The sequence below is a fragment of the Gorilla gorilla genome, chromosome 9 (assembly GCF_029281585.2).
Source record: "Gorilla gorilla gorilla isolate KB3781 chromosome 9, NHGRI_mGorGor1-v2.1_pri, whole genome shotgun sequence".
NCBI lineage: Eukaryota > Metazoa > Chordata > Mammalia > Primates > Hominidae > Gorilla > Gorilla gorilla.
This window is the reverse complement of record NC_073233.2, coordinates 104,345,447-104,489,625: the sequence shown is the minus strand read 5'-3', so window position 1 is coordinate 104,489,625 and position 144,179 is coordinate 104,345,447. Positions and strand designations below refer to the sequence as shown.

Below are 144,179 nucleotides of genomic sequence, written 5' to 3'. Positions count from 1 at the left end.
TTTTTGGTATATAATATTTGTACATATTTGTGGAACACATGTGATATTTTGATATATGCATAGAATGTGTAATGATTAAATCAGGGTATTTATGATATCACCTCAAATGCTTATCATTTCCTTGTGTTGGGAGCATTTCAAATTTTCTCTTTTAGCTATTTTGAAATATTCAATATATTGCTGTTAATTGTAGTCACCCTGCTTTGCTACTGAACACTAGAATTTATTCTTTCTATCTAATTGTATTCCTTCTATCTAACTACCTAACTGTTGGTACCCATTAACCAACCTCTCCTCATCCCCTCCCCACACACATACACAACCTTGCCAGCTTTTAGTATCCATCATACTACTCTTTACCTCCATAAGATAATCTTTTTTAGCTTCCACATATAAGAGAAAACATGCACTATTTTGTATTTCTGTGCCTGGATTATTTCACTTAACATAATGACCTCCAGTTTCATCCATGCTGCTGCAAATGACAGGATTTCATTCTTTATGGCTGATTATACTTCATTGAGGGTATATGTCAAATTTTCTTTACCCATTCATTCAGTGATAGGCATTTAGATTGATTCCATGTCTTAGCTATTGTGAATAGTGCTCCAATAAACATGGGGGTGCACGTATCCCTTTGACATACTAATTTCTTGTCCTCTGGGTAAATACCCAGTAGTAGAATTACTAAATTGTATGGTAGTTCTATTTTTAGTTTTTTTGAGAAAACTTCATACTGTGCTTCATATTGGCTGTACTAATTTATATTGTCACCAGCATTTTTTTGTCTTTTTCATAACCAAAAGTGACAGTGATAACTGAGGTAAGATGGTATCTCATTGTGGCTTTGATTTGCATTTTTGATTAGTGATGTTGGGCATTTTTTCACATACTTGTTGGCCATTTGTATGTCTTCTTTTGAGTAATGTCTATTCATGACTTTTGCCCACTTTGTAATGAGATTACTTGGTTTTTGTGGTTGTTGAGTTGTTTAAGTTTCTTGCACATTCTGGATATTAGTTCCTTGTTAGATAAGCAGTTTGCAAATATTTTCTCCCATTCACCATGTTATATTTTCATTCTGTGGATTGTTTTGGGGTTTTCTGTTATGTTGTGGTGGTGGTGGTTGTTGTTGCTGTTGCACAGAAGCCTTTTGGTTTAATAGTCCCATTTGTCTATTTTTTTGCTTTGTTTTGTTGCCTATGCTTTTGAAGTCTTAGCCATAAAATCTTTGCCTGGATTGATGTCCTGGAATGTCACCCCTCTGTTTTCTTACTGCAGTTTCATAGATTCACGTCTACATTGAAGTCTTTAATCCATTTTGAACAGTTTTGTATATGGTGAGAGATAGGGGTCTAGTTTGATTCTTCTGCATAAGATATCCAGTTTTATCAGCATCTTTATTGAAAAGGATGTCCTTTCCCTAATGTATATTCTTGGCACCTTTGTTTAAAAGTTGGCTGTAAATATGTGGGTTTACTTCTGGGTTCTCTATTCTGTTCCTTTGGTCTATGTTTATTTTTATACCAATACTGGGCTGTTTTGGTTAGTATAGCTTTGTAGTATATTTTGAAATCAGGTAGTGTAATTCTGCCAGCTTTGATTATTTTGTCCAGGATTGCTTTGGCTGTTCAGGCTCTTTTTTGGTTGCATGTGAATTGTAGGAATTTTTTTCTATTTCTTTGAAAAACGTAATTGGTATTTTAACAGGGATTGCATTAAATCTATAGATTGTTTTGAGTAGTAGAACTATGTTAATAATATTAATTCTTCTGATCCATGAGCATGAATGCCTTTTAATTTGTTTCTGCCTTCTTTAATTTCTTTTGTTAGTGTTTTGTACTTGTCCTTGTAGAGGTCTTTCACCTCCTTAGTTAAATTTATAGGTATTTTCTCTTTTTGTGTAACTGTGGCAAATGAAATTGCTTTCTTGATTTCTTTTCCCTTCAGTTTGTTGTTGGTGTACAAAAACAGCTACTGATTTTTGTATGTTGATTTTGTATCCTCCAACTTTTTATTAGTTCTAAGAGGTTTTTTTAGGTTTTTCTATATATAAGATCATGTCATCTACAAAGAGGGACAATTCGACTTTTTTTTAACCTTATTTATGTTGAAGGACTACCGTTTGACTTTTTCTTTTCCAATTTATATGCCCTTTACTTTTTTATCTTGCCTGATTGCTCTGGCTAGAACTTCCAGTCCCATGTTGAATAGGAGTGGTGAAAATGGGCATTCTTGTCTTGTTCCAGTTTTTAGAGAAAAGGCTTTCAGCTTTTCACTCTTCAGTATGATGTTAAGTGCAGGTTTGTCATAAATGGCTTTATTCTGTTGAAGTATGTTCCTTCTATGTCTAGCTTGTTGAGAATTTTTATTATAGTGATGTTAAATTTTATCAAATGATTTTTCTGCTTCTATTGAGATGATCATATGGTTTTGTCCCTCATTCTGTTGATGTGATGTATCACATTTATTGATGTGCAGACGTTAAATCATCCTTGCATCCCTAGGATAAATCCGCTTGATCATGGTGTATTATCTTTTTGATGTGTTGTTGAATTCAGTTTGCTAGCATTTTATTGAGAATTTTTGTGTCTATGTTTATCAGGGAGATTGGCCTGTAGTCTTCTTTTTTGTTGTGTCCTTGTCTGGTTTCGAGATCAGAGTAATGCTAGCCTCAAAGAATGAGTTAGAAAAAAAGTTCCTCCTCTTCACATTTTTATAATAGTTTGAAAAGAATTGGTGTTAGTTCTTCTTTATAAGTTTGGTAGAACACAGCAATAAAGCCATCCAATATTGGGCTTTTCTTTTCTGGGAGTTTTTTTAATTACTGATTCAATATTGTTACCCATTATTGGTCTGTTTATTTCTTTTATTTCTTCCTGGTTCAATCTTGGTAGGCTATATGTGACCAGGAATTTATCCATTTCCTCTAGGTTTTCCAGGTTTTTAACATATAGTTGTTTACAATAGTGTCTGATGATCTTTTGTGTTTCTGTGGTATCCGATGTATTATCTTCTTTTTTATTTTCGATTTTGTTTATTAATCCAGACAGCTTTACAGATTAATTCTACTAAACATTTAATAACAAATAGTTCCTACCATATAAAAACTTTTACAAACAATAGAAAAAGGCATTCATTTTATGAAGTTAACATAATCACAGTAGTAAAATTTAACCAGAAAATAAAACAAGAAATAAAATTAAAATCCAATGTGGTAGCATAGGACTAAATGCCTACTTGAAAATAATTGTTATGAATTTAAACTGAAATTACTTTTCATGATTTTGTGTTTTTCCAGATACATACAATTTTATGAATGCAGGTGCAAAGTATGTAGAAAGTTAGATTTAACCCAAGTGGTGGTTCTGCCAAATGAATTTGAAGAAACAAACAGGGAAAAAGGAGTTGGGCACATTTGAAAGGGAGTAATTCCAATGGCAGTTCATGGAATCTATTCGGATAAAAAAGGAAGAAAGGATAGCAGAGGGATGAGGGATGATAAAAAGATGCTAGGGTCCATAAACTACAATCCCTGATGGGAGATGGAAAAGTGATTTGATCAGCAATCCTTCAATGTAGGAAAGGAAATATTATTTTCACATTTATATATGATGAAACTGAGACTCAGATATGCTAATAGACTTTTCTAAAGGAAGTATATACATGAGAAATTATCAGAGCTTTCATTCCAATGTGAATACCCTGGCTCTCACTCCCTTTTCTGGTCTTTACTGACTTCCACATCTTGCTAATTTTCCTGGTTACTGCTATTTCTTAGGGGTTAATTCTCACTTAGGGTCAACTAAGGATTCCCACATAATCAGTCAGATTTTGATAAGGCTCAGATTTTGTTTCTATTTTAATAATGTTGTAAATTCTAATTTTCTGAAATAATTATTTAAGATGAGAGGAAACATCTGTTTAAAAAGGGAAATGAACTTTATTGCCACAAAATGCCCACACTGTATAAGAATGGAGAGCACAGTCCAACGTTCTCAAAATCCGTGTATATTCTATTACAACTAATTTTCTTCCAGTCTTCCTTCTCTATTTATATTCCATTCACAAGGTTTCTCTGCTCCTTTTTTGAAGGTTGAATTTTGAACACACTATTTACAGCCTGCAGGTTTTTTGTTTCCTTGTTCTACATTGTAGGTTGACTAGGAAGTGCTAAGAATACATTTCTCTAGAAGACTATAAATCGCCACATAAAGTCTATTTGTTTGACAACCTTTCCTCCCCTTGGTAATCTTACCAAGAATTCCTTCAAGGTCATCAAACTTGAAATATGTATTTATAATCATTATGTAATAAAATGAGAAAATGGGACTTGTTTGGACATCTTTTTATACAAACTGACATTTATTCTTCTGCCAATATCAATAAATAAAAGCAGCTGCAAAATACATGCGTCATCATTCAGAAAACTGACAAAAATGACTGGAGAGTTGTTGCTTAAGTAAACCAGTTATCATTTAAGTATCAGGGTCAGAAAATGTATGGTGCTTAGTTTGATTTATCGTCTAGGTGTGTACCTGCTTCTTTGTACCATCAATTTCCTAAGTATAACCTATCAATTTGGAGAGACACACTTTCCAGCTCAACAACACCAGTCCATTAACATCTTTGAAGGCATTCACCACACATGTAAGATGTAAATCAAAAGTAAATTTATTCTAAAATGATGTTTTTAAGATACTATTGTGAAAAATTAAAAGTACCTCCAGGGAAATAAAAATAAAACACTTTCTAAAATTGGAATGCATGTCTTGTGTCCAGAATTGCTGTTGTAAGGCAAATTTGTGTTTAGAAAATATAGTTGTTATCTTGATATTTCCTTCTTTTTTATCACTCCTAAAAGGCCTTATTTGCTGTTATTTATATTTCTCCTGCCTTATTCCACCATATAATTTTCTCTTACACTTATATACTTTTGATTTCTCAGTAGTTTAGCCTACTTGATTTTCTATGTAACATTGAATTCCTGCCAGTTTTGTAAAACTTATTTCATATTGCTTTAAAGTGTGATTTTTCTCAAGCCCCAGATGCAGTAAATGTGAAACACTGTGCTGTGTGGAAATTTCAGTCACTGCATTTGTTTGGTTAAGACAACTTAATTGCTTGCAGAGGCAGCTCGTTTCAGCCAGTAAAACAATTTCAATGATCACTGTGAGTAAGGTGAGAACAAAGAAGAAATAGTATTTCATTCTTCTGCTGGTGGCTCTTCACTGCACTTATCACCGCTAGGGAGTCAATGTTGGAGGGAGGGTGTCAAAAAGAGTGAGAATGCAGAATTGACAAGTAATGTTCCCATGAAATTATTGCTGAACCAGATGTAGAAAAATAATATCAAGCAAATATTTCAAATAACAGACAGCTGCACAGAAAAGGCAACTCTGAGAGCTTTCATCACAATAAAATGTATTTTAAAAGTAAGAGGTACAGACTTCCCTCAAATACCTAGCCTCCAAAAGTGTTGCTTTGAAGAGATCTAATAAACTGTTGCTGAAGTAGAAGAATCAGCTTGGCATTGGTGAGATTTTTAAAGAAATTTTTAATGTATATGTTGCTACATCTCATTCTACCTCTTCTCTACTCAGAATGTTATATGGGGAATTTAAAGGACGATACAAGGTTGGAGAGTAAGAAGTAACTTAGTCCCATTCGTATCAAACCGCACAGCTCTTCCAGAGGGGGAGACACATAATCAATCATGGGTGAGAGAATCCCAATATCCATTGCAACCTTATGAGTTAAGAGACCATCTACAGATGTGTAAAGTTTAGGAGAGTAAAAGAAACTACAGAAGAAATCTTGGAAAACCAAGATGCCTACTTTGGGCAAATAACATTTTGATGAGCTCTGCAGATTCACTTTCCTGAAGGTCATGTTCAAAAGAGGTCATAGTGCTCAGATGGGCAATAGTGGTAAGAATACCACCCAGGTCCACTGGCAGCAGCATATGCCTTTGAGCATAATACTGAGCTGCTTCCACCCACAAGCCCATGAGAAAATTGTTTTATCTTTATTACCTGGTGGGATCTGTGAAAGCCTGGAGTGTTAGAGGAGGGAAAGACACTTGAAAAATTAATCAAGGAAAATCCAGACATTCTTAGTGTAAATTGGGCTGACATTAGATATGAATTTGTATAGATGTTCCCTGTGCATATATCCTTGAAAAGATAGTTTAGATCAAAGGGCTTCAATGAACCACTTTGCAAGACATTCAGGAACGCAAAAGACTCATGGAGAACTTTCTCTTAACACTGCCTTTCACTGAATAGCTACCCAGGAGAGAAATATTCCTTCAAAAACAATATCCAGAGGCCAAAGCAAGAATTCCAACCCCAACCCATACTGTCTATACTTTCAGAAAGAGATTATCTCACAAAATATATTCCAAATGCAATTTCAGGGCTGATGCAATTTTTATCTCTTCATGCTTTTGTTATCTACCACTTTGCAATTACTGAGTGAGTGACTCTATTTCATAGCAAAATGCCCCATAATATTTACTGAGCCTTTTTATATGCCAGCCATCTTGCTAACCACTCTACATGGCTTACATAATTTAAAGATTGCAATAAGTTTATAAAGGAAATATTATTCCTGACTTATAGATAAAAAAGCAAGACTTCCAATCAAGACTATATGGTAAATTCTGTCTGTGAGCTACATACACTCATACACACATGCACACACACTTACACACATACGTGCATGTACAGATACACACATATTCAGCCCACTCCCACATATCACTCTCATTAATATTTCAAAAAGAGTTAATAAAATTTGGACAAGGTGGAGTAAGATAGCCAAATAGAAGCTTCCACCAATCATCTTCCATGCAGGAACACCAAATTGACAACTATCTACACAAAGGAAAAGTATCTTCCTAAGACTCAAAAATCAGGTGAGCAATCACAGCGCCTGGTTTTAATCTCAGTTCACTGAAAGAGGCACTGAAGAGTGTAGAAAAGACAGTCTTAAATGCCAACACCACCCCTCCCCCATTCCCGAGCAGCAGCCATATGAGGCAGAGACTCTGCACTTGGGGGAGAGAGAGTATAGTGATTGTGAGACTTTCCATTAAAACTCAGTGCTGTCAAAACTGAGAAATACTCAGCTGACGTCCACGGAGGGAGCATTTGGACCAGCCATAGCCAGAGGGGAATCCTACATTATAGCAGTTGGAACTTGAGTTTCAGTTAGACTTGCCAACATGCTAAAGTGCTCTGGGGTCCTAAATAATCTTGAAAGGTTGTCTAGGCCATAAGGACTGCAATTCCTAGGCAAGTCTTTGTGCTGTGCTGGGCTCAGAGCCGGTGGACTTAGGAGATATGTGACCTGTGAGATACCAGTTTGGGAGGCTAAGGGAGTGCTTGCAACACCTCTCCCCTAATCCCAGGCAGTGAAACTGACAGCTCCAAAACAGACCCCTTCCTTGTAATTAAGGAGAGGAGAGGAAAGAGTAAAGAGAACTTTGTCTTGCAACTTGGATACTAGCTCAGCCACAATAGGATAGGGCACCAGGGAGAGTCATGAGGCCCCCATCCCAGGCCCTCACTCCCAGATGTCATGTCTACACACAACCTAGGCCAAAAAGGAACCCACTTCCTTGAAGGGAAGAACCCAGTCCTGGCAGTATTCACTACCTGCTGAGTGAAGAGTCCTTGGGCCCTAAATAATAAGCAGTGGTAACTGGGTAGAACATGCCATGGGCCTTGGGTGAGACTCTGAGACAGGCTGACTTCAGGTGTGACCCAGCATATTCATAGCTATGGTGGCTGTGAAGAGATACTCCTTCTGCTTCAGAAAGCAAAGGGAAGAGTAAGTGGGACTTTGTCTTGCAGCTTATGCACAAGCTCAGCCACGGTGGGAAAGAACACCTAGGGGGATCTTGGGGTCTCTGATTCTAGCCTTGGCTCTTGGATGGCATCTCTGGACCTACCCTGGGCCAGAGGGGAGCCCATTGCCCTTTAGCATCAGTCCCAGGCCTAGCAGCATTCACCACAAGCTGACTGAAGAGCCCTTGGGCCTTAAGTAAACATTGGCAACATCCTAGCAGTACTCCCATGGGCCTGTGGTGGTGGTGGTGGACACAGGGAGAGACTTCTCTGCCTGAGGAAAGGGGAGGGAAGAACGGAAGGACTTGGTCTTGTGATTTTAGCCCCAGCTTAGCCACAGTAGAATAGAGTACCAGGTAAATTTCTAAGATTTGTTACTCTAGGCCTTGGCTCCTAGATACATCTCCGGACCCATCTGGGGCCCAAAGGAACTTGCTGTCCTGAAGGCAAGGACACAAGACTGGCTGGCTTCACCACTTGCTGATTGTTGAGCCTTGGGACCTTGAGCAAATATAGATGGTAGCCAGGTAGTGGTTACAGTGGTCCTTGGACAAGACCCCATGCTGTACTGGCTTCAGGTCTGACCCAGCACAGTCCCAGTGGTGGTGGCCACAGGGGTGCTTTTGGTGCCCCTCTTCCAGCTCCAGGTAGCTCAGCACATAGATTCCATTTGATTGGGAGAAAGTAAATGAAGAGAAGAAGAATCTCTGCTGTCTAGGCCACAAGATAATAAAAAGACAGGTAATCAAAAGAATTCTTCCAGATCAAATTCAAGACTACCAAGTCAGTACCTCTACCAGTGCAAGAATTACAGTGTTACTGGGCTTGGGGTGCCTTCTAATTCAGATATAGCTGCAGTGACCAAAAACTTAGATCACAACATCCAAGTCCCTTCAAATATCTAGAAAGCCTGCTCAAGAATGATGGGTATAAACAAGCCAATACTGAGAATACTACAATAAATACCTAACTCTTCAATACCCGGGCACCAATGAACATCAGAAGCATCAACACCATCCAGGAAAACAGAACCTCACCAAATGAACTAAATAAGACATGAGGGACCAATCTCAGAGAGACGGAGATATGTGAACTTTCAGACAGAGAATTCAAAATAACTGTTTTGAGGAAACTCAAATGAATTCAAGATAGCACAGAGAAGGAATTCAGAATCCTATCAGATAAATTTAACAAAGAAATTGAAATAATTAAAAAGAATCATGCAGAAATTCTGGAGGTGAAAAATGCAATTGGCATACTGAAGAATACATCAGTCTCTAAGCAGAATTGATCAAGCAGAAGAAAAAATTAGTAAGCTTAAACACAGGCTATTTGGAAATACAGGCTATTTGGAAATACGGTCAAAAAGAATAAAAAAGAATGAAGCACACCTAAAAGATCCATAAAACAGCCTCAAAATGGAAAATATGCGAGTTATTGACCTTAAGAAGGAGGTAAAGAGAGAGACTGGGTAGAAAGTCACAGATGAGTTAAAAGAAAAAAGATGGAAATATATATGTATGTGTGTGTGTGTGTATATATATATATATGTACATATATACACACTATATAAACAGTAGTCAAAAGAAAAATAGCATGCCCCAATTAATATTAAACAAAAGAGATTTCAAAATAAAGAATATTTGCTAAGATAAAGAGGGGCATTTCATAATGATAAAATGGCTAATTTATCAAGAAAACAGCAATTCTTAATGTTAACCTAACAACAGAGTCAAAGTAAATGAAACAAAATTTAACAGAATTAAAGAGAAAAAATAATTAATTAATAATTATTGTTAGAAACTTTAATACTCTTCTATCAATGATCGATAAAACAATTAGATCAATCAGTATAAATTTGAAGAAGAATTTGAACATTATCAACAAATTTGTCCTAATGAAATTACAATGCACCACACCCAGCAGCTGAGGATATACAAGCTTTTCAAGTGCACATAGAATATTCACCAAGATAGATCATATGATGAGGCATATAAAATAAGCCTTAAAAGTTTGCAGTGTTTTTTGCACACAAAACATATTCTTTGACCAGAAAAGAGTTTAATTAGAACTCAAAAACAATAATATATCTTGATTATCCCCCAAAATATTTGAAAATTAAGCATACACTTCTTAATAATCCAGTGTCAATGAGGAAATCACAAATACACATTAGAAAGTATTTTAACTTAATCATAATAAAAACACAACATGTCAAAATGTATGACATGCCATCTAATGAGGTGCTAAGAGAGAAATTTAGGGCTTTAAGTATTTACTTAAAAAAACAAGAAAAGTGTAAAATCAAAGATCTAAGCTTTCACTTTGAGAAGCTAGAGAAAGAATAACAAAGTAACTCAAGATAAATAGAAGAAATAAAATGATAACGATAAGAAAATAATAAATATAAAAAGCAAATAACATTCAACTTTTCAAAACAAAAGAATAGACAATGTATATTACATTGCATCCATTAAAGAAATTAAATCAATAATTTAAAACCTTCCTAAAAAGGAATCTTCTGCCAAGATGGCATCAATGGTGAAGTCTATCAAACAATAAAGCAAAAAAAAATACCAATATCACCAACGCACTTTCAGAAAATGAAGAGGAAGGAACGCTTTTACTCATTTTGAAACTAATACCCTAAAGTTAAATTTTGGCAATGACATTACAGGGAAAGAACATAACAGTCCAATATCCCTCATTAATATAAACGTAAAAGTACTTAATAAAGAAGTATCAATCCATTCCAAAAGACAATCAAGAAAAGGCAGAATTAACTCCAATAATGCAAGAGAATGACTAAATGATTATTGCAATAATTGCAATAAAAGGTTTAGCCAAAAGCCAGTACTGCTTCATGATTTTAAAGACCTCTCAGAAAACTAGAAATAAAATGAAATATCCTTTTATTTATTTAATGGGGCACTTCTACAAAAAATCTACAGTAAATATTATACTTAGTAGTAAAATATTGAACAATTTGTCACTGAGGTCACACAAAAAACATAAGTATATCTGCTCTCAGAACTTCTCTTCAACATTGTAATGAGATTCTACCTAATGCAAGAAGACAAACATTTTAAATAAAAGGTATGAATATGGGGAAAGAAAAAGTAAAACTGTACTTATTTACAAGTGAAATACATGTATACCTAGGAAATCCAAAGAATTTCACCCAAACAAACTAATAGATCTAATATGTGAATTCAGCCAAGTCTTAGGATACAAGGTCAATATACAAAATCAATTGTATTTGTTTATACTAGCAACAAGCACTAGAGATTGACATTTTTAAAAAATCAATACATTTTGTTAGGAGTACCATAAAAAAAATCCAAAACACCAGCAATGCATTTAACAAAAGATATAAAAGACCTCTATTTACACAACTTCAGAACATTGCTGAGAGAAACTGTGGAAAACCTAAAGAAATGAGATATACCATAGCAATGGGTTAAAAGCATCAATATTATAAAAATAGCATTTGTCCCCATATTAAGCTATGGACTCAATACAATTCCAGTCAAAATCCCAACAGGTTTTTTATAGAAATTGGCAAGCAGATACTAAACTTTATATAAAAATGCAAACAACCTAGAATGGCCAAAGCAATCTTAAGAAAGAAGAACAAAGTTGAAGAAAAAACATTGCCTGATTCTAATGATTACTATAAAACTATAAAACCAGAGTAATTAAGATGGTGTCATATTGACATAAGTATAGAAGAAAAATGGAACAATAGAACAAAGTAGAATCCAGAAATAGGTGGGCTAGATAATAATTTTTTAAGTAGAATTCATGGAACACTAAACATAAAGAAAAATTATAAATCATGCACTATAAATATTAAAATTTTCTTATCAAAAGACATTTAACAAAAAAAGACAAGCCAAATTGAAAAAAAAATTACCAAGATTTCACAAATCAATGATAAAAAAGACTGACAACCCAATTAAAAATGGGAAAAAGGATTTAGACAGATACTTCAAAAATTGTGTATACAAAGAAAAGAAGATATAAAAAGGAAAAGATGTTTAATCATTGGCATGGATGAAATATAAATTAAAGCCAATTAGACATCACTATACACCTACTAGAATAGTTACCACTAAAAAGACTGACTCTACCAAGAGAATGAGGAGCAACTGGAACTCTCATATACCGTGGGTGGGGGTATAAAATGGTAGAACCAATTTAGAAAACTGTTCAGCAGGGTTTTTGTTTTGTTTTGGAGACAGAGTCTCGCTGTGTCACCAGGCTGGAGTGCAGTGGCATGATCTTGGCTCCTTGCAACCTCCACCTCCTGGGTTCAAGTGATTCCGCTGCCTCAGCCTCCCGAGTAGCTGAGACTACAGGCACACGCCACAGCGCCCGGCTAATTTTTGTATTTTTAGTAGAGACAGGGTTCCACCATGTTGGCCAGGATGGTCTCCGTCTCTTGACCTCGTGATCCATCTGCCTTGGCCTCCCAAAGTGCTGGGACTGCAGGCATGAGCCACCGCACCCGACAGCAGGTTTTCAAAATAAAATTATACATACACCTATGTCTAGCAATTCCAGTCCTGAGTATGAAAAAAATTGAAAACTTAGGCCCATAAAAAACAAGCACGAAAGTGTTGATTGCAGCTTTACTTATAATAGAGAAAAAAAAATGTAGAGGAAATAGATGTCTGTCAATAGGAGAATGTGTAGTGACCTGAAATCCAAGTGAAGAAAATATTTCAAGGAAGAAACAGTAATCAACTGTATCAATTGCTGATATTTCAAGTTATATAAGAACTGAATTGACCACTGAATTTAGGTAAGTCATAGGAATCTAAATAATATTAAATAACTTAAAATACAATGTTTAAAGATTTTATTTAATGTCAACTACTTCAATTGGGAAAAATTGCATCACAATCTATTTTTCACTTTTCTGCCTTGTATTATAACTTCACTGCAATACACATTTGTGGTAAATAAAGAGTATAATGTTCTTCCTAAAATTAGCTAATGTACTCTTAGCATTTCCGTAATAATAAATTCATTTCCCTAATTATTATAGTATTTTCATATCCTTAATATTCAGTGTCTGTACAATAAATTGGCAGGTTTCACAATTATCAGTTTTTCAGTATGTCCCTCTAACAGTAATAAATTTACACTATACTCCCAAGTGACTCATGGGGATTTCAACATATAAAGCATATGATGAGATGTTTTCATTTCATTACAGATGTATGCTTACTTATATTTCAAAGTGAAATTTTTAGGTAATATAAATTCAAATAAAATTGTTGTTTATTTACCCATATGTTTATGATGATAAGACGGTAACTTTCATGAACACAAAACATGCCAGAAATGACTATAAAATGGACATTTAGCTATCTGGACTTTGTAAGATCAAGTGGGCAGAGCAGATTCAGGCTGAATACTGATGTAAATGCGAAATTTGGTATATTTTACTAGTTCAAAACCTAAAAAAAAAGAAATTGCAAATAACTTATAGGTTAAAGAAGAAATCACACTGAAAAGAACAAAAAAATTAAAGAATTTGAATTTCAAAGAGGATAAGTAGTTTACACAGTCACACAGCTAATCAATATCCAATTCACACTCAATATATAATTCTAAGTTTTTAACCATTATAAAACAATGCCTCTGTGATCCTGAAAGATGTCTTGGCCTACATCTTTAGGCCACTCAACACCATCTGAAGCCAGTCAGAATTTATCTTAATCTATTAATAAATTTTCTAAAACAATTTGAATAGAAGCTGAGGAATCACTCACATCTCCCACTAGAATGTATGCCCCATGAGGGTTGGGACTTGGCTAGCCATGTGTATTCACCTCCACATTCTCAGTGTCTAGAACATTTGGTACATATATTGCTTTCTTGATAAATATGTATTGAATGAGAGAATAAAAGAATAATTAAAATTTGGAGATTTTATCTGTTGTTTGATTTTTGTATCCCAAACTCTAGCCACATAAACAATTATATCTCAAATCACAATTATCTAAGTGTTTAATAGAGATAGGAGCAGCACGAAGCAGCATTACAACAGAAGAGAAATCTATCAATGTGGAACAATAACATAAGAGGTGTAAAAAAGTAAAAACCTGTATGGAGCATTCTGGGGAGAGTCAGGTATTGAATATATGCTTAGGTTTTAAAGGCACTGTTATGGGTTGAATTGTGTTCTCCTCTAAATGTATATGTTGAAGTCCTAACCCCAGTACCTCAGAATATGACCTTATTTGGAAATAGGGTTGCTGCAAACATCATTAATTAACAGGGTTCATACTAGGGTAGGATGGTCCTCTAATCTAATATGACTGGTGTTCTTATAAGAAAGGGAAATTTAGACACAGACATACATATAGCGGGAGTGATGTGAAAATGAAGGCAGAGATTAGGGTGATACTTCTACAAGTCAATGAATCCCAAAGATTGTCAGTAAACCACCAGGAGCTGGGAAAGGCATGGAACAGACCCTTTCTTCAAAGCCCTCAGAAGAAACCAAACCTATCCATAGCTTGATCTCAGACTTCTAGCCTCCAGAACTGCAAATCATAAATTTCTGTTGCTTAAACCACCCAATCTGTGGTACTTATTACAGCAGTCCTGGCAAGCTAATATTGGCACCATACAGATATCAATTTCACCCATTGGGCTCTTAAACCATCGCTACTTGATCATCTTTCTACAGCAAGTGGTTTCACGTCTATAGAAGATATGAAATGTCATAATAAAAAACTTGAGCTAAAGCATCAATGAATGGTTAAACTGGATGACCTTTAAATACCTCCAACTTTGAATGTTTATAGCTCTATGGTTCTAAGATTATTTCTCTCTCTGGGGTCATTATTCAGAATAGAAAAATGGAGTATCAGTTCCAACAAAATTTCACTAAGCACTTAAAATACCACCCATCAAGTATTGTCCTCTTTTGAATGGTTTTGAAAGCATTTGAAAGTGGAAAGTTGCAATTCTTGCCTTCAGTACTCAAGAAATATGAATATAAGGATAAATAACGAAGTAGATAACCTTATAATGTTTACTTCTGGTTTTGTCTCATGTGTTTGGGTTGGGTGCATTTTCAAGGAATCTATTAAGCGCCCTTTACTCCCACACTTCTCAAGGATCTGATTCCTGCTCTCAGCATCCTCAGTTCTCAATACACCCCTGAATCCAGAGGATAAGAGTGTTGATAAGAAAAACCCCGGAGCCAAGTTGTACTACATGGAATGTTACAGAGCAGCCCTCCACTGGGATTAACTATATTTTAATCTTTGTCAATATTTGTTACAATAAAAAGGATGCTCTCTGAACCTCAGTTTAACACTTTATGACAACTTATCTTACACATGCTTACCTACCACAAGTCTTTAAGTTCTTTGAGGACAAGAACCATCACTTTACCTTATTCCCTAGCACACTGTGTGCCTGGTACTTTGCCTGGGAATGGAGGCATAAACATAACACATATTTACCTCCTAACATGTAAATTAATATTAATAGCACATCACAAATTTGCATAAAGCATTAAGACAATGTGTCACTAATGCACAAAGATTCATCAGGCTCAGGGATGCTACTTTGTGCTTCGCCCTGAAAATCAGCCTAACATCTGAAATTGATTTAAGAGACCCTTCTTCAAATCTACTACATTTCTCTGTGCATAACTATATCAAAGCATATTTACTACGTTTTCTTGAAATTATCTCTTTATGGCTCCTTTTTCATTTGATTATGTACTTCTGAAAGGCAAGGATCATTTTCTTTTAATTTTTGTATCACCCAGCATGTATATCACAAGTTCTGAAACTTTATAGGTGGTCAAAACTACTTGCTTAACATATGCTTATTGTTTCTCAAAAAGAGAAAGAGAATACATTTTTATATATAAAATACCTGCAGAATATCCAGATGATGATGCTACATAGACATTTGAAACATAGAATAAAAGATCATAATGGACTCAGAAGTCATAGAATTTGAAAAAGATGACCCAAGTATGCTCCCTACTGTTCCTTTCAGAACCTACCTTACATAGCACCTATGAAATTCCTTCCTTACTGACTTCCCCTTGATTTGTTGGTTGGTTGTTCAATTTCCACCTCCTCTGTATATCCTGCTGGGTTATATGCTTCTATATTTATTTTACAATAGTTAGATCACATTATATAAACTTCTTTGCATTTACTTTCCCTATGTAACAAAATCCCCCCATTCAGTTGTTTCCCTATGTAACCTATTAACGATTACATAATATTCCATAGTATGTGTATTAATTAGGGTAAATAACTAAACTGCTACTAAAGAGAGATCTCAACATTGCAATGACCAAAAACATGTTTATTTTTCTTTCATCTAATAGTTCCAGCCAGTTTTTTTTCCCACCCACAGGTACCTGGTTTCATACAGTTGTTCAGGGTCCCAGGCTGATGGCAGTTCTAGCATCCTCAGCATATAGCTTCCAAAGTTGCTCTGGGCATTCCCATTCCCACCCTGAACTGAAGAAATAGCATAAAGGAGCACATGCAGGAGGTGTATGGTCAGTCCTGGGACTGACACACATCACTTCCATTCACTTTCCATTGGCAAGGATTGATTCATAAGGCCACACATAGATGCAAGGGGACCTTGGAAGATCAGCCAGGCAGTCACATTCCAGCTATGACTTGATTACTATGGAAGAAGAGAATCGATTTTGGTGGACAGCTAGCAATTTTCACCCTAGTGTGAATTTACCAAAATTTGTTCAAATTTCTTCCAAAGGATGGGTCTTTATTTCTTATTTATCCTTACTTACCAGTGTTTTTATTTATATGAATTTCAGGAAATGAAAGTAAGATTCAATAAATATGGTCACATTGCTTTCTCAAGTTTCCTTATAAATTTTAACATTTAATCTTGGGGTTAACCTACTCTTTAAAAATAGTATAATAAATATTGCATGCTGATCTTTCATTTAACAGTTTTAAAATAGGCCCACAATTTAGGCATCAACAAGTATCCTTTTGTCAAAAAGTACAAAATCCCCTGCCTGCTAAGTCCCCACTATACCAAATAACACATTGTAGAAGAGCTAACTCATCTGGAGAGGAAAGTGCTCATCTAGTAAATAAAACACAGGGCCCCTAGTTCAAGCAGAGTGTGATTTGAGATTGATATGCTAGGCATTTGATGGGCTTAATTTGTTCCCCAGTTATATGTAATCAGCATTACAAAACCTCTCATGCATCCCTGGGATGAATTTGGATAATCTTCAAATCAGCAGTCAGAAAAACTCTTAAGCAGAGTATATCTGTAAGACTGAATAATTATGTCTACCGTTCTTCAGAAAGCTCAGAAAAGTTTGCAAACAATAATTAAGCCATAGAACATTTATAAGACATGGGCAAAATATTATTTTCTTTTTCTACACAAAGAGCAGGATGAGAACAGTTCAATGATTAAGTGAAAGAGCTAGATAAAGATAGAATTCCTGAAGTGCTGATATCAGGGTAATAATTTAGCCACTAGACTCCTCTTCTCTTCTTGTTATTCAAAAGGTAGATCTCCTCAGGTCCTGGTTTCACAAATGCGAGCGGCATAAAGAATCTTACACTGGGGCTAGTCAGCAGATAAATAGGATACTTTCACTTTGCTGAGCTGCCAGATTTTACTCTTCAAAGGCCTAGGCTGTATCACACAAAGGGAGTTGAAAAAATGAACCAAATCTTCCTTTTTGTAAAACTTCTTAAAAAAACTTCTTTTGAAAATATGACAAAATTTGCGAAATTTTAGACAACATTAACAGTTAGATTTGGAATAATTTCACTAAAGTACGAAAATCATTATTGTTGCTTTATCAAGTTTATAAAAGGGGTGATTTCCGATAGCCTGGCGGAATTCAAATATAAAGATTAATTTCTTAAAATGTATATGACTAGTAGGAGAATAATTTCCTTGAGTTATTTTAGTTGTGCCATACTTATTATACAAATTATGATATATGATTAATGGATTACATTAAGCATAGTAAAAATAAGTATAACAATAATATAGATGTCTATGTTTTATTTCCATATTTTACAAAATACACAAATATTGAAAAAATGTTTGTTTGGTTTTCAGCATTTTAGTATTTAGTTCCTTTTTCTTCAATGTATATTTTTGGGGCTGATGAAAGAAATCCTTTTTAAAATCCATTAAAGATTTTTAAAATCTTCAATTTAATCTTAAATTAATATATATTAATTTAATGTATATATTAAATATTAAATATATTAAATAATCTTTAATATATTAAACATTAAATGTATAATAAAATATATATAATATATATAAAATAAATATTATATATAATATATAACATATATTTAATATATATTATATATAACATATAACATATATTTAATATATATCTTTAATATAATATATTATATATTAACTATATATTTGATATATATTCTATTGATATTAAAATAACATAAATTTTATATATATTTTACATATTATGTTATAGTATATATTTATTATATTATATTATATATTATTATATATAATATTATACATTAAATATATTATATATAATATATATTATTTACAATATATTATGTTATTTTATATATAATATATATTATGTTATATTATATATACAAATTGTATTACATTAAAATATGTTATACTATATTATATAATATATGTTATATTTATAATATATATTATATTATATTTATCATATATTATATTAATAATATATATAATATTATATTCTAATATAAAATATTATATTATATTATATTTATAATACAATATATTATATTATATTATATATATAATATAATATATTATATTATATTATATATTATATAATATTTATAATATAACATATTATATAATATTTATAATATAACATATTATATAATATTTATAATATAACATGTTATATAATATTTATAATATAACATATTATATAATATTTATAATATAACATATTATATAATATTTATAATATAACATGTTATATAATATTTATAATATAACATGTTATATAATATTTATAATATAACATGTTATATAATATTTATAATATAACATGTTATATAATATTTATAATATAACATGTTATATAATATTTATAATATAACATGTTATATAATATTTATAATATAACATGTTATATAATATTTATAATATAACATGTTATATAATATTTATAATATAACATGTTATATAATATTTATAACATGTTATATAATATTTATAATATAACATGTTATATAATATTTATAATATAACATGTTATATAATATTTATAATATAACATGTTATATAATATTTATAATATAACATGTTATATAATATTTATAATATAACATGTTATATAATATTTATAATATAATATTTTATATTATATATATTATATTACATATAACATATATATCATATATATTATATTTTATTATGTATATATATGATATACATATATGTATATTATATTATATTATATTACATTATATCTTAATTAAACAATACATATTATTATATAATATATAAGAAATATATATTATTATATATTATACAATGTATAATAAATTTTATATAATATATAATGTATATTACCTGTAATATACATTATATATTATATATTATATATATTATAGGTAATATAATATTATATATAATATGTTACCTGTAATATAACATTATATATAATATATAATTTACATGTTATATATATGTTATTTACATGTTATAATTATATATTATATAAAACATATAAAAAATATGTTACATATAATACATTATATGTAACATATATATCACCTATAATATATGTTATATTTAACATAATATGTATTTAATATACTATATTATAATTAACATAATATATATTTAATATGATATTTTATAAATAACATAATACATATTCAATATAATAATATGTAATATAATATATTTAATATAATATATGTTTAATATATTATATTTAATATATAATATATTTAATATAATATATATTTAACATATTATATATTTAATATATTATATTTAGTATATTATATATATAAATATATAATATATTAAATAAATATAATAAATATATTTAATATAATATATATTAAATATAATAAGTATATTTAATATAATATATATTAAATATAATATATTATATGAAATATATTAAATATATATTATACTAAATATAATATATTATATTAAATATATATTAAATAACTATATATTACATTCAATATATATTGTATTAAATATATATTAAATAAATGGAATATATTGTATTAAATATATATTGTATTAAATTTATTGGATTAAATAGATATTAAATAGAATATATTGTATTAAATATATATTGGATTAAATATATTGGATTAAATATATTTTAAATAAATATAATATATTGTATTAAACATATACTGTATTCAATATATTGTGTTAAATATATATTAAAAATATATATATTGTATTAAATATATATTAAATAAATACAATATATTGTATTAAATATATATTGTATTAAATATATTGTGTTAAATCTATGTTAAATAAATATAATATATTGTGTTAAATATATATTCTATTAAATATGTGTTAAATAAATAAAATATATCGTATTAAATATATGTTAAATAAATATAATATACTGTATTAAATATACATTAATTAAATATAATATATTGTATTAAATATATATTAATTAAATATAATATATTATATTTAATATATATTATATTAAATATAATGTACTGTATTTAATATATATTATGTTAAATATAATATATTGTATTAAATGTATATTAATTAAATAAAATATATTGTATTAAATATATAATATAAATTATGTAATAATTAAATATAATGTATTATATTTCATATAATACATTCTGTTATATATACTATCATATATTATATTAAATATAATGTATTATATTATCTTTAATATTAAATATTTTATATTTTTATATAAAAATATATCAATATTAAATATAATATATTATATTTGTTTTAATATAGTATACTATATTATATCTAATTAATATATATTAAATACAGTATATTATATTTAATATGATATATATTTAATACAATATATTATATTTAATTAATATACATTTAATACAAAATATTATATTTAGTATAATATAATCTATTATATTTAGTATAATATAATCTATTATATTTAGTATAATATAATATATTTAGTATACATAATATATTATACTTAGTATAATGTAATATATTATATTTAGTATAATATATTATATATATTAATTCAATATAACATATTATAGTACATATATTAATTAAATATAATATATTACATTAAATGTAATGTATTGTATTAAATATATCGTCACAATATATTGCATTAATATATATTAATTAAATATAATATATTACATTAAATATATATTATTTAAATATAATATATTACGTTAAATATATATTATTTAAATATAATATATTATATTAAATATATATTATATAAATATATAATATTATATATATAATATATATTAAATTATAAATTTAATATGTATATAAATATTAATAATATAATATTATAAGATAATAATATTAATATATTAAATATATATTAAATAACATATATTTACTATATTATGTTAAGTAGAATATATTTATATTATATATTTATATAACACAAATATATATAATAACATATATAATATATTATATTAGATATTAATATTATATATAATATATTATATTAGATATTAATATTATATATAATATATTATAGTAGATATTAATATTATATATAATATATTATATTAGATATTAATATTATATATAATATTTAATATATTATATATTATATTATATATAATATATTAATATATTATATATTGTATTATTATATATAATATATTAATCTGTTATATATTGTATATTTTAATATATTATATATTATATATATTATATTATATATATTTTATTATATATTGTATATTGTATGATTATATCATATATAATAATATAATATATATAATGTATGTATTATATTAAATATAGTATATTATATTTAATATACTATATTTAATATATATAATATTTTATATCTATAATTAATATATAGTTATATATACAATATTATATATGTTATATATTATGTATTATATATAATATAATATATTATGTATTATATATAATATAATATATTATGTATTATATATAATATAATATATTATGTATTATATATAATATAATATATTATGTATTATATATAATATAATATATTATGTATTATATATAATATAATATATTATGTATTATATATAATATAATATATTATGTATTATATATAATATAATATATTATGTATTATATATAATATAATATATTATGTATTATATATAATATAATATATTATGTATTATATATAATATATTATGTATTATATATAATATAATATATTATGTATTATATATAATATATTATGTATTATATATAATATATTATGTATTATATATAATATAATATATTATGTATTATATATAATATAATATATTATGTATTATATATAATATAATATATTATGTATTATATATAATATAATATATTATGTATTATATATAATATAATATATTATGTATTATATATAATATAATATATTATGTATTATATATAATATAATATATTATGTATTATATATTATATAATATATTATGTATTATATATTATATAATATATTATGTATTATATATTATATAATATATTATGTATTATATATTATATAATATAATATGTATTATATATTATATAATATATTATGTATTATATATAATATAATATATTATGTATTATATTATTATATAATATATTATGTATTATATATTATATAATATATTATGTATTATATATTATATAATATATTATGTATTATATATAATATAATATATTATGTATTATATATTATATAATATATTATGTATTATATATTATATAATATATTATGTATTATATATTATATAATATATTATGTATTATATATTATATAATATATTATGTATTATATAATATATAAATTGTATTTATATTACATATTATATAATATATAAATTATATATTATATTATATATTGTAGAATATATATAAATTATATATTATATTATATATTGTAGAATATATATAAATTATATATTATATGATATATTTTTTTAATTTTAATTTTTATTATTATACTTTAAGTTTTAGGGTACATGTGCACAATGTGCAGGTTAGTTACATGTGTATACATTTGACATTCTGATGCACTGCACCCACTAACTGGTCATCTAGCATTAGGTATATCTCCCAATGCTATCCCTCCCCCCTCCCCCGCCCCCACAACAGTCCCCAGAGTGTGATGTTCCCCTTCCTGTGTCCATGTGTTCTCATTGTTCAATTCCCACCTATGAGTGAGAATATGTGGTGTTTGGTTTTTTGTTCTTGCGATAGTTTACTGAGAATGATGATTTCCAAATTCACCCATGTCCCTACAAAGGACATGAACTCATCATTTTTTATGGCTGCATAGTATTCTATAGTGTATATGTGCCACATTTTCTTAAGCCAGTCTATCATTGTTGGACATTTGGGTTGGTTTCAAGTCTTTGCTATTGTGAATAGTGCCACAATATACATACGTGTGCATGTGTCTTTATAACAGCATGATTTATAGTCCTTTGGGTATATACCCAGTAATGGGATGTCTGGGTCAAATGGTATTTCTTGTTCTAGATTCCTGAGGAATCGCCACACTGACTTCCACAATGGTTGAACTAGTTTACAGTGCCGCCAACAGTGTAAAAGTGTTCCTATTTCTCCACATTCTCTCCAGCACCTGTTGTTTCCTGACTTTTTAATGATCACCATTCTAACTGGTGCGAGATGATATCTCATTGTGGTTTTGATTTGCATTTCTCTGATGGCCAGTGATGGTGAGCATTTTTTCATGTGTTTTTTGGCTGCATAAATGTCTTTTTTTGAGAAGTGTCTGTTCATGTCCTTCGCCCACTCTTTGATGGGGTTGTTTGTTTTTTTCTTGTAAATTTGTTTGAGTTCATTTAGATTCTGGATATTAGCCCTTTGTCAGATGAGTAGGTTGCAAAAATTTTCTCCTGCGGAGTTATTTCTGAGGGCTTTGTTCTGTTCCATTGATCTATATCTGTGTTTTGGTACCAGTACCATGCTGTTTTGATTACTGTAGGCTTGTAGTATAGTTTGAAGTCAGGTAATGTGATGCCTCCAGCTTTGTTCTTTTGGCTTAGGATTGACTTGGCCATGCAGGCTCTTTTTCGGTTCCATATGAACTTTAAAGTAGTTTTTTCCAATTCTGTGAAGAAAGTCATTGGTAGCTTGATGGGGATGGCATTGAATCTATAAATTACCTTGGGCAGTATGGCCATTTTCATGATATTGATTCTTCCTACCCATGAGCATGGAATGTTCTTCCATTTGTTTGTACCCTCTTTTATTTCATTGAGCAGTGGTTTGTAGTTCTCCTTGAAGAGGTCCTTCACGTCCCTTGTAAGGTGGATTCCTAGGTATTTTATTCTCTTTGAAGCAACTGTGAATGGGAGTTTACTCATGATTTGGCTCTCTGTTTGTCTGTTATTGGTGCATAAGAATGCTTGTGATTTTTGCGCATTGATTTTGTGTCCTGAGACTTTGCTGAAGTTGCTTATCAGCTTAAGGAGATTTTGGGCTGAGACAATGGGGTTTTCTAGATATACAATCATGTCGTCTGCAAACAGGGACAATTTGACTTCCTCTTTTCCTAATTGAGTACCCTTTATTTCCTTCTCCTTCCTAATTGCCCTGGCCAGAACTTCCAACACTATGTTGAATAGGAGTAGTGAGAGAGGGCATCCCTGTCTTGTGCCAGTTTTCAAAGGGAATGCTTCCAGTTTTTGCCCATTCGGTATGATATTGGCTGTGGGTTTGTCATAGATAGCTCTTATTATTTTGAGAAATGTCCCATCAATAACTAATTTATTGAGAGTTTTTAGCATGAACGATTGTTGAATTTTGTCAAAGGCCTTTTCTGCATCTGTTGAGATAATCATGTGGTTTTTGTCTTTGGTTCTGTTTATATGCTGGATTACATTTATTGATTTGCATATATGGAACCAGCCTTGCATCCCAGGGATGAAGCCCACTTGATCATGGTGGATAAGCTTTTTGATGTGCTGCTGGATTTGGTTTGCCAGTATTTTATTGAGGATTTTTGCATCAGTGTTCGTCAAGGATATTGGTCTAAAATTCTCTTTTTTGGTTGTGTCTCTGCCCAGCTTTGGTATCAGGATGATGCTGGCCTCATAAAATGAGTCAGGGAGGATTCCCTCTTTTTCTATTGATTGGAATAGTTTCAGAAGGAATGGTACCAGTTCCTTCTTGTACCTCTGGTAGAATTCGGCTGTGAATCCATCTGGTCCTGGACTCCTTTTTGTTGGTAAGCTATTGATTATTGCCACGATTTCAGCTCCTGTTATTGGTCTATTCAGGGATTCAACTTCTTCCTGGTTTAGTCTTGGGAGAGTGTATGTGTCAAGGAATTTATACATTTCTTCTAGATTTTCTAGTTTATTTGCGTAGAGGTGTTTGTAGTATTCTCTGATGGTAGTTTGTATTTCTGTGGGATCAGTGGTGATATCCCCTTTATCATTTTTTATTGCATCTATTTGATTCTTCTCTCTTTTTTTCTTTATTAGTCTTGCTAGCGGTCTATCAATTTTGTTGATCCTTTCAAAAAACCAGCTCCTGGATTCATTAATTTTTTGAAGGGTTTTTTGTGTCTCTATTTCCTTCAGTTCTGCTCTGAGCTTAGTTATTTCTTGCCTTCTGCTAGCTTTTGAATGTGTTTGCTCTTGCTTTTCTAGTTCTTTTAATTGTGATGTTAGGGTGTCAATTTTGGATCTTTCCTGCTTTCTCTTGTGGGCACTTAGTGCTATAAATTTCCCTCTACACACTGCTTTGACTGCGTCCCAGAGATTCTGGTATGTTGTGTCTTTGTTCTCGTTGGTTTCAAAGAACATCTTTATTTCTGACTTCATTTCGTTATGTACCCAATAGTCATTCAGGAGCAGGTTGTTCAGTTTCCACGTAGTTGAGCGGTTTTGAGTGAGTTTCTTCATCCTGAGTTCTAGTTTGATTGCACTGTGGTCTGAGAGATAGTTTGTTATAATTTCCGTTCTTTTACATTTGCTGAGGAGAGCTTTACTTCCAACTATGTGGTCAATTTTGGAATAAGTGTGGTGTGGTGCTGAAAAAAATGTATATTCTGTTGATTTGGGGTGGAGAGTTCTGTAGATGTCTATTAGGTCTGCTTGGTGCAGAGCTGCGTTCAATTCCTGGGTATCCTTGTTGACTTTGTCTCATTGATCTGTCTAATGTTGGCAGTGGGGTGTTAAAGTCTCCCATTATTAATGTGTGGGAGTCTAAGTCTCTTTGTAGGTCACTCAGGACTTGCTTTATGAATCTGGGTACTCCTGTATTGGGTGCATATATATTTAGGATAGTTAGCCCTTCTTGTTGAATTGATCCCTTTACCATTATGTAATGGCCTTCTTTGTCTCTTTTGATCTTTGTTGGTTTAAAGTCTGTTTTATCAGAGACTAGGATTGCAACCCCTGCCTTTTTTTGTTTTCCATTTGCTTGGTAGATCTTCCTCCATCCTTTTATTTTGAGCCTATGTGTGTCTCTGCATGTGAGATGGGTTTCCTGAATACAACACACTGATGGGTCTTGACTCTTTATCCAATTTGCCAGTCTGTGTCTTTTAATTTGAGTATTTAGTCCATTTACATTTAAAGTTAATATTGTTATGTGTGAATTTGAACCTGTCATTATGATGTTAGCTGGTTATTTTGCTCGTTAGTTGATGCAGTTTCTTCCTAGTCTTGATGGTCTTTACATTTTGGCATGATTTTGCAGCGGCTGGTACCGGTTGTTCCTTTCCATGTTTAGTGCTTCCTTCAGGAGCTCTTTTAGGACAGGCCTGGTGGTGACAAAATCTCTCAGCATTTGCTTGTCTGTAAAGTATTTTATTTCTCCTTCATTTATGAAGCTTAGTTTGGCTGGATATGAAATTCTGGGTTGAAAATTCTTTCTTTAAGAATGTTGAATATCGGCCACCACTCTCTTCTGGCTTGTAGAGTTTCTGCCGAGAGATCCGCTGTTAGTCTGATGGGCTTCCCTTTGTGGGTAACCCGACCTTTCTCTCTGGCTGCCCTTAACATTGTTTCCTTCATTTCAACTTTGGTGAATCTGACAATTATGTGTCTTGGAGTTGCTCTTCTCGAGGAGTATCTTTGTGGTGTTCTCTGTATTTCCTGAATCTGAATGTTAGCCTGCCTTGCTAGATTGAGGAAGTTCTCCTGGATAATATACTGCAGAGTGTTTTCCAACTTGGTTCCATTCTCCCCGTCACTTTCAGGTACACCAATCAGACGTAGATTTGGTCTTTTCACATAGTCCCATATTTCTTGGAGGCTTTGTTCGTTTCTTTTTATTCTTTTTTTTCTAAACTTCCCTTCTCACTTCATTCCATTCATTTCATCTTCCATCGCTGATACCCTTTCTTCCAGTTGATCGCATCAGCTCCTGAGGCTTCTGCATTCTTCACGTAGTTCTCGAGCCTTGGCTTTCAGCTCCATCAGCTCCTTTAAGCACTTCTCTGTATTGGTTATTCTAGTTATACCTTCATCTAAATTTTTTTCAAAGTTTTTAACTTCTTTGCCTTTGGTTTGAATTTCCTCCTGTAGCTCGTAGTTTGATCGTCTGAAGCCTTCTTCTCTCAACTCGTCAAAGTCATTCTCCATCCAGCTTTCTTCCATTGCTGGTGAGGAACTGTGATCCTTTGGAGAAGGAGAAGTGCTCTGCTTTTTAGAGTTTCCAGTTTTTCTGCTCTGTTTTTTCCCCATCTTTGTGGTTTTATCTACTTTTGTTTTTTGATGATGGTGATGTACAGATGGGTTTTCGGTGTGGATGTCCTTTCTGTTTGTTAGTTTTCCTTCTAACAGACAGGACCCTCAGCTGCAGGTCTGTTGGAGTTTGCTAGAGGTCCACTCCAGACCCTGTTTGCCTGGGTATCAGCAGCGGTGTCTGCAGAACAGTGGTTTTTCGTGAACCATGAATGCTGCTGTCTGATCGTTCCTCTGGAAGTTTTGTCTCAGAGGAGTAACCGGCCATGTGAGGTGTCAGTCTGCCTCTACTGGGGGGTGCCTCCCAGTTAGGCTGCTCAGGGGTCAGGGGTCAGGGACCCACTTGAGGAGGCAGTCTGCCCATTCTCAGATCTCCAGCTGCGTGCTGGGAGGAACACTGCTCTCTTCAAAGCTGTCAGACAGGGACATTTAAGTCCACAGAGGTTACTGCTGTCTTTTTGTTTGTCTGTGCCCTGCCCCCAGAGGTGAAGCCTACAAAGGCAGGCAGGCCTCCTTGAGCTGTGGTGGGCTCCACCCAGTTGGAGCTTCCTGGCTGCTTTGTTTACCTAAGCAAGCCTGGGCAATGGCGGGCGCCCCTCCCCCAGCCTCACTGCTGCCTTGCAGTTTGATCTCAGACTGCTGTGCTAGCAATCAGCAAGACTCCGTGGGCATAGGACCCTCCGAGCCAGGTGCAGGATATAATCTCCTGGTGCGCAGTTTTTTAAGCCTGTTGGAAAAGGGCAGTATTCGGGTGGGAGTGACCCGATTTTCCAGGTGCCATCTGTCACCCCTTTCTTTGACTAGAAAAGGGAACTCCCTGACCCCTTGTGCTTCCTGAGTGAGGCAATGCCTCGCCCTGCTTCAGCTCGCGCACAGTGCGCTGCACCCACTGACCTGCGCCCACTGTCTGGCACTCCCTAGTGAGATGAACCCGGTACCTCAGATGGAAATGCAGAAATCACCCGTCTTCTGCGTCGCTCACGCTGGGAGCTGTAGACCGGAGCTGTTCCTATTTGGCCATCTTGGCTCCTATCCCTATTATATACATATTATTTATAATATAATATATATTTAATATATATTATTTATATATAATTAATAATATATAAATAATATAAATATATAAATAATATAATATAATAAATAATATAATAAATATAATAATATAAATATATAAATAAATATAAATAATAATATATATTATTTATAATATAATATATATTCAATATATATTATAAATATTCTATATATTATTTATAATATATATTCTATATATTATTTATAATATCATATATATTCTATATATTATTTATAATATCATATATATTCAATATATATTATTTATATCATATATATTCAATATATATTATTTATAATATAATATATATTCAATATATATTATTTATAAATAATATATATTATTTATAATATTATGTATTATTTATAATATATATTATTTATAATATTAATTATTTATAATATATATTATTTTAATATTATATATTATTTATAATATAATATATATTATTTTTAATAAATATATATTCAATATATATTATTTATAATATAATATATATTCAATATATATTATTTATAATAAAATATATATTCAATATATATTATTTATAATAAATATATATTCAATATATATTATTTATAATATAATATATATTCAATATATATTATTTATAATAAATATATATTCAATATATATTATTTATAATATAATATATATTCAATATATATTATTTATAATATAATATATATTATATGTAATATATGTTCAATATATATTATTTATAATATAATATATATTATTTATAATATAATATATATTTTGGAGGCAGAGCTTAAAACAGTTGTTCTGTGCTACCCAGTGAAATAATATTATATATAATATAATATATCCTGAATTATTTGCTTTTTTTCCATCTCCAACAATCTCATGCTAGTACGAATCACCACTCAGCTCACCTGAACAACCACAGGGCAATTGGTCTTCCAGTCTTCACTCTTGCTCTCTTATAGTAAATTTTCCCAATACCGAGATAAATCTGACCATACCACCACAAACTTAAAACTTCGACTTTTCCCCATTGCACTGAAAGTAAAATTTCCACTTCTTACCATGAGCTATAAAACTCTATATATATTACCACTGTCCAATTCTGTAGCTTTATTTTTTACCACTCTCTTCCATGCTCACTATTGTTCAGCCACACCAGTCTTCTTTCAGCTGCTGAAGCACACGAAGTTATTTCTCACCTTTGAATATTTACACTTGCTTCTCCCTCTCTCTGGAACTCTGTCTCTGTCACTATCTCTGTCTCTGTCTCTGTCACTAAAGGTGACCCCTTTAGTCATGTCAGATCTCAGTTAACATAGCACCTTCGCAAGGACACCTTCCAAGGCCCTTTTATCAAATATTGCCACTTCCTGGCTCACTCTATCACATTACCCCGTATTATCTTCACAGCACTGGAATTATTTTAGGGAATTTCGGTTTTTTGCTTCCCTGATCACTATTGTATTTCTCCAGAATAACATTATATCCCTGACAACAGGAATCTTGCCTATCTAAACCATATCTTTATCTTAAGTGCCTAAAACATTCTGGAAGATACTAGTTGTGCAATAAATATTTGGTGATGAATTAACTTCAAGCTTACTAGCATTTCATCACATCTATAAAAGAGAATACTAGAAACAATCCAGTCTAAAGCACATGTGCAGCTATTTCCAATCTTCCTTTAAAATTTTCGCTTTTGGGTACAAATATTTAAGAAACAGAGAGCTGATTTATCTTACCCTACTAGCACCTTAGCCTGAGCTTCTATTGCATGATTTCTAGATACACCAAAACCTCGTGTTCTTCCTACTGCCACACTCTTTACAATAAATTCCACAAATATCTTCACATTAATCTTTAAAACATATGTCATATGTCATTCAAAACCTTCAATGTATCTTCTACATATAAAATAAGGTCCAGTTTCATCATAATCTGCTTCCCAAGCTTTCAAAATCACACCTCACTATGCTCATATCTTGTTGGTTTCCAAAATTTACATTTTGCTTATACTGTTCATTTGTTCATGACCTGCTCTTATCCAAACCTTAGTAACTTTTAAAGGCTAAGTTATTTCACAAACTCATAAGGCTTTCAACCTGTTCAAGCCTCCACTGATCTCCTATTGCTTTGAACAACACTTGCGGTTGTGACGAAGAATAATATCCGTATCATTCTTTTGATACTAACTTATTTACTGCTGTGTTTTATGACTCAACTGTTTTATGCAACATTTTCTCATTCACTCATTCATTTGTTCATTTGTCATAAACTAGTGCTAGTCTTATGCTGGATGCTAGAGATATATAAATATCAATACTCTTAAAGAAGTCATTAATAACCCACTGGAAGTGAATAATGCATTGTGCTATGTTCATTTAATCTTCACAAAGACTCTGGGAGGTAGTTTGTTGCTATTTCCATTTTACAAATGAGAGCATGTGTTAAACAAAACTTGCCTAATGTCACTCAACTAATAAAAGATTCAAATATAAGGAGCAGTTTCTGAGTGACCACAAAGTCCATTTTTCACGCTGCCACTCAGCAAATATTTTTCAAATATTAACATAACTTTTACATTATCTTAAAGAGATATATTAAAATGTTTTATATGTCAGTACAACAATACTGCAGAAGCAGACTCTCTTGCTGTAGAATAAAGTAACACCCACACACACAATAACGACAACAATAAGAGCCATGCATTCCAATTAAAAATCAGAAAAGATATGCTAGTGTTCACTGGCAAGTGTTCACTAGCACTCTGAAGGAATTTGTTATTTTACATCTATTGGCCGACCTGGTGTTCCACAAGACATAAGCCCTCTCTGGAATCTCCCTCCAGTCTGACTAAACAGCACTAGAGAGTTTAGTTTCTAGAATACTAGCAGCTTGAATTGGAAACGGTCTCTCTGAATCTTCAAACTCTCCTGAATCAAAGAGTTTCCAGGGCCAGTAGGTGTGTTAAGCAGAGAAAATGTCATGAGGCTAAAGGCTTTCTAAGTGTTCCTGCAGAAAGGCTTGGTATGAAATTTTCTCTTCCCTTGGCTGAAAGAGAGCCTGGGAACCAATATTTAGAGTAAGGATATTGAAACAGTGAATGTGTCCTTGATGGAATGAAGAAGAAGCTCAATAGATAGACAAATGGAGTGCTCTGAATCCTGAATGCCAGGAAAGTTTAATGAAACTGGATTGCAAAAAATGTTGCTCTTAGTGTCTTTTAGCAACCAATACACTTGCTGCTATCCCACAGCCCAAGTGAAGAGAGACCACTGCATTGTAACATCCACAGCAGCACTTCTACTTAAGATAGTCTGACGTTTTAACATCAGCAATGAAAGTTGGTAGTTACAGGAAAAAAATTTATTCAATGAGCTAAGAGAAAATAACTCTCCATCTAGAATTCTATGACAAAGCAAAACTATTTTTCAAGAATGAAGAAAAATAAAAATATTTTCATATAAACAAAAACTGAATAAATTTATCAAAAGACCCTCACTAAAAGTATTCTCTAGGATGTTATTCAGGCAGAAAGAAAATAATTCTACATATGAAACCTGGAATACAACAAGAAATGAAGTGTAAAGAATTGATAAATATATGGGTAAATACAAACTGACATGATCATACAAAAAGAGCAACAATGTTTAATTCGTAAGGAGAAGAGGGAAAACAGAATCAACCTAGAGGATTTGACATACATATTGGACATATTTATGGCATATATATTGGGAGGGTAGTAATCTGAGTTAGTGTTCTAAATGTACTCAAGCTATGCTTGGGAAGGTGTGAAAGGTACTGGTTTAATTTCACAATTTGCTAACAGGCTAATAAATAAATATAGAAATCATAACTTCTTAACAGGCAGAGCAGAGAGTTGTAATGAGGAAAAAGACAGAAAAATAATTGGCTATCCAAAATAACAAAGGAAAAATAAAACAAAAAGAAAAAATATTGAAGAGAGGAGAGAGAAATAGCACAAAACAAGATTTTAGAAAAAATTCTAAATGCATCAGCAATATCAATACTTTTAACTCACTTCAATTAAAAGACAAAGATTACTTCATTTAAAGAAACTTTAGCTATATATATACATATATATATTTTTTTTTTTTTTGCTATTTTAAGTTTCTTCTTTATTATAGCCTTAATAACAATCATGTTACCATATTCCGTTGAACATTGATTTTAAGGCAAAAGACCCAGAGGAGGTAGCTGCTTCTGCCTGCTTCCTACACCATCTCGCCCCCACCCCAGTGGTGTGCTGGTAAACATTTAACAACCAGATCTGGACGGAAAGAATAGGGGCCCTGATCTGCAGCATTAACCAATTCGCGTGGTATAAACACTCCCACCAACTAGATGTCTCTGAAGGCAGAGCTGAAAAAGGATGCACACAACCAGTTGTCGGAGACATACAGCCAGCTCTGGCATAGCACAGCTGCAACTCATGAAATGTCTAGAATAATTCAATTTGCATAACAGAAGATTTTTGTCTCTGCCTGTCTTCCCACTTCTACTCCCACAACCAGGTGCCAACTCTCTCCATTTATCTCAAAAGCAAATGCTCCAGAGGGGAGAATCTGATTCTACCACCATTCTTTTTTTATTTTTTAAATTATACTTTAAGTTCTAGGGTACATGTGCACAACATGCAGGTTTCTTACACAGGTATACATGTGCCATGTTGGTTTGCTGCACCCATCAACTCATCATTTACATTAGGTATTTCTTCTAATGCTATCCCTCCCCCAGGCCCCTACCCCCTAACAGGCCCCAGTATGTGTTGTTCCCTGCCCTGTGTATACATGTTCTCATCGTTCAGTTCCCACCTGTGAATGAGAACATGTGCTGTTTGGTTTTCTGTCCTTGTGATAGTTTGCCGAGAATGATGGTTTCCAGCTTCGTCCATGTCCCTACAAAGGACATGAACTCATCCTTTTTTATGACTGCACAGTATTCCATCGTGTATATGTTCCACATTTTCTTAATCCAGTCTATCATTGATGGACATTTGGGTTGGTTCCAAGTCTTTGCTGTTATGAATAGTGCTGCAATAAACATACATGTGCATGTGTCTTTATAGTAGCATGGTTTATAATCCTTTGGGTATACACCCAGTCATGGGATGGCTGGGTCAAATGGTATTTCTAGTTCTAGATCCTTGAGGAATAGTTACACTGTCTTCCAAAATGGTTGAACTAATTTACACTCCCACCACCAGTGTAAAAGCGTTCCTATTTCTCCACATCCTCTCCAGCAACTGTAGTTTCGTGACTTTTTAATGATCGCCATTCTAACTAGCATGAGATGGTATCTTATTGTGGTTGTAATTTACATTCCTCTGATGACCAGTGATGATGAGCATTTTTTCATGTGTCTGTTGGCTACATAAAAGTCTTCTTTTGAGAAGTATCTGTTCATATCCTTTGCCCAATTTTTGATGCGGTTGTTTGATTTTTTTCTTGTAAATTTGTTTAAGTTCTTTGTAGATTCTGGATATTAGCCCTTTGTCAGATGGGTAGATTGCAAAAATTTTCTCCCATTCTTTAGGTTGCCTGTTCACTCTGATGGTAGTTACTTTTGCCATGCAGAAGCTCTTTAGTTTAATTAGATCCCATTTGTCAATTTTTACTTTTTTTGCCATTGCTTTTGATGTTTTAGTCATGAAGTCTTTGCCCATGCCTATGTCCTGAATGGTATTGTCTAGGTTTTCTTCTAGGGCTTTTATGGTATTAGGTCTAACATTTAAGTCTTTAATCCATCTTGAATTAATTTTTGCATAAGGTGTAAGGAAGGGATCCAGATTCAGCTTTCTACATATGGCTAGCCAGTTTTCCCAGCACCATTTATTAAATAGGGAATCCTTTCCCCATTGCTTGTTTTTCTCAGGTTTGTCAAAGATCACATGGCTGTAGATGTGTGATGTTATTTCTGAGGCCTCTGTTCTGTTCCACTGGTCTATATATCTGGTTTGGTACCAGTACCATACTGTTTTGGTTATCGTAGCCTTATAGTATAGTTTGAAGTCAGATAGCGTGATGCCTCCAGCTTTGTTCTTTTTGCTTAGAATTGTCTTGGCAATGCTGGCTCTTTTTTGGTTCCATATGAACGTTAAAGTAGTTTTTTCCAATTCTGTGAAGAAAGTCATTGGTAGCTTGATGGGGATGGCATTGAATCTATAAATTACCTTGGGCAGTATGGCCATTTTCATAATATTGATTCTTCCTATCCATGAGCATGGAATATTCTTCCATTTGTTTGTGTCCTCTTTTATTTCATTGAGCTGTGTTTGTAGTTCTCCTTGAAGAGGTCCTTCACATCCCTTGTAACTTGGATTCCTAGGAATTTTATTCTCTTTGTAGCAATTGTGAATGGGAGTTCACCCATGATTTGGCTCTCTGTTTGTCTGTTATTGGTGTACAGGAATGCTGTGATTTTTGCACATTGATTTTGTATCTGAGACTTTGCTGAAGTTGCTTATCAGCTTAAGGAGATATGGGGCTGACATGATGGGGTTTTCTAAATATACAATCATGTCATCTGCAAACAGAGACAATTTGACTTCTTCTTTCCCTAACTGAACATCCTTTATTTCTTTCTGTTGCCTGATTGCCCTGGCCAGAACATCCAACACTATGTTGAATAGGGGTGGTCAGAGAGGGCATCCTTGTATTGTGCTGGTTTTCAAAGGGAATGCTTCCAGTTTTTGCCCATTCAGTATGATATTGGCTGTGGGTTTGTCATAAATAGCTCTTACACTGCTGAGATATGTTCCATCAATACCTAGTTTATTGAGAGTTTTTAGCATGAAGGGCTGCTGAATTTCGTCAAAGGCCTTTTCTGCATCTATTGAGATAATCATGTGGTTTTGGTCATTGGTTCTGTTTATGTGATAGATTATGTTTATTGATTTGTGTATGTTGAACCCGCCTTGCATCCCAAGGATGAAGCCAACTTGATCATGGTGGATAAGCTTTTTGATGTGCTGCTGGATTCAGTTTGCCAGTATTTTATTGAGGATTTTTGCATCAATATTCATCAGGGATATTGGTCTAAAATTCTCTTTTTTGGTTGTATCTCTGCCAGGCTTTGGTATCAGGATAATGTTGGCCTCATAAAATGAGTTTGAGAGGATTTTTTTCTATTGATTAGAATCGTTTCAGAAGGAATGGTACCAGCTCCTCTTTGTACCTCTGGTAGAATTGGGCTGTGAATCCGTCTGGTCCTGGACTTTTTTTGGTTGTTAGGCTATTAATTATTGCCTCAATTTCAGAGCCTGTTATTGGTCTATTGAGAGATTCAACTTCTTCCTGGTTTAGTCTTTGGAGGGTGTATGTGTCCAGGAATTTATCCATTTCTTCTAGATTTTGTAGTTTATTTGCATAGAGGTGTTTATAGTATTCTCTGATGGTAGTTTGTATTTCTGTAGGATCGGTGGTGATATCCCTTTTATCAGTTTTTATTGCATCTCTTTGATTATTCTCTCTTTTTTCTTTATCAGTTTTGCTGGCAGTCTATCAATTGTGTTGATCTTTTCAAAAAACCAGCTCCTGGGTTCATTGATTTTTTTGAAGAGTTTTTCATGTCTCTATCTCCTTCAGTTCTGCTCTGAGCTTAGTTTTTTCTTGCCTTCTGCTAGCTTTTGAAATTGTTCGCTCTCACTTCTCTAGTTCTTTTAATTGTGATGTTGGGGTATCAATTTTAGATCTTTCCTGCTTTGTCCTGTGGGCGTTTAGTGCCATAAATTTCCCTCTACACACTGCTTTAAATGTGTCCCAGAGATTCTGGTACCTTGTGTCTTTGTTCTCATTGGTTTCAAAGAACATCTGTACTTCCGCCTTCACTTTGTTATTTAACCAGTAGTCATTCAGAAGCAGGTTGTTCAGTTTACATGTAGTTGTGCGGTTTTGAGTGAGTTTCTTAATCCTGAGTTCTAATTTGATTGCACTGTGGCCTGAGAGACAGTTTCTTGTGATTTGTGTTCTTTTACATTTGCTGAGGAGTGCTTTACTTCCAATTATGTGGTCAATTTTAGAATAAGTTCAGTGTGATGCTGAGAAGAATGTATATTCTGTTGATTTAGGGTGGAGAGTTCTGTAGATGTCTATTAGTTCTGCTTGGTGCAGAGCTGAGTTCAAGTCCTGGATATCCTTGTTAACCTTCTGCCTCGTTGATCTGTCTAGTATTGAAAGTGGGGTGTTATAGTCTCCCATTATTATTGCGTGGTAGTCTAAGTCTCTTTGTAGGTCTCTAAGGACTTACTTTATGAATCTGGGTGCTCTTTTATTGGGTGCATATATATTTAGGATAGTTAGCTCTTCTTGTTGAATTGATCCCTTTACCATTATGTAATGGCCTTCTTTGTCTCTTTTGATCTTTGTTGGTTTAAAGTCTGTTTTATCAGAGACTAGGATTGCAGCCCCTGCTTTTTTTTGCTTTCCATTTGCTTGGTAGATCTTTCTCCATCCCTTTATTTTGAGCCTATGTGTGTCTCTTCACATGACATGAGTCTCCTGAATACAGCACACTGATGAGTCTCAACTCTTTATCCAATTTGCTAGCCTGTGTCTTTTAATTGAGGCAATCAGCCCATTTACATTCAAGGTTAATACTATTACGTGTGAATTTGATCCCGTCATTGTGATGTTAGCTGGTTATTTTGCCCACTAATTGATGCAGTTTCTTCATAGCATCGATGATCTTTACAATTTGGCATGGTTTTGGAGTGGCTGGTACTGGTTGTTCCTTTCCATATTTAGTGCTTCCTTCAGGAGCTCTTGTAAGGCAGGCCTGGTGGTGACAAAATCTCTCAGCATTTGCTTGTCTGTAAAGGATTTTATTTCTCCTTCATGTATGAATCTTAGTTTGGCTGGATATGAAATTCTGTGTTGAAAAATCTTTTCTTTAAGAATGTTGAACATATTGGCCCCCACTCTCTTCTAGTTTATAGGATTTCTGCAGAGAGATCCACTGTTAGTGTGATGGGTTTCCCTTTATGGGTAACCTGACCTTTCTCTCTGGCTGCCCTTAACATTTTTTCCTTCATTTCAACCTTGATGAATCTGACAATTATGTGTCTTGGAGTTGCTCTTCTCAAGGAGTATCTTTGTGTTGTTCTCTGTATTTCCTGAATTTGATTACTGGCCTGCATTGCCCCTTCGGGGAAGTTCTCCTCAATAATACCCTGAAGAGTGTTTTCCAACTTGGTTCCATTCTCCCCATCACTTTCAGGTACACCAACCAAATGTAGATTTGGTCTTTACACATAGTCCCATATTTCTTGGAGGCTTTGTTCATTTATTTTTACTCTTTTTTCTCTAAACTTGTCTTCTCACTTTATTTCATTAATTTGATCTTCAATCACTGACTCCCTTTCTTCCAGTTGTTCGAATCGGCTATTGAAGCTTGTGCATGCATCATGAAGTTCTTGTGCCATGGTTTTATGCACCATCAGGTCATTTAAGGTGTTCTCTACACTGTTTATTCTAGCCATTCGTTTAACCTTTTTTCAAGGTTTTTAGCTTCCTTGCGATGAGTTAGAACATGCTCCTTTAGCTTGGAGAAGTTTGTTATTACCGACCTTCTGAACCCTACTTCTGTCAACTCATCAAAGTCATTCTCCGTCCATCTTTGTTCTGTTGCTGGCAAGGAGCTGCAATCCTTTGGAGGAGGAGAGGCACTATGGTTTTTAGAATTTTCAGCTTGTCTGCTCTGGTTGTTCCCCATCTTTGTGGTTGTAATCTGCCTTTGGTCTTTGATGTTGGTGACCTGCATATGGGGTTTTGGTGTAGATGTGTGTAGATGTCCTTTTGGTGATGTTAATGCTGTTCCTTTCTGTTTGTTAGTTTTCCTTCTAACAGTCAGGTCCCTCAGCTGCAGGTCTGCTGGAGTTTGCTGAAGGTCCACTTCAGACACTGTTTTCATGGTTATCACCAGCAGAGGCTGTAGAACAGCAACTATTGCAAAATAGGAAATATTGCTGCCTGATCATTCCTCTGGAAGCTTCATCCCAGAGGGGCACCTGCCTGTATGAGGTGTCTGTCGGCCCCTACTGGGAGGTCTCTCCCAGTTAGGCTACAGGGGGGTCAAGGACCCACTTGAGGAGGCAGTCTGTCCATTCTCAGAGCTCAAATGCTGTGCTGGGAGAACCACTGCTCTCTTCAGAGCTGTCAGACAGGGATGTTTAAGTCTGCAAAAGTTTCTGCTGCCTTTGGTTCAGGTATGCCCTGCTCACAGAGGTGGAGTCTATAAAGGCAGTAAGTCTTGCTGAGCTGTGGTGGGCTCTGCCCAGTTTGAGCTTCCCAGCTGCTTTGTTTACCTACTCAAGCCTCAGCAATGGCAGACGCCCCTCCCCCAGCCAGGCTGCAGCCTTGCAGGTCCATCTCAGACTGCTGCACTAGCAGTAAGCAAGGCTCCGTGGGCGTGGGGCCCGCTGAGCCAGGCATGGGAGGGAATCTCCTGGTCTGCTGGTTGCTAAGACCATGGGAAAAGCACCGTATTTGGGCAGGAGTTTACAGTCAAGCCAAAGTACAGTCTGTCACGGCTTCCCTTGGCTAGGAAAGGGAAATCCCTGGATCCATTGCGCTTCTCGGGTGAGGCGATATCCCACCCTGCTTCAGCTCACACTCCATGGGCTGCACCCACTGTCCAACCAGTCCCAGTGCGATGAACCAGGTAGCTCAGCTGGAAATGCAGAAATCACCTATCTTCTGTGTCGATCATGCTGGGAGCTACAGACCAGAGATGTTCCTATTCGGCCATCTTGGAACGGAAAATGCTATATTTTATTTCAAGACATGCTGAAAGCTTAAGAAACAAGAAAATGTTAAAGTGAAAGGAAGGAAAATATATACAAGTTAAATTTTAACCAAAACAAAATTTGTATTATTTTGTATTATCTAATATAATAGGTAAAATTTGTATTACCTCATTATTAGATTTTTAAACAAAAACATTTCTAAAAATAAAAAGTTTCATATCTTATGAAAGGGTTTGATTCACAAAGAAAATATGGCAATTTTGAACTTACACAGTTATAACTCAGCTTCAAAATATATGAAGAAAAAAACTAATAGAAATACAATAAGACAACTGAGAATTCTTCAGTAAGTGATAGACCAGGGAGACAAAAATCAGTTAAGCTATAGAAAGTTTAAAATAACACAAGAAGTTTGATTTAATGGACATGCATAGAATATTGCATACAACAGTAGGGGATATGTTTGGAAAGTATATCTTTTTTCAAGCACATCTGAAACAATTGTATCAGAAATTACAAGTGCTAGCCCATAAATCTGGTAACAACATTTTTCAAAAACTATCATATGAAAATGAGTTATTATTCATGAATTTATTATCATATAAGTGATAATTTTTAAAATCAGTAATCAAATTATAATAAGATAACCGAACACTTTTGAGAACTGTAAATATAATTCTGAACAACTCATGGTCAAAAAAGCAAAAATAGAGATTAAAAATATTTATAACCTAAAAATAATGGAAATATTATGCATCATTATTAAATAATCAGGTAACATTGGCTTGAACACCTGTAAAAATAGCTTATTATAATCATTCTGGTAATTTTATTTTGTTTTAAATGACAAAACAATATTGAAAGAAAAGTCTTTTAATTTGTTTTATTTAACATGTCTAGCCACTTGTGACAAAATTACCAAAAAGTCTTCATGTGAAAACATACGAGCTAGGGGGAATAGAAAAGATGTATGCAAGAAAAGGTTATCAAGCATCACATATTCATAACAAGAGAATAGCCAATACTATAGCATAGATGTATGCTACCCAGCTGCAGACACTCAACTGTGCTACAATGATGTTCCTTCAATTTACTGTTCCAACGCTCCTGTCCAAAGCAGTCAATTGTAACAGCAAGCACACAGTGCAGAACTCAAGAGTAAATGGGCAAGAATATGGCATAAAACTCACATTATGATGCAATATGCATAAAATTTAGATTACTAGAAAATCCTATGTGTATGTGCACAAAAATTCCTAATATTTTCTTAGAAAATTTACACACTTAACTATCAATTCCAAAGCATCTACCCTACAACCCTAGATACCACCCTAATACTGTTTCCCTAAGATCCTTTGGGTGTTCTCTCTTCTAGGTTATGGTATACTTACCTTGAAGCATGTATGTGTATATGTTTTCCTTGCATTATACAATGAGCTTTTTGCTGGCAAACATCACCTCTGAATTCAGCACAATGCCTAGCACATGGTTAGTACTTGAAAACTTTTGTTTTCAATTTTGTTTTAGAACTTCAATAATCGGACTTCCGGTTTTAAAATAGCCATATAGAAACAGAATGGTTTCACCCCCTGCACTCCCCAGAAACAAAAACAAATATACAGTGCAGATATTTGCACCAGCAACAACTGAGAACTCAAATATGAGGATGAGACAGATACCAAGGCCACAGTGAAGCGAAAAAACTGAGCAAACTGTAGAATAATTGAACTTCCACATCTATGACACTCCTCCTCCCTTTCTGCCTGGCAACAAGCTAGCAGAAAAATCTCCCAACTTACAGTTTCCATACTGCAAAAAGTGAGATGAAGGTAGTCAAGCAGCTTTCCCCACATCTTGGGTTCCCTGGTAGAAAGACCTGTCCTTATCCTAACCAGTGGAAAGTATCCTGACTTCCTGAAGAGAGAAATACCCCTGAGGGCAGGCAGAAACAAAGACTATAGGCGGGACTACCTCCCTACATCCCCAGCCCTGGATACTGTTCTGTAACTTGGCCAAAAGAGATAGCAAATTTTTGACAGAGTGAGACCCTTTCTCAAAAAAAAAGAAAAGAAGCGTATGATTATTTCAATAGATGCCAAAAAAAGCACTTAATAAAATTCAACTTTCCTTTATGATAACAACGTTCATCAAACTGCATATGGAAGTAACATACCTCAAAATAATAAAGGCCATATATGACAACTTCACACTGTGAGGTTACACTCCACAGGGAAAAGTTGACAGCCTTTCTTTTAAGATCTGGAACAATATCAGGATGCTGAGTTTCACTACTTTTATACAACATAATACTAGAAGTTCTGGACAGAGCAAATAAGCAAGAAAAAGAGAAAAAGGGCATCCAAATTTGACACAAGTAAGTCAAATTGGCCTTCTTTGCCGACAACATGATCTTAACCTAGATAAACTTAGACACTGACATAAAAAAAAAAAAACTATTAGAACTGATAAATGAATTCAGTAAAGTTCCAGGATGCAAAGTCAACATACAAAAATCAGTGATATTTATATATGCCAACAGCAAACAATCTGAAAAAGAAATCAAGAATGCAATACTATTTACAATAACAACAAAGAATGCAAAATACCTAGGACTCAACCTAACCAAAGGTATGAATGATCTATACAAAAAAAAACTCTAATGAAAAATTGAAGAGGAAACAAAAAAAATGGAAAGATACCCCATGTTCATGAATTGGGAGGATTAATATTTTTTAAATGACAATACAAATTCAATGCAATCCTTATCAAAATATTTCTATTCTTCATGCATATAAAAAATCCTAAAATTTATATAGAACTATAAAAGATCCAGAATAGCCAAAGCAATGCTGAGTAAAAATAACAGAGATGGAGGCATGACATTATATGACCTTAAAATGTACTACAAAGCTATAGTAACCAAAACAGCACAAAGATGGCATAAAAACAGACACATGGACCAGTGGAACAGAATACAGAACGCAGATATAAATCCATGCATTTATAATCAACTCATCTTCAACAAAGCTGATAAGAACACACAATAAGGAAAGGACACTCATCTCAATAAATGATGCTGGAAAAATGGATAACTATATACAGAAGAATGAAACTCGACCCCTAGCGCACACCATACAAAGAAATCAAATCTAAATGAACCAAAGATTTAAATCTAATACCTGAAACTATGACATTACAGAAGAAAACATTGGGGAAATGTTCCGGAACATTGGCCTGGGCAAGATGTTTAACATAAAGCCTCAAAAACACAGGCAACCAAAAAAAAAAAAAAAATAGGCAAATGGGATTACATCAAGCTAGAAACCTTCTGCACGGCAAATGAAGCCAACAAAGTGAAAAGACAACCTACAGAATGGGAGAAAATATTTCCAATCTATACATTTGACAAGAGACTAATAACAAAAATATATAAGGAGCTCACACAACTCAATAGCAAAAAAAATCCAATTTAAAATGGGCAAAAAATTTAAAAAGACTTTTCTTAAAAGAAGACATACAAATGGCCATCTGGAATATGAAAAACATGTTGAACCTCACTAATCATCAGAGAAGTGCAAGTCAAAACCACAATGAGATGTCATCTTACCCCAGTTAAAATGGCTTGTATCAAAAAGACAATAACAGATGTTGGCATGAACATAGAGAAATGGGAACCCTCATACACTGTTAGGGAGAATGTAAAGTAGTACGGCCACCATGGAGAATAGCATAAAGTTTCCTCAAAAATGCTAGAAATAGAACTACCACATTCTCCAGCAACTCCTCTACTGGGTATATATTCAAAAGAAAGGAAATCAATATATCAAAGAGATATCTCCAATCCCATATTTACTGCAGCACTATTCACAATAGCCAAGATATGGAATCAACCTGTGTCCACCAATGAATGAGTAAATAAAATGTAGTTTATTACACAATAGTATACTATTTGTCCATAAAAAAGAATGAAATTGTTTCATTTGCTGCAACATAGATGAAACTGGAGGCCATTATGTTAAGTGAAATAAGCCAGACACAGAACGACAAATATTGCATGCTCTCATTCATATGTGGGAGCTACAAAAGTGGATCTCATGAAGATAGAGAGTAGAATGTTGGTTACTAGAGGCCAAGAAGGTATAGGGGAGGGGGTAATTAAGGAAGAAAAAGAATATAAATGTATTTCTTACCACTGAACTGTACACTTTAAAATGGCAAAGATGGTAAACTATATATGTGATATAATTGATTAAAATAATTAATTTTAAAAAGAAAATTCAATAATGAATTAATGTTAAAATTATATAGGATTTCATTCAAGGCAGGAAACACCTTTTTCAGTCTATACAACTGAGTTAATACTGACACAGTGTATAAAAATGTGCTTAGCAATATATTAGGCATTCAGTAAGCACTCAATAAATGCTAACTGTTGGAACTTTTGATGTTGCTGACAATCAGTGACAAAACAAGGAAGAAATTTTTTAAGCAAGTCTATCAACTACATATCACAGAACAAGGAACTTACATACAATATTCAAAATTCAGATAAATGTGAAGCTGATATTGAAAAAAGACACACTATGAATTCTATATTACTCCATAGCTAGAAGGCAGGAGGCATTATCTGATTAAATTACAGTTTGCCCAAATCCAGAAATGAGAAGCTCTTCATGTCAGGCTGTGTTGGAGATACTACGAGTAAATTTAATTATACCCGAGGAAAAATTTGGGATAAAATATATGTAAATGTTTTGTTGACCATAAAATAAAATTTATCAACTCGCTTTTGCAAATTTAGAATATTTCTGTCCTATTTTCTTATCTTCCTATTCTTATGTATAGAAATTTCTCAAGTCCTTCTCATTAAAAAACATACATCTCTCTTTCTCTATAAAGAGATGTGTTTAATGACATGCAATCAACAGATCAAGGAATAATTTTTGAAGAATTTTTTTAGTTATGAAGCATCCTGTATCACAAATTTACAAGCAGATTGTCTAAAATTTTCACCTACAAAACAAACAAATATACTCTATATATTAAAATGTAGGGCTTTCCTGTCACATTAATTTTTTTACTAGAAAATTATTTATAGCATAATGTAGTGGGAAAAATAGTCTTTGGATCAGGCCAACTTGGATTCAAATCTAAGTTAATGTCTTAATCATTAAAAAGGCCAACTGGAATATTCTACCTCTCATGATTGATTTTGAAGGTGAAATAAAGTATTACTACGTAAGGCAGTTAGGACATTGGTTGCCATCTGAAACACTTTGAAACTTGTTAGCTTTCCTTCTTTCAATAGACAGTAACATTAACTTTTCCAAGGTAGGATCTTCTAAATTTTTTCTTCTAATATAATGAAATATCTGCACTCCTTTGAGATTTGTGTCCACTTTAGCATCTCAACTTCCTGAACAAATGAGTTAGATCCCCATCTTAAGATAGAATTTTTAGTAACTGGTACAAGGAGAAGTTCTCTAGCCTTAGTTTTATTTTTGGCTCTTTGCAACCACTTTCTCTTAACAAAGCATTTCTTTCTCAGGTCCTGATATGCTTGACTTTCATTCAAGGTTTTATGCTCTGACCTGATGTAATTTAATTTACTACAATTCTACTATCAGCATTATTAGACAGGAACATTTCATTTTCTAACATCTATGTAGCCATTTTTAAACTTTTAAATGCTTTAACAATTTTTCTTTAAATAATGATTTCCCAGAATAGCTCTTTGTAATAGTTAAGCTTTATTTAAAAGAACGTGGAGAACCTGGAAACAGTCCAAAGAAGAACAGGCAAAATGATTTAAGGGACAGGAAATAAATTACCTCAGAAAAAGCTGGAGTGAGTTAAAAGGAGAAAGCAATGGTATTATATAACTCGTCTGATTCACCAAACCTTCTTACAAATAAAAGTTGGTGGCCTTGGGAAGTTATACTGGAAAAGCCAGCACACACACTTGTGAACCACAAAGGATGAAGGAAGTCTTCCAGGTCTACTTCCAACTCCTGATTGCTCTAGTTTTCCTCTGATTTCTCATAAAACTTAAAGTATAAATAAGAAATGAGAAATAGGTTGCATTATATGACCTAACTCTGATTAACTGGTGGAAGTTGTTTTGAGAATTATGAATTTTCATTTCTACAATGATTAGGATCTCCTTTTAAAAAAAAATTGGTAGGAGATTAACATCACATTCAGCTATGACTCATCAAGAGGCTAGAATCTATGAGAATTCTGTGGCAGTTAGTTCCTGAGTCTTCCAAGGAAAAGCTTGGAAGACTATCTCTCAAACACACGTCTTTATTTTGGGAACAAGGGAAGCTATATATTAATAAATGAGAGAACTCTCTTAGATCTTGTCCCCAGAATCAGTGTCTATACTAGCTATCTCATACTTGCCCTCTGCCTTTTGTCACCTGGGAAGCTATATCAAACAGTTTTCATGCCTTCTGGCTTTCAGATGGGTATATCCAATGGGAGATACTGGCATATCAGAGAGCAAGAGGAGAATGAAATTAGGATATTTTCCCCCTTGACTCCCTTCTGCCACATAGCCGTGGATTGCCTGAGGCTGCATTTAAGCCCGCAGTTCTTCTTAAGTGATGCTTTCCATGTAGGTCTCTCTCCAAATTCTGGTAACTGTTCTATCTCCTTAGTAACCACTCCCCATAGTTACTAGGCCTAGGGCACTCTACTCTCCCTTGGTGTTTTTTTGGTTTTGGTTTTGGTTTTTTAACCCTGGTCACAACTTTGAAAGTAGTTGCTTTCTTAAACTCTGCTCAAATTAACCTAGCTTGAAAGTGCAACCTGTTTTTGTCCCAGGATCCCAATTGATTGAGTACCTCCTAAGTATAAACCTCTACACATACATAGTCAACGAATTTGGATGCTTATTTAAGCTTTTCTTTAAGTTCAATAATGGAGAATTATGTATACTTGTCTATATGCTGCTGAAATGGTCAATAACCTAAAAATAAACTTCAAAGTGTTGTCTGGTTTTAGATTAATACAAATATCAGCCCTCAATTTATTTTGCATATCTCCAGATTATTCTGTGTATAAAGTTTAAATAATCATTAGTTGGTACAGTTCTGTGTCTTTCTGAAGCATCTACTCAAAAATAGTTTTGGTTTCCAGGGGTTGAACAGTGTACTGGATGATTTCTTAAATCTTCCTACCAGGTTTGGAAGGAAGATCTCAAATTTGTCCAAATTCAACCAAAGTTCACTGTACTCCTAATACTACCAGGTAATAAATTGGAAATAGGGCATAGTGACAAGGCAAAGATCCAAAACAGAAAAAAATTAGTCATTTTTTCTGGCCCCCCTTCTACTTCATTTCCTGGAAAGAGCTCACAATCTAGGAAATGAGGTAGAAGAATAAATAATCAAATATAAGTAAATTATCAGAAACAGAATGTTTCAATATTCATTCATTGAACATTTACCATATGGCAGGCAAAATACTAGGTATAAAAGTGGAAAAGATGAAAAAAGTGGCTCCTACTCTCAAAATAATCAAGATCTAGCAGGAAATCAGACACACAAATCATTGCAATTCAGTATGATAAGTACTTACAGAGACATAAACAAAAAAAGCAATTACTTTTCATCAGGGACCATTTGAGAAGATGTTATGAAGAAGATGGCACTTAACGAAGATGAGGAACTTGCTTAGGAGAAATCAAAGAAAAAATAATAAAGGTGTTTCTAGAATAAGAAGAGAACTGGTATGAGTGGAACATGAGATGGGGTGAGAGAGATGAAAGTATATGTAGGTATTTGGGATCTAAAATCTGGAGGAATAGATGGAATATATAAAATCATCACCAAAATCACCACCAAAGGCAAATTATTCATTGGGCTACTGCTACAGTTATAAGAAAAGTAACAATGATGTGTATTCGAATAAAATCAAAATAAAGCAACCAGCAAATGAATTCAGTTTTTCCTTCCTTGTTAGACAATTTATCTGTACTCCTACTTAACTTCTTCCCTCCTACATGGTGAAGAAACAAACAGGTAGGGGAAAGCAAGTAAAAGACCAGCACATATCGAGATGAATGATTTGACTTTCATTTCACAAAAATACTGAGACCCTACTATTTCTGAAACACTATGATAGACACTGAGGGAAGTACAAAGACACAAGATATCCTTTTTGCACCCTCATTTTATAAAAGAAAAAAGAAGAACGCTGTGAAATAACTTGTTCAAACTCATTCAGGTATGTGAAAGCATCCTTAGTAATATTCCACCCACTAGGATGCTGCAAATAACATTGCAAACATTTATCACCTTGCTTCCTTAATTGCTTTGAAAGTATCTACATTTTATAAACAATACTTATCAAGAAATGATATAATTCCATCACTAACTAATACCTATGATAGTAATAAGTGAAGACTCCCAAAATCTTTGCAAGTTGAGGAATATTCTCAGTAATTTTTAAAATTAGCATACTATGTTGACTTTTTTCTTGCAGATATTCTGATCACAGAAACTCTCAGCCAAGAACCAGCAAGAACAATAAAATATTCTCCATTTGCTTTCTGTATTGGTCAGTGCCCAGCCAAGAAAACAAAATTACTACACAAGGTAATTCAATAGAAAGAATTTAATATGAGAAATTAATCATAAAATGTCTGGACTACTGAGAGAACAGCTACAAGGTGAGGCAACTCTGAGATCAGTGACTGCAGGAACTATAGGAAGGCACTAACACCCCTAACATCCACTAGGGCCAGAGGGACTAGGAAGGCAGAGGAGTTGCTGAAACTCCAAAGCTTGGCCATTGGTGAAAGCTAGATTCAGGAGCTGAGAATTGAGAGGAAATGGCTGACTACAGGGAGCTAGAACCACTTAACCGTTGCAGTCACTGCCAACGGTGCCTAAGGCAAAGAGAGGGAGAAAAATACCCTACCCCCCTTTAGCACGAACTAATCCCTAGAATGGTCAGCATCATTCTCTGCTATAATTGCCTGTATATTTCTCCACCTATGTCAGTGCTTCCCAGTGGAAAGCCTAACTGGAAGGCAGCACAAAGAAGCCTGAGAAATGCGGTTTGCAGTGGGCAGTTCAAAGCAGGGAAATGGCAGAGAATGGATCTAAGATCAAACAAGCAAATGACTTGCAGTCTAAAATTTCACGCTTGCCGTTAGTAAGATGTTTTACTCTTCTTGCCCCTCTTTCTCCTTATTTGGATGCCTTTTTCGAAGGAAAGTCAAAGGTTGTGTTCCTTGCTACTCATTTGTGAGGAACCACTGAATACCTGGTCAGTGCCAGGTATATCTAGCAATTATACCTAGTAAGAGACTTTTTTGGAAGCTTCTTGCTGGTACACCTAGCAAGGGGTTTATGGTGAAATCACATTTCAAAAGGTCAGAGATTGTTTAGTTGACAATTTTGTATCGTCAAAAAGAGTGCTTAATAGCTTCATCAAGCTGTTTCATGAATATTTGGTCCAAAGAGCATGGCAGTCACTAATAGATTTGGGACATTAAAAAAATCTCCACCATTTTTTTTTGTCAACTATTTCTTAAAGCAGTCTTTCAGACCCAGTTGACCACTCACTCCTGTGAAAGTTAACTGTGCACTCTGATATTATCATAATCCCTAGCATTCCGTGAGCATTTTGGGGTGCCACATATTTAACTGAGCACTTTTTGTCAATCATTTAATAATCACGACCACCCCCATGAAGTAGGTAATAGTAAAACACACAGTCTATAGATTTAAAAAAAAGTAAGAGAGAATAAATGATCAGTCAGGGTTATATGGTTTGGTAAAAAATTACTCTAACCTGGGATTTAAAGACATTAGAACCTTCCTTTTAACCATTACACCTGCTAGTAAAATGCTATACAACATCTATTTCTTTGCATACCTCTCTTCTCCAACAGAATACAAGCCATGTAAGGGGAGGATCCTGCCTTTTTGATATTCATATTTCCCTCATTCACTAATGTAGTAGCTCTCCATTAGTGTGGGTTGAATGAATAAAAATTCAATATGCTTTAATCTTTACACAAAAGTGAACAAAGTAAAAGACCAACACAAAAAGTACGTGCTCATCAAAGGTACTAACCCAAAATATTACAATTGCCCACTTAATCTCACAACAGATTTATTCTAAAATTTAATTTTCTCTTTAGTAACTCTCAAACTATCTAATTTTGAAACATTTATTACCAAAATGCATTTAAGTGCCTATTTGTGCATTCTAAACCCAAGCTCTGCAGATCAATAAAACTCAAATTGCTTTTTAAAAAGAGATTCTAAAACATTTTTAAATACTTCAAAAGCAAGAATAAGATTACAAATTGAGTTCAAACACAGAAATACTCTGAGAAATATCAAAGAGTTTTCCCCAGACAAGCTAACTTATGCTTGGCAATTAGGAATTTAGGAATAAAGAACATTGTTAACTAAGTAAAACAACAAGCACAAAAAGTATATACATCTAAACTGGCATTGTCTTTTTAAATCATCCTTTGAAGAATGTACACTTAATTCAGTCATGCTGAAACAGTTGAAATTATTTTTTGAGCTTCATTACCTTCAGAATCCCACCAAAAAAGTTTTGCTCATTAATATACACCTCACTATTCATTTTCACTATTAGTCCATCAGAATCAGTGGCTACATCTGGTTCAACATTGTATTCCCAGCAACCAGCAGAACAACTGTGAGTCACAGGCAGTGTGTGCGGAATAAAAAATTAAAGAATAAATGCATTCGCACCTGAAAAATACTGAGATATTCTTCCTTCTGAGTCAAAAAAGGGTGTAACTTGATGGGAAAACTTTTCAGCCATCCATTAGCTCTCATCTTCACTTTCATGTCAACCATCCCCTGAGGTAAGCACTATTTTTTTTTCTTTTTTTGTTTACATTTGTTTTAGGAGCCCACTCTCTCACCCTGGCTGGAGTGCAGTGATGCAATCATAGCTTACTGCACTCTCAGTCTCCTGGGCTCAAGCTTCCTGCCTCAACCTCCTGAATAGCTGGGACTACAAGTGTGCGCCACCACACCCAGCTAATTTTTTTTCTTTTTTCTTTTCTTTTCTTTCTTTTTTTTTTTTTTTTTTTTTTGTAGAGACAGACTCTTGCTATGTTGCCCAGGCTGGTCTCAAATTCTGTGCCTCAAGTGATCCTCCCTCCTTATCCTCCCAAGGTGCTGGGATTACAAGAGTGAACCACTGCAACCAGCACTGGTGTTATTTTCTTTCTTTTTTTTTTAAGTTTTATTTTAATCTCAGAGGTACATGTGCAGGTTTGTTACTTCAGTACATTTATGTTCATGGGGGTTTGTTGTACAGATTACTTTGTCATCCAGGTGTTAAGCCTAATTCCCATTAGTTATTTTTCCTGATCCTGTCCTTCCTCCCACCCTCCACCCTCCAACAGGCCTCCCTGTCTGTTGTTCCCATCTATGTGTCCATGTGTTCTTATCATGTAGCTCCCACTTCTAAGTGAGAACATGTGGTATTTGGTTTTCTGTTTCTCCATTAGTGTGCTAAGGATAATGGCCTCCAGCTCCATCCATGTTCCTGCAAAGGACATGATCTTATTTCTTTTTCATGGCTGCATAGTATTCCATGGTGTATATGTATGACATTTTCTTTATCCAGTCTACTGTTAATGGGCATTTAGGGTGATTCCATGTCTTTGTAATTGTGAACAGTGTTGCACTAAATATACACGTGCATTAGTCTTTATAGTGGAAGGATTTATATTCCACTGGATATATACCCATTAATGGGATTACTGGGTTGAATGGTAGTTCTGTTATTAGATCATTGAGGAATCACCACACTGTCTTCTACAATGGTTGAACTAATTCACATTCCCACCAACAGTTAATATGTGTTCCTTTTTCTCCGCAACCTTGCCAGCACCTGTTATTTTTTGACTTTTTAGTAATAGCCATTCTGACTAGTGTGAGATGGTGTCTCACTGCAGTTTTGATTTGTATTTCTCTAATGATCAGTTATGTTGAGCTTTTTTTCATATGCTTGTTGGCCACATGTATGTCTTCTTTTGAAAAATGTTTACTCATGTTCTTTGCCCACTTTTTAGTAGGGTTGTTTGGTTTTTTCTTATACATTTGTTTAAATTCCTTATAGATGCTAGATATTATACCTTTGAAAGATGCATAGTTTGCAAAAAATGTTTCCCATTCTGTAGGTTGTCTGTTTATTCTGTTGATAGTTTATTTTGATGTGGAGAAGCTACTTAGTTTAATTAGATTCCATTTGTCAATTTTTACTTTTGATACAATTGCTTTTAGCATCTTTGTCATGAAATTGTTGCCCTTTCCTGTGTCCAGAATGCTATTGCCTAGGTTGTTGGGGGTTTTTTTAAAAATATGTTTGGGTTCTACTTTTAAGTCTTTACTCCATCTCGAGTTGACTTTTGTATATGGGGTAATAAAGGGGTTCAGATTCAGTATTCTGCATGTGGCTAGCCAGTTATCCCAGCACCATTTATTGAATACATAGCCCTGTCCTCATTGTTTGTTTTTGTCAGGTTTGTCAAAGATCAGATAGTTATAGGTGTATGACCTTATTTCTGGGCTCTCTGTTCTGTTCCATTGGTCTGTCTGTTTTTATACAAGTACTAAGCTGTTCTGATTATTGTAGCCCTGTAGTATAGTTTGAAGCCAGGTAGCATGATGCCTCCAGCTTTGTTCTTTTTGCTTGGGATTGCTTTGGCTATTTGGGGCCATTTTTGGTTCCATGTGAATTTTAAAATACTTTTTTCTAGTTCTGTGAAGAATGCCATGGTAGTCTGATAGAAATAGCATTGAAGCTATAAATTGCTTTGGGCAATATGGCCATTTTAACAATATTGACTTTTTCTACCCATGAGCATGGAATGTCTTTCCATTTGTTTGTATCATCTCTGATTTCTTTCAGCAGTGTTTTATAGTTCTCCTTGTGGAGCTCTTTCACCTCGCTGGTTAGCTGTATTCCTAGATATTTTATTCTTTTAGTGGCAATTATGAATGGCACTGCATTCCTAATTTGGCTCTCAGCTTGACTGCTGTTGGTGAATAGGAATGCCGGTTATTTTCTACATTGATTTTGTATCCTGAGATGTTGCTGAAGTTGTTTATCAGCTGTAGAAGGCTTTAGGCCAAAACTATGGGGTTTTCTAGATATAAGAATATGTTGTCTGCAAACAGAGATAGTTTGACTTCCTCTCTTCCTATTTGAATTATTTGAATGCTCTTACTCTTGCCCGATTGCTCTGGAAAGGACTTCCAATGCTATGTTGAATACAACTGGTGAGAGAGGGCATCCTTTTCTTGAGGCAGCTTTCAAGGAGAATGCTTTTAGCTTTTGCCCATTCGCTATGATGCTGGCTGTGGGTTTGACATAGATGGATCTTATTATTTTGAGGTATGTTCCTTCAATCCCTCGTTTATTGAGAGTTTTTAACATGAAGGGATGTTGAATTTTATCAAAAGCATTTCTGCATCTATTGAACTAATCATGTCGTTTTTGTCTTCAGCTCTGTTACATAATGAATCACATTTATTGATTTGAATATGTTGAACCAACCTTGCATCCCAAGAATGGATCCTACTTGATCATGGTGGATAAGCTTTTTGGTGTGCTTCTGGATTCAGTTTGCCAGTATTTTGTTGAGAAATCTTTGCTTTGATCCTCCTCAAGGATATTGGCCTGAAGTTTTATTTTTTTGTTGTGTCCCTGCCAGGTTTTGGTATCAGGATGATGCTGGTCTCATAGCATGAGTTAAGGAGGAGTCCCTCCTCCTCAATTTTTTGGAACAGTTTCAAGAGAAATGGTACCAATCCTTCTTTGTACATCCAGTAGAATTCAGCTGTGAATTCATCTGATCCTGGGCTTTTTTTGGTTGGTAGGCTGTTTATTACTGCCTCAATGTCAAAGCTCATTATTGGTCTGTTCAGGGATTCCATTTCTTTCTGGTTCAATTTTGCAAGGGTGTATGTCTCCAGGAATTGATCTATTTCTTCTAGATTGTCTAATTTATGTGCATAGAGATGTTCATATTATCTGATAGTTATTTCTATTCTTGTTGTGTCAGTAGTAATATCCCCCTTGTTGTTTCTGATTGTGTTTTTCTTAATATTCTCTCTTTTCTTCTTTATTAGCCTAGATAGTGTTCTATCTATTTTTATTAGTTTTTTCAAAAAACCACCTTCTGTATTTATTGATCTTTTGAATTGAATTTCATGTCTCAATCTGTTTCAGTTTAGTTCTGATTTTGGTTATTTCTTGTCTTCTGCTATTAATACCTTTGTGGTTGGTTTGGTCTTGGTTCTCTACTTCTTTTAGTCGTGATGTTAGGTTGTTAACTTGAGGTCTTTCTATCTTTTTGATGTGGGCACTAAATTTCTCTCTTAACACTGCCTTAGTTGTTTCCCAGAGACTCTGGTATGTTGTATCTTTGTTCTGATTAACTTCTTGATTTCTGCCCTAACTTTATTATTTACCCAGAAGTCTCTCAAGAGCAGGTTATTCAATTTCCATGTACTTTATTGGTTTTGAGTGATTTTCTTAGTCTTGATATCTAATTTTATTGCCATGTGGTCTGAAAGAGTGGTGGTTATGATTTCAGTTCCTTTGCATTTGCTGAGGAGAATTTTCCTTCCGATTATGTGATCAATTTTAGAGTATGCGCCATGTGGCGATGAGAAGAATGTATATTCTGCTGTTTCTGAGTAGAGTCTATCAGGTCCATTTAATCCAGTACTGAGTTTGGGTCCTGAATATCATTAATTTGCTGCCTTGATCATCTGTCTAATACTGTTAGTGTGGTATTGAAGTCTCCTACTATCCTTGTGTGGGAGTCTAGGTCTCTTTGAAGGTCTCTAAGAACTTGCTATATGAATCTAGGGGCTCCTGTGTTGGGTGGTTTTTTGAGACGGAGTCTTACTCTGTCACCCAGGCTGGAGTGCAGTGGCACTATCTCAGCTCACTGCAACCTCCATCTCCCAGGTTCAAGCAATTCTCGTGCCTCAGCCTCCCAAGTAGTTGGTATTACAGGTGTGAGCCACTATGCCCAGCTAATTTTTTTATTTTGAGTAGAGACGGGGTCTCACCATGTTGGCCAGGTTGGTCTCAAATTCCTGACCTCTGGTGATCTGCCTGCCTTGGCCTCCCAAAGTGCTGGGATTACAGGTGTGAGGCCACCATGTCCGGCCAAGGTGCATATATATTTAACATAGTCAGATCTTCTTGTTTAGTTGAACCCCTTACCATTATGTAATGCCCTTGTCTTTTCTGATTTTTGTTGGTTTAAAGTCTGTTTTGTATGAATTTAGGATTGCAACCTTTGCTTTTTTTGGTTTTCCATTTGCTTGGTAGATCTTTCTCCATGCCTTTATTTTGAGCCTATGGGTGTCATTGTATGTGAGATGGGTCTCCTGAAGGCAGCTTACCCATGGGTCTTGGTTCTTTATCCAGTGTGTCACTCTAGGCCTTTTAATTGGGGTAGTTAGCCCATTTACATTCAAAGTTAGTATTGATATGTGTGGATTAGATCTTCTCATCATGATATTAGCTGGTTATTTTGAAGACTTGTTTATATGGTTGCTTTATGGTGTCACTGGTCTGTGCACTTCCTTGTGTTTTTGTAGTGGCTGCTAATGGTCTTTCTTTTCCATATTTATTGCTTCTTTCAGGAGCTCTTGTAAGGCAGGTCTGGTGGTAACAAATTCCCCCAGCATTTGCTTGTCTGAAAAGGATCTTATTTCTCTTTGGCGTATGAAGATGAGTTTGGCCAGATATGTGAACGTGGGTTGAAATTTCTTTACTTTAAGAGTATTGAATATTGGTCCCCAATGTCTTCTGCCTTGTAGAGTTTCTGCTAAGAGGTTTGCTGTTAGTCTGATGAGTTTCCCTTTATAGGCTACCTGACTTTCTCTCTAGCTGCCTTTAACATTTTTTCTTTCATTTTGACCTTGGAGAAATTGATGATTATGTGTCTTGGGGATGATCTTCTTGTGAATCATCTTCCTGGGGTTCTCTGCATTTCCTAAATTTGAATGTTGGCCTCTCTCACTAGCTTGCGGAAGTTCCCTTGCATGATATCCTGAAATATATTTTCCAAGTTGCTTACACTCTCCCCAACAGTTTCCAGGACACCAACAAGTCATAGATTTGGTCCCTTTTCATAATTCTATATTTCTTGGAGGTTTTGTTCATTCCTTTTTATTCTTTTTTCTCTATTCTTGTCTGACTGTCTTATTTCAGAAAGCCGGTCTTCAAGCTCTGGGATTCTATTCTCAGTTTGGTATATTCTGCTATTAATACTTGTGATTGCATTATAATATTCTTATATTGTGTTTTTCAGCACTATCAGGCAGTTACGTTCTTTTTTGTATTGGCTATTTTGCCAGTCAGCTCTTGTATTGTTGTGTTGTGATTCTTAGCTTCCTTGGATTGGGTTTCCATGTACTCCTGCATCTCAATGATCTTTGTTCCTATCCGTATTCTGAATTCTATTTCTGTCATTTTAGCCATCTCAGCCTGGTTCAGCATCCTTGCTGGAGGGGTTATACAGTCATTTGAAGGAAAGAAGGCATGCTGGGATTTTGAGCTGTAAGAGTTCTTGAGTTGGTTTTTCCACATCTTTGTGGGCTGTTGTTTCTTCTACAATCTTTGAAGTTGCTGACCATTGGGTGGATTTTTTTTTCTTTTATTCTATTTGATGACCTTGAGGGTTTGATTGTGGTATAAGGTGGGTCCAGTTGACTGGAAGATTTTAATGGGCCATGGCTCAGCTCCCAGTTGCTGGAGTGCATGCTGTAACTCTGGGAGACTTGTATCAGGCCTGACTTTGTTCTATGGCTCTTTTAAGTTAGGAATCCATTGCAATGGCAGGGCCAAGGTGTTCCCTGACTGCTGGTCACTACACTCTGATGAGTGGTGCCAGCCAAAGCATTTTGTAGTGTGGAGGTAGTGGGATCATTCCTTGTTCATATGTGCCAGCAGTGATAGTGGAGTGGTGTGCATGCTCATTCGCTATGGCAGGGTGCTAGTGGGTGCCGTTACCTGACTCCATGTGGGCATTCACAACAGTGATAGACGCATCATGGCTCAGTGGGGAGGAGGATCCTGCTGGCGACTGTGCATGCAGTTGTGCTGGTGGTGGTGCCAGCACAAGGACTAGGTCTGGCAGATGCTGGTCTCTTTTTCTTCCATTATTTTTATTTTGTATTGTATGTATTTAAGGTGTACAACATGATGTTCTGATATACTTATCTTTATATACATTTACATAAAGAAGTCATTACTACAATCAAGCAAATTAATATAACTATCATCTCATATAGCCCACAATATTTCCATAGCAATTTGAAAAATAATTTCTCCCTTGTTGGACTACAATAGTCAGTCCACTAAGTCCACTAAGAAAGGTGTCTGCAGGGAGCTTAAAAAAATCAAAGAGCTATAGATATTCCTAGACCTACTAATTAGCACTTTAGATTATAGTGATAAGAAGTGGTAATAATCTGAAACAAAGGGATTTGAAAAGAGTACTTTAATTAGGGGGATCATCCATCTCTACCTGACTGGCACAGTTCACATATCACCTCTGATCCAGACAGAATTATTTGCCATGCCCCTTTCACTCTCCAAAGTACCTTGTTTTAGGAGGCTGATGATATGTTCACTTCAATTTTAATTCATTAATAATTCAAAACATCTCAAGTTTTCTTCTGAATTGGTTCTGTTCTCTATTTTTCTAAGCAATTGTTCTTATTTCCCTGACTTCCTTCCTCTTCCATTGCATGTTTATTTTACTGCTATTAAAGTGAACAAGCAATGAAATAAATACTGTTTATTATTACAACAAATTGCCAAAACATATGCTTTTCATAAATAAAGGTGTGATATTGGACTATTTAAACCTCTGTAAATGATCATGAAGGTAGTAGGATTTTATGAGCTCTGGCACAAATGAAAATACTCGTTAGAAAATACAGCATCAATTTATGGCCAAAAGTGGATAGCTCACAAAACTATAAAGATTTCTAGCTTTGCTTAAACAAATGATTTTTTTTTCAGCGCTACAATTTTAAGGCCAATTTTGCCACAAAATTAAGAAGGCTGCAGCACAGTTGATTCATTCATTTCAACTATCTCAGCCATCCATGCAGATTACTCCAGGGATAATGAGACCATGAAATCAGTATTGATCATAAAGACAATTGAAATTAATTAGTCAAGCTCATAAGAAGATTATACACATGACCTTGCTTCAGTAGAGAGATAAATATGTATTTCTAATGTGACTTTATAAGGATGTCTCATAGGTCTTTGATAAAGAATGTTTTCTGAACCTGTTCAGTGGCAGAGTATGTAGGTTATTTCATTCATTCTCATTTGTTCATTCATTCTTGCATAAACTCTAATTTTCTAATGCCCTAATAAGTGCCAAGCATGGTGAGCACAGAAGATAGCAGAGATATCCTCTAGGAACTCATAGTAAAGTAGAGGAGACAGATCCATGAATATCACATATGTTAAAGAGAAATATGCTCCAAGTGTTTTGCAAGCACAGGAAGTAGTGACTGGCTGCACCAGGGGTGAGATAATGTCTTGCCAAAAAATAAACAAACAAAAACACACACACATTTGTCTATCTTTGAGGATCCTCCTTCATCTGCTCAGCTTTCTGCTCTGTCTTCACCTATTCTTACCTTCCCTTCAATTCCTAACCTTTGCAATTTTCCAAATCTACCATGCTTTTTATACCTTCATACCTTTGCACATGAAAATTCCACTGACTGCTGTGTCCTTACCCAATACCTGCCTACTGACATATTTCTTTTAAGATACAGCTTAAGCCTTTTCTGACCACAAATCCTGAGAGATTTCACCTTTGAAATTTTTGCCTTATTTTTTCAGTGTGCTTTAGGTTATGGCTTGTATTATATTCACCTACGATTTCTGAGTATCTTGCACAGCACATTGCATAACTATTCATTGAATGAATAAATGAAAATTCGAGCTATATCCTAAAGGGTGCCAAAAAATAATTAAAAGTTAAAATTTCATAAGTATTTACTATTCATAAGACCCAGAAATTCCACTTCTATCTATTTGGCCAGGAGAAATAAAAACATATGTCCACATAAAGACATGTGCATGAATAGTATCTTATTCAAAATAGGCAAAATTGAGCATATCCCAAATGTCCATCAAGAAATACTATTCAGCAATAAGAAGGGATTAACTATTGATTCTTCTAAAATCATTGATGTATCTCAAAAACATTAAACTGATAAAAAGAAGCCAGAAACAAAAAATTACATAAGTATGATTTAATTTATACGAAACCCTAGAAAAGACAAGTCTAATTTATAGTGATAGAAAGCAGATCAGTAGTTGCCTAGACCTGGGGATGAGGAATAGGTATTGACTGAGAAGGGCCGCAAGAGAACCTTTGGAAGTAATTAAAATATTTCATTATCGTGACTGTGGTGGTGGCTACATGAATATGTACATTTGTCAAACATTATCAAATTCTACAAATAAAAAGTATGCATTCTATTATATATAAGTTATACCTTCATAAATTCATTTGTAAAAATTTTGTGATAATTTGCATCTAAGGCATGTCAGGTTTTTGGGAGTCTAAAACTTACAGAATTTGGGTAACCTCCTTAACAAAAAATATAAAATTAAGTTAAAGACATTTATTTGGAATATGAACTAAAACCACCAAAAATTATAGATATTAAAAATTTGACAAATACTACAAACATTACAAAATACAGAAAAACAAAATATTGTTTTTATTGATTAATTGCACTGTGCACCTCTAGAGTACCTTTTTCCCTATGTTTTTTGACTACATACTCGTTGATTAACTCTTTATAGAATAATGATTTTCTGTAGAAAGAATGAAAAGATAATTCTGTCTTTAGCCCAGAAGATTAAAATTTGGTTTTATTATTCAGAGTTTATAAGAGTTTTGTTTAGAATCATGATTCATCATTGAAAATGTCATATGACCTTTTTTGAAGTTGTCAAATTTGGAGAATATGTCTGTCACACTATTTTCATATATGTGCTATTTCATATATATATGCTATTTCATATATGAGCTATAGATACACTCACTGTTTATAGTCATGCTAAATGTGCTTCTATGAATTCTGATAAATCCTATTTTATGAAATTATCATTTAAAAATCAAAATGTATGGTATATCTATAGTTATATATTTCATTACCAAGTATATTACTGAAAAAAGAGAGTCATTTTTAATAGGATCAATGAGAATCAAATCCTCTACATAAAATTTTGCACCACCTAGTGTTTGAAAAATTCTCCCTAAGTTAGCTTCTAGCTTTCACTTTTAAAATATTGTGTTTTCTCTGCTACCCACACATTCCTTGTACCAAGTACTATAGGGAGTCTTCGTAACACCATGAGATCTCTGACATTGCACTCTCCTGACACAAAACAGAGTGAGTTGGCACAGGGGCCAGTAGTAGAGTGGAAGCCATTCCCGCACTGACAACTAGCAATAATGTATCTATACTCAGAAGTGACTAAAAGCTACATAAATATCTCACCAAACCCAAAATAAATGTGTCTGCAACTCCATTTGTTCTTAGATTTCAAAAATGCTCATAAGGATTCCAGTGCCAATGACAAAAGGGTGACAAAGGGAAAATTAATTAAAGAAGAAAGAGGTGGTAATTAGTTTCTACCTCATTGCTCTTAGAAGGTACAATTTTGTTTTCAAATTGTTTATAAACATACGACCATATAATTACATTGCTAAGGCTCATTCATTAGCTGCACAGTAAATCCACTAGCATGCATCTAGTAAAATTTCTTATTCATTCATTCAACAAATATTTGTTTTATGGAAAGTCCTAACCAACAAAAGTTTTTCCTCTGATTCTGATAGTTTTGAGAAACATATCTTGAAAAAAATATGTGTAAACTTTATTTCTAGCAAAGAAAACTTGCAAAGAATTCTTTCTGGACCTACTCATGAACTTAGAACCCTTAGTGAAATTTGGTGTGAAGCTGTATAATTCTAAATTGATGATGTAGGTCAAAATGTTTCATATAGAGGACTGAAGAGGCCTGAAAAATGAGTTTCTTGGCCGGCTTCAATCATGATAGTTACATTATATCTGCCAAACATCTGAACATTTCACATGCATCTTATGTCAGGCTCATAACAGCTTCACAGCAACATTGAAAAACAAAATACTTACTGTGTAGCAAGGGAAATATATTTTGTGAGATTTAAAGTCTAGGGACAATGTTCTCCAAACAACTTAAAGAAGGAAATGACCCGCTTTCTGAAAAGATTTTTCTAGCAAGCACTTTTCAAGAGGTTAGACAGCAATCTATATATATACTATATTGATATATAACATATACACATAATCTTTTTTCATTGTTTCTGGGGAAATTATCTTTCTCTCAGATTGTAAAGTGGGTGATAGAAAGTGGATAAGCTGATTGATCAGCCTGAGGAGACTAGAATGTGTGAATTGGAGCAATATTTGCAATAAGTCATGTGTTTTTTTGCAATGCCTTGGGAGAGAGCCACACTCTGCTTACTACAGTTTGGTAGCTTCAGCAGGTGTTTCACTTCCTTGAAGCTAAAGATTTGTTTGAATTAAATTTTTTGTCTTCTTAAAAATTTAGTTAGCAAATTTTATTAAATATTCTATCTCAAAAATAATGTAGGTTAGCCTTTAAAACCACAAAGTGTTCACATCAGGTAATATCACAAAATGTAGATGCTTCATATCTCACTAATTTTAAAGATTAGAAAAATATAAAGCAAGAAAAATAGCAAGTATTTTCTCCTCTAAAAGAAATATCTTCTTTGGTGTTTCTCTGTTTCCTTCCCAATCCACCCAAATAATGAACTAGGGCCCCTAATTGTGGAATCTGTCTGCACCAGCACCATTTAGTTGCTGCATCTGAGATATATATATATATATATATGTATATACATATATATGTATATACATATATATGTATATACATATATATACACATATATACATATATACACATATATATACGTATATACATATATACACATATATACACATATATACACATATATATACATATATATACACATATATATACATATATATATAGAGAGAGAGAGAGAGACAGAGAGAGACAGAGAGAGAGAGAGTGTGTGTCTGTGTGTGTGTGTGTGCACTTAAGCCTGCCCAGGCCCTGCCCAAGCTCAAACCTACCCAAGGAGTGGAGAGGGGCAAGTTATGTCTCTTATTAGAAACTCACAAACCACAAGTAAAGGGAGGTAGAAAATAAGTTGCAGCTCTCTTCAGTTCCTGTTTTTAGAAAACCCCACCACTCTTACACATTGTGTCTGGACACAACTGAATCCTGAAGGGAGCATAGCTGAGCTTTAAGGGAGGAACCACGCTACATTAAAATTGAAAAGTTGAAATAGCAAAAAGCTTCCAAGCAAATAATTTTTATAAACAAGATTAATGAAAAAGAGGTTGTGATTTTGTATTTTAAATTAATGGAGTTTATGTGTAAATAACTTAAAAGCCTTGCCCTTTAAACACTGGAAGAAATAAAACATTTGATTTAGTAAAGTACCTATTAATATAATGTATACTTGTTCTCTTAAAGCCCCATTTGTCTAGTATCTCTTCTAGAAAACTGATTGGTACTCCAGAGCCCACAAAGAAATAACAGTTCCTTCCAGTGAGCGGTTAACTCATCTTAGCTCAATGCTGAATCTGATGCTTTACAAAATAAAAATAGTAATATCCACAAAAGCTACCACTCCTTCCATGTATGTTACAAAACAATATTGTTGGATGATAGCCATACTACTACTAATAAAATAATTCAAAAATCAGTTGTAGAGAAGGTAAAATGGCCAACTACATGCAGCCAGGTGGAACAGCTCCACCAAGGGACTGAGACAACTGGTGTGCTTTTAACAGATCGTCACAGGGAAGATGCCAAGTGGACAGAGGGAAGACACAGAAGCTGGGCTGAAGGGGAAGAAATCCAGGAACTCTGCATGGCTACAGCACACTGGGACTCACTTTTGAACCACAACAGCTCCAGGGGAATGGGTGAATTAAACTGGCAAGGAACAACCCATTCTTGCCATGAGCCTCTGGAACTCCAGCAGGAGGAACCCCTTGACTACCACAGACACTCAAGTTGGCAGGGAGATCTGCTGAGAGAAGTGGTAGGGGCTGAACACCAGCTGATGAGTAGCCCAGAGGCTTAGTGCAGGAGCATCTGTAGCAGAGCACAGCCAGGGACGGCCGTCCCCCTAGGCTTGACTTGCTCCTATTGGAGACTACAGCCCTAGAAGAAGTCTGACCTGATCTCTGCAGGGCAGTCTTGCACATTAGGTGGAGCTGGTGCAACCTGAGCACCCCTTGGTCTGCTGGCCTCTATGGGCAACCCATTCTGGCCATGCCTGTTTTCAGGGCAGTCTGGGGTGCCTTGGGGTCTCACACCATAGCTTCTGTGCTAGCGGACCATGCATGACCAGTGGAGAGCTCCAGTGAGGTGGCTCCTATAGCCACAGAGCAGCCTACATGCTTCTTTCCCATGCTGCAGGTTACCCCAGCCCCACAGCATCTCTCCACATCACTTTGCTGGTACATTCTGCAAGGGCAGGTTTTGCTTTACTTGCCTGGCCAGCACATGGGAATGCAATCCACCCCCAACCCTACCTGCTAACCACCATTGCAGACAAAGCTTTGGCAGGCACAGAGATAGCAACCCCACCCCCATCAGTAACTTACCCTTCTACTAACACTGCATGGAAGACAGCAGATATTCCCACAAACTGAGCAATTATCCCTGCTTGTGGGGCACAGAGAAGGCACCCAGACATGAACAGACCAGCACCCCACCCACAAGCCAGCACCACCTCCAGTGCAACCACCCACACATCTCCAGCAGGCACCCCCTGCCCCCCATCTGTATTGGTCTACCACTGTGGTGAACACTTGCAGAGATGCAGGCACCTCTGCATCTGTTAGCACTCTGCTGCAGAACAAAACCTCTGAGAAATGTGGGATTATGTAAATAAATCAATCTATGACTCATTGGGGTTCCTAAAAGAGATAGGGAGAATAAAAGCAACTTGGAAAACATATTTCAGGATATCAACCATGAAAAATTCCCCAACCTAGCTAGAGAGGCCAACATTCAAATGCAAGAAATGCAGAGAACCCCAGTAAGATACTCCTCAAGATCCTCCCCAAGACACATAATCATCAGATGTCTCCAAGTTCAAAATGAAAGAAAAAATGTTAAAGGCAGCAAGAGACAAAGGTCAGGTAACCTATAAAGGGAAGCCCATCAGACTAGAAGAAGCTCTATCAAGCTGAAACTCTACAAGCCAGAAGATATTGGGGACCAATATTCAATATTCTTGAAGTCAAGAAATTTCAACCCACAATTTCCTATCTGGAGAAACTAAGCTTCATAAGCAAAGCAGAAATAAGATCCTTTTCAGACAAGCAAATGCTGGGGGAATTTGTTACTATCAGACCTGACTTACAAGAGCTCCTGAAGGAAGCAATAAATATCGAAAAGACCATTACCAGCCACTCCATAAACACAATAAAGTACACAGACCAGTGACACTATAAAGCAACCACATAAACAAGGCTTCAAGATAACCAACTAATATCATGATGAGAAGACCAAATCCACATATATCAGTACTAATCTTGAATGTAAATTGGCTAAATGCCCCAGTTAAAAGGCCTAGAGTTACATGCTGGATAAAGAACCAAGACCCATGGGTAAGCTGCCTTTGAGAGACCCATCTCACATACAATTACACCCATAGGCTCAAATTAAGGCATGGAGAAAATCTACCAAGCAAATGGAAAACCAAAAATGCAAAGTTTGCAATCCTAATTTCATACAAAACAGATTTAAACCAACAAAGATAAGACAAGGGCATTACATAGTGGTAAAGGGTTCAATTAAACAAGAAGATCTAATTATGTTAAATATATATGCACCCAACATAGGAGCACCTAGATTCATATAGCAAGTTCTTAGAGACTTTCAAGGAGACCTAGACTCCCACACAAGAATAGTGGGAAACTCCACCACTCCACTGACAGTATCAGACAGATCATTGAGGCAGAATATTAACAAAGACATTCAGGAGCTGAACTCAGTACTGGATCAAATGGACCTGATAGACTCCACCCAGAAAAAAACAGAATATACATCTTACTCATTGCCATATGGCACACACTCTAAAATTGATCATATAATCAGAAGGAAAATTCTCTTCAGCAAATGCAAAAGAATTGAAATCATAACCACCACTCTCTCACACCACACAGCAATAAAATTAGATACCAAGATTAAGAAAATCACTCAAAACAATAAAATTACATGGAAATTGTTATAACCTGCTTCTGAAGGACTTCTGAGTAAATAATAAAATTAAGGCAGAAATCAAGAAGTTCCTTGAAGCTAATGAGAACAAAGATACAACATATCAGAATCTCTGGGACACAGCTAAAGCAGTGTTAAGAGGGAAATTTAAAGCCCTAAACGCCTGCATCAAAAAAGAATTAATCCCAGCACTTTGGGAGGCCAAGGCAGGCGGATCACAAGGTCAAGAGATTGAGACCATCCTGGCCAACGTGGTGAAACCCCGTCTCTACTAACAATACAAAAATTAGCTGGGCATGGTGGTGAACGCCTGTAGTCCCAGCTACTCAGGAGGCTGAGGCAGAAGAATCACTTGAACCTGGGAGGTGGAGGTTGCAGTAAGCCGAGATTGTGCCACTGCACTCCAGCCTGACAACAGAGCAAGACTCCATCAAAAAAAGAAAAAAAAAAATAGAAAGATCTCAAGTTAACAACCTAAGATCATAACTAAAAGAACTAGAGAAGCAAGAGCAAACTAACCCCAAAGCTATTAATAGGAGAAGACAAGAAATAACCAAAATCAGAGCTGAACTGAAACAGATTGAGACATGAAAATCAATTTAAGTGATCAATGGATACAAAAGGTAGTTTTTTGAAAAAATTAATAAAATAGAATGCTATCTAGGCTAATAAAGAAAAGAGAGAAGATTCAAGTAAACACAATCAGAAATGACAAGGGGGATATTACAACTGACCTCACAGAAATACAAATAACCATCAGATAATATTATAAACACCCCTATGTACATAAACTAGAAATCTAAAAGAAATGAATAAATTCCTGTATACATACATCCTCCCAAAACTGAACTAGGAAATAATTAAATCCCTGAACAGACCAATAATGAGCTTTGACATTCAGGCAGTAATAAATAGCCTACCAACCAAAAAACAAAGCCCAGGACCAGATGGATTCACAGCTGAATTCTACCAAACGTACAAAGAGCTTATACCATTCCTACTGAAACTACTCCAGAAAAATTGAGGAGGGCCTCCTTAACTCATTCTATGAGGCCAGCATCATCCCGATACCAAAACCTGGCAGAAATACCACAAAAAAATAAAACTTCAGGCCAATATCCTTGATGAACATCCATGCAAAAATGCATAACAAAATACTGGCCAACTAAATCCAGCCACACCTCAAAAAGTTTATCCAACACAATCAAGTAGGCTTCATCTATTGTATGCAAGTTCAATACACACAAATCAATAAATATGATTTATCACATAAACAAAACTAAAGACACAAAAAACACCACCACATAATTATCTCAATAGAAGCTGAAAATGCTTTTGATAAAATTCAACATCTCTTCATGTTAAAACCTCTCAATAAACTAAGTATTGAAGGAACATATCTCAAAATAATAAGAGCCATCTATGTCAAATCCACAGCTAACATTATACTGAATGGGCAAAAGCTGGAAGCATTCTGCTTGAAAACTTTCACAAGAAAAGGATGCCCTCTCTCACCACTCCTATGCAACACAGTATTAGAAGTCCTGACAAGAGCAATCAGGCAAGAGAAAGAAATAAAGACACCCAAATAGGAAGAGAGGCAGTCAAACTATTTCTGTTTCTGTTTGCAGACATGATTCTATATATAGAAAACCCCATAGTTTCAGCCCAAAACCTTCTAAAGCTGATAAACAACTTTAGCAAAGTCTCAGGATACAAAATTAATGTGCAAAAATTACTAGCATTCCTATACACCAACAAGAGTCAAGCCAAAAGCCAAATCGGGAAGTCAATCTCATTCACAATTGCTACCAAAAAATACCTAGGCATACAGGTAACTAGGGAGGTGAAAGATCTCTATAAGGAGAATTACAAAACACTGCTCAAAGAAATCAGAGATGACACAAACAAATGCAGAAACATTCCATGTTCATGGATAGGAAGAATCAATATGGTAAAATGACCATATTGCCCAAAGCAATTTATACATTCAATGCTGTTCCTATGAGCCCAAATAGCCAAGGCAATCCTGTGCAAAAAGAACAAAGCTGGCTGCATCACACTACCTGACTTCAAACTATATGACAGGGCTACAGTAACAAAAACAGCATGGTACTGGCATAAAACCAGACACACAGAAGAATGGAACAGAATAGAGAACCCCAGAAATGAGGCCACACAGCTGCAACTACCTGATCTTTGACAAATCTGACAAAAACAAGCAATGGAGAAAGGACTCCCTATTCAATAAAGGGTATGGGGATAACTGGCTAGCCATATGCAGAAGACTGAAACTGGACCCCTTCCTTTCACCATATAGAAAAGTTAACTCAAGATGAATTAAAGACTTAAATGTAAAACCCAAAACTATATAAAGCCTGGAAGACAACCTAGACAGTACCATTCGGGACATAGGCACAACCAAAGATTTCATGATGAAGATACCAAAAACAATTGCAACAAAAGCAAAAATTGACAAGTGGGATCTAATTAAACTAAAGAGTTTCTGCATAGCAAAAGAAACTATCAACAGAGACAACATACAACCCACAGAATGGGAGACAATTTTTGCAAACTATGCAGCTGACAAAGGTCTAATATCCGGAATCTATAAGGAACTTAAACAACTTTATAAGAAAAAAAGACCATTAAAAAGTGGGCAAAGGATATGAACAGACATTTTTCAAAAGAAGACATGCATGTGGCCAACAAGCATATATAAAAAAAGCTCAACATCACTGATTATTAGATAAATGCAAATTAAAATCACAATGAGATACCAGCTCATACCAGTCAGAATGGTTATTATTAAAAAGCCAAAAAGTAACAGATGCTGGTGAGGTTGTGGAGAAAAAGAAACACTCATACACTATTGATGGGAGTGTAAATTAGTTCAACCATTGTGGAAGACAGTGTAGTGATTCCTCAAAGACCTGAAGACAGAAATACCGTTTGACCCAGCAATCCCATGACTGGGTATATACTCAAAGAAATATAAATCATTCTATTATAAAGACACATGTGTGAGTATGTTTATTGCAGCACTATTCACAATAGCAAAGACATGGAATCAGCCTAAATGCCCATCAACAATAGACTGGATAAAGAAAATGCACATATACACCATTGACTACTATGCAGCCATAAATAGAATGAGATCACATCCTTTTCAGAAACACAGACAGAGCTGGAGGTCATTATCCTTAGCAAACTAATGCAGGAACAGAAAACCAAATACTGCATGTTCTCACTTACAAGTGGGAACTAAATGGTGGGAACACATGGACACATAAAAAGGAACAACACAGACTGGGGCCTATCAGAGGGTGGAAGTTTGGAGAAGTGAGAGGATCATGAAAAATAACTAATGGGTACTAGGCTTAATACCTGGGAGACGTAATAATCTGTACAACAAACCCCCATGACACAACTTTACCTGTGTAACAAACCTGGATGTGTACCCCTGAACTTAAAAATTCAAAAAAAAACTTAAAGGGGCACAAGGAGATGGAACACAACTCTCCACTCACTTGAGTATGGGCTTTGGTAAGTGACTTTCTTTCAAAGAAACTACGCTGGAGAAACAACACACACTACCTTGGCCAGGTGATAAAAGTTAACATCATCAGTGGTAAGTCATGTTGAAGTACGTACCCTTGCCAGCATGCTGAGAAGGGCACTTCACCTCTGAAGTCATTCTCTCAAAACCCTTGTCTAACCATGAGAAAAACATCAGTCAAACTCCAATTGAGGAACCTTTTACGAAATACTTGACCAGCCCTCCTCAAAAATGTCAAGGTCATAAAAAAAAAAAACAAGGAAAGTCTGAGAAATTGTCATGGATCAGAAGAGGCTAAGGAGACATGATAACTACATTTAAGATGGTATCCTGGATGGGATCCTAGAACTGAGAAGGAACTCTCAGTTAAAACTAGCAAAACCTGATAAACTGTGAAATTTAACTAATTATAATATACCAGTGTTGATACCCTAGCTATGACAAATGTATCCCAAAAATGTGAGATGTTAACAAAAGAGAAAACTGGTTGATGCAGTATATAGGGGCTCTGTAATATCTTTACAACTTTTCCTAAAATTTAAATCTAGTCTAAAATATAGCATCTGTTAAAAATTTAAAAGCGGTAGAGATTATATAATTGCCCACATGTGCACAAAATATCTGTGGAAGGATAGGCAATAAACTAGTTATTTCAGTTGCCTACCAAAAAATCAGTCGTATTTCCCCTTCCAGCAGGAAAAATAAAATATAACAACATGGAAGTATTTAAACTTTCCATAAGAGAAATCTAAGACTTTTGCTCAATAGTGCCATTTACACACAGGAATGGAAGATTTTTGTGAACTCTGATAATTTATCTTTATTTCTACTTTTAAATTGGGTTTTGTGACTATTGCTATCTCATGATGAAGTAAATGACAAGGTGGGATATAGTTATGTAGAACCATGTAGTTTTTCCTCTGCCTTCTTTGATATAGCTCATTGAAAGTGATTCTAAGTTGATTAACTACATAATAACATCAAGAATTTCCAAAAATTTACAAAAATGAAGAGAAATAAAAGCTAATATAAAATTAATATTATAGTAATTTGTAGTAATTTTCAATTTTAATTTATATCGATGTATTAATTTATCTTTCCCCAAGGAAAACAAGGAACTAACATGTATAAAGCAGATATCATGTGCAAAACATTTGCAATACATTTTCTCAATTCTTGGCACAATACAGGTGAGATTATTCTGGTTTAACAAATGAAAAAGTGAGATTTTAAAAACTTTTTCAAGTAATCTTTCTATGTTATATAGATAATGAATAGCAGAGCCAGAATTTGACAGAATTTTGCTTAATTCAAGATACAGACTTTCCCATCACACTATACTACCTTCAAGAATATTAACCCTGGGAGGTAGTCAAAAGGTTTTCAAGGTTAACTGTTGTTATGTTTTGATTTATTTTGATTTATTTTATAGGTTACAAAGCACAATAGTGGGTAAAAGCTTTTTTTAGACCCGGAAATGCCAAGGTTAATAGATAGCTTCTTCTCTATTGGTTTCAGTTGCATTAATGTGTTGACTTCAGCAGGTTCACTAAATATCCTCAAGTTCCCATGTTAGCATTTGCTAAGTAATGTGTTCAACTCAAAAGTCCCAATGTGGGTCCTCTGGTGCAATTTTCTCGTTGATCATTTTTTCTAAAAATAAAATAATGAGATCTCATGGCATTGATATGCATTACTAAGGCAAAGAAAATGTAATTTGCTTTAGGATTTTCAAAAGACCAACTGAGAAACTCAAAATGACTCCTCTGAGTCTCTCACACATCCATTCTTTCTTCCATTCATTTGTTTACATACTAAACAAAACTTATTGAGCACATCCTGCATACCTGGCACTATTTCTTCTAGACATACAAATAAATGAGACAAATAAAATTTCTATACCTATAGAACTTATATTTTAGGAGATCAGAAGGTGGGGAAGACTGAAGGTAGGGTATTTACTCACCAGCTTCCTCCCCGCAGGGATTGTGTGTTGGCTATGTCCCTCCAAGTCGATTGCTCCTTCAGGTGGCCCTCTCTACTCTCTCTTGATGCTAGAGCTTACAGCTATTAACTTGTCATAGCTGAGGGTACTGCGATACCCTTTATGAGTTACTTTAATTTTGCCCATACCTTTACTAAACTCACCTTATGACCCTCTTGGAGTGTACCGTGTATTTCCCACCCAAGCCTTGATACACACAGCCTAATACCCTGTCTATGGCTATCTTAGAGCTTTTGATTCCTGTATTTTTCCAAACTCTGCCTTCTCTGCTGTCTGCCAACACTTCCAAAAATTTACATGCGGAAGATAGAGGTATGCTAATTATAAGTGTTACATCTTCAGAAAAAGAGATAAAGAACTTGAAAGTGAGGACAAAAGGAGAGCAGTTAACCAAATGATATAATAAAAAGGAGTCAAAGAAACAAGGGAGTTATGGCACTGATATGAAACAGGCTCTCCTGGTTTACTGGTCCCTTCCCAGGGGCCTTTCCCAGGGGATAGTCATATTGTAAACCCGTATCTCTCTCTTTATCTCTCTCCCTCCCTCTGTGTGTATGTGTGTGTGTGTGTCCCTCCTCTTATGTTTGGCCCTGTCTTCTCTGAAAAGCTCTGGCATTTTCTTTTACAACTGTCATAAAGCTGCCTAAATCTGTCAAGCATGTGTCTGCTCTTCCATGCCGTTCCGTCACTTCATCTTAGGTCACATGCCACTCAAAACAGTGATAATACCTTAACAGAAGAATGCTTGCTAGTAAATGTACACAGAATAACAAAATCAGAAAAATCACCATTTTCTAATCCCAATGTACTATTTGATTTAAACAAGGGCAGTCAATGGATACAAAAAGCATTGGTAAAATGTTGTTAAGGAAAAAGAGATTCACAAATTTCAATACATTACACAATGGATTATTTAAAATTTATAAAGGAAAAGATATACTTTCACAGTTGGGACTTCTGAGAGTCACCACCTTAAATGAGTGATCAAAATTATCATTACTAATAAAGGAACAATCTGATATTATATATCTCAAATGTGACATGCTTTGAAATAGACATAATCACCTACCAAGCACTCTTGTCAAATTGTTTAACTTGTATCTTACCAAACTCTAGACCTATCTTCCCATTTCCAAGAAAGATAAAGGATAGAAAACGATTTAGTCAACGTAGAAGACAATCAGACGAAAGGACATTTTACAAGACAGCTGATCAAAGCTCTTTAAATAGTCAGAAAAATAATACGAGAGGATTATTCTATATTAAAAGAAAGTTACATATATATAACAAAATCAAATGTGTGCACCTCAATTGAGTCCTATATTTTTAAAAAAGTATCTATAAAAGACATCTGGTAATATCTGGATAAATTTTAAATATTGACTGGATGATATTATATAATCATTTTTATTTTCTTAAGTGTTATAATAATATGGTTCTATAACAGGTTGTCATTATTCCTAGGAAATACATGGTAAAGTACTTTAATTTGAAAAATCCTAAAGTCTGGAACTTACTTCAAATGGTTCTGGGGTATACATCCAGAAGGGCAGAGGGGGAAGCATGCATAAAAGTAAAAATATATATATTTTTAAATCTGTGTGAATGGCATATGGATATCTAATGTTCATGATACAAATGTGTTAAGTATCAGTAATCATAGGACACTGTCTAAAGATATTTCTTTGAGTGTATTTTCTGGAACACCAGTTGTGTGATATGTCAGGAAAAAAAATAATTCCATGGTCAGATATGTTTATGGAAACTGCACAGTAAATTCCTCTTGCAGAAATTCACAATTGTACATTAATGATAATAGTGCATGCATTAATTTCTAAATGCTTCATAAAACTGTGTGAGGTAACCCAGATTACAGTTCTAGAAACTAAAGCACATAAAGGTTAAGCCATGTATCCAAGGTTCAAGATCACACAGCTCATAATGGAGTTAAGCTCCAATGGAACCAGACCGAGGCAGTCTGGTTCAGGAGCCACAGCTACATGCTGCAACAGACGTTCAGAGAAGCTCTGCACTAAAGAAGCTTGCTTAACTCATAAAATACCCAGTATTTCTCATCCTTAATATTTCTATACTTTTTCTGTGTAATACTCTTCAGCTTCCTTTAATATCTGAGAAACTGGTTTATGTCCTGCTTTCAAGGATCATACAGTTGGGCTTGGAAGTAAGGCTTAATATACATGTAGCAGCAAACAATAAAACAACACCAACTTAATTGATTAATTGTATAGAACAATCCACAGAGGGTTAGTTATTTAAAGAAAGATCAATCTCCACCTCTTAAACTAGAAAGCTATCTTAGACAGTCTTAAAAGCCAAGGAAAAAGAAGACATAATTCAAGAAACATGATTTAAAAACTGACTTTTGAATTATGGTATAAAAAAAGATGGGTTTTACTCTGCAAACTTTTCCTCAGAATTTAAGGCTCTACTTATTATTGGTTTCAGCTTGATTTTTAGCAATTTGAATAACTAACCAAGTACAGTTTTTTTTTAGAGAGGTAAATACAAATATATCAAGATGATAAAGAAGACCATTAGATACCCTTCATTAACCAAGAAGAAAGTTTCTTACCTCATCAGCAGCCTTACCATCTACTTTACAGGTATGCTTGCCAAGATTGAAGACCAAATATTCTTTTCAGGCTTAAAATTGCACTGCAAAGAAATGATGAAGAACACTCTTTTCATATATATAAATGTACACTAAAACAAAAATGAGAAAAATGCCATATCTAGAATTTATGTAGAACTATTTGCCTGTTCAAAATACTCACATGTGTATTAGATCATTATGCTAAAACTGGCAGATCAAAGGAAACCATGAGCAGCAACATTAGAAATATATCCTCAGCTGCAGAGAACCGTGTGTTAGTAGGAACACTCACATCACCAACGAATTTTTAAAGCATTATGTTCCAGAAACCTCATAGGAAGAAGCCTATAATAATTTAAAACCGTAAGTCTCTAACAAAGATTTCTTTCCAGATCATGAAGCATTCCAAAATTGCTTACCTACTTTTCGATTGGCCTTGAAGTGGGGTTGTGAGCTGTGATATTAAGTTTTCCATTAAATATTGTTCTCAGAAATTAGTTCTAAATTATATATTGAGTCTCTCTCCTTATTTTGATGCCATTCTGCTTCCAGGCCATAGTGTAAGCCTCTTTCTTTATATAATGCTTTCTATTTTCCCTACAGATAAGTTTCTGATACCAGGGATACCTAGGCAAGATTAATATGACTTTCCTACTTAATATAAATCTTTTGATTTGCTGCTGAATGGACTATTCTTCAGGATTGCTATCTAACTTCAATAAATAATGCTGTTTATCATCTGGTCCTGAAAGCAGTCGACCACATCTGGATATTTTCGCACTTTGAATTCAGAAACCATGAAATATAAATGTGCTACTATCAGCAGTGAGCAGAAATCAAATGAATAATGTTGGTTAGACAACCAAAGTGGTTTACATTTCCTTTATATTCCTGATATTTTAGTTAAATAGAAAAGACTATTAATGTTACAGGCAGGGATATTTTTGGCAATCAGACTTCAAGCCGAATAAACTCAGGAAACATAATTAAGGGTTTCTAATATTTCATGTTTTTTCTTTTCCCCGCAGGGTTTTTGGACCAGAATGGCAGCTACTCTGTGTGACACTACAGCAAAACGTAAGGCAGTTGTCAAATGTTCATCACCCACATATATCCCTGGATATTAAATTGAAGTCAGATTTTATGAGACTGTCACCTGACAGGATTTAGGCATTTTTGTTTACTTTTCCCATCTTGTATTGTCTATAATAGGATATATGGAAGACTGTCTATAAGCAAATTTATGATGGAGGCATTATTTTGCTCCACTAACAACTCATTAAACTTAGCAATTTTTGGCAAAAAGCAACATGTGGATAAGAAGTAATTAGACCATTTTGCTTATTCAGGCCATAGACTGTTTCTGAATGCAGTTCTGAGAAAGGATGTTAAAAGTGATTTCATATATTCATTCTTTCTTTCATTTATTTCAAGAAGTGCCTACCCCTGATATAGGTTCTAAAACTTTTCAATCTAAGTGCTTGCCATCATGAGCTACATTATGAATCATAAGGAAGGAAGGCAATCACTAGTACACAAATTTGCAATAACAGCAGCTTCATTGTAACAAGCTTTATAATCTAATGAGAGTGCTTTCGAGGACTGTGCCAATTCAATGTATAATTTAGTCACTCAAAAATACTAAATGAGTATCTTCCATGTGCCAAATACTGTTCTAGACTCCAGGGAATAGAAATGTCTATGACACAGACATGAATATCTAATCCACCCTTGTAGAACTTACACTCTGGAGCAGAAACCAACAATAAGGTTTTTTTGTTTTGTTTTTAGATAATAGTAAGTGCCAAAGAGAAAAATGAGCAAGGGAATGAGATATAGTGTCAGTAGGGAGCAATTTTAGTTAGAGTGGCCAGGGAAGCCTCATTGCAAACATGACATAGGAGTAAAGACCAATCACATCAATGTTGATCTTCATAAGTTATGGCCCTGGAACATGACAGACAGAAAGGCAGAGATAAGCAAAGTAACTTTAGAAAGTTTCCTACCAAAATGTCACCTTACCCCTGGAAAGAGACCTGTAAGGCTGTTTGCATTTTAGCCTTTTAATGTAAGGTTTTATAGTGCAGACACGTAAGTATATTCTAATGTAAGCAGTGTTAGTTTCCCCTTCTCTCTCTGTAAAGAATGGTTTTCTCTCAGGGAACCATATGTGATTTGGACCAGGAGCACCGGAAGCAAACCTGGGCTGCTTCCCAGCTCAGTAGAAACAGACCTACAGGAGACCATCTCCAAATAGTCACAGTGATATGAAAAATCTGGACCTTATCAAATAGATTTTTTACCCGAAGCTAAAAAATTCTAAAACCTCACTAACTGGAACTTTTAGAAAACTTCTAGGATTATGCTGTTCAAACTAATCCTGAAGTCAAGTTCAGTACACCACCTTTGTCGTAATAATTCTTTCTATAATTGACATATGGTTCCTGTTCTCTTTTAAGGCACCTTTCCATTGCCCTCAAGTTGCTTTTCTTAAAGAAGTAAACTCACTCATCATCCAGGATGTTGTCCATTGTTTACCTAGGCCCTTGGGCTTTTCTCTTGCAGAGGCAGAGGAGTGAGTGTTGTCTTCAACTGACATAATAATTGCTTAAACAGAGGAGTGGAACCTTCTAAAGTCTTCAAATCCCACCCCCACCCCCAAACACACACATATACTCCTTGTGATACTATAGGATAGCATAAAATAGAAATTAGAAAATCTACTTAATATCTAACGATGCAACCTAATTGTAGAGACACAGCAGCAGAGCCAGTGGAGACAGTGGGATTGTTTGTCCTGACTACCCAGTGAACTCCAGTCTGACCAAATGACCTTCTAAAGTTAATAAGAGTACATACCACTCTCTCACTGCTCAGTTTTATAAATCATTTCCTGAATTACTCTTGCATTTGGGAAACTCCTGAAATCTTGCTTTATCTTCCCTTTTCAAGCCTGTAATCGTATTTTACATCTGATATGGCTTCTCTGACCCATAATTCTTAGAAAGGATCAGCACTTGCCTACAGATGCAATTGCTCTTTCTGCTCCTTTGAATTTCCATTTTTCTTTTTTTTTTTTTTTTTTTTTGAGATGGAGTCTCGCTCTGTCGCCCAGGCTGGAGTGCAGTGGTGCGATCTCGGCTCACTGCACGCTCCCCCTCCCGGGTTCACGCCATTCTCCTGCCTCAGCCTCCAGAGAAGCTGGGACTATAGGCGCCCACCACCACGCCTGGCTAATTTTTTTTGTATTTTTAGTAGAGACGGGGTTTCACTGTGTCAGCCAGGATGGTCTCGATCTGCTGACCTCGTGATCCTCCTGCCTCGGCCTCCCAAAGTGCTGGAATTACAGGCGTGAGCCGCTGCGCCCGGCCGAATTTCCATTTTTCTTAACAAAAATTAACCATCGTCCATTGTCTATCATTCATTTATTCAACAAGTAAGAATTGAGTGCTTACTGTTAGGTTTCGAAGGGAAGACGAGGGTTAAAGAAAGACACAGAGAGGGGGCAGCTCAAACAGCAACACAGGTATATTGCAGACACCTGCGGAAGTTGGGGGCCAACTAACTTATGGCCAGACAGAGCTCACCGCCGTTTACAGGCTGGGGTACTTAATGGGTCTGAGCGGCAGAGATCTGGGCCATATAGCTGGCTGCCCGGCAGGATATTCATAAGATGTTCCCATGATGAGGCAGTTCTGGCTCTTATTCCTCCAGAACGTGGTGTTTCTTTGCACTTTCTCCCAACAGAATATGATAGGGATGTTTCTTTAGTTGAGCCTTTGCCGGGTAGGGTATGATAAGAATGTTTCTTCCGTTGGGCCTTTGTCTGCCTTGTGGTCAGGTGGGTAGGCAAGATGTTTCTCACAGCCTGAATCTTGGTGAAATGTTTCACTTTGGCCAAGGTCTGCAAAATAGCAAGGGGGGGCGCTTACAAAATGTTAAGTTTGGAGTAACATTCTTGCCTCCTACTTTACTATAAAAGAAAGATGAGAGTTGTTAATTATGTGGCTGCTTCCTGCTGAATAGGGGCACTGTAGTCAGGATTTGGGTTTTGAAGTAGTGAGTGTCGTCTTCAGAGTTGTTTTCCTGGAGGCGCTGATACCGGATTTGGTGGAGAAGGATGGTATGAATGTGTTTCTAGGTGGCTGCCTGGACAAGGGAGTTCAGCCTTTGGGAGATAAAGCAGAATATAAAGGTGAGTACACAGGGGCAATTTTTAGTATTACGAGGGAAGAAAACTAAAGGCTCTAAGAAGGGGTTACCAAGGCATCCACTTTAGAAAGAATGACCCCTGCCACCAAGAGTTAGTAACTTGATGGATTTCTGCAGCCCTGTCATGGAGCCTTAGGGCCGCGTCATGAATAATGCTGGATTCGTTAACATAAAAACAGCATTGGTTTTGGAAGTATACACATATGTCCCCCTTCTCAGCGATTAACAGGTCTAGAGCCCTTTGGTTTTGAAGGACGACTCCCACAAAGGAGTCTATCTGCCTTTGGAGGCTTGTAATGGAAGTGTGCATGTCCTCTAGGGTATCATAGAAAACTGTAGAGATTTTGTTATATAGGGCACTGCTATTCCAGTGCCAAGTGCAGCAGAGATGCTTAATCCTGTTACCAGAGGAATGAGATGTAGAGCCCGCTTAGTGCATGTAGAGGAAGATGAGACAGAAGCTGCTAAAGGAACCTGGATGTTCTGGTTGTTTCGTAGGATGTTAATGTTTGGGGACTGAAATACTAGGGTGCCTGTTCCTGACCAATTGGCCAGTAGGCAGAGATAAGAGTTTGTTTCACACAGAAAAGACTTGGGGTGGACAGGGAAAAGTTGTAAGTGAAGGTAGTGAGCCATGAGAAGGAGGGGTTGAATCCTGAATAAACTTTTTGTTCCAACTTTCTGTTTTTCCAAGTTGAATAGTTGGTAGCAAGGGTTGTCCCTGTGAGGGCCTGATAGGGAATATTGGTGGGGAAGGAGGTGAAGGCTTTTTGGTTTTGGAGAGAGAGAAAGAGATGGGTTTTGGTAACTAATAGCCATTGTGGTTCTGACAGGGCAGAAGGATAAAGGTTGCAGTTGAGGGAATCGTGCATTTTTTTTTTCCAGAAAGCACACTTGAGTTTGATACATGGAGATCTGCACCAGCAGAGAGGGGCAGGGTTGGTAAGGAGGTGTTTTATGAAATCCAGCTTGAAACATGTTTCGTTTAGAGGCCATGAAGTAAAGGAGGGCGACATCCCAGTGTGTGTGACAGTGTGAGTTTATTTGATGGATTGGGGAAAAGGTGTTTAGCTGAGCAAGATTATAAACAGGTTTTGGGAATGGATTGGCTGAGTAGGTGAGATGCAGGTTTATTTTGGACCAGGTTTATGTGGTTAGGTTAACAGGAAGGGCTGTGATTTGTTGGATTTATGTGGACAAATAAATTTAACAGTTGGAAGAAAGAGGGAAGTGTAACTGATTAAAAGATAATGTGTGAGGCTGACAAAGGGGCCCCAGCTGCCAAAGGTTGGGGGCGGGGACTTAGAGTATCCAACAGACAAAGAAGACAAAAATAAAAGATAAAAACAAAAACGGAGATTTGAGTAGGAGTGATATCCTGGAAGGTGTCCTGCAGCCATAGCTCCTGGATTAATGTGAGGAACTGGAGTGGTCTATCCAGGGACACGGGAGGGAATACTGGGAAAGATTTGAAACAAAGTATGAGATAAAAGATTTGAAATTGGAGGCAGACAATATCATGGACCAGGGCCTTCTGGATCGGCAACTTCTGGAATTTTTGTAAGCGCAGCAAGTCAGTCCTGTGACGGAGGAAGAATAATTTGGGGATGAGGAAATTTCTGGAAGTGGAATTGGTGGTCTTTTTAGTTTGGAATGGTGTATCCAGTATGGATAGGGTGTTAGCTTTGCCGCCATGAGAGTAGTTAGGATTACCTGGTGAGGACACATCCACTTGGGTTGGAGAGAGGAGGAGGAGGAGTCTGCGATTCAGACCCAGTCCCCTGGTTGTAGGGATAGAGAGGAGTGTCTGGAGGATGGGCTTTCAGGCTGGGGCAAGTAAGCATTTGCACACTGTCTTATTAGATGTTGAGTGAGGTGTAATGCCAGCCAAGTATCCCATATAGAAGGGGGAGGAGATGAAGGAAGATCCTGGAAGATAAAGGGGCATCTGTACATGAGTTCAAATGGGCTTAGGCTGAGGGGCTTGTGGGGAATGGCTCACAAATGCATGAGGGCCAATGGGAGAAGTGAAGTCCAGGTCATCTTAACCTCGAGGGAGAGTTTGGTTAGTTGTTGTTTCAGAAGGGCATTGGCCTGTTCAATCTTACTGGAAGATTGGGGGTTACAGGGAATATGGAAAGCCCATTTAATGTTTAGAGCCTTTGCTAGCTGTTGGTTAACCTGTGAAATAAATGTTGGCCCATTGTCTGACTCGATGGTAGGGGGGAGTTCAAACTGGGGGATACTGTGAGTGAGGAGAATAGAAGTGACAGTGTGTGCCTTTTTGGTGGTGGTAGGAAAAGCTTTTATCCAGAGAATGTATTTACTACTGTCACAAGGTATTGGACTCTTTTTATGGGGGGGCATGTGGGTGAAGTCGATTTGCCAGTCCTGCCCTGACAGGTGTCCTCAGGCCTGGTGTACAGGAAAGGAGGTGATTTGATAGCTTCCTGAGGGGAAGTTTGAGTGCAAAGGGAACAGGCCTTAGAAATATTTTTGAGATTAGCAGCCATGGTGGGAGAATGTATATAACCTTTTAAGAGATGGAGTAGTGGGCAGTAACCAGCATAAAAATTGTTGTGCACTTATAAAAGTACAGAAGTTTTTTGTGACTTGAGTAAGACAATTTCATTATTGAGGTAGAACCATTTTAATTCCTGAATGGTGCCAGCCTAGGTGACTGAGATTTGTTCCTCTTGGGTATATATAGGGTGTATGTTGGGAAAAATGGGCAATAATGATTTTTTAAAGGCTGCCTGTTGGGCCGCCAAACTTGCTAAAAACTTTCCCTTGTTTATGGCATTTGTAGCCTTTTAGTGTCCTTTACAATGGATAATGGCAGCCCGTGATGGTAGTTTAGCTGCCTCCAGCAGCTTGTATATGAGTTTGCCATTTCCTATGGGGGTTCTTTTTGTAGCTAGAAAAACCCTTTCCGGCTAGCTTAAGGCGTGAGAGTGTAGGATGTGGTATGTATATTTGGAATTCATGTAAATGTTAATTCTCTTTCCCTTTGCTAGGGTGAGGGCCGTGGTTAGAAAAACTAGCTTCACCTGTTGAGGGGTAGTATGAGGCGGGAGAGTATTGGATTTTAGGAGTTTGTTTTTGGCAATGATGAGTTTGTTTTTGGCAGCTGCTGGACATGGCTCCCTAAAAGAGCTTCTGTTAATGAACCATGTAGGGGTTCCCTGCAAAGGGGCTTCCAAAATGTGTTGGAAGTGGGAAGAGAGGGAGTCTAAGAGGTCCAGGCAGGAGTGAGAGAGAGCTCAGAGTTGGAGGTGTTTAGAGGGAGAAGGGTGGCCAGGTTGAGAGCTTTACATTTCTGGAAAGTGATTTAGAGAGTTTCCTATGAATAAGACATGTACCTGCTGTAAGCAGGATGGTGAGAGGGATAGAAGAGAATGATGGCTTATGAGGTTCTATAGATTATGGGAAGATGCATTACACATAGTAATGTGTTGTTAGAAAGTGAGTTTCTGTGCCTCTGAGGCCAGCAATGTGGCCACACCTAAGATTTTTAGGCACAGTGGCCAGCCTTGAATGAGAGTCCGGTTGTTTTGAGAGGTATGTAACGGCTTGTGGGGCATTGCTGTATGTTTGGTAGTCCATAAGCAAGGCCTTGGTCAGAATGTACATACAGAGTAAAGGGGTTGGTGGGGTTGGGCAGTCCCAGTGCTGGGGCCATTAAAAAGGCATTTTTTTAGTTTTTTAAAGTGGGAGTTGATGGGGCAAGCTGGGTCCAGGGATTTTAGGATGGACCCATGTGAGGCCGTGTAGAACAGCTTGGCCAGCAAGCCAAACTTGGGAATCTACAGCTGGAAGTATCCCACAAGACCCAAGAAGGAGAGGAGGTCCTCCTTTGTGTGGGAAAGAGGAATATCCCAATTTAGCTCATTTCATTGGGTTGAGAAGGCCTGAGAATTAGGCGATAGAGCAAGCCCAAGGTAAGTGACCTGGGTTTGGGCTACCTGAGCCTTTGTGGGTGAGACCCGATATCCTTGACTATGGAGGAAATTTGAAAGCTGAGTGGTGTGTTCGAAGGACAGGTTAAGGGAGGGGCTACAGAGAAGGAGGTTATTGACGTATTAGAGGAGGGTGCTAGGAATAAGGGGAAGTTCAGCTAGATTCTTGGTGAAGGCCTGTCTGAATAGGTGGGGACTATCCTGGAACCCCTGTGGGAGTATGATCCATGTTAGTTGGGAGGATGTGTATTAGGATTTGACCAAGTGAAAGCAAAAAGACTTTGGGAAGCAAAATTTAAGGGAACAGTGAAAAAGGTGTCCTTTAGATCCAATACAGAGAAGTGTGTGGTAGATGGAATATGGGAGAGTAGAGTATATGATTGGGACCACCAGATAGATAGGCCTAGTTAACAACTCAGAGATCCTGGACCAAGAGGTAAGACCTGTCTGTCTTATTGACCACTAGGATAGGGGTGTTGTGGGGAGAGGTGACAGGCTTGAGAATTCGAGCTTATAAAAGTTTACAGATAATAGGTTTGAGGTCCCTAAGGCCGGCTGGGTTAAGGGGATTTTGAGACTGACAAAGGAAAAGGGAGGGGTTTTGGAGGGTTATTGTGACCGGGATGTGATGTGTGGCTATTGTGGGTTTAGAAACGTTTCGAACTTCAGGATTAACAAAAGGTAACAGGGTGGATAATGAGGATGAGGGGAAGGAGAGGGAAGCATCTGGGCGGCAGAGTAAAATAAAAGGAATGGAATTGTAGGAGGCAAATTGTATGGAGACCTGGGATTTACTTTGTATGTCCTGCCCCAAGATAGGGTAGGACACTGAGGGATAATCAGGAATGGGTGGGTGAAGGGAGTGTTGAATAGGTTGCATAATAGAGAACCAGTCTGTTTGTGCCAAGAGGGGATTCCATTGACTCCCACAAATAGAGATAGAAGAACTGAGGAGGGGTCCAGAATATTCTGGTAAAACTGAGTAACTAGCCGCATATTTAACAGGAAAAGCATAAGCTTACCAGATACTGACAGTGTTACCCTGGGTTCCAAGGCGGTGATGGCAGTGGGGGGAGTGGATTCCAGGCCCCATCAGTCTTCAGTTAGAGGTGGTGAAACGGGATGAAGAGTTTCGCTGAGTACGGTCCAATGACCAGTGTTCCTTCATACCACAGACGGGGCAAGGTTTTGAGGGTGTCCTGGGATTAGGGCAGGCTTTTGCCTAGTGACCCTGTTGGCCACACTTCAAACAGGCTTCCGGTGGAGTTTGTTGCGAGGTTGAGGATTTTTGTATGCATTGGAAACCCTGTTGAACAGCAGCTGCCAGCATCTGGTGTTTAGCTTGGTCCCTTTTTGGCTTTTGGGTTTTCAGTTTTTCCTCTGTGTTGTTAAAGACCTTAAAGGCCACTTTGATTAAGTCTCTTTGGGAGATTTGAGGGTCATCCTCCAGTTTTTAAAGTTTTATTTATTTATTTATTTCTGGGGCTGACTGGGAAATTAAGTGTAAATGAAGGTAGATTCTGCCCTTACTGGTATTAGGGCTTAAGGTGGTATATTTAGTCATGGCCTCTGAAAGGCAGGAGAGGAAAACAGCCAGGGCAGCTTTGTTCATGCCAGCTAGGAGGCATGATATTATATGGCCCTGTTTCTGTCTGTCTGCAGAAGTTGCCTGATAATCCCAATTGGAATTAGTTCTGGGGACAGCTAGGGTCCCTACTGGGTTATGGGCAGCATCTTGTTGGTGGAGGGTGTTTGCATGGGCCTGGGCAGCTGTCCACATGCGTTCCCTGTGCTCCGGGGTGACGGTGGAGGACAGCATGACATATGTCATGACAAGTAAGGTCATAAGATTGAGTGATATTTAGAAATTCCTTGCAGGAGGTGGAATTTGTGGGAAAAAAAGCCGAGCTTCTTTTCAAGCTGGGAGAGGCTGGCTAGGGAGAAGGAAACATGAACTCAGATTGTGCCTTAGGCCTCCACGACCTCCCACAACGGGAGGACTTTGGAGGACCTTTGGGCATGTGCCTGGTTTTTGGCAAAAGGGGGTTGAGTGTGAGACCTGGTATGCAGTGGAGAAGGAGGGGGCGAAGGGCAACAATAAGGGAGTAGAGGAGCCACAGCTGAATGAGAAGGAGGAGGGGTGGGATGGATACAGAGGGAGGGGGTTTGTTAGCCAGGTTGAAATTAGAGAAGGAAGCCTTGTCTGGAGGAGGAGGTGCTTTTGCAGGATATTTGTTGAGGAGGAGGATTTGAAAAGGTGAACAGGGTTGGCAGAGAGACAACCACAAACAGAGATAAGCAAAGCACCTCAGATCATTTACCATTGCACAGGAGGAAGTTTTTTACATTATGTTGAATTTGGAAATTGAATATTTCGTTGTTTGGCCATTGACTATTATTGTCCAGTTTACATTGAAGCTAGGCCACATTACAGAGGAAGGTACAGAGGCAAGTAAGGTGCTGAGTTTTAATACAGTCCACCAAGCCCTGGGCTTATAGGTCCTGCAGGAGACATACGAGAGGAGTGAATAAGGCATTCGGTTTTAATGGAGTTCGCCAAGCCCTGGGTTTGGAGGTTCCAGATGAGACATCCAGAGTGGTGTCTCGAGGAGGTTTTGAAGAGCCTTGCCCCATACTGGTGGCCAGAAGGGTGAGAAACTTAGAGGAGGGGAGCGAGTACCCCAGTTCCTCCTGTTAGAAGGGAAATGGGAGAGCCAGAGCATCCCCGCAGGTCTTCGCGTTTCCCTGGAGACTGGAGTGGCCGGAGCGGAGAACATCGTGAGGGCGTCCCCTGAGAAGGCAGGCCACGGTCACCTGATGACCAGAGAGACCTCTCACGCAGCGCTGGGATTTTCTGTCAACAGGCAGGAATATGTGAGTAATCCGGACAGGAGGAGAAGGAAAACTCGCCCACCAATTGGAGACCAGTTTGGGTTGTGATGTCCAGCAATGGGGGTGATCCTTGTTGGAGCTGCCCAGAAAGGGGAAGGAAGGAAAAAGAAGATGGAGAGTTTGATCAGGATCTGGAGGTTAGCCCAGGGCTGGAGAAGAAGAGAGAACAACGGAATGGGGCTGGGAACAGGGAGTTCCCTCAGGACCTGGAGGCAGGCCCGGGGCCAGTTTTTGCTGCTTGCTGCTTTCCAGGTAGCAAGAGAAGACTTACGCGTTAGAACCCAATCCCCATCCCTGGTTTTGGCACCAAAATGTTAGGTTTTAAAGGGAAGGCGAGGGTTAAAGAAAGACACACACAGGGCGGCTCAAACAGCAATACAAGTATATTGCAGACACCTATGGAAGTGGGAGACCAGCTTAATGCCAGAGCCCACCTCCACTTACAGGCTGGGGTACTTAAAGGTTTGAGCGGGAGGGGTCTGGGCCATATGGCTTGCTGCTCAGCAGGATATTGATAAGATGTTCCCATGATGAGGCAGTTCTGGCCCTTTTTCTGGTGGAACATGGTGTTTCTTTGCACTTTCTCCCCACAGAATATGATAGGGATATTTCTTTAGTTGGGCCTTTGTCTGACTTGTAGGCAGGTGTTAGGCAGGATGTTTCTCACAGCCAGAACCCCCATGAATGTTTCACTTTGACCAAGGTCTGCAAAATAGTGGGTGGTTTACAAAATGGTGCAGTTCGGACTAACACTTATGTGCCAGGCACTGATCTAAGTGTTAAGAATACAGTGGAGAACAAGACAGAGAGGGAGCCTGCTCTCATGAAACTGACATTCTAAGAGGGAGATAAATTCAAATCAAGTAAACATAAGCAGATAAGATGATTTTAAAGAGTGGTAAGCTTTATAAATCAAAGCAAACATGAAAGGAAATGACTGACAAGTATTTTTCTAGATTAATTGGGTAGTCGAGGAAATCCTCTGAATAGAGGACATTTGACCTGAGTCTTGATGTTCAGTGGCCAGCCCATCCTGCTGGCTTGGGATAGGCTTCTCAAAAGAAACCCACCCAAATCTCACATAGAAATGTCATCTCCAGTGCTGGAGGTGGGGCCTGGTGGGAGGTCATCGGATCATGGGAGCGGTTTCTCGTGGTTTAGCACTATCCTCCCTTGGTGCTATCATCACGATAGTTAGTTCTTTTGATATCTGGTTGTTTTAAAGTGTGTGGCACCTTCCCTGTCTCTGCCTTCTTCCTGCTCCAGCCATGTGAATTGCCAGCTCCCCCTTCACCTTCTGCCATGATTGTAAGTTTCCTAAGGCCTCCCCAGAAGCTGAGCAGATGCCAGCATCATGCTTCCTGCACAGCCTGCAGAACCATGAGCCAATTAAACATCTTTTCTTTATAAATTACCCAGTCTCAGGTATTTCTTTATAGGAATGTGAGAATGGACTAATGCAGAGGGATATATGTGTATATATATATATACGTATATATATGTATATATATATATCTTCATTGAAAATGAAAATGACAATAGACATAATACGTATAAACATAATAGCAGAAGCATTGGTGAAAAAGACAATTTTTCATAAAAATGAAATTACAATGAATTATTATGAAAAGAAGAAATAAAAAGGTGCCTCATTTGTCATTTTTAAATTATTATAACAATATAAACAATATCTCATCATTGTAGCAAATCTGAAAAAGGAAAAGACAAATATATTTTTTGAATCACACTTAATCCCACCACTCAGGAACAACCACTGAGAATATTTTGATATCCTTCCATCTAAATTTTTCAATTCTGATTATATTTTTACATAGCTGAATTAATATATATCATTTAAAAATTATATAAATTTTTAATATCTGATTTTTTCTCATTATAAAGGAAATCATGTTTGTTGCTGCAAAATTCTAAGCTTACATAAAATTAGATAAAAGGTAAAATAAAAGAAACTCAGGAACGCATCACTCAGAGATTTCTATGACAGCAATTTTCTTATTTCCTTATGATATTTCATGAATGTGCATGTGTGTGTGTTTATGTGGATGTTTGTGTTTGTGTTTAATCTACTAGCTATTATATAATATATCCTAATTTTAGGCAGTTACAGTAGGAATATTCAAAAACCTTTATTGGATCATGATAAAAGAAGAGCTTAGTAAAAAAAATAATTGCTTGGCAGGGAGCAGTGACTCACGCCTGTAATCCCAGCACTTTGGGAGGCCAAGGCAGGTGGATCACTTGAGGTCAGGAGTTCGAGACCAGCCTGGCCAACACGGTGAAAACCATTTCTACTAAAAATACAAAAAATTAGCTGGGTGTGGTAGTGGGTGCCTGTAATCCTAGCTATTTGGAAGGCTGAGGCAGGAGAATCGCTTGAACCTGGGAGAAGGAGGCTTCAGTAAACTGAGATCGAGCCACTGAACTCCAGCCTGGTTGACAGACCGAGACTCCATCTCAAAAAAAAATTAAAAAATTAAAATAATTGCTGTTATTGTGTATTTTCTTAGTCTTTACTGATTAAAATCTTCTATATAAGATACAAAAAAATAAACAAGAAAAACACTACTCTAGTTGCTTTGCAAGTTGCACAAATTTTGTGGCTGTAGACACCTCTACTGTTACAGAGTTGTGATAGCCATTAGTGCCAACCACCAAATATTTTCTGTTCTTTGCCTTTTGGGTACATGGTAGGTTCACACTTTCTTTCCTCTTTTCTTTTCTTTTTGTGGTCTTGCCACTAATTCTGGCCAATGAATTGTGGAGAGAAGTGGTACACATCATTTCTGAGGACAATTCATTTAGTTGCCAGTACCAAACCCTCCAGGGTTCTCTTTCCCTCTCCGTGAGGCTGGAACATCTGCTATGTTCCAGGTGATGGCTGCTCTAACTGCCTGGGTCCTGTGGTATGGACGTGTGAAGCATAGGCCCTAGACATCCTGTGACAGGCATGGCAGTATGTGTGAGAAATAAACCTTTCTTGTTTTAAGGCACTGAGATTTTGGCTTTGTTTGCTACTGTGGCATAACATAGTCTATACTAACTAATACCTAAATTGGTACTGAGAAGTAGGGAGTTGCCATTAAAAAAATCCAAAATATGTGGCTTTGGCTTTGGGCTAGACAGCCTGTTGTGAGAAACATGGAAGGATGATGCTCCATATTAAGCAATGGCAATGCTTTTGATAAAATAATCACCTGTATTCAGTGGTGTGCTAGAGCTGGTTTATGCCCAAGACAGCTAATTGTGAGTATCTCTTCCCAACTCCAAGTTTTATGATGTCATGTTGTTAACTTGGATCCATCATAGTAGAAGAATTTATACCACTGAAATTGGGAGCACCGTAAATCATGGAGTTTTTGCTTTTGTTTTCCTGGAGAGCTGGCTGTTAAACATTTACCACCACACATTGACTACAATAATTTATAAAGCAGATCCTGCACCTGATGAACTTGTATTTCTGAGGGACAAATTGGAGCATTAGCAATGTGTCCCAGCTGCTGTTTGTTGCACTTTGCAAAGTATTAAAAGGAAAAGATGGGCTCAGAATAGAACTGGTTCAGCTGTGAGCAGGAATAACAGAGAATAGAGAGAAACCACAAATTTAGGGACCCATAGAGTTGGAAGAGGCAAGTGTTTCTCAGTCCTGAAGAGGAAAAAATAAAATGGAGACACATTCTGAGAAACAATGCTTAGATAAAACTCAGTCTAAAAGTACAAAAACAAGGAAGTGCCCTTACACTTATTGTTAAAAGTCTTTAGATAGATTAAGATGAAACCCAATAAATCCCTTCAATTGTTCAAAATTGCTCAAGAAAAAAAAAGAAAAAAGCCTGAAGTCTGTCACTCCCTCCGAGTCAAAAATATATATGTACATATGAATATACTCACATACTGTGAGTATTTCTATGGACAAATAGACTGACTAGAAGCAAATAAGTAAGAAGCCTGCTAAGTTTTTCAAACACTTATAATCCCAAATAAACTAGAGGTATGTGGAGAAGGAGGCAAAGAAGGAAAAGGAGGAGGAGGAGAAGGAGGGGGAGGAGAAAATATTGAAACTTCAAGACTTAAAATGACTTTTGGATTTCTAACTTCCTATGCAAAAGAAAACAACCGATAAGCAGCTTAAACAAAGGGAAAGCATATTCTCTAATCCCCATTCTAGACACAGTCAAAGAGAATTGGAAAGGAAGAACCTCAAAGAGAACAGAACTAAGAGCTACAAAGAACAATGGACTGGGGAGCTTCTCCTAGCAGAATCAGAACTGAGAAAAAGAATATTTGTTATCCTCAGAATAGCAGGCCCTTGAAAATTATCCCTAGTAGAATTTACAAATTGCTATGAATCAGTAACTACTGTGAATCTTCCTTACTTTCCACTTCCAAACAAGAATGTTTACTTTATTTATCCTGCTCAATCATTGTATATTAGGTTGGGAGAAATAGATTAATTATTCTTTTTAGTTCACAGATCTATGGATAGCAGGAGCCACATCTGGACCTAATAAAGAAGTCACTTTGGCTCTGCTTTCATCTCTGCAATTTAGGAACCACCATGAATTATCAAAAATCCTAGACTCTGATTTGATGTTATGAATGGATAAAACTTTTCTATTTTCTCCAATGGGAAGACAGAGAATATATGTTGCTTGCAAGAAAGAATAAAGCAAATATTTGGAACCAAATAGGTAGATTGTGATTGTCTTGAGTGAATTCACTGTAGATTTCTAATTTCCCACTGTCCACTCACAAGTAGAATTATATGCCTGGCTTTCATCTGGTTGGATTAGGCTATAAAACTCGATCTGGCAAATAAGTTGTAAATAAAAGTAACACGAATCACTTCGGGTCAGAACACTTAAGTGCCTAGACATGACCATCCAAAGGTAATTTTTCCCTCTTCCAGGGTGGCTGGCAATGTCCCAGTAGTGACTGTTTTACCAGCCTAGATCCTGAAATAGGATCTTTTCTTGCAAAGTCCCGCTTGCCCACCCAAGATGGACATGTGGTATGAGTGAGAAATTAAACTCTGTAATTTTAACCTACTGAAAAATTAAGGATTATTTTTGACTGTAACATAAATTAACATGTCCTTACTGATATATTTTGAATTAAATTCTCCTCCCATAGTATCCTAAATTTGTAAAACCTCTGGCTATTTTAACAAATGTTTTATTAGCTTTTCATCCAAAAAGTGAAGAGATTTCACCTAAATTGTGTTACAACAGATATAGCTAAAAAAAAAAATACATTTCCTAGTGCTATAAAACATGAGGATGTAGAAGAGGATCAGTTAAGCGAAACACAGGAGCATCAAGCTTTGCCCAAGAAGATGATATTAAAATGTGTCCTTGCAATCCTTCCTCAGATCAACCATCTCAACTGTTCTCTTCTTATGACTACTCCTGTGTCAAGAACTATAATATTAAGAACAAGAATTTTTAAGTTATTCTTTTGTTACCTATAGTAGATCATTTTCAAAACTATGTTCTTTCTAAATTTTCTTTCCTTTTCCTTGCTTTGTATTATCTACATATAAATGATACGGATTATTTCTTGTCTTAAGTAAGAAGAAAGAACCGATAATAGAAAAAGTGTATAGATGTCACTGGATTAGTTCACTGTTAATTTTTGTGTTCTTTGGTCAACCTGTCTTCTTAAATATTAATACTGAACATAATATATTCCTAAATATATTCAATTCCCAGGATGTAGCATGCTTTCATCCATACTTCCACTGGTTTTAATGAACAGAAGATGGAATTTCAGATTATGACACAGTATGATGTTCTAATTATGAAGTTCATGAAAAAAACTGTAATCTTCAGAAGGCACTGTTTTCAATCAATTCCTATCCTAAATGCAATCCATTATTTGTGAAAACTATACTTCCCAGAATATAAGACATCATTGTTAGTTTCTTCCACATTCTGCCCTGTTATCTTCTCAAAGTTGCAGTCTTTTTTAAAAATATAGTAAAATGGTGCATGGGAATACAGAATTATGGGTGAATCAGATAAATGACTGTCTCAAACAGAATATCTTTATAATGGAGGAGCCAGTGCTCAGTTTTCTGGTAGTCACTGGTCCAGATTCTCTCTCCAGGGGCACATTTCAGAGTGGAAAACAAGTAGCTTCTAACATTCTTCAGATAGAAGGGGCTGCTCTGTTTCATGAAGCAAAGCATGTGGCAGACAAAATTATTTTCTTAATCTAGTTTTATGACAGGTACTGTTGTTTGTTGACATAGTAGCCATATTCGCATTCTTCATTTCCAAAAGAACCATGACTGTGTGTGTGTGTATGTGTGTGTGTGTGTGTGTGTGTGTGTGTGTACACATATGTGATAATGTGCCTATCCCTAGACTAATCATTGGTCACAAAAATTCTATTTATCTTTGAAAGTGATGGACCCACTTCTTTTTTTTAATACCTTAAGTTCTGGGGTACATGTGCAGAATATGTAGTTTTGTTACATAGGTATACATGTACCATGATGGTTTGCTGCACGCATCAACCCGTCACCTACATTAGGTATTTCTCCTAATGCTATCCTTCCCCTAGCCACCCACCTCCCTACAGGCCCCAGTATGTGATGTTTCCCTCCCTGTGTCCATGCGTTCTCATTGTTCAACTCCCACCTATGAGTGAGAACATGCGTTGTTTGGTTTTCTGTCCTTGTGACAGTTTGCTGAGAATGATGGTTTCCAGCGTCATCCATGTCCCTACAAAGGACATGAACTCATCATTTTTATGGCTGCATAGTATTCCATGGTGTATATTTTCCACATTTCCTTAATCCAGTCTATCATTGATGGACACTTGAGTTGGTTCCAAGTCTTTGCTATTGTGAATAGTGCCTCAATAAACATACATGTGCAAGTGTCTTTATAGTACCATGGTTTATAATCCTTTGGGTATATACCCAGTAACGGGATGGCTGGGTCAAATGGTATTTCTAGTTCTAGATCCTTGAGGAATCGCCACACTGTCTTCCACAATGGTTGAACTAGTTTACAGTCCCACCAACAGTGTAAAAGGGCTCCTATTTCTCCACATCCTCTCCAGCAACTGTAGTTTCCTGACTTTTTAATGATAGCCATTCTAACTGGCATGAGATGTTATCTCATTGTGATTTTGATTTGCATTTCTCTGATGACCAGTGATGATGAGCATTTTTTCATGTGTCTGTTGGCTGCATAAACGTCTTCTTTTGAGAAGTGTCTGTTCATATTCTTTGCCCAATTTTTGATGGGGTTGTTTGATTTTTTTCTTGTAAATTTGTTTAAGTTCTTTGTAGATTCTGGATATTAGCCCTTTGTCAGATGGGTAGATTGCAAAAATTTTCTCCCATTTTGTAGGTTGCCTGTTCACTCTGATGATAGTTGCTTTTGCTATGCAGAGGCTCTTTAATTTAATTAGATCCCATTTGTCAATTTTGTCTTTTGTTGCCATTGCTGTTGGTGTTTAAGACATGAAGTCTTTGCCCATTCCTATGTCCTGAATGGTATTGTCCAGGTTTTCTTCTAGGATTTTATGGTTTTAGGTCTTAAGTTTAAGTCTTTAATCCATCTTGAGTTGATTTTTGTATAAGGTGTAAGAAAGGGGTCCAGTTTCAGCTTTCTGCATATGGCTAGCCAATTTTCCCAACACCGTTTATTAAATAGGGAATCTTTTCCCCATTGCTTGCTTGTATCAGGTTTGTCAAAGATCAGATGGCTGAAGATGTGTGGTATTATTTCTGAGGCCTCTGTTCTGTTCCATTGGTCTGTATATCTGTTTTGGTACCAGTACCATGCTATTTTGGTTACTGCAGCCTTGTAGTGTAGTTTGAAGTCAGGTTTTATGATGCCTGGAGCTTTGTTCTTTTTGCTTAGGATTGTCTTGGCTATGTGGGCTCTTTTTTCCTTCCATATGAAGTTTAAAATAATTTTTTCCAGTTCTTTGAAGAAATTCAATGGTAGCTTGATGTGGATAGTATTGAATCTATAAATTACTTTGGGCACTATGACCATTTTCACGATATTGATTCTTCCTATCCATGAGCATGGAATGTTTTTCCATTTGTTTGTGTCCTCTCTATTTCCTTGAGCAGTGGTTTGTAGTTCTCCTTGAAGAGGTCCTTCACATCCCTTGTAAGTTAGATTCCTAGATATTTTATTCTCTTAGTGGCAATTGTGAATGGGAGTTCACTCATGATTTGGCTATTTGTCTGTTATTGGTGTAGAGGAATGCTTGTGATTTTTGCACATTGATTTTGTGTCCTGAGACTTTGCTGAAGTTGCTTATTAGCTTAAGGAGATTTTGGGCTGAGATGATGGGGTTTTCTAAATATACAATCATGTCATCTGTAAACACAGATAATTTGACTTCCTTTCTTCCTATTTGAATACCTTTTATTTCTTTCTCTTGCCTGATTGCCCTGGCCAGAACGTCCAATACTATGTTGAATAGGAGTGGTGAGAGAGGGCATCCTTGTCTTGTGCCAGTTTTCAAACGGAATGCTTCCAGTTTTTGCCCATTCGGTATGATATTGGTTGTGGGCTCATCATAAATATCTCATATTATTTTGAGATATGTTCCATTGATACCTAGTTTATTGAGAGTTTTTAGCATGAAGGGGTGTTGAATTTTGTCAAAGGCCTTTTCTGCATTTATTGAGATAATCATGCGGTTTTGGTCATTGGTTCTGTTTATGTGATGGATTACATTTATTGATTTGCATGTGTTGAACCACCCTTGCATCCCAGGGATGAATGATGCCAACTTGATCGTGGTGTATAAGCTTTTTGATGTGCTGCTGGATTCAGTTTGCCAGTATTTTATTGCAGATTTTCACATCGATGTCCATCAGTGATATTGGCCTGAAATTTTCTTTTTTTATTGTGTCTCTACCAGGTTTTGTTATCAGGATGATGCATGCTTCATAAAATGAGTTAGGGAGGATTCTCTCTTTTTCTATTGATTGGAATAGTTTCAGAAGGAATGGTACCAGCTCCTCTTCGTACCTCTGGTAGAATTCAGCTGTGAATCTGTCTGGTCCTGGACTTTTTTTGGTTGGTAGGCTGTTAATTACAGCCTCAATTTCAGAATTTCTTATTGGTCTATTCAGGGATTCGACTTCTTCCTGGTTTAGACTTGGGATGGTGTAGGTGTCCAGAAATTTATCCATTTCTTCTAGATTTTCTAGTTTATTTCCATAGAGGTATTTATAGTATTCTCTGAAGGTAGCTTGTATTTCTGTGGGATCAGTGGTGACATCCCATATATTATTTTTTAGTGTGTCTATTTGATTCTTCTCTCTTTTCTTCTTTACTAGTCTGGCTAGTGGTCTATATATTTTGTTGACCTTTACAAAAAACCAGCTCCTGGATTCATTGATTTTTTGAAGGGTTTTTCATGTCTCTACCTCCTTCAGTTCTGCTCTGATCTTAGTTATTTCTTGTCTTCTGCCAGCTTTTGAATTTGTTTGCTGTTGCTTGTCTAGTTCTTTTAATTTTGATGTTAGGGTGTCAATTTTAGATCTTTCCTGTTTTCTCTTGTGGTCATTTAGTGCTATAAGTTTCCCTCTACAGACTGCTTTAAGTGTGTCCCAGAGATTCTGGTATGTTTGTATCTTCGTTCTCATTGGTTTCAAAGAACATCTTTATTTCTGCCTTCTTTTCGTTATTTACCCGGTAGTCATTCAGGAGCAGGTTGTTCAGTTTCCATGTAGTTGTGTGGTTTTGAGTGAGTTTCTTAATCCCAAGTTCTAATTTGATTGCACTGTGGTCTGAGAGACTGTTATGATTTCCATTGTTTTGCATTTGCTGAGGACTGTTTTACTTCCAATTATGTGGCCAATTTTAGAATAAGTGTGATGTGGTGCTGAGAAGAATGTCTATTCTGCTGATTTGGGGTGCAGAGTTCCATAGATGTCTATTAGGTCTGCTTGTTCCAGAGCTGAGTTCAAGTCCTGAATATCCTTGCTAATTTTCTGTCTCATTGATCTGTCTAATATTGACAGTGGGGTGTTAAGCTCTCCCGCTATGATTGTGAGGGTGGCTCAGTCTCTTTGTAGGTCCCTAAGAACTTGCTTTATGAATCTAGGTGCTCCTGCATTGGGTGCATATATATTTAGGACAGTTAGCTCTTCTTGTTGCATTGATCCCTTTACCATTATGTAATGGCCTTGTCTCTTTTAATCTCTGTTGGTTTAAAGTCTGTTTTATCAGAAATTAGGATTGCAACTCCTGCTTTTTTTTGCTTTCCATTTGCTTGGTAAATATTCCACCATCCTTTTATTTTGAGCCTATGTGTTGTCTTTGCACGTGAGATGGGTCTCCTGAACACAGCACACTGATGGGTTTTGACTCTTTATCCAATTTGCCAGTCTGTGTCTTTTAATTGGAGCATTTAGCCCATTTACATTTAAGGTAAATATTGTTATGTGTGAATTTGATCCTGTCATTATGATGCTAGCTGGTTATCTTGCCCGTTAGTTGATGCAGTTTCTTCATATTGTCAATGGTCTTTACAATTCGGTATGTTTTTGCAGTGGCTGGTACCGGTTGTTCCTTTCCATGTTTAGTGCTTCCTTCAGGAGCTCTTGTAAGGCAGGCCTGGTGGTGACAAAATCTCTCAGCATTTGCTTGTCTGTAAGGATTTTATTTCTCCTTTGCTTATGAAGCTTAGTTTGGCTGGATATGAAATTCTGGGTTGAAAAATCTTTTCTTTAAGAATGTTGAATATTGGCCCCACTCTCTTCCGGCTTGTAGGGTTTCTGCCGAGAGATCTGCTGTTAGTCTGATGGGCTTCCCTTTGTGGGTAACCCGACCTTTCTCTCTGGCTGCCCTTAACATTTTTTCCTTCATTTCAACCTTGGTGCAACTGACAATTATGTGTCTTGGGGTTGCTCTTCTCAAGGAGTATCTTTGTGGTGTTCTCTGTATTTCCTGAATTTGAATGTTGGCCTGCCTTCCTAGGTTGGAGAAGTTCTCCTCAATAATATCCTGAAGATTGTTTTATAACTTGGTTCCATTCTCCCCATCACTTTCAGGTACACCAATCAAATGTAGATTTGGTCTTTTCATATAGTCCTATATTTCTTTGGCTTTGTTCATTACTTTTATTCTTTTTTCTCTAATCTTGTCTTCTAGCTTTATTTCATTAAGTTGATATTCAATCTCTGATATCCTTTCTTCTGCTTGATCAACTCAGCTACTGATACTTGTGTATGCTTCATGAAGTTCTCATGCTGTGTTTTTCAGCTCCATCAGGCCATTTATGTTCTTCTCTAAACTGGTTATTCTAGTTAGCAATTCCTCTAACCTTTTTTCAAGGTTCTTAGCTTCCTCGCATTGTGTTAGAATTCTGGTTCTGGTTTCTCCCCATCTTTGTGGATTTGTGTACCTTTGGTCTTTGATGTTGGTGACTTTAGGATAGGGTCTTTGAGTGGACATGCTATTCCTTTCTGTTTGTCAGTTTTCCTTCTAACAGTCAGGCCCCTCTGCTGCAGGTCTGCTGGAGTTTGCTGGAGGTCCACTCCAGACCCTCTTTGCCTGGGTATCACCAGTGGAGCCTGCAGAACATCAAAGATTGCTGCCTGTTCTTTCCTCTGGAAGCTTCATCCCAGAGGGGCACCTGCCAGATGCTAGCCAGAGCTCTCCTGTATGAGGTGTCTCTTGGCCTCTACTGGGAGGTGTCTCCCAGTCAGGAGACATGGGGGTCAGGGACCCACTTGAGGAGGCAGCCTGACCCTTAGCAGAGCTCGAATGCATGCTGGTCTGCTGCTCTCTTCAGAGCCAGCAGGCAGGGATGTTTAAGTCTGCTGAAGCTGTGCCCACAGCCACCCCTTCCCCAGGTGCTCTGTCCCAGAGTCATGGGGGTTTTATCTATAAATCCCTGACTGGGGATGCTGCCTTTTTTTCAGAGCTGCCCTGCCCAGAGAGGAGAAATCTGGCAGTCTGGCCACAGTGGCCTTGCTGAGCTGCAGTGGGCTCCACCCACTTCGAACTTCCCGGAGGCTTTGTTTACACTGTGAGGGTAAAACTGCCTACTCAAGCCTCAGCAATGGCGGACACCCCTCCCTCCACCAAGCTTGAGCGTCCCAGGTCGATCTCAGACTGCTGCCGTGCTGGCAGTGAGAATTTCAAGACAGTGGATCTTAGTTTGCTGGGCTCCTTGCGGGTGGGACCCGCTGAGCCAGACCACTCGGCTCCCTGGCTTTAGCACCCCTTTCCAGGGGAGCGAACAGTTCTGTCTCGCTGGCATTCCAGGTGCCACAGGGGTATGGGAAAAAAAACAAAACAACTCCTGCAGCTAGTTCAGTGTCTGCCCAAACGGCCACCCAGTTTTGTGCTTGAAACCCAGGGCCCTGGTAGGATAGGCACCAGAGGGAACCTCCTGGTCTGCAGGTTGTGAAGACCATGGGAAAAGCACAGTATCTGGGCCAGAGTGCACGGTTCCACAGGTTCAGTCCCTCACAGCTTCCCTTGGGGAGGGAGAAAATTCTCCAACCCCTTGTGCTTCCCAGGTAAAGCAACACCCCACCCTGCTTCGGCTTGCCCCCCATGGGCTGCACCCACTGTCCAATCAGTCCCAATGAGATGAACTGGGTACCTCAGTTGGAAACGCAGAAATCACCTGCCTTCTGCGTTGATCTCACTAGGAGCTGCAGACCAGAGGTGTTGCTATTCAGCCATCTTGCCATCAATCGGCTTTTTTTTTTTTTTTTAATCGCCCAAGCTGGAGTGCAATGGCACGATCTTGGCTTACTGCAACCTCTGCCTCCCGGGTTCACATGATTCTCCTGCCTCAGCCTCCCAAGTAGCTGGAATTACAAGTGCACACCATCACACCCGGCTAATTTTTTGTATTTTTAGTAGAGGGGGTTTCTCTATGTTGACCAGACTGGTCTCGAACTTCTGACCTCGTGTTCTGCCTGCCTTGGCCTCCCAAAGTGCTGGGATTACAGGCATGAGCCACCACACCCGGCCATGATTGACCTACTTCTAGGCAATGATGTAAAGAGAAGTCCACTGAAAACTTAGGGTTGGGGTATTTTTCCTTCCACATAAGAAAGAAGCATAGAAGAAAATGTTCTATTTTTGCCCCTTCTCTCTTCCTTCCTGCTTGATATGATTCTGTGTTGGAATGTAATATCTGGAGCTATGGCAGCTATCCTGAGATGATGAGATGAAAAATCTGAGGACAAAATGTCAACACATTGAGAATGCAGTGAGAGTAAATGGAAATAACCTCATTTCTTGATGGTGATGTTGGGTACTTGAAGTATACAGAGAACATCTAACATCAGGCTACTTGTTAAACAAACAAGAAATGTCATCATGTTTTAGTCACTATTAGAGTATTCTCTTATTTGAAACTGAATCTAAGTAATAGAAACACAATTATCCTATGGGTAAGAGTAAATTTCTCCCAGATTTTGAATTTTTTTCTGTGAGTCTTTGTTCTCAATATTGCTGTAGTGTTTCATCTTTTTTCCTTTACCTTCTCAAAGATTTTAGTAAAAATTTAGAAAAGTCTACACTGGGAGCAACTAGAAAAATTCTAGTTTAAATTAAAATTTTATATTCAGATTTTAATGACTTCACTCTCAAAGAGATTTTAAAGTCTCTGGAGTGGGTTTCCCCCTCCTGCCCTCCTCTATTTCCCTTCCTTCTCTATATATGATGACTCAAATAATCATATTGTCTTTCATGTGGCTAGTGTCTTACAAAAAGATATAATATGCATTAACGCATTTAATCTTCAGATCAACTCAACAAATATTTACTGTATAATTAATAATCTCAAGTCCCTATGCTAAATACTCTGAAGAATAAAAAGATGAGGTAGAGTTCCTGCACCCATGCAGCCTACAAGCTGGTTGAGCTGGCAATACATATCCACCTATCTCCAATATAACTGTGATTTGTGTAATTTGAAATATAAGCAATATGTTTTCAAAGCAAGAAGAAGGAATTAATTTTCCAAAGGATAAAATCATTGAGTTCATAGCACAAAAGGACATATCATCCAGACATTAGCTACTTCCTTGTCCTCTTTAAGCTACTACCAAAAGAGTCTATTCAATACAACGTAGTGAACAATGTAACACAGAAGAGATAATTAGATAGCATACACCTGAGTCCAGGTTCTATTAGAACTGACTAGACAATTTAGCATAAGTTAAAATGACCTCTATAAATGTCTCTTTGCTCGTCTAACAAGGAAATAACATCTACATTTCAGGGTTTATTGCAAGTTTCAAACTAAGAAACATATAATGCTCTCAGTACAAAGTTTGTCTTATGATGGAATTTTAAAGTTATTTTTCTGTTGCTGTTGTCATTATCACTAGTAATACCAAAATGAGAATGAGTTTCTGTATGGCCAAGAGCAGCACACACGCCAAAAATGGGTTCAAATGTGAGATTAAAGGAAACAGATGAGGGATTAAAGTGTAAAAAAAAAATAATAAACCAAAAAAAAAGTTTAAAACTGAAAGAACACATTTTACCTTGTTTTCATTTCCATCTAAGTTTGTCACACTTATATATTGCTTTCATTGCTTGGCAAGAAGTTATTTATCCAACCAATAAGTTACAGCCTATAGTACCACCAACATAGGTAATTATAGAACCTCCCTTCTGTTCTAGCTTATTACTCTTGTGCCTGCTATATTTTAGGAAACTGGAAGTTTGAACCTTTTATCTGTGTTCTAATAAGATTTATTATTACATAGCTCTGGTAAGGCCAACAGATCAGGGGACAATTGCCATTGAAAAGATAGTTTGTGATCCATAGTGTTCAAGAGGAGAAGGCACATCACACCATGCAGGGACCCAGCATGGGGCTAGTCAAAAAGCAGAGGAGGAGGGGGAAACTGTAGACAAGATCCTTTATCATAGTTTCTACAGGAAGGAATGGGCAAGGCAGGATAAGCAAGCTTCATTTTGTCTAATTTGAACAATTTCAGCAGACTCCAGGACAGAGGGGCCAACCCTAGTTGTCATGTACCTGGCCCTGGGGTGATAGGGTAGGTGGATAGTGACCTGGAGTGTGAGAGCTCAGTAAAGTAGGTGATTGAGGTTGTGGACTCTGAATTAATTGGTTGGTATTTGAAAAGCATGCTGAAGAAGGCAAGTGATTTATTCTCTCTAGGAATTGGCTAACCCTGGGAGAAGCACTCCCTTCAGGGCCAGCAAGGCCGCAGATGTCAAAGTTGAAAAATGCAGAAAATAAAAGGCATGGTTAAAACAGTAGGTGAAGTAAAAACAAATACAGATTTAGTATGGGTCATTAGAGACCTTCCCAATTTTTAAGCATAAAGTGCTTGAGATCTGGCCCATAAAACACTCTAGTCAGGACTTTTGGATGCTTATTTTCTAGTTCTCTTTTATGTTTCAGATGGTAGACGCTGCTGATTAAGTAAAGTACTTTGGTATAGTGTGTCACAGAAAATACCTTTATTTCCATTCAGAGGACTAGTCCAAATATACTGACCTAAATATTCAACACTCAATTGCTGCAAATAAGCTTCCTAAGTCTACATACTTAAGACATCCCCATACCTCATAAGAATATTTTTGTTTTAATTGATTTTGAGCTGCTTAAGTCACTGAAATCTCTTAACTAAAATTCATGCAGAAGACCATCCAGTGCCTGCAGCTTTTAAACATTTTCTTTCATCACTTATCTAGGGAAGAAAAAGCTCTTTATCACATCCACAGATGACATGGCCACCAGAGGTGGAAAAGAAGGGTGAGTCATTCACCCTGAGAAGATAAATTAGATTTCCAAATGACCCTGGCAGCAGAAGGAGGCAGAAACAAAAATAATGACTTTCAACCAGCACAAAAGTGCATTTTGAAATGAGAAACAAAGTGCAAAAACTCCAGATGAGAAACAGCTGACATTATGCAGCTACAAAAAGAGAGTTACAGACAGAGCTGACCTCAAGCTAAACAGGTGTCAAGAATGGTTCTGTCATTGGTGAAAAAAAAAAAAATGTGTTCTCAGGATGCATAAATAAAAGAAGCAGTAACATGAAGAATTCGTGCAGCATTTCTGGACTATGTAGCTAAACTAATTCAAGGGAGATGTGTGGAATTTGGAGTGGATTCAAACGAGAGCAACTATGATTTTGGAAAAGTTTTTTAAAAAAAAGAACTGTTTAACCTTGGTAAAAGAAAGTTAATTAGGATTCTCAGGTGTCAGTTCATGTATTCCCAGAAGAGGTAGATGCCTACATGGAGGGAAGGTGCTCTTGCCTAAAAATACTTCTGCCCAGTTGCCACAGCTCTGAAATTCTAACATTAGGATATTATTCATTTAATAACAAAAGAGGTAATCTAGATTGAAGCTATACTGTCTGCATGAATATACTAGTCACTAACTTGAGAGTAGCCTCTGATTCAGTTCCTCTAATGATGGAGCATTTCCTTTCTCATGATAATGGTAATCAGATGATGATGAAGATGATCCTTTATCATTCACTGACAACCTGCTGTGGGCTACACATTTTGCTAAATGTTTTAAAAGCATGGTAACATTCTCGGCGGGGCGTGGTGGCTCCCGCCTGTGATCTCAGCACTTTGGGAGGCCAAGGTGGTTGGATCACGAGGTCAGGAGATCGAGACCATCCTGGCTACCACGGTGAAACCCTGTCTCTACTAAAAATACAAAAAATTAGCCAGGCGTGGTGGCACGTGCCTGTAGTCCCAGCTACTTGGGAGGCTGAGGCAGGAGAATCACTTGAACCGGGGAGGCAGAGCTTGCAGTGAGTCGAGCTCGCACCTCTACACTCCAGCCTTGGCGACAGAGCGAGATTCTGTCTTAAACAAACAAACAAACAAAAAAGGATAGTAACATTCAACCCTATTTTTCAATGGGGAAATGGGAGCCTAGAATGGTTTTAGTACTTACCTAATATTGCACAAGTGGTGGAATGGATAATCGAATGTGTGCAGTAAGATTTTGGAGTCACTGCTGTTGACTACTACACTATACTGCTTCCCATTCAATTGATAAGGAAACCAAGGCTCAGAAAAGTTCAGCCACATTCCAAGGTTACATGCTGATAAAGCCCAGAGCTTGGCTCTGTACACAGGTCTGCCTCACTCCAAAGCCTCAGCATGTTCATCATCAGGCCACAGTCCTTTCTTGCTGACATTGAGGAACAATCTTATACATGCGCCATGCTCTCCTTCAAGCTTATTTTGTATAGAATTATTACAAACTGAAGAACATGGGAGGCTCTTAATAAATTTCCTTGAGTAAAATAATTGAATTTATGTAACAGCAAGCTGCATTATGAAAAAAAGTGAAAGCTATAAAAATTAAGTTTCATGAACAGAAACAAATCTAAAAAAATAAATACTCTCTTTTGCCACAATTTGTTTCCCAGAAAAGATAACAGTATCCAAGTCCTTTATAGCTATTTGTGTAACCTTGAAAGGGTTTCCTCTAAATCTGGTCACTGCATCATGGCCAACTCATTTAATATTTGGTTTTTGTTATGACAAGGAGATGGCAGGAATTCAAAGTCCTGTCCACTAAGAAATGGATAGAGATAGCCAAGTCACTGCTATCAACAGTCAATTTCACTCACTGTTAAACTGGATTCTGACCAAGGCTTAGGTAAAAAAGACCTTGAAAACTTAGCCATTCGATTCAGCTTTGAGCCTGACTTTAAATATTCTCCACCAAGATTACCATGTTTAAACATTTGGTAAAACACTCCCTTCAATAAGAAGTGTGAATCAGGGAGCGCTCAAGGAGTCCTAAAGGAAGATGAAGTGGACTGTGAAATTCTCAAATATAATTATAAACTTAATAGTGTGTGTATTCAATTCTGATTGGTGTATAATCACTTAACTAATAGAAAGAAACTAATTTGCCATTACAGCTGTTTTGAAATTACATTTAAAGGCAAAATCACAGTGCACTGGGAATTGCAGCCACAGAGCCACTGACTAGTTTAGCTTTGGAAAAAAAAAAAAAGACTATTTCTCTCTCATTTCTCCATTAATACTTGCTAGTTGCTACAAACAGAAACTAAAAGTAGAATTAGCATTGAAGTCCTGCAACAGCAATGACTAAATCAATGGATTGGCATGTTACCACAAGCTTGTTTCAGAGATCAGGGGCTGAGGTAGCACTTACTAAGCTTTGATGAAAACTGGTTTGTGGAATTACTTTTCACTAGGACCTAAATGCTGAAAATCATTTAAAACAGGTTCAAAGAATTGGGAATACTGACAAAATCCTTCTTATTCATGTTTATGTTTGACAAAAACAGCAGACCTATTCATGAGTCGTCATACCTCTTGAAAGCAAAATATCAGCTTTTAACTTTGACAAATTAAGAGATTGTGACAAGTGAGATCAACACAGTATCTGACATGCAGTATTTAGAGTAGATTAATTCATGTATATTTAAATTATCAGTAATTATTCCTATATATATGTATAAGGTAACATCTTTATGTAAATCCTAATTATAAAACAGGATTACTCAACTTTAGCACTATGAAAATTTTTAGTCAAATAATTCTTTTTTGTTGGGGGCTGTCCTGCACATTGTAGGATTTTAGCAGCATCCCTATCCTCTACCCACCAGATGCATGTAGTACATACATCCCTGCACCACCAGTTGTGCCAACTAACAGTGTCTCCAAACATTGCCAAGTGACTCTTGGGTAGCAAACTAGTCCCTAGTTGAGGACCAATGGTATAAAGTAACATTAGTTGCATATTACGAGTTAAAATGGCAGTACCACCACCATATCGTATATGTGGACAAATTTAAGGAAGAATAATTAATTTTAACTGACTTGTATAATAGCCACAAAATGGTTTAATTTCTCAGGAGAAAATATCAGCTGTTATTATTAGAACTTCAGAGTCTCAGAATCTATTTATGGACCAAAGCTAACAGCTTTTTTTAAAAAAAGATTAAAATAATAGAGAATATACTAGTCCAGCAGTTAAGAGACAGCCCAGAACACAGGGGGCAGAGAATGGTGCTTATCTAGTGATATTTGGTTGAAAACAAGCTGACTTGGCCCTGCTGAATCTAAGTCCCCTTACCCCTGCAACCCAAAATTAATCGATGGCTGAAGTCAACATTTTTTATTTTTATCTTAAACAAGAGAAATGTTAATCACATCACTTCTTCACTTCTAAAAACATAATCTATACCCTTAGACCAGGCAAAGTGTATGCAGCTGAATCCAGACCATAAAGCTGGTTTTTCTCTGCTGATTTACAATAGATTTTTATGACCTTGAACTACTTTTCCTTATTTAAGTTCTTCTCGTCTCTTAAAAATTGAGCTAATAGCACAAGCGTATACCATTCTCCTTAATAATGATCATATATACTGGTTTTAAGACCTTCTTGATAAGTTCTCTAAGGTATTTTGAGGTGTTCAGTGATAAATGAAGAAATAAACTTTAATATTAAAAAGGATCTTTTATTCCACTGTGCAGACTGCAGAAATGTATAACTAATCATTAAAACATGGCCACCTTTGTTAGACTTAATATTGTTTTAAGCCAGTGCTTTCCAATCAACCAACCAAAGACATGTGGCAGGAAAAAATATACTTGCCCTGGAAGTCAGCAAACCTGGTTATAGGCCTCGTTCTGCCATTGGCTGCCTGGGTGAGCAGTTATCAGCTTTTAGCCTTTACTTTCACATAGGTATAATTAAATGGGCAAAATAAATGGTCTCTAAGTAATATTCAACTCTAAAAGTCCACAATTCTTTGTGTTTATTTTCTTCTTATATATATTTCACACTACACTTTCAGTTAGGGGAGAAGGAAATGATACTTCCTCTCAAATATCTCAGAATCTTTTTTGTTGTGGTTCTTTTTTATTGATACATAATGTTTGTACATATTTACAAGGTACTTGTGATATTTTATTACATGAGAAGACTGTACGATGATCAAGTTAGGATATTTGGGGTGTCCATCAAATCAAGAATTTACCATTTCTAAGTATTGGGAACATATCAAGTCCTTTCTTCTAGCTGTTTTGAAAAATACAATAGATCATTGTTAACTATAGTCACCCTGCTCTGCTATCAAATATTAGAACTTAATCCTTCTAACTGTATGTTTTTACCCATTAATAAACCTCTTTTTATCCACCCCACACTCACACATCCTTCCCAGCCTCTGGTAAATATAATTCCATTCTCTCTCTCCATGACATCAACTTTTTTAGCATCCACATACGAATGAGAACATGCAATATTTGTGCCTGGCTTATTTCACTTAACATAATAATAACCAGTTCCATTTACCAGTGCCATGATTTCATTCTTTTTATGGCCAAATCACATTCTATTTTGCATATAAACCACATATTTTCTTATCCATTTGTCCACTGATAGGTACTTAAGTTGATTCCATATCTTTACCATTGTAATCAAACAGCAAAGATTACAATAAAGAGAAGAGTGCAGGTATCATTTTGATACACTGATCTTTTCCTTTGGATGAAGAACCAGTAGTGGAATTGCTGGATCTATGGTAGTTCTATTGTTAGTTTTTTGATAAAAAAATTTTTAGTTTTTTGATCGCCATGCTGTTTTCCATAGAGGCCATATTAATTTACATTCCCAGCAACGATGTATGAGTTCTCTTTTCTCTGCATCCTTGCCAGCATCTGTTATGTATTGTCTTTTTATTAATAGCCATTCTAACTGGGATAATATCTCATTGTGGTTTTGATTTGCCTTTCTCAGATGATTAGTGATGTTGAGAATTGTTTCAATACCTGTTGGGCATTTAAATTTTCTTTTAATAAATGTCTATTCACATTTTTGCCCACTTTTTAATGAGACTATGTGGTTGGGGTTGTGGAATTGTTTGAGTTTCTTACACATTTTGGATTTGGAACATGAGTTTGGTACATTAGTATGTTCTCAAACAAATATTTTACAAAATATTTTCTCCAATTCAACAGATTGTCTTTTCACTTTGTTAATTGTTTCTTTTGCTAGGCAGATGTCTTCTAGTTTAATATAGTTCCATTTGTCTATTTTTTTTTTTTTTTTGAGATGGAGTCTCACTCTGTTGCCCAGGCTGGAGTGCAATGGCACAATCTCGGCTCACTGCAACCTCCGCCTCCTGGGTTCAAGCGATTCTCCTGCCTCAGCCTCCCGAAGAGCTGGGATTACAGGCATGTGCCACCATGCCCCACTAATTTTTGTATTTTTAGTAGAGGAGGGGTTTCACCATGTTGGCCAGGCTGGTCTCGAACTCCTGACCTCGGGTGATCCACCCATCTCGGCCTCCTACAGTGCTGGGATTACAGACATGAGCCACTTCCCTAGCCTATTTTGTTTTTGTTGCCTGTGCTTTTGAGGTTTTAGCAATAAAATATTTGCCTAGAACAATATCCTGAAATGCTTCTCCTATGTATTCTTCTAGTAGATTTACAGTTTCAGGTCGTACATTTAAGTACTTAAACCATCTTTATTTGGTTTTTGCATATGGTGAGTGATAGGGGTCCAGTTTCATTATTCTGCATATAACCATCCAATATTTCCAGCACCACTTATTGAAGAAGGTACTCATTCCCCAAGTATCTTGTTGGCACCTTCGTTGAAATCAGTTGGCTATAAATACATGAATATACTTCTGGGTTTTCCATTCTGTTCTGTTGGTCTATGTGTCTGATTTTATACCAATACCATACTGTTTTGGTTACTATAGCCTTGTAATACATTTTAAAGTCAGGTAGTGTGATGCCTCCAGCCTTGTTCTTTTTCCTCAGGATTGCTTTGGCTATTTGCATTCTTTTTTGGTTCCATATGAATTTTAGAATCATTTTATCTATTTCTGTGAATAATGGCATTAGTATTTTGATAGAGATTACATTTAATCTGCAGGTTTCTTTGTGTAGTATGGCAATTTTCATGATATTAATTCTTCTGATCTATGAGTATGAGATGTCTTTCCATTTGTTTGTGTCCTCTTCAATTGCTTTCATCAGCATATTGAAGTTTTTCTTGTAGAGGTCTTTAACATCCTTGGTTACATATATTCCTAAATTTTTTCTACTTATTATAAATGGAATTATTTTCTTGATTTTTCACTCAGGTAGTTTATTATTGGTGCATCGAAATGCTACTAATTTTCATATGTTGATATATGTTGCAACTTTACTGAATTTATTTATCAGATCAAAGATTTTTATGGTGGAGCCTTTACGTTTTTCCAGATATAAGATCATATCATCAGCAAAAAGAAAAGATTTGATGGCCTCTTTTCTAATTCAGATGCTTTTTCTTCTTTCTCTTGCCTGATTGATCTGGCTATGACTTCCAGTACTTTGTTGAATAGTATTGGTAAAAGTGGGCATCCTTATCTTATTCTAGTTCTTAGAGGAAAGGCTTTCAGTTTTTCCTCCTTCACTATGATGTTAGCTGTGATTTTGTCATATATGGCCTTTATTATATTGAGCTATGTTTCTTCTATGCCTAGTTTGTTGAGAGTTTTCATCAGGAAGGAATGTTTAATTTTATCAAATTTTTTTTTTGCTTCTATTGAGACAAAATATGGTTTTTGTCCTTCATTTTATTGATAAGGTGCATCACGTTTATTGATTTGTGTATGTTGAACCATCCTTGCATCCCTGAGATAAATCCCACTTGATCATGGTGTATTATCTTCATGGTGCGCTGTTGGATTCAGTTTGCTCATTTTTTGTTGAGAATTTTTGTGTCTATGTTCATCAGGGATATTGACTTGTAGCTTTTTTTGTGCATGGTATCCTTGTCTGGTTTTGGTATTAGAGTACTGCTGGCTTCATAGAATGAATTAGGCAGAATTCCCTCTTCTTCAATTTTTTTGAATAGTTTGAGGAGAATTCTCTTTTTGTTTCTTGGTCAGTCTAGCTACCAATTTATCAATTTTGTTTACATTTTCAAAAAACCAACTTTTCATTTCATTGATCCTTTCTATTTTATCTCTAGTTTAGTTCTGCTTTGATCTTTATTATTTCATTACTTCTACTGATACTGGGCTTGGTTTGTTCTTGCTTTTCTAGTCCTTTGAAGTGTATTGTTAGGTTTTTTCTTTGAGAAATCTTTCTACTTTGTGATATAGGTGTTCATTGCTATACACATCCCTCTTAGCATTGCTTTTACTGTAACCCATAGGTTTTGATATGTTGAATTTTGATTTTCATTTGTTTGAAGAATGTTTTTTTAAATTTCCTCCTTAGTTTCTTCCTTGACCCAGTGATTGTTCAGTAGCATGTGTTTAACTTCCATGTATTTGTACAATTTCCAAATTTCCCGTTGGTATTGATTTTTAGTTTTATTCCATTGGGTCTGAGAAGAAATATGATATGATTTTGATTTTTTAAAATTTGTTGAGATTTGTTTTGTGTCCTAACATGTAGTCTATTTTGGAGAATGTTCTATGTGCTGATGAAAAGAATCTAGCTGTCGGATGAAATGTACTATTAATGTTTGTTAGGTCCGTTTGGTCTAAAATGCAGTTTAAATCCAATTTTTTGTTGTTGTTGTTGATTTTCTGTCTAGATGATCTGTCTAATGCTGACAGACAGGTGTTGAAGTCCCCAGCTATTATTGCATTAGAATCTATCTCTCTGTCTAGATCTAATAATATCTGCTTTATATATCTGGGTGCTTTGATGTTGGGGTGCATTTCTGTTTATAATTTTTTGTCCTCTGGCTGAATTGATCCTTTACCATTATATAATACATTTCATAAATTTATAAGGTCATTTTACATTTGTCTTGTTATTACTGTTTTTGTCTTAAAGTTTGTTTTATCTGACATAATTATAGCTTCTCTTGCTCACTTTTGCTTTCTTTTTCTATCCTTTACTTTCAGACTATATACGTTTTTACAGGAGAGATGAGTTTCTGATAGGCAACATATAGTTGAGTAATTTTTTTATCCATTCATTCATTCTATATATTTTAAGTAGAAGGCTTAATTATTTACATTTATGGTTATTCTTGATATGTGAGGGCTTATTCCTGTTATTTTATTAGTATCTGATTTTTTGACATATCCCATTGTTACTTTTCTTTTTATCCTATTGTTTATTATTGTAAATTGGTGATTTTCTTTAGCTGTAATATTTGAGTCCTTTCTCTTCCTTGTTTGTGCTTTCTCTACCTGTGGGTTTTATACTTTAGTGTGTTTTCATGATGATAGATATCATCCCTTTGCTTCAAAGTATAGGACTCCCTTAAATATTTCCTGTAGACCATTCCAGTGGTGATGAATTCCCTCAGTTTTTCTAGTCCAGGAAAGACTATTTCTCAATTTATGAAGAATAACTTTTCTGGGTATAGTATCATTGACTGGCAGTGTTTTGTCGTTGTTGTTGTTGTTGTTTTTCTCAGTATTATGAATATATCACCCCATTCTCTCCTGTCCTGCAAGGTTTCTGCTGAGAAATCCTTTGTTAATCTGATAGTGTTACAGGAAAGGGGTCCCAATCCAGACCCCAAGAGAGGGTCCTTGGATCTCACAAGAAGGAGTTCAGGGTGAGTCTATAGGGTAAAGTGAAAACAAGTTTATTAGGAAAGTGAAGGAATAAAAGAATGGCTACTCCATAGAAAGAGCAGCCCCAAGGGCTGCTGGTTGCCCATTTTTATGGTTATTTTTTGATGATATGTTAATAAGGGGTGGATCATTCATGCCTCCTCTTTTTAGACCATATAGGGTAACTTCCTGACATTGCCATGGCATTTATAAACTCCCATGGTGCTGGTGGGAGTGTAGTCACAAGGATGACCAGAGGTCACTCTCATGGCCATCTTGATTTTGGTGGGTTTGTCTATGTCTGTACCACCCTGAATACACATGATCCCATCTGATCTTGGAAGCTAAGCAGGGTCAGGCCTGATTAGTACTTGGATGAGAGATTTTGTGGGTGTTAGCTGGCTTCTTCTAACCTGTTTTATCAGCAACTTGTTTTATGACCTGTATTTTGTGCCAACCTCCTATTTCATCCTGTGACTTAGAATGCCATCACCATCTGGGAATGCAGCCCAGCAGGTCTTAGCCTTACTTTCCCAGCACCTATTCAACATGGAGTTTCTCTGGTTCACAAGCCTCCGACAATAGGGATTCCCATATGAGTGACTAAATGCTTTTATTGATTTTAGAATTCTCTCTTTGCCTTTGTCTTTTGATAGTTTGACTATAATATGCCTTGGAGAAAGTCTTTTTGCATTGTATTTATTTGGGAATCTCTGAGCTTCTTTTATCTGGGTGTCTAAATCTCTTTGCTAGACTTTGAAAGTTTTCAGTTATTATTTTGTTAAATAAGTTTCTATCCTTTTTATTCTCTCTTTACCTTCTGGGACATCAAAAATTTGAATATTTATTCACTTTGTGGTGTCCCATATGTCACATAAAATTTGTTCATTGCTTTTTATTCTTTTTCTATATTTTTGTCTGACTGGGTTATTTCAAAAGACCTGTCTTCAAGTTCTAAAATTCTTTCTTCTGCTTGATCTATCTATTGTTGAAGTTTTTTAATGTATTTTTTATTTCACTTAGTACATTCTTCAGTTCCAGAATTCCTGTTTGTTCTTTTTTATTATGTTTGTCTCTTTGATATATTCCTCATTCATATCCTGAATTGTTTTTCTGATTTCCTTGTATTGCTTTGGTTTTCTCCTGCTTCTCACTCAGCCTCTTTAATATCATTATTTTGAATTCCTTTTTTAGGATCTCATAAATTTCCTCTTGATTGGATTCTGTTTCTGGGGAATTATTGTGTTCCTTTGGAAGTGTCATGTTTCCTATTTTTTCATGGTTCTTGTGTCTTTACATTTATATCTGTATATCTGGTGTAATAGCTGCTTCTTCCGGTTTTTTTAAATTTGCATGCATAGGGAAAACTTTTTCCTAAAGATGTATCTATGGTGTTGAATGCACAGGGCACTTTAACTTTGATTGTAGGTGCAAGCAGGAGTGTAGTGTTTATATGATTTATTTGATTGTACACAGCATCAGTGGTGTCTGTGATTTCCACAGTGGCTTAGGGTATGGTTGCTAGCGAAAGCTTTGGTGAAGTTTTTCTGAGGATGGGGATGTCAGATGGGCCTTTCCTCAGACTCCAGTGCTGTCAGCAACAGGCCAAACATGCCTGTCCTTGGGCCTCAGCATGGTGTATACTGCCACTGGTGTTAGCAGGTCCAAGCAGGCTGATTCTTGGACTTCCATGTGGCTTGCTCAAGTGCCAGTAGTAGCAGCAGTGGTCCAAGCAGGTGAATATGTTCTCAGGCCCCTGGGCAGCAGGTGTGACATGGGCAATGGCAGCAGCAATCGCAGGACAAACCTCTGGATTTCAAGCAGTCCATTCTGATGTTGGCAGTGGCTGCAATGGGCTGGGCCAGCCAGTCATCAGGCTCCCAGGTGGCACATGCAGGTGGGTGCCAGCTCTGGTGGTAGTGGCAGGCTGGATGGGCTAGATCTTGGGACCCCAGGAGGAGTATTCAGGTGGCAAAAGTGATGGACTGGGCTGGGCAATCCCCAGGCACCTGGGCAGCATGCTGAGACACTGAGGAGGTGAAGCCAGGTGAGGAGGACCTGTCTTCAGACCCACCGGTGGTGTCTGCAGTAACTGGCTGTGGCAGGCAAAGGCAAGGTGATCCCCAGGCCCAAGGCAGAATGTCCAGGGGAGGGCAGCAGGGGCTGCACTGCAGCTCTTCTACTGAGGAGGTTGGAGTTGCTTTTAGTGGCAATAGCCATATGCAGGTGGCTGGGAAGAGTGCACTTCACTCGCACTTCAGCCCCCACAGTGACAGTCAACAGCATGCAACTACTGCTGCTGGCAGGAGTTTGTTTTGGGGAGTGCATGAATGTGCATGATGGCTTTACTGCTGGAGGCAGTGGAGGTATTTGCCAATGGCTCATGCTCTAGCCCTGGCAGCAGTAGTCAGCCAAAGTGGTGGCTGCAGATGGGGGATGTCAATGGGGCTCCAGAGATATGGAAATGCAAGGGCTGTTGGGTACCCAAGCAACATGCAGTCCATTCTGGGCTGGGCTCTCAATATGGTGGCTTGCTGCAGCTGTTTAGGACTTGAGAAGTGTGTAGGACCCAGTGTGAGCTCCTTCTCTGAAGCAATGCCTTCACACAGTCTCCAAGCAGCTTCCTATGTTAATCTCGGGGACCACAAGGGTGCTGGGGCTTCCCCATGGCTGAGATGCATTCAATGGTTGGAATGTGGGCCACTAGGGGTCACTCATTTACCCTTTCCCTGCACTCAGGAGCCTCTCTAGCCTCCCAACCAATCCCAGATGAGCTGGCTGCTTCACTTCCTTCTCCTTTATCCTGTCACTTCTCAGCTGAATTCCAGTGTTCTCTCTTAGATGATTTATTCAAAGTGTGATTATCTACTCACTATTTTGGTTCTTATTCTTTGAGGAGGTGAGTACCAAATGCTTCTGCTCAGCCATCTTGAAGCCTCTATCTTTGTCTTGGAATTTTTGAAAGGCTGAGTCAGTGAGACAGAAAATATGACAGAATATAAGTCTTCTTTTACTATGAAAGCTACTGAGTATAACAGGAATCCAGGAAAAAAAATAACAGAAACAATGTTCAAGTGGACAATAAGGAGCTTACAAGTTAGTGGGAGTCTTTAGATTCCTAGAATTGAGATGGTCCTCAAAGTTCATCTGAACAAACTGCATGTGAGGAAACTGAGTCTCACAGTAACGGGCTGACTTTTTCAAAGCTTATTGCTTTTAGTGACAGAGCTAGAACCCAGGTCTCTCACCCTCTGCTTCCAATTTTTCTGAAAATTATTCCAAATTAAAAGGTTAATAACTTCTATGGAATTATTGACCTAATTATCCAGGATCATCCGTGTCAAAATAATTAGTATCAAGGAAGAGGCACGGGAATAGGTGAAATAGCTCTTTGAAAGAAAATATATTGAAAAATTAACACAGCACTCTATTCCAATAATAAGCCTGAAGATTGCAGTCACTCATAATTCATGTAATACCCTAGCCACTGATTTTCTTTGTGGAACTGAGCAGAAAATAATCTTCGTGTTCTGCTCCCTGCATATTTCCCAGGGATGCAGTGAAGAAACAGAAAATCAAATGAAGCAAGAAAGTATTCATATATCATGAAAAATAAATGAAATTTATGATTCTCCACCTAGCTGTAATTTAGAATCACTTATTGAACCCAGTTACCATCTAAGACCTATAAAGTAAGGATCTTGGGGTGCTGGGCCTGGGAATCTGTAATTTTAAGTCTCAAAAAATGATTCTGATGCATGCCCCAGATACGAAATCGTTGGATTAGATTTTATTTTAATGAAATTCATTCAAATCCAAGATTCCCTGATTCTATGATGTATCTAAATAGACTTGAGTGGGATTTTGCAGCCATGTCAAGTCTGAAAGGAAACAAATAGTAATTGAGTACCTTTCCTGCTTCTGAACCCCATCTGGCTTCTGGGCATCATTAGAAAACATGAGGGGCGGTGGATGTTTATTTACCCTGAAAAGACCCTCTTATCAGAGCATCATCCCTTAGGGACTTGAGTTCTCAAAAGAAGTCTTTATTTCAGAACGTTTAGGGGGAAAGAAGATACTATGAATGCTTGAAGGTATTATGTCCCTTTTTCCCATTTCCCCTTTCAAGAACGAATATGTTATCTAAAATAGTGTATATCCTAAGTACCATAGTCTCTAAGATTAGAGATTGTGATTCACTCATTAGTTTTCAGCAGAAAACAAGGGCCTGAGGAAGAAGGGCAGCATGAAGGAGGGGGGAATTCTGGGTAATGGCAGGAAACAGAAAAAAAAATGGCATGACACAGAGGAAACATATGAGTCAGAACCACATAGCCCAAAGTTTGATCCCAAATCTACATGCTACTTTTTCTGAGATGGGTAGCTTTGAGCAAATCACATAAACCATATGATTTTCAGCTTTCTCATCTAGAGATTGTTAAAAATAGTACTGGTCATATATCATGATACTTTTATGATAATTAGACATATGACATGTCTGGTGCCCTCACTACAGTATTTGGCCCAAGGAAGTATTCAATAAATGGCAACAATTATTAACAGTACTAGCACTTTCCAGTGAAGTATGACATTGTGGAAAACCAAAGAACAAACATGTAGAATAGGAATGTGGAAGTACCTGCTAAAGGCAGAAAATCTCCAAATAATGCAGAGATGCATTTAGTAGACAGTTTCAGCATTTAACCTAGCCTAAATGATATTTTAACATTGCATAGCAGAGAGTACCTATCTCTCATATGTCCCTCTCTCTCCCCCTCTATTCCTGTCTCTCTTTTTCTCCCTCTGTATTAAACACCTACACTCCCCAATAAAGAAATAAATAATAGCACATTTATAGCACAACAACAAAACTACAAAACTAGTGTATCTGGCAAAAAAGCAAAGCCTTCTGCCACCAGCATCGCCAGGCATTTTGCACCCAGAAGATGCATGACAGCAGAATCCCCAAACAATGCTGCTTTACAAGCCAAAGTGGGGGTAACCTCAAGGAGGTCAAAGCCAAGGAAATGTACCATGCACATGAAAGCACAGCTTTGAACAGGAAAAAAAGCTAAGAAACAGTCATAACACTTCTGCAGCCAATCTGGCATGCAAAAGTCAGAAAAAGCAAGTTTTTTCAATCCAAGGCAATCAACATCTTTTGTAGGTAAAACGGCAGCACTCCAAGAAGCCACACAAGCTCTCCAATAACTGCTGTGTCTGTAAGTCATAGGATAAAGTAGGCAGCATGGAAAAGACTGCTGACCACACACCCACTGCCAGCCACAATCAAACATCTAATATGAGGGAGAGTTATTTACAGGCACTAAAATCTACTTAGCACTATTGTCATATACCAAAGTCTACAAGCGAAATAATTCCCAAGGGCATCTGGGCCAGCTGTCACCCTGACTTCACAATGAATGGAGTTTGTTTTGACAGCTATCTGCTGCCATTTTTGCCTCTATATAACTTTTCTAATATCTTCCTTCCTCTTCTTTCTACTCCACGAATTAGCTTTTATTGAGCACCCATTTTGTATGTGCATGATGCTGTGGCAGGGACACAGATAAAAAAGCCTTGGGTCTTGACCTCAATACATCCATAGTACACAAATAGATAATGAGAGTATAAAGTGAGAAGTATCTAGAAGAATAAAACTAAAGTGGGAAGGAGGGAGCTTAATTCTGCCCAGGGAATCAATCAGAGATCATAGAGGTAGAGACATTTGAAATGGGCATGAAAGGATCTATAAGTATTTATGTCTGAGAGAATGGAAAAAGCAACCCAGGCAAAAGTCTCTTAATAGGGGATATGTGCGGGGCATTGACCATGTTCTATGTGGGATTTGGTAAAGAAAATGGCATGAGGTGAGGCAAGAAAACTAGTCTGCGGGAAGATTCCCAAATCCCTAAGCATTCATCCTAGCAACCATTGACATGGTCTGTCCTTTCATTCACCCCCATCTGCTCAGTGCCCAGCACGTGCCTGACGTGGCATAAACCTGGGGTTGTAGCTGTGCACAGCTCTTTATAGTACCCTCACCCAGATCTGCCTTATACCTTAACACTTCTAACTCCAGAAAGATCCCCCTCTGTGGACTCTGAGCCCTCCAAGGAATTACTAACTAAAGCATTAGAAAAGTTGAGGCCAGGCGTGGTGGCTCACGCATGTAATCCCAATACTTTGGGAGGCCAAGGCAGGCAGATCACTTGAGGTCAGGAGTTCAAGACCACCCTGGCCAACATTGTGAAACCCCATCTCTACTAAAAGTAAAAAAAAAAAAAAAAAAAAAAAAAAAGCTGGGCATGGTAGTGGGCATCTGTAATCCCAGCTACTTGGGAGGCTGAGGCAGGAGAATCACTTGACCCAGGAGGTGGAGGTTGCTATAGCCGAGATCACGCCACTACACTCCAGCCTGGGTGACAGAGTAAGACCCTATCTCAAAAAAACAAAAAGAAAGAAAAAATAAAAGAAAAGTTGAATGCCTACTCTTCCTAGTGGGTTTTTGCATTTTAGAAGAAGACATATTGACTCAAATGGAAAAATTGGCATGGAAAAAATTTTGAGCAAAAGAACCATTCTGCCCTTCATAGCTTACCCTTAGGTGTCACTCCTCATTCTCTCTGCTTATCCTTATTTGTGAATTAGAAGAGCAGAGGTATACCTGCTTATTTGCACCCCACTCCTGATCTTTGATTTCTCTCCACTAGAAGTCACGTCAGTTCTCACAGGAATTCAAGAGGTTTCAATCTCACCCCTGCTACACATTCACGTGACAGATGAGGTTCACATATGGAACACATTTTCCAAGTGCAGCCTATATAATGGCCTGAAACACAAACAAAATCAACCTGAGATTTTGTAGGGTTACTAGGCTGCTACATATACTAGGATACTCCATTACCCTCCCACATAAGAAAGCATGTTGGAATGAAAGTAAGCCTGGGGTTACAATAGGGATAGTCTTGAATCCATTCTAATTTGTAAAGGAAAAACTGTAAGCAAATGTTGTTACTTCACTACTAGTATCACATCACATGAGGCATGCTTCTAAATGATCCTGTTCCTCTAGTATGACACATTACCAAGCTGGAAAGTCACTGGCAAAGGTTCATACATATAATCTGACAGTTCTCAGTAGTACACTGTATGTCAGTAATGCATCTATAGTTTTCAAAAGTGTCCAGTTCACTCTTAAGGCCTACATTACAAATAGTTTGATTTGACTCATTAATGTGCTATACATACACCACAAAGTCCTACTAAACAAAACCAATAACCTTACGGAATTGTCTATTTTCTAATTTCTAATGTTCTAACTTCCTGTGTGTTGAGGTTTCAACATCAGCAAGTGTTTGCTTCATTTTAATAAAGAAAAATACTTTTAATTTTATTTGGTATATAAGCTAAGATTTTTTGGAATACTATAGCTTAAATGATTATTTCTTAAATAACTAATAAAATTTTTATGGGCACTACATCCCTTGAACGAAACTGCAAAGGAAATTTCAAACAAGATCTTGAGTCCTTCATCAGCGAGCTTGCCATGAAGGAAACATTCTAAAATCTCAGTGGCTTGTAGCAGCAAATATTTGTTTCCTACTCACATGTCTGCATCTGTGGAATGGATGCGGTACTAGAGCTTTGCTCAACTCTGTACTACATTTCCTTTCATACCGGGACCTCAGGGAAAGATGCTTACTTTTGTGGCAGAGGCTAACAAGAAGCAATCACTTTTGAAGTTTCTGTGCAAATATAATGTTTGTCTCATTGGCTCACATTCCGTTGGCCAAAAAAAAAAAAAAGTCACATGGAGTAGCCCAACATCCGTGAAGCAAGAAAATACATTTTTCCCATAGCAGGAGAGGGAAATATACATTTGCAAAGAATAATACAATCGGTCAAAGAACACCTTCTCTGGATATTCACTTTCCTTCCTTTCTCACTCAAAGTTACTCGCTCCCATGAAATATACCTTGAAAATTGCATCCACTTACGGCATCAGGTGCAAAGTTGAAGATCTTGTGGTAGTCTCTAAGTCAGGAATAAAATAACTCATACACACTCACATAAAATGGTGAAACAGGGACAGAACAACTACAATGAAACCTCCATTCATGAAGAGGAAGGCAGACAGACACTTAGCCATCAGTAATACACAGTAATTTTGAAATTCTGCTGAACAAACATCATGAGGCCTCCTAACCTAGAGCAGGGAATATTTCTTGAGTAGCCTCTGTTCAGCTCTTGAGGAGGTAGAAGTGGAGATACCCTCAGTCCATCATTCTCTGTGTCTTGAATCCACCCTCTGGAACGTCTTCTCTTTTTGGTTATTCTTGTTGGATGCACCTGAGGAGAGCATTGGAGACAATGCCATTCTAGGGGAAGGAGTAGCTTTCTCAGCCTGCCTCTTGCCCAAGAAAATTGGGGCACAAATTATCTCAAACAGTTACAGTCTCTTTGAATTGAAGATGACAGTGCTTTTGGCAGTACAACTCTTTCAAAGATATAGCTATTTATCTATGTGATTACATTTCTGTGTGCCAGTAGCTGCTACCACAGTTATTTTGTAGATGTATGTTTTTCTTTAGACTTAATTAAAGATATTGTGTGCTTATCTAGTTATGGCAGAACTGTGCCCTTAGGATTTGTGGCCACACCCCTGATTTTAGCTGTACCTATGTCTTAATCAGTGTTTTTGGCTCAAAACATTTCTTAATTTTATTTTTTATCAATTGATGATTGAAAACAGTTTCACTTTTCAACTCTGAAATCCCAAAATTTGGAACTCTGTGTTTTCTATTTCACTCCTTCATACAAACAGGCCAGTTATTTTCTGTATTTATTTCCTTTTAAAAATATCTTATCAAATGTAGCTAATAACCAACTCACACTAGAAATATTCCTTTTAAATACCCCGCCAGCCAAAGCTACAATTTCATGAGGTATACTCTCTGCCTCCAAACTTATCACCATTGCAGAAAAACTATATTACATCGATCACCACTTTTTTTCAATTTCCTTTACAGTTTTCTTACCACCTACTGCTTTATCCTGAAGCAATTGTGACACCATTTTTATTTTCATAAAATAGTTCCCCACTCGTCATATCAATTTCTATATGAGTCAGTTTGCTGCACAAAAAGCAACCCTAAAACTCTAGTGGCTTACAACAGTAAACAGGTTTCTTGCCCAAGTAACATGCCAGCGAGTGTCACTTGGCTCTGAAAACCTTGTCTCTGTTCCATAGAGCTTCACATTCAGGGACCCAGGCTGACAGGCAGCCACTCATGCATTCTCATAACACATGCATTCTCATGGCAAACGGGAAAGGCAAGAGGCTAATGCCTTTATTCTTAAATCATATTTAAGGTCTTTGCTTGAAATTGGCATCGTTATTCTTCTCACATTCCATTGGCCAAGCTCAGCATGATGGCATGGGTAATTTTCCTCCCATTGGGAAAAAGGTGGAGTAAATATTTGCAAATAATAATACAACCTGACCACATGCTGTACTGAAAGACCTGAGTAATAAAATTTTAGAGTTGGAGATATGCTACCCAACACCAGAAAACTGGTGCAATTAGAAGGATTTTCACGAGATTAATTATTTTTTTCATCATTCTGCAAAGAAACTATAAGAAACCAATGTAGCAGTTGATTTTATGCTGTGAAACATCACAAAGATGTCGTTCCAAAGTGATTAATATCCAGAATTGCTTCTATAAAAGTAAAAACATAAAAAGAGAAGCATAAGTGTTCTTAAATTTTTACTTTGCTTTATAAAAATTAAAAATGTATGATAGTAAAGTACATTTTATGTACGGTTGCAAAAGCAATCTGAATTTGCTAAGTCCCTCTAGTTTACATTTGATGCAGTCAAGGACTTTTCGTCACAATCAGAAGAAGCATTAGAAAGAAAAAATCTGTCCAGAATTATGGGGTGTTTCTTATTATTCCTAAATAATTCACAAATGTTAGTAAATGCAGAGATTCCGTTTGAATGGGAGCCCTGCTGAGCCAAAGGCCTCAGAAAGATAACAGGGTAATGAGTGCCCTCTAGTGGTAAATCAAAGCTTTTGACTTGTAAACAGAACAGAGAGAGAATGTCGTTTTCCTCATTTTGCTTCTTAAGCTGTACTCTGGGGACGAAGGGGAAAATGTTGAATCTTAACATTCTAAGACTCCTTTTTCCTGTGCCTGAAACTTGTTTATTTGATACTTAAAAGTATTAAGCAATTCAATTCTCCTCACGTAAGAATAATAGATGTTATATGTCTAGTACTTTCTTATCCTAAAGCTGTCACAAGTATATATTCAATTTTATTTTTAAAAAGAAATAAAATTTTTACCCCGGGGATGTAGCTTGAAGAATAATTTGCAATTTAGATTTTGTTTGTATTGATTACAGGTCAGCACAATCACCAAGAAGAAATATCTAAGTAGTTTCCAACTCCTGATATTTCCAAAATGATTACAGATTTTATTAATCAAGGTCACAGTCACCTCATTTTACCAGTGTCAATGAAAACCTGATGTTATCTGTTAATTAAGAATCTCCATGGCGGCCGGGCGCGGTGGCTCACGCCTGTAATCCCAGCACTTTGGGGGGCCGACGCAGGCAGATCACCTGAGGTCAGGAGTGCACAACCAGCCTGGCCAACATGGTGAAACCCCGTCTCTACTAAAAATACAAAAAATTAGCTGGGCGTGGTGGCGGGTGCCTGTAATCCCAGCTACTCGGGAGGTTGAGGCAGGAGAATTGTTTGAACCTGGTAGATGGAGGTTGCAGTGAGCCGAGATCGCGCCATTGCACTCTAGCCTGGGGCAACAAGAGCGAAACTCGGTCTCAAAAAAAAAAAAAAGAATCACCATGGCAATGAAAATGGATATCTTAAGTGCTGCTGCTGCCGCCGCTACCACTGCTGCCACTGCAATTTATGTGTGAGTTCCAAGTGCCCTCTACTGGGCAAAATACAGTGGGTGAACAAGCTGTCTGGATTCTAGTCTGGATCAGCCCTCTCCCCTTGGAGTTCCTAACCAAGCTGAAATACCATTTAAAAAATGTAAAAGCTCAACCTACGTAAAGACCATAGGATCAGACTTTATACTAAAATCGTGGAAGGAAAAAATCATTAAAGCTTTATTGTATATGTATGAATAGTTTGCAAATACCATGCTTTTCCTTTTTACTCAAATCTCATTTCAAATGCGATTGCCTCCATGAGAAATTAGAAGCTATTAGAAAACAAGTCATGGACAATATTTTAAAACCTGACTTTTCTTCTCGGCACTTAGATAAATTCCTTTTTCTTTTTCTTTGTTTTTTCTTTTTTTCTTTTTTTTCTTTTTTTAACTTTACAGGCCTGGAATCCAACTTGTGCAGGTTTTTCACCCCCTGGAGAGATATAGAAAGTCTGCTGAAGTGCTCGCTAAGCTCCCAAAAAGGCAATGCCTCCCCTGTGTAGTTGAAAACGTTAACATTTGCAATTATCAGCTCAAGTTTTAGGACAGAGTAAAGTGATCTAGTCTTGGAGAGAAAGGGTAAGAGGGCTACTTTTTGGCTTCCAGGAGTTAGACAGTACTCTGGTAATGGCAGGAGCTATTATTAATCCTCTTGGTCAAACTTCCTTCTGCATGCCTGGGATCACGCCCTTATGAACCCCAGTCCACTTTATTGGGTTTTTTTCCCTCCTCCCATGATCTCTCTAAGCTATTAAAGCCCTAAATTCATTCGTTGGAGTTCTGGGGGGGAAAAACGGTCCTTTTTTATAAAATGAAGGAGAAAGACAATCTATATTCCCTGAACTCAGGAGCAAAGCATCTTTTGTCTACAAACCCTTTTCTTCCGAGAATTGTATGTATTACCAAAGCATGAGATCATAGCCCAGCTCCTAGTGAGTCAAAAGAAATATATCTGCATAAATAGAAATTCAAATAAACTACTTCCAACAGGGTTTAAACTATTTGTTTAGCTTCTAAAATATTAACAAAATAATGTGAAATATGATGACTTCTGTACGTGTTGCTTTTCTATAATAAAAGTGTTATGGGCTGAATCATGTTCCCTCAAAATTCATATGTTGAAGTCCTAATCCTCAGTACCTCAGAATGTGATCCTATCTTTATAAAGGTCATAAAGTTGAAATAAGGTAATTAGGATGGGACTTTATCCCACATGACTGGTATCCTTAAAAGAAGAGAAGATTTGGATACACACACACTCAGAGGGAGGAGCATGGGAAAACACACGAAGATAGCCACCTGCATGCCAAGAAAAGAGGTGTCAGAAGAAACTGACCGAGCTGATTCCTTGATCTCAGACTTCTAGCTTCCAGCATTGTGAGAAAATACATTTCTGTTATTCAAACCACCTAATCTGTAGTACTTTATATGACATCTCTAGTAAACTAATACAAAAAGTGAGGTTGGCATTACTTCCATGGCTCTATACTGTCAGGATAAATATGTCAGCATTTCTGTTAGCCTTTGCCTCAAGATTTTTGCCTCCAGGTGGATATCCAACTAATATAGCTCCAGGCATCATGTCTAAACTCAAGAAAGAAAGAGGGGAGAAAATACCCTTCTTTTTATCAAAAACTAATTATTTTTAAAGGATCCTTTCTGTTGCAAGTACCTGAAAACTCAAGACTCAAACTCAGAATTTATTAGCTCAAGAATTAGAAAATCCGGGGTTGCACCAACATTAGGCATGGCTAGACTCAGAGATCACATACATCATCTGGATTGAGATTCTCCCTATCTTTTTATTTTTCTGTCTTTGTATTGCTTTACTTTTCTGCTCATGCTTATCACTAGAAATTCCAGGCTTTTTCCTCATGGCAACAAGATTCTGGCTGCTATAGCTTTAGCAACACAGTCTTTCAAGATCCAGTCTAGCAAAAATGAGTTCCTGTCTCCCAGAATCCCTATGTACAAACACACATATGATGCTTCTTTCTTGGGCACACCCTCATGGTGTAATTATGTAAAATGCCTCTTCATACTCTTTTATCTTAGCCTAAGCACTAGGAAGTCTGTATTTATGTAATAATGTTGATAATTATCAACATTGTAAAGAGTAAAGGGCTACTCTTTATTAAGCACTTTATGCCAAGCATGGTTCAGTATCTCCTTGAAGCATCACACTATCTAATGTAACGAGAACAATTACCCCACTTCCAAAATATTATTGAATATTTTTTAAAATTTTTTAAGAAGTAACTAGTCATGAATAGGTCAAATAATTTGCCACATATCACTAAGATAGAAAATAGAGCCAGGAATTAAATATACTTTTGTCAGTGTGTAAAATCTTCAAACTCTTAACCACGATCTGAATCCACTTGATTCCATATTGTTTTTCAGAAAGCATGAAGCTTCTAGCTCTTTGTCTCCATTTCAAGAACTTCCCCTGCAATCACTTCTACCCAGTCAACCAATTCCCACTTACTCGGACTATGCCTTTTATCAATTCTTCAACCATGAAAGGTTAATTTTTAACAAATAAATGCTCCCTTCTTCCCCACCCACTCTAATTTTAGGAAAGAAAGATTTCCACTTATCCTAGTAATGAGAAGCATTTGAATTCTATATAGTCACTCAAACCCCTGCCCCTTTACAAGCTAACCCATCTTTTTAAAATTTCTCTGACTTTTTTATTATGCAGTTTTACTCTCTTTGAAGCATATTTAGAAGTCAGTCCTTGAAAAACACTGGCATGCAAAACACTTGAAAATAAATAGACAGCAATTATGCCAATAGATAAGGATAAAAATGAGGGTCCCATTTTACATTGCCTTCTTTTCAGCAAAGATCTATTTTCAGTGCAGAGGTCAGATGAATTCAATAGTATCTCTGCTGAAATCAGAAGCTAGCTGGCATCATCAGCACCAAGTAGAGCATGGAGCTGAGTGCACTTACAAAGCATGTTGGAAGATATGGACCCTGTCTCTTTAGAGATGACAAATCAAGAGGATACACAATCTTATTTGATGGGTGCTTTACTCAAGGCCACATCAGCTAGGAGATACAATTTGGAACTAAAATGATGTTAAAATATAATTTAGCCTCATCTGAAGGTTTGAAGGAGTCCATCTGTACCCCAATTACCCCCTCAAGCAGAGGTGCCCTTCCTCTAAGATCATTTATGTAAGTGTAACCCCCATTAGAGTAAGTGGTCCATGAGGACAGTGGCTACATTGTATTTCTTGTTAAATGTGGCTGGCCTGTGGCTGGAGAGTAACCATCATACAGAGGATCTGTGTTAAACGGGATAGGCTAGGTCTTTTTATTGTAACAATAAACCTGGTAGGCTAAACACAAAAAGTAGTTTATTTCTGGCTCAGGTTACATGTCCCTTGTGGGTGAACAAGAGGCTCTGCTCCACACAGTCACTCAGGATCTCAGGCTGACTGAGACTCCACAGTTAGCAGCCTTACCATCTGGAATAGGCAGCATTCTTATTGCTGCAGCCAGAAAATGGAAAACCACATGGGCTTTTCTATACTTCAGGCTGGAAGTGACACATGTCACTTCCAGAAAGTACTGCTCTTCAACCTGGGCCCCACACCTCAGGGGGATCTGGAATTTAGAGGGCTGTACCAGTGCCTGGGACTTAGCTAGGCCTGGCAGTGTAACACAGGAAGAGCACCCCAAGCCAAGACCAGGACCTACATGAGCTCTCACCCCCATTTTTACCCTTTAATATACACTCTGACCCTCTATCCCATACATAGAGTTAACCAGAGTCCCGGAGCTCTAGGAAGCTCTGGGACTTGCACCTAGAGGGTCATCCTGGCACCACATGTCCGACTCTGGTTCTGGGGCTCGGGGGGATAGCCTAAAGGAGATTACTCCCAACAAGCAGTGTGATATTTCTTTTATGGAATTACACAAGACTGACTGCCAGAATGGTAACAACATGCTATTTTGGGTGATTCTCACTCACATTGGACACAAGACAAGTTCTGTGTTCTGAGCTACCATCTGTCCCCCACCATCTCTTGGGTTTAAGCCCTGTGTCTACCCCTGTGTCAGCTCTTACCCATCTGTGTTCAATTCACAACATCTCTGGTCTACAGCATCCAAGGGTGACAGAAGGCATTTTTTATTCTGTGTACCTCCCACTGCTGTCATGCAGTGCAATCATGTCACCCTTTTTGAAGGCTCTGCATCACATGAGAGAGAAAGTCTTGAAGAAAGGTGGAGATTGCCATTCTCCTTCAATGGATTTTTAGATCATTGCTGCTCAAAGTCAATAGGGTCTCCCAGGTGATGTCTTTTCTTGCTTCCAATTGTGCTGATATCATATTCTACCAGGTCTGTCTTAAGCCATGTCAGATTAGGGACTAAACACCCCTTATGTGAATGGTACTGCGCTTTTCACTCTACCTTTCCTGCCAGTGTCGGTGTGTGGAATTCAGGGATATAGTCAACAATGAAAGCAATAGTATTCTAAAAATGAGGTGATTATAGCCTAAGGAGTTTAAGAGAAACATGGTTGGAAGATGTGCTATAATTCATTTAGACTACAAAATTCAGAACAGTACATTTAACATAACCAAAAATGAATTATCATTCACTCTTTCTTCATACACTGGGTTAGACTTGCATGTGTGGTTATCATCAAAGAAGCACAGTGACAACTTTTGAGAGAATCATTCAAAGCCATTATTCAGGGTTGGTGGGATGGATAATGCAGCATCAGGAGTGATGCTGTAAACAGCATTGAACCCATGGAATTAGAAAACTGAAGAGGCATGAAGATCTACATTGTTTCAATACAAACAGCTTCCAATGGACCATGGCATTGTAAGTAATAATATTATTACCTTTTTCTCCCTGGTAGGAAATATGAAATTAGCCAAAAGTGGTGCATTTGCTAATAAAGAAGGCAAAAGATAGTTCCCCAACTTGAATCCAAAGAGATGGTGCCTGAACACTACAAAAAAATCTTCACTTGCTCTGACTTGACCAGCGATCAAGTACCTAAGTACCTCTTCTCTAATTGCTATTCTAAATCTTCACTGATAAATAACTATAACTTCCATGAGCCCATGAATTATATATACATTTTTAGATCAAATTGTTTATATAGAGCAAAATAGGTCCAGGGCACCTCACGCTTTGGGATGGCTCTGCTTCCTTTCACATTGGCCAGAACTAATCTCATGGCACTACTCAGTTTCAAGGTGGCTAATAAGTCTATTCTTCTGAGTGCTCAAAAGGAGAAGAGAACCAGATATTGGTGGTCATTTGTAATGTTTGGTAATGTTTGCCAACCACAAGGATGGAACTGGGTCTGTGGCTTCTGACAGTAGCCACATTTTAGCAACTATAAGTTGCTCTCTCTCTGGGTTGCAGTTCCCTCCACTTATCCCACAACTATCTCCAAAGCCTTGTGAAATGGCTTTAAATCCTTGCCTTAGTTTTGCTATAAAGAACTAAGCATTTATCTCTCTCTCTCTCTCTTCCTTCACCTCCCCCATACCACAGTCTATCATAGTGATAAGAGCATAAATATGGCATAAGGGAGAGACCCCAAGACTGCACGAAGCAATTAGCAAAACATGAGCTATAGCCTTAGACAGCCTAGAGATCAGGCTTTCAAAGCCAGGCAACCTAGGAGACAAAGGAATGATAGAACTGATAGAGAAACTTCTGAAGAATTTCCTACAAACACTAGAAGGGAGAAAAGAACCTCTAAGAGAGCTCTGAGGTCCTGATAATCTGAGGAGTAGGACCAGAAGCAATTATAAATTGGGGCAACAAAGTATCTGAAATTTGTTTCTGAATGCCTGTCTCCTCTCCGGAAGCCTACTCTGTGGCTTAGTTCCTTAAAGCTGGATGTGACAGTTAGACTACTGTATAAGGTCATTCTTGCGTTGCTATGAAGAAATACCTGAGACTGGGTAATTTGTAAGAAAAGAGGTTTAATTGGCTCATGGCTCTGCAGGCTGTAACAGGCAGCATAATGCAGCATCTGCTTCTGTGGAGGCCTAATTAGGCTTATGATCGTGGTGGAAGATGAAGAGAGAGCAGGCCCTCACATGGCGAAAGCAGGGGCAAGAGAGAGAGTGGGGTGGGGTTGGGGAGGTGCCACACTTTACAACAACCAAATATCATGAGAACAAATTCACTATCACGAGGACAGCACCAAGCCATGAGGGATCGGTTGCCATGACCCAGACATCTCCCACCAGGCCCCACCTCCGACATTTGGGATTACATTTCAACATGAGGTTTGGGTGGGGACAAATATCCAAACTATGTCATTCTGCCCTGGGCCTCCACAAATCTCACATTCTTCTTAGGTTGCAAAATACAATTATGCCTTCCCTATAGCCCCTCAAACGTCTCAACTTGTTTCAGCATCACCCAGAAGTCCCAAGTCCAAAGTCTCATCTGAAAATGAGTTCCTTCCACCTATGAACCTGTAAAATCAAATCAAGAGATTCACTTCCAAGATACGATGAGGGGTATAGGCATTGGGTAAACATCCCCATTCCAAAAGGGAGAAATCCACAACCCATTTGGATTCTTCATCTGAAAATGAGCTTTGCTTTTATACCACATGGCCAGGCTACAATTTTTTAAAACTTTTACACTCTGCTTCACCTTTAAATGTAAATTCCAACTTTAAGTCATTTTTGCCACATCTAAGCATAAGTTGTTAGAAGCAGCCACAGGTTGTTAGAAGCACCTCTTGAATGCTTTGCTTCTTAGAAATTTCTATCACCAGGTACCCTAAATCATTGCTCTTTAGTTCAAACTTCCACAGATCCCTAGGGCATGGACACAATGCAGCCAAGTTCTTCACTAAGGCATAAAAACATCATTGACCTTTGCACTAGCTCCCAGTAAGCTCCTCATTTCCATCTGAAACCCCAGCTTGGCCTTTGCTGTCCATATCAGCATTTTGGTCACAACCATTTAACCAGGAAATTCCAAACTTTCCCTCGTATTCCTGTCCTTTTCTGAGCCCTCTAAACACTTCACACCTCTTCATATTACCCAGTTCCAAAGTTGCTTTAACATTTTCAGGTATCTTTATAGCAATGCCCACTTCTTGGTACCAATTTTCTGTATTGGGCCATTCTTGCATTGCTATACAGAAATACCAGAGACTGGGTAATTTATAAGAAAAGCAGTTTAAATGGCTCATGGTTCTGCAGGCTGTACAGGAAGCACAGCACCAGCATCTGCTTCTGGGGAGGCCTCAGGAAGCCTACAGTCATGGCAGAAGGCTGTAAACCAAAAGTATCTGAGACAGGTCTCAACCAATTTAGAAGTTTATTTTGCAAGGTTAAGAACATGCCTATGACATAGCCTTAGGAGGCCCTGAGAATATGTGCCCAAGGTGGTTGGGTTACAGCTTGGTTTTATATACTTTAGGGAGACATCAGTCATCATTCAATACATGTAAGATATGCATTGCTTTGGTCTAGAAAGGCAGGAAAACTCAAAGTGGGGGACTTCCAGGTCACAGGTGGATTCGAAGATTTTCTAATTGGCAGTTGGTTGAAAGAATGTACCTAAAGACCTAGAATCAATAGAAGGGAGTGTCTGGGTTAAGATAAGAGGTTGCAGAGACCAAGGTTTTTATTATGCAGATGAATCCACCAGGTAGCAGGCTTCAGAGAATATAGATTGTCTTAAGGTCTCTGTTTTAATGTTAATGCCAGTCAGTTGTGCCTGAATTCCAAAGGGAGGAGGCCATAATGAGGCATGTCCAGCCACCTATTCCCATCTTGGCCTGAACTCATGTTTCAGGTTAACTTTGGAATGCTCTTGGCTCGGAGGAAGGGTCTATTCAGTTGATTGAGGGGGCTTAGAATTTTGTTTTTGGCTTATAAGGTGAAGAGGGAGCAGGCAACTTACATGGCGGAAGCAGAAGCAAGAAAGAGAGTAGGGTGGAAGAGCTGCCACACTTTATAACAACAAGATCTCATGAGAACTCACTCACTATCATGAGGATAACACCAAGCCATGAGGAATCCACCTCCAGGACCCAAATACCTCCCACCAGGCCCTACCTCCAACACTGGGAATTACATTTCCATATGAGATTTGGATGGGGACAAATACCCAAACTATATCAACTGACTTTCACCTTTATAAAGTTAATTCTAGCAGAGTGATACTGGGCACCATAAATGAGAAAATGTGTTTATTTCCATGCTATTTATATGTTTTGGAAGACATTTTAAAGTACAGAATGGTCTTTGAATGGTGATCACTAGAAACAGTTGACAGCAAGTGGACAAGATATTGAGGTGGTAGACTTCTTGATATTCCTCCAACCTCACTATTTGCAGTTCTTCATCATCATCATAGTACTGATATATCCAGTCATCCTGAAATAATTTGCAGCTTAGGTATTGATCCTGGCCCATATAGCCCAGTCTGTTCTGCTTCCCTCACACTTTTGGGTTAGGTTCTAATATAAATTTTTTAATGCTCTAGAAGCACAGAGGGACATGTCTCAATGGCACTGATGGCTTGGAGAAATTCAGGCAACCACAGTAATTATAATGGAAAGTAAACCTTTGAGTGGAGAGGGGAAGGGCAATGAGGCAGTGGGCAGAGGGCACGAGACCAAGGGAACTTGCGTACAGATGCAAAGCTGCTGGAACTAGTTGTACCTTAAAGATTATTTTCATGTGTGAAAAGAAAATAGAAGCTTGCATATTTAAGAGGAAGAGATTTCAATGTGTAAAAGTGAAATGTATACAACAAGAGTACAAGAATTAAATGAGGAAGGGCACATTAAATATGTGGCAATGCTTGAAGCTTTAAAATTTGCTATTTACAAAGACATGGAATCAACCTAGGTGTCTATCAAGGGTGGATTGGATAAAGAAAATGTGGTACATATACATCATGGAATACTATGAAGCCATAAAAAAGAACAAAATCATGTCCTTTGCAGCAACACAGAAGCAGCTGAGCCAATACCCTAAGAGAATACATGCAGGAACAGAAAACCAAATACCACATGTTCTCACTTATAAGTAGCAATTCCCTCCACTGTCTCCAGTGGAGTACATGTGGACATAATGATGGGAATAATAAACACTGGGGACTATGACAAGGGGAGGCAGGCAGGCAAGGGTTGAAAAACTATTGAGTCCCATGCTCACTACCTGGGTGATGAGATTAATCATATGCTAAACCTCAGCATCACACAATATATCCATGTAAAAAACCTTCACATGTACCTCTGGAATCTAACATAAAAGTTGAATTTTTTTTTACTTTGCTATTTAGCTCCTAGTTCAAATCCTGTGACCAGCCAGAATGCAAGTATCCCTCTAGTACACAACACCAATTTTTTAGAAAAACTGTGCTTCACTATAGCAAAATCAACATGTGTGATATGGTTTGGCAGTGTCCCCACCCAAATCTCATCTCAAATTGTAGCTCCCATAATTCCCATGTGTCATCATTCCCATGTGCCAGGGACCTGGTGGGAGGTAATTAAATCATGGGGGTGAGTCTTTTCCATGCTGTTCCCATAATAGTGAATAAGTCTCATGATATCTTATGGTTTTAAAAAAGGAGAGTTCTCCTACATAAGCTCTCTTTTGCCTGCTGCCATGTAAGATATGACTTTGCTCCTCATTTGCCTTCCACCATGATTGTGAGGCTTCCCCAGCCAAACTGAACTGTGAGCCACTTAAATCTCTTTCCTTTATAAATTACCCAGTCTCTGGTATGTCTTTATTAGTAGCAAGAGAACAGACTAATAGAGTGTGCAATCAATTTTCATGTTTCATGTCAGGTATAGTGTACAATAGGAGAAGGTCTTGAGACCAGTGCAACAGAGTTACTAGAGAATGAAAGAAGGTCATTGAAAGCAGCAGGTCAAGTATTTATTTATTTACTCAATAAATATTTATGAAACATCTACTATGCAGGCAGTATGCTGGGTGGGGAACATGTAGAAAAAAATAACACATAGTATCTCCATTAAGAAGCTTACCATCTGGAGTGGGGAGCCTGGGCAAGAAATACACAGATAAACTCTAATTATAATAGAATGTAACAAGTACTATAATAGGGAAATCACAGAACACTATGAGATTAAGCAAGAGGGGAACTTAGTATAATTTTATGGGTTCACAAAACAATCCTCAGCAGTAGTAACTGGACTGAGAAAGGAAAGAAATGTAGGGCTTAACTTATTAAATGTGTAGAACTTGATCCAAGCAGAGGGAAAAACATGTGCAAAGCACAGAGACAATCAAGTACTTAGTGTGTTTGCAAAATGAATCTGTGTATAGAAGAGTGTGAGGAGGAGAATGCATAAAATAAATGTAGTCGTAAGCAGAGGTAAGATTATATACAAGACATTGGAAGATATAAATTGGAATTTATAATGAGAGCAATGAGGAGCCGTAAAGAAGTATTGACCAACCTTAAGTAAAAAATTTATTCTGCTTTTGTCCAGAAATATAGTAGCGCTTAGCACAGTTCATGGGATGAAGTCTCCACCTAAACAGATGGATAACACCTCACCCCTCACTCAAAATTTTGATTCTGCCAACAGCTCTTACCCCAAATTATTTGATAAAATTTTGTCTGCGAAAAGTAAATGACTTAGTTAATTTGCGCTCTTACCTATACAGCATTTCTCATCAATCTCCAAATACTGTCTTAGGGGAAATGTGGCTGCAGTAACTTCATCAGAATACCACAGACAAAATTACAGCAGTCCCTGCTTACCCGTGGAGGATATATTCCAAGATGCCCAGTGGATGCCTGAAACCGCAAATAGTGCCAAACCCTATATATATATATATATATATACACACTTTTGTCCTATACATGCATACTATGATAGTGTTTAATTCATAATTAGGCATAGTAAGAGATTATCAAAAATAACTAATAAAATACAACAATTTTAAAAATATACTGTTATAAAAGTTATGTAAATGTGCTCTCTCTCTCAACCTGACCCTAAGCCCCTCTCTCTCTCAATGGCTTACTATAATATACTCAGCTATTTTCAGACCTCAGTTGACCATGGGTAACTGAAATCTCAGAAAGTGAAACTGCCGTAAAGGCGACTACTAAATATTCTGAACAGTAGACAGTCAACACTAGTTTACAGCAGAAGATCATTGACTATCAGTTCTCCTCATTAAAAACACTAGAAAAATCTAGGACCAAGGCAAGCTACATTTGTTAGACTTACTGCAGTAAAGGAGAACATCAGCTTGAGAGATCTTTAATAATGTCTCAAAATAGAAAATTAGAGCAGGGTATTTATAGAGTTTTAGGGTCTTGGTTGAGTGTTTTTCAGGTGAATCTTGCAATTGGAAAACTGGCTGAGATTGGGCAGAGGTTATTTTGTTTTGTATTTTGTTTTGTTTTGTTTTGTTTCAATAGCTTTGGAGTGGTAAGCACAGTGAGGCAGGGGTCTTGAAGCAAATTTTGGTAAATGAATAAACTTTTAGTCCTCATAAGTAAACTGTTTCATTGACTTGGTCTTTTCTTCCTTGAGAAGGCCTTTCTTGAAAGAAACAAAATTATGTTTACCTGGTCCTATGTTTACAGTTTCATATAGATGTATATGAATTTAATAGAGTTTCAATAACTAATAGATGTAATAAACAAGTGAAATATACAGTGTGTAGAGTCAAGGAAGAAAGTCTATCCCCAGTATTATGCAAGGGACAAGGAATATTGTTGATTTCAGTTCTCAGTAGCCACATAATTTCTTTTGACCATAGTCCCATTTAAGCAATATAATCCCAGGTAATAAATGAAGAGAAGGAACATTCATGCAAGTTAATATGTGTAACATCCATCCTGTCATCATTAGTTACCATGAATAATTGAAAATTAAATACAGATAAATTTAAGAGGAAGGATAAAGGAGGGAATAACGTAAAATGACCAACCTTTTAGTAAAGTCCAATATGTTACAAATATTCAGCTGGACACAGGTTATGATGAGGATTAAATGAGAAAAGATAGGTGAATTCTATCATTACTCATCAGTGAAATTTCTAAGACATGAAAATAATCACAACACTCCACTTTTTACAAGCATATTATGTCTCTTCCTCCAAATCCCTAAAATATAACACAAGATCATTCCTGGTCTGGCCTCTCAGTCCATTATCTTTAATACTCTACTCTCAGAAAACGTCATTCTACATGAAGTTCCCCCAAAATACATGTTGTTTTTTTCAGAATTTTGAACACTGATGTGCCGTTCCTTCTGCCTGCAGTGCTTCACCAATATTCCAGTCTTTCCCCACCCACCTGGATAGTTTCCATATATCTTTCAACAGTCAACTTAAGTATTGTGTCTTTAAGAAAACTTCTATGCTACCCCCCAATTAAGCTGAGTTAAATGTTATTTTGCTTTATTCCTGTAACACCCCATGAATACCTGTCTCCCATAGCCGACTTCACACTGTGTTATAATTGTTATCAAACTTGCCTGCCTCTCCCTGCTACTCATCTGTGAGCTTCCCAAAGCCAAGGACTATGTTTTGTTCACCCTGATATTCCCCAGGGCTGTGCAGTATGACTGATATGCATTTGTACTAAACTATCTTTATTGAATATAATTGGAGAGTTTAAATCTCCTACATGAAAAGATATTGACTAGAATGGGTTTAAGTGAATTTTCATACTGTAGTAAATACATTTTTTATGTCTGTGTTTTATACTTTGAAAATTTTATTTCTGAAAAATATTTTATGGAACATTCTGAATTGTGATAAACCAAATGGAGAAATATTGACTCTTGAGAAAACTAAGTTTATTCCTTATGCATATCATGATTTAGCCTGTAGGGCTCTTTGTCAACCTGGAACAGTCAATTCTAATTAGGGTAAATTCACGTATCTACCTACTCAAATGGAAATAACAATATCTAATTTGGAAAATAAATCTCTCAAGCTGCAGGAAATATTATCAGTGCTAAACAATCAATATGCTAATAGTAAAAATAAAGACCACACATGGAGAATCACAACCCATACCTCAAGTAAAGGACAATCATTTGATAGGATTGCCCAGAGATTAATTATAAAAGAGATTATATAAATATCTCAATAGTATTTTAGAGAATTTAGTCCACTATATATAAAACTAAACAATTACTTTCAATTCTACTAATTGTATATAAATTCTTTTTAAAATGATAACAAACATGCAACTATAATGATGAAACAACCAAAGTTTTAATATGCAGTGATGTTAGGTTTGCCTTTAAAAACTGTAAGATCTAGTGGAAATAAGCACTTTATAGCTGAAGATAATGAAAAGCCATTGTTCTTCCCTCTGCTCTGGGCTCTAGTGCCCTTTCTGTTTAAGCTGAGTTTTGTCTGGCTCATCAACAACATGTGAGCAGAGAAGAAAGTGTAGCACGTATCTGTGCCTTCCTTTAACATCTGGTGTCTGGAATGAGTCTGAGTGAGGGTGAGTTGATCTCCCTTCGTGCTGACCATATGCCCAGTCCATTGCTGTGTCTTCCACCTTAGATTTTGAGCAGCAGTCCCATTTTCTGCCGTAACAAGAGTCTTTCCTGGAATCCCAGTCCAATTGTAGGATTCCTTGCAATGCACGGGGCTTGACAAGACCCTGTATCCAGGATTTGAAATCTGCCCAGTGTTACCCAAACACTGACTATGAACCGAAGGATGACCTAAAACTCCACTCTGTGAAAGACTCTTGGATACTATCTTATTCAGTGTGGGCTGCCATAACAAAATACCCTAGAGTAGGTAGCTTAAAACAACAAAAATTTACTTCTCACAATTCTGGAAGCTGAGAAGTTTAAGGTCAAGGTACTGGCCCATTTGGTTTCTGGTGAGGGCTCTCATCTTAGTTTGGTGGCAGCTGCCATTTTTGCTGTGTCCTCACAGGGTACAGAGGGAAAGAGCAGGCTCTCTGGTATCTCTTGTTTTCATACAGGGTCTCACTCTGTCACCCAGGCTGGAGTGCAGTGGCGCAATCTCAGCTCACTGTAGACTCAACCTCCTGGGCTCAAGTGATTCTCCCACCTCAGCCTTCTGAGTAAGTAGAACTACAGGCGCATGCCACCATTCCTGGCTTATTTTTGCATTTTTTGTAGAGTTGGGGTTTTGCCATGTTGCCCAGGCTTGTCATGAACTCCTGAGCTCAAGTGATCTGCCTGCCTCAGCCTCCCAAAGTGCTGGGACTACAGGCGTGAGCCAACGCACCTGAACAGTGTCTCTTCTTGGAATCACACTAGCCTCATCAGATCAGAGATCCAGCTTTATGACCTCACACAACCTCAGTCACCTCCTTACAGGCCCTGTCTCCAAATACAGTCATATTGGGGGCTAGGGCTTCAACATATGAATTTGTGGGAGGGTGGACACAATTCAGCCCACAGTAGATACAATCTTTAATATAAATCAAGCATAAATCCTCCATGTACATTCAAGAACAACAATAATTGCTGCAACATCTACTATTTATTAAACACTGACTTTGGCCAAATTATTTTTAATTGTTAGGATATTTCTAGAGCAGATGTTACTTTTCCACACTTTGAAGTAGGGGAAACTGAACGCTTGAGGTGGAAAACACCCTACCCAAGGCCACATAGCTACAAAATGATAGAATTGGAACTCAAATCCATGTTTGTAGGAATTGAAAACCCAAGTAAGATCCTTCTAAGATACCCTTTTACATCGAAACTATAATTCAGATGACTGACTAGTCCTCAGTCCTAGTCTCTTTTCCTTCTGGAACTGCCAGCATCATGAGATTATAGTTTGCCTTATAGACATACCTGAATATTGACTATTATGGAGCTAACAATGAGTCAATCACAATATATTTATTTAACTTGCATGATCGGGTGCTGGGTAGAGCACTAGATTACTACTTATATATATCTACATATGCCTGAAAGGATGAACATAAAACCAACAGGCTCAGATGGTACTTTGTTTATTCTAATCACATTTTGCAGGGCTCTGCGTCTTTAATTCATCCTTTTATTTACAGTTCCATATTGCTCTTTGTGATATACCAGCTTTTTAACTGACCTCACATTTGCCTTTCTCTTTGTCTTCCCCAGCAAAACATTCATTCATTCTTTAACTCAACAAATATTTAATGATCCCTGCCATATGAAACTTATATCTTAGCATAGTGAAACAGAAAATAATTAATAGATGTAATAAATAAGTAAAATATACAGTGTGTACAAATTATGACAAGGACTAAGGAAAAAGAAAAGGTACAGGAGATGAGGAGTGTGAGAGGAGAGGGACAGTGTGAACCTCTTTGATAGACTGATATTTGAACAAAGATATAAGGAGGTGATACATCTGAGGGAAGAGCATTCTAGACACAGGACACAATGTGCACAAAGACTTTGAGGTGAAAACAGGCCTGGCACGTTTGAGGAACAGCAAAGAGAATAGCATTGCAAGAACTGAGTGAGCAGGAGCCAAGCCAGAGAGCTAATGGGATCACCAGGTACTGAAGGGCTTATAGGCCATTTTAAGGGCTTCTGTTTTTGCACTGAGTAAAATGGGAAATCACTGCAGGACTCTGAGCAGAGGAGTGAGAAAGACCAGACTCATGTTTTTAAAGAATCAGCCTAGCTGCCATATATAGGACAGACTGCAGGGTAATGGGGAAAGAAGCCAGAAGGCGAGGCAGGAAGCTATTACAATAATTCAGGGTAACAGAAGCTTGATTGACCAAAGGAAGGGGTACTGGTGATGGGGAGAAGTGGTTAGATACTAGATATATTTAGAAATTAAGAGAAGTCCTGTCTACTAACTCACCTCTGCCTCAGTTCTTGAGCCAGGGGACGAGAAGTGCATCGGCAAGCTTAGCCTTCAATGGAGAAGGCTGGGGTGCTTTAAATAACATCTAACACGCATAAGCTGTTATTACCTACCAGTAACACTCAGAGTGCATCTTGTAAGACAGGAAATCAAAGCACAGAAATATTAAATGACTTCGGCGAGTAAGTAAAAGAGTTGGGATTGTTCTATCTGGCATAGCCAAAGTTGAACTCTGCATGCAGCCTTCATTAAGGCACACATTGCGGACTTGAGATCTGATGAATCAGGGACAAATAGCTACGGCTGGTGCAGCAAGGGTGAACCAGGCTGACCCCTTAAGTGCAGTAGTCCCCAACTCACCACTGAGGCAGAAACACAATAATAAAGCAATGACTGCTAATGAGCTTAATTCTGAAATGAATGAATCTCTGGGCACAAAGTGATTCTATACTGTAATGACCCCTAACTAGAAATACGACAGTTTTACACACTCCCCTGTGTGCTTAAACAGTGTATGGCACATGATTTAACCCTTTCTTAATGACTGGAGACAACGCTATGAACATTCACTGGGGCCCTGGGATCCAAGGAGCAGAGCCACTTAGCTTTAGGGGAGGTTTTGGTAAGGTTCTTTTTTTAAAGAGTATATTGAAGTTTGAAATGAGAAAAAGGGATTAAGTAGCTGGCAGAACATGAGGAGTGTTTTTGCAGCTTTGCCTCGGGAGAGATAAAGAGAGTTGATTCCGAGTACAGCTGGGCCACTGGGACTGCATTCCTGCCTGTGAGGAGGAGAGCCTGTCAATGAGCCAGAAGGGGCTAACAGAGGTAATGCTTTCTTATGATGGGCATTTTCCGGGGGGGGAGCCAAAACCATATGTGAGGTTAAAAAAACAAATAAGGGCCCTCCTCTGCTTATAGAATGTGCTTATAGGTTGTACTTACAGGTTCTCAAGTTTTGCTATCATAAACACCCAAAGTACACCACGCCTGCAAGCTGAAGGCTGACAGGATAGAAAACTTGCACAAGACAGTTAACATTGTAGCGATCATCTTGCCAAACAGAGGGCAGCAATGCTTGTGTCTTGGTCGGAAAGGAGTTGGAGTGAAGTCACACAGGCAAGTGTCATTACTTGGTGTTGGGGTTTGACAGCCTGAGAGACCTCGGCAACATTGGAACTTGAAACAGAGGGCTTTAACTCCCAGTTAAAACAGTTTAAAGTCAGCTGGGCATGGTGGTTCACACCTGTAATCCCAGCACTTTGGGAGGCTGAGGCGGGTGGATCACCTGAGGTCAGGAGTTCGAGACCAGCCTAGCCAACATGGTGAAACTCTGTCTCTACTAAAAATACAAAAATTAGCCAGGCATGGTGGTGCACACCTGTAATCCCAGCTATTCTGGAGGCTGTGACTGGAGAATCACTTGAACCTGGGAGGCAGAGGCTGCAGTGAGCCGAGATCACATCACTGCAGTCCAGCCTGGGCGACAGAGTGAGACTTTCTCAAAAAAAATAAATAAATAAATAAAAAATAAATAAAAAACAGTTTCAGGTCTTCCAAATGACCTCTCATTTGGATTCAGAATCCTATTATTTTTAAATGAATTTTTTTAATTCAATCACGATACATTTCGCTGCTGTAATAGGCAAAATTCTAAGACATTCTAAGACAGCTCCCAAGATTCTCACCCCTGGTGCACACAAACTTTCTCCCAGTTATTCTATTTGATCAAACATTAATCTAGGTGATTATTAATCTATAAAGGATTATACGTATATAATTAAGGTCCCAAATTAGTTGCCATTAAGACCGAGAGATTCCCCTCAGTTGGACCTGACTTCATCAGGTGAAAACCCCAAAAGTAGAAGAGATTCAAAGTATTAGGGGTGCTCATTAAGAGAAAGATTCTCTGTTGCTCTCTCTGAAGATAGAGGGGGCCATGTAGCAAGGAATGTGGCTGGGATTAGGATCTGAGAGTAGTTCCCAGCTGACAGCCAGGAGACAAATTGGGACCTCAGTCGTACAACCACAAACAACTGAATTCTTCCAACAACCTGAATAAACTTGGAAGTGGAGGTTCCCGAGAACCTCTAGAAAGTAACACAGCACAGCCAACGCTCTGATTTCAACCTGTGAGAACCAGAACAAAGAACACAACCATGCCATGCCTGGAATTTGTATACATAAGTAAACTAAAAAATGAGTATTGTTTTAAGCTACTGAGTCTATGGCAATTTATTAGAAATCAATAGAAAATGAATACAATTGCTAAAAGCACATTTTGGAAAATAAATCACTAGTAGAACTATATACTTAATAAGATGATTGATATTTCTAAAAGAAGCTTTCCTTTACCTGGACACTTTCCTTCATTTGTGTCATACATCAGAAGATTATATTTTGTATATTGGAGTTTCTTAAAGCAAGCTATATTTTTCTTACTTATGTTGCTACTATATGGTAAGCCTAAGACCTAATTTTTGCTGCAACATTTAGCCAAAATCAACTAGCAACAAAAAAAGAATTCGAAAAATTATTTTAGTAAATATGTTATAATTCAGAAACAATTTGTGAATAATTTAGTTTACCCCTTTTGTTTTTTGAGACAGAGTTTTGCTCTGCCGCCCAGGCTGGAGTGCAGTGGCGTGATCTCGGCTCACTGCAAGCTCCGCCTGGGCTACAAAGCGAGACTTTGTCTCACAAAAAAAAAAAAAAAAAGTTTATCTCTAATTGATGCCTCTGATTTAAACTATTGCCTCCATTTTCTTCTTTCCTAATGAAGGCAGTTTACACCATTTAAATTTTTAAAATAGTAAAAATAATTTTTAAATATTATGAATAATTTTTATGTTTATATATAAAATCTATTCATACAATTACCAGAAATGAAATATATTAGAAAGCCTTTTCAGAACTCAAAGGAAACAGGATATATAAAACTATAACAGCATTGTTCATAAAGGTAAAAGAAATCCCATCTAATTACAAAATTTGTCAGAATCAAGGACTTTTTAAAATTATAAATAAACATTTCAATTCTGAAATGTTGGCTTTCACAGCACAAATAGCTAAAACAATGTGGTTATACTCAAAATATTAAATATACTCAAGTTTTTAATTAAAGTTCTTACTGACAGGGATTTCAAAATGGTAAAAGGAAAAAAAACCCTCTCAAATCTAAAAATATATATATAAATGCATTTGCTAAGTGAAATATGTACATCTCCCCTCCTATCCATTGTTTTAAAGGCAGGGATGAAAACAGAAGTATTAAACTCAGGCCTAGAGCTATGGGGAGAAGCCTGACTACTGTTGCTTAGAGATAGAAACTTCAAAGGCAAGGGTCCAGATTCCGTGATCATAATAAGATTTCCGACATTTCTTACAAGCTAATGAGGCACCTCCAGATCAAACCCACCAGCAACATGGTAGTATGTTAAAGAAGTTTAATTGCCAGAGAAAATTCAAACCTGGTCAAGAAGGTCCTGTGATTGCTCAGCTCCTAAAGCAATTCCTAGACTAATATAAACTTGCCGACAGACCTCATTCAGCTAAAGCAGTGAAGCCCTCATGTAATTAGGTACAACTCTTGACTACAAATGACAGTATACTGCTTAAGCAATAAGAGAATATTTTGAACTCATTCAGCTGAAAATTACAGAAGAAACACTGAACTGTGACCCAGCTGGATGAAATGCACGAATGCTGCTATTGAAGCTCTCTCACTCTCTCCACGTAGCAGGCACAGGGTCTCCAGGGCCCCAAGACTCACAACCCACCAACCTTACAGCTGCAGTCATAAGAGAACATCTTCTCCAAAAACCCCTGAAAAGGAGTTCTGAGGAGGAGTCTGACCCTCTGGTTTAGGTTCATGTGCCCACCCCTGTAGCTGGGAGAAGAAAGAGAAGAATGGGAGGTTTGGTAGGCAGAAGGGGTGTAGTTATGTCTCAAATATATGGAATGTGTTTCCTTTAGAGAGGTGAGATTTTGTTATCAGAAGAGGACTGTATGCTGGGAGACAAAATAAATAGAGGTCTTCAACACTTCAGAAGGTGAATCCTCATTGATGCCACTCTCGGGAATTGCCGCTGGAAATCACAGACCAGGAAGATACTCCTGGCAAGCAGAACCTGAACAAAAATCAAGTCTATCCTAATACAGGAAATCAGACCACTACTAGGGCAAAGAGATCTTTGACATACCTATCTAGCAAATGTAATACAACCTGCAGGAGAGCAACTTCACTGTATTCATTCCCTTCTATAAAACAGAAAAAAAAAATCATAGTTAAAAATGAGTGAGGACAAATTCTGCAATATCATAGGTAAGTTTATAAGCAACTGGATTTATTGGGAAAACATACAAATCAAGGATTAAATTTAAGAGGCATATAGTCTGCATTGTCTTATTATCACAAAGAGAGGTCTAAAAATCAGTTCAGCATACTGATGGACACACCCCAGGTCCCTGCCCCCGGGAGAGGGATCCTGACTCTCCACTGTCATAACATGCAATCATGATAAATTTCAGATATGGGGTATAAATAGAAAGGATGTAGACACCAAATTGTCTGAGTATAAATGCCAACATGGCTAGGAGCCGTCTGAGAATGCTAGCTGCCATCACCTGATAATTTCTGAGTGGTGGGATGCTGCTGCCGCTGCCATTCCTGCTGCTGGAAAGGGGTTCCTGTTACAGTGGATAACTGGGTTCAGGCATAGCCCTTCCCTCTGGGAGAGGGCCAGCCTCTGCATCTAACTTGCTGAATAACCGTTTTCCTTCCAACATTAAATTTGGCATCTAGCCTTCAGTTGCAGGGTCAAGAAGAGCCACATTCAAACCTGACCATATGAAATAATTATCACCCAGAGATATTGGACTTGGAATAGAATAGAGAAACCAGATGCTATTTCTACGCCATCTTCATTTAGAGAGAGTGTAAGTAGGGGCTTTTGCTCTTATTCTTGGTGTTGAATGTGGGATCATTTGTAATGTTACTTGGGATGTTATTAGAACTGAGACGGAAATGCAGGTTTGCTGTAGGGGGGTCACAAACAGTGATATGCTGGGCAGCCCAGGCATAGCAAAGTGGGGGCAGTGGCAGCTATTGGTTTTGGCTGTCCCACAGGGTTCCAGTGGGGATTTTCCCCATCCTCATCCTCTGGATAAGAGGACCAAGGGAAGGCCTAGTTATTCCTTTTTTCTGTAGATACAGTGATTGGGTGACTCAGAGGCTGATGTGTAGCCTAAACAACTCCAGTTAGAATAATTCCCTGAAATTAACTGCAAGGTATATCTTGTCACATCCCTGCTCAGAACTTTATAGTGACTTCCCATCAGAATCAAATCCAAACTCCTTACCATAGCCTATGAGAACCTGCATGATCTAGCCCCAGTTTCTACTGTCTTTTCTGCTCCTCATCACTTGCCACCTGGCACCTTGTCAACACACTCCAGCCGTACTGTTTTTCTCTTAGTTCCTATAACATGCCAGGCTCTTTTCCACTTCAAGGATGTTTTCTTTGCCTCAAATTTTCTTCCTTTTGGCTCTTTTTCTTTTTTGCAACTTTTTAAAAAATATAATTTCAAATTTAGAGAAAAGTTTCAAGAATAGTAAAATGAATTCCTGCATTCCTCTTGGATATTGTAATTGTGAATGTTAAATTGTGTGTGTAGATTCGTGCTCCTATTTTAATCCTCTTGAGATTGTTAATGTTTTTGTTTTAGCAAGCAAAAAACCTGGGTATATTCAAACTGTACTGTTTCTCACCTTTTGTGAGCCCTGATTTTAATCTTCATTTAGCTCGAAATCATCACTATGTTGGTCTACATTTGTCCTATGAATGTGTTATTTAGGGGTTAGGCTGAGACTTACATAAGCAGTTCCAGTCTCAGTTCAGTTTTCAAAGCCTTAGCTATGCTGAATTGGGCCTGTTCTGTGCATGTATAGTTTATGGGTTAGACTGAGACTTTGTGCAGGTTTGCATGCAGTTAGGGAATCCTTTTCTCTGGATCCCTCATCTCTGGGATTCTCCACACACCGCCATACTCCCAGACTCAGAAATGCTCCTTTTCCTTATACTCCATTCAGAAAAAATATGGTTTCTATTAGAGTTTCAGCCATTCACTCATGTCAGCATTAAGAAGATATTATCCCATTGTTACCTGGTTTCTATTGTTTCTATTGAGAAGTTATCTGTTATTCCATTGGTTACATATTTACAGGTAATATTCTTTTTTTTCCTGGCTGCTTTCAAGATTTTCCTTTAGCATTGCACTATAATATATTTAGGTGTGGGTATCTTTTTATTTATATTTCTTGGGATTCATTAAGCATCTTGAATTTGCAAACTGATGTCTTTAATCATTTCAGAAAATTCTCAGCATTATTTCTTCAAATTCTGCTGCATCCTCTCTCTGCTTTCTATCTGAGACTCCAATTAAACAAGTGTTAGACCATCTTACTCTATAAGTCTCTTACTCTCCAGATTTTTTAATCCCTCTGTGGATTTTTTTTACAATTAAATAAAATTGGCAATGAATGTTTTCTTCTGACATGTTCCAGTTCACCAATTTTCTCTTTGGTTATGCATAACTGAGCTAAATACCTTAGCAATTTTTGTTATGTTTTTCTTTTAGAAATAGAAACTCTAATTCTTTTTCAATCTGAAATGATGTGTTTTATCATTTTAAGTAACTTGCTAGAATTTTTAGATTCGGATTTTGATTTCTAAACCATTGTAAAATACAGATTTTACAAAGGATGTCTGATAATTCCACTATCTGGAGTACCTCTGGGTATGTTTCTCTTAACTTTTTGCATTTTATCTTGCTTATGTTGTCTTTCCTTCTCAGATATTTGATTATCTTTGATTGTATCCTGAACATGGCATTTGAAAAATTATTGTAAAAACAATCTGAGACCTCAGGTAATGTTATCTTCCTCTAATGTGGAATTTTGTCTGCTTCTGCCAAGTACCTGGAAGGTCTAGCAATCCAAGATTACCTTAATTCAAATTTTATGATTTGACATTTTCTGGACCACTTACATTACACCATACTCATCTATATCTGTGAATGGGCTGATTTAGTTATGGCTTCCTTAATACCCACGGTACATCCACTTGAGATTGCCACCCTGTGAAGATGTTCATTAGATCTCAAACTCTGACATATTCTCAACTCCAACTTTTGTTCCACTTACATCTCAAAAATATTTCAAAAGTGCTGGTTAACCTCTTTGTTGTCTCTTTCAAAGTGGCAAATGCCTGAAGAAAAACAATATAGCTTCAAATATTATGCTTGCTATTTTTTTTTTTTTTTTTGAGACAGAGTCTTTCTCTGTTGCCCAAGCTGGAGTGCAGTGGTGTGATCTCAGTTCACTGCAACCTCCACCTCCCAGGTTGAAGTGATTCTTGTGCCTCAGGCTTCCAAGTGGCTGGGATTACCAGTATGTGCCACCATGCCTGGCTAATTTTTTTCATTTTTAATAGAGATGGGGTATTACCATGTTGGCCAGGCTGGTCATAAACTCCTGGCCTCAAGTGATCTGCCCACCTCGGCCTCCCAAAATGCTGGGATTACAGGTGGGCTCACCTTTTTTTTGATTCTTCCTTTCCCAGATGTCATCTCAAAAGTTTTTCTACATTATTGTTTTTATTAAAAGATTGTAAATATTTTGTCCAGATTTTAAATCTTCTTCAGAAGTAGAATTTGTCTGAATTAACTAGTCCTCAGCAAGTAACTGTTTTTATTAAAATTGGAAAAGTCAGGCATAGAAACAAAAACCTAGGGAATACACCAAAATATAATGCTTAGAATAGATATATGATCAGATCCTTAGAGTCAACTTGAGTTCACTTAGCCAATGAACCTGGAGATAACCAACAATTGAAAGCAAGAGTGACAGACCTTTTCCCCTCATTTAGTCTCAGCAGAACACAATTTCTACAAGAAATAATATACATTGTTTGACCCCAAAGTCTGGTACTGATTTGGTCCTTCTAAGCCTGTGACCAGGATGGTAGGCAGGTCCAAGAAATCCAATGGTAAAGGAAAGAGTAAGCTTAAACTGTTTGACAAAAGGAAAATATGGCACAGAGAGAGAAAGTCAATTCCCCAAATCCAGGTGCTCTGATTCTAAAGTCTATGATACTGTTTGGGTATTTGTCCCTGCCTAAATCTCATGTTGAAATGTAATCCTCAATGTTGGAGGTGGGACCTGGTGGGAGGCTCCAGCCTCAGCTCAAAGGGGCCCAAGTACATCTCAAGCCATGGCACCAGAGGATGCAAGTCATGAGCTCTGATAGCTTCCAAGTGATGTTAAGCCTGCAGGTGCATAAAATGCAAGAGTGATGGAGGCATGACAGCCTCCACCTAGATTTCACTGGATGTATGAGAAAGTCTGGGTGCCCAGGCAGAAGCCTGCTGCAGCGGTGGAGCCCTCACAGAGAACCTCTACTAGGCCAGTGTAGAGAGAAAGTATGGGGTTGGAGTCCCCACAAAGAGTCTCCATTGGAGCTCTGCCTAGTGGAGCTGTGA

At 36.9% G+C, this 144,179-nt stretch overlaps 2 long non-coding RNA genes across 2 annotated transcripts; one reads left to right on the top strand and one right to left on the bottom strand.

The window, feature by feature from the left end:
- Window positions 1-69,997: 69,997 nt before the first annotated feature.
- LOC109028833 (uncharacterized) lies at window positions 69,998-75,786 on the bottom strand. Its single transcript, XR_002007807.1, has 4 exons — window positions 75,730-75,786; window positions 73,201-73,283; window positions 72,125-72,135; window positions 69,998-70,255 (listed from the first exon to the last, which is right to left on the bottom strand). It is a non-coding gene; the product is annotated as an uncharacterized lncRNA (long non-coding RNA).
- A 1,477-nt stretch (window positions 75,787-77,263) lies between these two features.
- On the top strand, window positions 77,264-140,951 carry LOC129525565 (uncharacterized). The gene is made up of 5 exons (XR_008669959.2): window positions 77,264-77,416; window positions 133,783-133,884; window positions 136,353-136,466; window positions 136,573-136,761; window positions 140,443-140,951. It is a non-coding gene; the product is annotated as an uncharacterized lncRNA (long non-coding RNA).
- Window positions 140,952-144,179: the final 3,228 nt, after the last annotated feature.